Consider the following 104,821-nt stretch of genomic DNA (forward strand, 5'->3'; position numbering starts at 1 on the left):
GGATCCTGTACTTCCTCAGGGGTGAGTTTAAAAAACACTGAAGGTGCCCACTGCCCTAGGTACTTGCCCATGGTGTCCCACACACCCAGCCACTCACAGCTATCTGGCCCCGGGGCAGGTCTCTGCACGATGTTCTTAACTACTTGCTTAACCCTAAACAAGACCCAAAAACCATTCAGGAGGCCGAACAAAAGGAGAGTGCTGGCCTGAGCATCCCACGGGTACTTGAAATTCTCAAAAGCCGTTAGGACCAGTCTGAGGGAAAGAGGGGGGGGTGAAAGAGTGGGGGAAGGTATCCCCTTCGGTTTTCCCCACAGACTGGGTTTGATTATTCACAAATTCTAAGACATAGGACCCGAGGTACGGAAATGATCGCAGTGCCGCATGCAAATACAAGCCTAATTTCATACACAGTGATGCTATCATGTCATAAGTCAACATCGTACAGTACAGTAAAATCATAATCCTGATCCTTTTCCCCGCGATGATGAACAGCACCACAGGGAACAAGTACAGCAAGTACGGATTCAAAAACCACAGCCATCTGATGAAAGACAGAAACATTTTTACCAGTGACTATTTTAACACAGAAAAATGCGTATAACAAATTTAACAAAATCTAAGAAAGCTGTTTTAACACCTGCTGCTCAGCCCTGCCGTTATCCCTGCCCCACGCTTGGGCGCCAAATTAAATGTCTTGGTTTCGGCTGCCGCCGGCAACAAAAGCGCCACGCGGCCGCCCCTCCCCCCGCCGCAGTGCGGAGGAGAATGGAAAGAAAACAGGCACAAACTGGTGGGTCGGGATAAGGGCAGTTTAACAGAACAGCAAACAGAGGGAACAGGAACAACAACGATACAGATAAGGAGAAAACACAACAAAAACTGACCCGCTCTCTCGGACTGCACCGGCGCCGCACGCTCCCGAGCCGCGAGAGCATTCCGCCACCCCGCCACCCCCCACTGGAACCCAGCGTGACGTCACACGGTATGGAATACCGGGCTCTGTTTGGCCAGGTGGAGTCAGCCCCACCCCCCGGCTGTGCCCCTTCCTGGAGTCCGGTGAAAATTAACCCTGTCCTGGCCAAACCCAGGACAAGGATAAACCAAGAAATGGTGATTTATGTATCTAGCATCTAGCATTTTTTTCTGTAGCTCTCCTGAACACTGTATTTGCCTATGTGGGAAATGGTAGTAAAAGCAGATAATAATTTAAAAACAACTGAATAAAGCCATTCTACTTCACATCCTTCACTTTTTAGAAGATATTCTCATGTCACAGAACAGGCTGTTACTTTTTGTTTGTATTTGGTGTTAGAAGTCTTTCAAGATCATGTACGGAGCAATAATCTAAAATAAATTGATATACTCAGCAAGAGATTATAGAAAACAAAAATAGTGAAGAGGAAACATGGTGTAATACTAGTTATAAAAGAGCTAATAAGATTAGAGGGACAAAAAAAAAAATCAGTGTAACTAAAAGCTTATGTGAGATTTTGGGTCAGACTATACCTCTCCTTGAACTGCCTTTTCTCAACAGACCTGTGGCCCCACTATATAATGTGTGCTTAAGTCAACCAATCTCTGTAATTAGAGATGCTCTAGTCCACCCTGGCTCCCTATCCATGCTTGGCCTCTGTCCCTTAGCTCTGACCATAAGTCTTCACTCCACCATTCCTTGACAAACTGGATTAAATATGGAGCGTCTTAATGAACTACTGCATAAACACTAACATCACTTTTATTGTATAGCACACAAAAATATGTATTAAAATACCTCAACAACATTTACTTAAGTAGGAAACATCGTTAAATATTCCAGTACATGGAAAGCATTAAGAATTCCATGTAAGAAATCCCAAAAAATTGCACAGCAAAATTGCATACCCTCCTTTCTCCTCCTGTCCCCCAAAAATAGCAGCAAACGTCATAGTCAACGTTGCATGCACAATTCTACTTTTGAATTCTGAACCCTGATTCTTAAAGTCATGTTTAACTGCTATCTTGAGCTGGGTGTAGAGGACCCAAATTAAATATTATTAGTCTTGACTGCAGTCTTTCAATGTTTATCCCCACAGCAGCATGCCAGTTTGTAGCTGACCATCAGGGGATGAGGTAGGAAGCTGTTGAAACAGAAGCTGTTGTAAATCTTAGGTAGAGCGGCTCCTGCTGTTACTATTGTGATACAGCAAAATAAAGAAGTGACTGCAAGACAGACCAACAAAAGTCTGCAGAGAATACAGGTTAATAGTGCGCACATCACTTCTGTATTCATTGCTGCCTTAGTTAGATGTACCACTACAGGACACAAACAGAACTGCATTTTGGTACAGATATTTACAGATATTTAAAATCCCTTCAACTTTTGTCATCTGTGTGTACTCATGCCAAGTGCAAAGTTACTGATTTCTGTTCCTTTTCGGCCATGAGGTTGGCTTAGCAATACATGTCTGGAAAATGTAGTTTCAGTTTTCAACATATTGCTTATTGCTGTAGTAGCATTATTCCCTTCCCATGTTTTACATCATGAATTATGTCAGAATAATAATGAATGAAATCAAAACACACAATGACAGTGTTTACCTGATGTGAACATGCTCATGCGCTGAGAGTGAAATAGACTTGCTAAAATGCACATGCATAAAATCCTCATCATTTACATACATCATTTAGTATTCTTAAAAATATGTAGGTACTTATTATGAATGCAGTTCAGCACAAAATGAAACAATGTTGGACCTGCTAAAAGTGCAGTGTCCAACAAAAATTAGTTTTTACATGCTGTGGGAATACCTCTTGTATCATTATTCCAGCCTTAATTGATTTTTGCTACTTTGTCTTATCCTTTCTCATCAAGCTTTGCTTGCTGGTTTTCTCACAACTGCAACAGAACTTCACAATTTCCAGTTATCTGGAAGTTTCCTTCCTCTGTTTGTTCCACCTTCGACAACATGCTTAGCTGTGGTCCTTTTTCCTAAGCAATTTCGACTTAAAACCTTGCTATTTTCCTCTATTTCTTGCCTGGATAAAGTAAGTTTGTGAAACAAAATAATTTTAAACATATCACCTGTCAAGTTTCAGTCGTTGGTATGTAAACATGTATTTGTATTCTTAGGGTTGCTCAAATGAGTGGTAAATTTAGTCAGGTAGAACTGAGATCCTAGCACTTCCTAACAACCACAATTAGATTGATAAGAATTTGATGATCTTGCAGCAGACTGACGAAAACACTCATTTAAATTATAGTCTCATTGATTTTTGCTCCTTCACCCTATCAAAAGCCAAGCATGTAAATGGGGGAAGGAACTGATGTAACACAAACGATACAGAAACATCTTAAAATGGTATTCATCAGTACTTCAGTTAAATATCCCCCAAACAATCTTCTTATTCACAGCATTTTTGTTGTTAACATCTTTAATCATTTTGCAAATCCAGAACAGATTCCATGACATTTTGGCTTCCATGTGTTATTAAAAACAGCAACAAGGCAAAAAATATATTTGAGTAAGTATTATCATAAAATATTGATTTTAATTTAAACAGAAAAATAAGCAACCTGACTGGTAATCAAAACATTAAGACTAACAAAAACACTATAAACTTTATCTTATTCTATCCTGCAATTCTTCCAAATAATGTTTGTTTATAGCAATAAAAATAAGTATCACAATGTGCTAGATAAGAACCTTTTAGGTTGATTAGACAAACCCAGTGCTATTTTATCTTGAAAAAGCCATCAGACTTGCAAAGAAAATACTCATTAGTAATCTGAAAACCATGTTACGCTACACTTGCATTTAATAAGGTAACAATTTACATTTATGCAGTACCTTTTATCCCAAAGCAATTCACAATTTACAGCCAGAGATTATCACTTCATCTTCAGTGAAACTTGGCAACTGTGGAGTGTTGCTCTGAACTATAAAGCAAGAATTCTGGTAGGTACCAATAAATACAAGGTTTCAGTTGAGTAAGTATGACTCTCATATTTATGCCTCCAATTAAATCAAGCAAAAATGTTAAATCATTTTTCTGAAGTTGCATTGCCCTTTTTATCTAGCATCCACTTGCAAAATGAGAAACAGATTCTATAAAAAGCGGAAAAACATTTGCAACACCCCCTCACAGCTTATCTGAAACAAACACTTTTACCCTGCATCAACAAAGATGAAAAATTGCTCCTTTTAAAAAAAAAAAAATAACAAACACCAAAAACAAACCAAAACACTGAACACAAGAACTTACATGACTCAGTGTACTATGGTTTTAGAGTAAAAAAAATGTCTAACTTGCTATAAGGTTAAACACAAGCAGTTTTGGATTTCCAAGAAAATTTGGCATGAAGGTAACTATGACAGAAATTCATACTTTTCTTTGTGGAAAAACAAAATATGTGAATGAAATGAAGGACTGAAAATTTAGAACGCTGATAAAACCCAACATCTTCTTGCCCAATCAGCCTGAGGAACCACCTGGAATAAGACAGGCTGAAAAACAGAGCATGAGCTTAAAACTTCAAATAATATTGGATCTATTCCATCCTCAGCATGCAAGACAACGTCCTTCAGAGAAATAAATGTTCAATATCAGACTGTAACATCAGGACATAACCATGCCACCACACATTTAAGTTGCCTAATGCAACTCTATGTAAACTTTCATAACCGTTAAGATAAGCAGTTTTTAGAATTAGCAGTCTCCTTTGGAGACAAGAAGACTGCAGTAGGGAAAGAAGAGTTTACAAAAACCTATACAAAAAGTTCATTCCAATTCCAAGATCTGAATCTGATTCTTGACCCGGAGCCTACAGAGTGCTGTAATTCAGTTGACCTTCTACTAGAGAGGGAAAAAAAGGAAATCACTGCAACAAGAGGCAGATCTCCTAAGAACCTGTTGGCAACAGAACCAGACAGATCACCAATCTGATTGATTACATTTCATAGGATACATAAAAATCCTATGAGAATGGGCCATATTGTTGTTTTAATGTTATAAAATAATAGAAAGAATAAGTAAAGCACTACCTGATCATCTACTGTGAAAAGATTTGGAGAAATACTTAAAGCAGCAATGTGAATACCCTGTCACAATAAATCATACAGCATGCATTTCCGTATAAATCTCGGAGTGAATTTTTCATGCAGTCTGACAAGGCCATTTTGAATCGATCACTTCCAGCTCTTCTCAGACACTCATGCATAAACACTTGGTACAACAACATTAATGAGCAACGACATAAGGAATTCTGGTCTAACGAAACTGACTCCATCTGAACAGTTACATGCTTAAATCCTTAAACTCCTTCCCCCACTCCTTTGAGCAAATGAGGGGTTTTCTTCTTTAAAGGTGATAAAAAAAATTGATCATATAGTTGTCATTTAGTACATTTTTTTCAGCAAACCCTCTCAATAGAAGAGCAGCACAATAAGGAGAAGCACAATAAGAGAACAGTGGAGCCACGTTCCTCCCCACAGAATGCATCCATCTCCCCTGTCATTCCACATCAGGCTCATTATTCGCAAAGACTTTGGAATAACTGAAATCGGTGCAGAATTCTAGTAAATCAGCCTAGCCAGACAAATCTCTCATAGTTTTTCTTTGATTTTAGTTCCTTTCTGCAACTGTCAACTTTCTGATCCCAGACAATCTCTTCTAAAGAATCTGTATTCTATTGAGTGGATTCAGAATTTTTCAAAAAAGCAGAATTTTAAACCAAAAGATCTTAGTAATTTCTACATATTAGTAATGTAGTAGTAATTTCTAGGTAGTAGTTTCTAAGAGATTCATAGCCTGCAACAAGTCGTTAATATTTAGATATTGAAATAGTATTATTTTTATTACATATAATCAGCAATCTGAAGAGTCAAGCGACCCTACAGCACACTCTGTTTATGCTGCCCTCCTTCAAGCTTTCACTCAGAGAACAAAATTGTGGAGGATCTCACAGGAGCTACAGAAGTATGCTAGAAATTGTGTGTTCCCCATCCACACCACATCTTTGGTCATAGGTATCACTCCGAAGCTTCATGAGATAATGTGTACAACACAAGGAGATCAACTATCTGCCACGTGGCTTGTTATGGAAAAGTTAAAAATATTTCAGGTCTAATTTATGCAAAAACCTGTGGAGTGCTGAAGGTATTCCATGAAAACGTGATCCAGGATGTCATCACCCACATCAACAAGCATGATAAGCAGCAGATCAACCATCACTGATGTTGTCTGTCTTCCGAAGCACAGTACTCTCCATACAGATTTAGAGTAAGCCCCCCCTTAGAGCTCTTAGAGTCAACATGTGAAGTTCTCACTTCAACTATACATTCTGAGTTTATAGAGGAACATAAGAATACGATACACATAAATTCACCTAAACCAAGGTCCCAGTAGGTTAGTACCCACTCTGGGTACCGACACTACCCTGGTCACTTGTTCTTAAAATTAGCAAGTACCTGCTACCTCTTTCAGTACCTAGATTTGGTATAGTCATCAAGGAGAAGGCTAAATCACACCTTCAGTTTAATCTGAACAGCCCAGGCTTAAGTTGTTCTTAAATTTTATTTCATTTCTAGGCTGTTAGCTAAAAAGCTAAACTCAAGCCAAACACCAGTCAAAATGTCTTTATTTTTTCCTTCCTCAATCTGAAAATGAAACTTAACTGTTATTTTGATGTTTCTCTCAAAAATGAATAGAAACTTCCTCTTTTTTCCTTTGCTTTTTCTGTCCCCCTGAAAAGAAAATTCTGATTACCATTTCAGAATAGTAATTTGACTAAAACCGACATTCCTTAGCAGGCCCCACTTAGAATGGAAAATGTTTGCTTCTGCTAAAATTTGCAGAGCAGCATTATACTGATTCTTTTATCCTCACTTTTCTCCCTTGACATGAACACCAGCGCACACAGTATAAATTTTTGTCTCTGCGCACATTGCTTTGCAGACCATGTGGCATCCTGCTGAGCTCAAACATTTTGTACGGACCTAAAAGAAGTTTGAACTACAAGGCAATGGAAGGCTGGACCTTTCATGCTTCTTATTGCATGGAGAAAAATAAATGGGCCCCACCAACATGATCTTCCACACATTACCCTCCCTTTCAGAATTCACTGCACAAGTGTATGTGCCTTTCAGTAGCTGCACACAAACTCCGGTGGATCTTTGGCAGGTGTGCCCATTAACCCTGCTTTCTTGTCACAGCTTGTGCAGTTCAGGATATCTCCCAAAGCACTGCAATGCCACAGCTTCTCCCAAGCTTCTCAGTCGTGTATAGAATGCAAAGAGTTGAGGAGATGCTGCTGCATCTGTTGTGAATGTGAGGGATGCCAGACTCTAGCAGATGAAAACCAAAGCTCTTACTGAAGTCATACATGGAGGGGCTACAGATTGCATGTGGCCCTCTCCTTTTTTAAATTATAGGTTTTCCACTGATTCAGGATCTCTGAATCAACTAACATACCATTAATAGCTTGAATACGAACACCCTCAGTAAGAGCTGAGCTAAAACCAGAATTTATCCTACAAAATGTACTTGACTACCTGCTTGAAATTAAAGGTCTTTAAAAAGTAACTGTTCATGGTAATGTCTTTTACTGTGTTTAGTCAGATAATAAGCAAATAAAAATGGTCTGTTATGTACATTTCCTTCACTTGAATGTGACAGATTCATTTTCCCTTGCATATTACACCACCAAGTGGCCTGATGCTTTTATTTTTTTCTGTTCACTAGTTTTCTCTAGAGACACCACTACACAAAACAAAATAAAATTAAAAAGCTGAATTGCTACTTAAAATAAACAATTAACTGGAGCATAATCTGAGAGATTCAGCTAGACATTTGTATTAATCTTTCTCCTATTATAGCTTACAAGTGCAAATTTAATACAGGCGTGAACTCGCTTATCTTTTTCTCCTCTTACAGCAACTTAAAACTTATTAGGAAAATGTTCATCTCCACCTTTATTTGGGTGATACAGGTGTCTACTGGAGTAGTCTGATGCATCTGCTATGAACACAGGGATTTTCAGATACTTCATCAAATTTAAATTATGACATAAGTAACTAAAATATATACTACAGAAAAAAAATGGATTAGGACTTCCAAGTAAAGTCTGGCCAAGCAAGCAAATCAAGAAAATTCAGCACAGGCTTGTAATATCTTAATTGAGCAAGCAAAGCTTTCAGGTATTTGAACAAGCAGGACTACACACATGAGTAAGGGCAACAAGATCAGACTCAGAATCAATACTAAATATAATTTGGTTACATCTCAAAAAAATATTAGGTTGCACCCATCAGTTAAAACTAGAGCTCAAACTTTCCATCCTCATTTTCAACACCCAGTCTTACACTGCTATAAGATAGCATGGCTTTATCTGGAAATCTGCTCCATATTTAGACACCATTTAGCTCACCACTTAGACAATGATCAGCCAGAATTTTTATGTTAAAATAATATTCCTTAAGCTGTCTTACTGAGAGAATCTTAGTAGGAGTTAAATACTGCTCCAAGACTAAGGGACACACTTCTTGCAATATGATTATAGCAAATGCCAAGCAAAACTTTGGACTTTGTTGTTGCAAGCACTGTAGAAAGACAGTAGCCAGGTTGCATGCAGCAATCACATAGATTTGAGCTAGAGATGCACAGACATGGAGCTATTCCCCTGCTACGTGGCTACAAGCATATGGCAATCACAGAAGGAAACGTCTATTCCTGATTTGTTCCAGAAGTCCACTCAGTGATAGCTGCTGCCCTAAACAGCTTAGAGTTAGCTTGAAGTAGAGGAACATAACAATTAAGCAAAGTAAACAACACAATGGGATGCAGATTTCAACTACACCCACCCAGGTTTACAAGTGTGACTTGCATTCAGCTAGGACTAGCTAAATGGAAAGAAGAGGGAGAGGGAATGAAGATAAAAGAGTGAACAAGTCACCACAGAAGATGATACTCTGCACTGAAAAATGGCCTCTGACAGTGACATCTCTGCTGCAACTGCTAGGGCAGGCTTCAGTTCCTACTTGTTCGCTATTCAGGTTTCTCCCGTCTTTTGCTCCAAATCCTCCACTCGACTAGGGAGAGGCAGGGATGATGGACAAATCCCATTTGTCCATCCATCTCCACTCCTGATGAAAGCTATGTGGACCCAGCTGAATCCTGTTTAATTTTCCCAACCTGTGCAGCAATAGTAGCCAAGTAGTGAGGTCATAAACATTTAAATTTCATGCAATTTCATGCATGTCTAGCAAAAATTTTGCTATTTTAGTTCAGAGGTAGGCAACAAGGTATTTCTTCAGGTGCACAAAATCACTTCAAAAGAGAGTTATTAAAAGAGGTGATCACAGGATTTGGACAAGGTCACAAGAAAGATATTTACAAAACACAGACTCATACAAATACACACACACACACACACTCCCCCCTAACAGCATGATCAATATGACTGCTCTATGGACAATAAGGTAATCATCCATAATTACAACTGAATTACAATCTTACTATGAAGTTTATTACAGTCTTATGGATCTTGGGGCAGAAACAGTATTTACCTATTACAATGAGTAAATGAATAAGGTTTGCTTTTCTTAGACAAATTGCCATGCCTTGACCACTAAAAAATTACAGTGTGTTTTCAGATGGGACCTACCACTCCCACAATATGCAGCACTTCAGTGCTAAAGTAAAAAAGAGAAAACACATCACAATGATGAGATGGTCCATCCAAACTAAGAGAAAAACTTCCATCTGCCACACTAGATTTTGTCAGGCCAGATGCACGTAGAAAATGACGGTGTCCCTATAATACTCACAGAACCAAGAAAATAATCATATTGAAACTTTCAGCTAATGAATAACTGATTTAAATGTCATCTCTAAGCAAATGGAGGAAAAGAACGTTATCAGGAGTAGTCAACACGGATTCACCAAGGGGAAATCATGCCTGACCAATCTGATAGCCTTCCACGATGGCATGACTGGCTGGGTAGATGAGAGGAGAACAGTGGGTGTTGTCTACCTCAGCTTCAGCAAGGCTTTTGACACTGCCATAACATCCTCATAGGGAAGCTCAGGAAGTGTGGGCTAGGTGAGTAGACAGTGAGGTGGATCAAGAACTGGCTGAATGGCAGAGCTCAGAGGGTTGTGATCAGTGGCACAGAGTCTAGTGGAAGGCCTGGAGCTCGTGGTGTTCCCCAGGGTCAGTACTTGGCCCAGTCTTGTTCAACTTACTCATCAGTGACCTGGATGAAGGGACAGAGCGTGCCCTCAGCAAGTTTGCTGATGACACCAAACTGGGAGGAGTGGCTGATACACCAGCAGGCTGTGCTGCCATGCAGCGAGACCTGGACAGGCTGGAGAGTTGGGCAGAGAGGAACCTGGTGAAGTTCAACAAGGGCAAGTGCAGGGTCCTGCACCTGGGGTGGAATAACTCCATGCACCAGTGCAGGCTGGGGCTGACCTGCTGGAGAGCAGCTGTGCGGAGAGGGACCTGGGTGTGCTGGTGGATGACAGGTTGACCATGAGCCAGCAGTGTGCCCTGGCTGCCAGGAAGGCCAATGGTCTCCTGGGGTGCATTTAGAAGAGGGTGACTAGCAGGTTGAGGGAGGTTTTCCTCCCCCTCTACTCTGCCCCAGTGAGACTGTGTCTGGAGTACTGCGTCCAGTTCTGGGCTCCCCACTTCAAGAAAGACGAGGAACTACTGGAGAGAGTCCAACGGAGGGCTACAAGGATGATTAGGGGACTGGAGCATTTCTGCTACGAGGAAAGGCTGAGGGAGCTGGGCTTGTTTAGCCTGAAGAAGAGAAGGCTGAGCAGGGATCTTACAAGTATCTTCAGGGTGGGTGTCAGGAGGATGGGGCCAGACTCTTTTCAGTGGTGCTCAGCGACAGGACAAGGGGCAACGGGCACAAATTGAAGCATAGAATGTTCCAACTGAAAATGAGGAAGAACTTTGTTACTCCAAGGGTGACGGAGCCCTGGAACAGGCTGCCTAGAGGGGCTGTGGAGTCTCCTTCTCTGGAGATACTCAAAACCCACCTGGACGAGTCCTGTGCAGCCTGCTCTGGGTGACCCTGCTTTGGCAGGGGGGCTGGACTAGATGATCCCCAGATGTCCCTTCCAACCCCTATGATTCTGTGATTCTGTGACATTGATAATAATACCTGAATCAATAAAATATTGACTACATTCTTTACTTTAGCCGTACGTATTTGGATATTTTTAGAAAGGTGTGATAGTGTAAAATACTGTTTTTAAATACGTTTGTCACAAAAACTGTTTATCCCAATGTTTCTATGTGTCATAGACTACAAACCAAACCTGCTCACGACAAACACCCAATGCCTTCAGCATCCCAAGGTTCTATATGCTTGTACACTCATGGAAACCTTCCAAAGATCTCCGTGCACTTGCCTCCTCTGCTTTGCAGTGGTCTCTGCATCTTTCTGCTGTTACCAGAATCTACCTCTTCCTCCTGGATTACACTAGTGATTAAATCAACAGGATTTCACTAAGTTTTTAACCTCTCTGTTAACACATTAAATTATATTGGTTATGCTATATCCACACTATCAAAGACAAACCCACAAATGACTGTGCCTATTGCATCCTTCTTTGCTTGCCATTTTGGAAAAAAACTATGACCAATTTAAATAATTACATTATTTGATGTCTAGTTAAATTAATATACACTAATTTTACACTATTCATAGGTCTCAATCCAAGTTCTTTCAGAGATGGAAGAAGGTACATGTGAAAATACTAAGACATCTATTTTCAAACATTTTCTCCATTACTCTTAGTGACTAATAGTGATAGTAACACACATTATTGTCCCTCACTCTAAAATGCTAGATGCTATAGAAACTTGACACTGATTAAGATGAAGAACCTGATCCTCAGAAAATATACAGTGAACTGAAATTATTAATCCCGCAAATTCAATAAACAACAATGAGACCTTGCATTTCTAATACCAGTGATAAAACTCTTCATAGACTTACAAATGGCATTTTAGGAATGATGCCTAAACAGACTTTTTCTGAATAATATTACACATGGAAACAATATGACCCGAAGCAGGTTTTTACATGCTGACAGTTACTGCCAGCTCTTTGACTGCTTACGAAAAGTATTTCAAAGAGCATAGGTAAGAGCTTCCAAAGCAACTATTCAGAAGAAACTGTTGTCACAGAGGTTCTCATCCTAGCCCAGCTCTGTTTTTTTGTGTACATAAGCTGCAACAAATTTCCTTCTTGCTCTGGGATGCAATTCTGGAATCCATGCCAGTTGACATCTAAAATACCTGTTCACATTAGCAAAACACACACAAACTTTACACACTTCAACTTGCAGTCACAGTAAGCATTCTACCATTTTATTGCATTAGCAAAAATCATACAGCTTGTTACCAAGATCTTGGAGATCTTGTTACCAAGCTACACAAAGCTGTTTACCTTCCCAGGTGATAACACGGTATTTTGAGGTCTAAAATAATATTGTTTTTTTCTTTGTAATTACTAGAAGTTTCTCTATTTGCATTCCCTCAAGCAGAGAGTGTATTTTGCTCAAAAGGCAAATCATACAGGAAGGATAAATAAAAAGGAGGCAGAGATAACATTCCCTAACTTTTCCTCTGGTGCTCCAGGTAACAGCACAGCCAGGTGAGTATGAGGGAACACAGACTCCTTACTCAGGGAAGTGACCAGACCCAACAGCAATGCTCTTGAACATCACTGAGAAATGCAGCATGCTTTCTTTCCAAGCTTGCCCAAGCTGAACTGTGTTTTTAAAGGCTGCACGAGTGTTTTTGAGGGGAAAGAAATACTGATCTTTCAGTTGGAAAGGAGAGCTAAAGACAAGGATGGCAAAAATGATGCGTATTCTATGTATGTGTGCCCGCACTAACAGTTAAGGAAAAGTATCCTTCTCTGATCTAGAGGGTGTTGTTCAACGAGACACCTACAAAGGGCACCTCTCAATGTTGGCAATATCTCATATTACTTGTTTGTGTATCATTCTCTCAAATTTCGTTAAATTCAGGACATGATTAGTCAGGAAATTTCAGAATAACAATTGCACAAATGGTCTTGCCATGTAACACTTCCAAGAAAAAAACTTAGAACTGTCTGCCAGTCCTCTTGTGGGAATAGAGGATATAGCAACTTTTTTTTCATTCTATAAAACATGTCCTTTAAATATTTACTAGTCTTGTATTTTCTACATGTGGCCACATACCAAGCAAAAGCCCTCTACTTCTCACTGAAGTATACTTAAGAACATTCACTGCGTATGTAATAAGAGTATTAAAGGATCCAGATGTGAATTAGAAAAACAACTGTGTCTATTATAGCTGAATTTCAAACTACTGGAATAAGATCAAGCAGGAAAGTTGTGGTTTATTCCAGAGCACCACCCACACAATTTTCTGAGTAAGTTACCAAATGGCAGTAAATCTAACCAGTAAAATGCGAAACAAAGCCGTCACATCTGATTACATTCCCAGTGACTGAATGGACAATGGACTTCTCTAACTTCTCAAGCTTTCACAATAAACCTTGCGTAGATGTACAGCCACACATATCATAAATTTCTAATTAACAACTATTATTTTCTTTGGCTACAAAATATGATTCAACAAACTTAAGGAATATAAGATTATTGTGTGGGCATACAATGAAATCTCCTCTTTTGCAATAGACGCAGTTTGTTTTTGCACTCCAAACTTCACAGAAGTGAAATTTCAAGAGGCATTACAGAACAGGTATTACCAGAAAACAATACCTACAGAGTGTTGTTGAAACTGCAATGACTGCAGTTGAAGTGGTATCAACAAATACTCTATTAACTTTGAAAGACTATACAATCAGCGTTATGTTTAATTTTGAAAACCATTTGCCTGCTTTGGGAAGTACTGCCAGACAAGGCAAGTGTGTTAACTTCCACCATTTCTAGGAGGTCCTAATTTCTAAGTTATTTTTAACTTGTAATGGACCATACACACATAATTTCCTTAAATTTATAACCTGATTATAAAGGATTTGCTTTCAAGACTGGCAAGCAAGTTTAGGCACTCAGTCAGTAAGGCTGAGCCTGTCCCAGCCGGCGTGCGACAGGGACAACCACCACTTCTACCCCTTCATCAGCACAGACCTCAGCATACCCCTGCAAACCCTCTACCCTTCCTCACGCAGATACAGTCTCTGCTCTTCTCACAGATACAGACCTGGGCACAGGTTCTCAAGCCGTCAGGGCTAGCGGGCGGCTGCTGGTGGCCTTTGTCCTGGACTGAGGGTCTGCCGCAAGCTGGAACGCTAACTGGCATCCCCAACCGGGCAGCAGCGGCAAGGCCACAGCCCCCCACACCAGCGAGGGAGCGGGCAACCCTTGCAGGCCCCTTCGTGTCTAGCCAGCTGCAATGGAAACTGCACTTCAGGACAGCAGGCTTCCCCAGCGCCCCTTTTGCCAGTGTCACACTTGCCCCTGGCACTACAGCCATGGCAGGGGAGATTCTGCAGCACAGGCTAGTGTAAACGCAGAGGTATTTAGGCCGAATCCCGCCAAAGCCACTGAAACGCTGTGCCGGAGACCCAACGGTGACAGACGAGAGAGACACGGCTGCAGGCACAGCCCGCCTCAGGCAGGGAGCAAGGGGCATCTCCGCGGGAGCAGGAGGGCCTCGCTGCCGGCTGCGTGAGGGAGAGGGGCCGCGGCGGGCTGTGAGGGAAAGGGCGCACGGGTCTCTGAGGGGAGAGGGGCCGCGGCCGGCTGTGAGGGAGAGGGCGCGGGAGGCTGCGAGGGCTCTGGAGCGGCAGCGCTGCCCGAGGAACCGCGCCGGGCCGGCCAGCCAGCAGCTCCCCGCGGGCTGAAGAAGGCCAGGCGCGGCTGACCCGGCTACTCGTGACAGAGAACCGCCCAAAGTCCCCGCTCACCGGCGCTGGTACGCAGCAGCCCCGGCCAAGCCAACCGACTGCCGCCCGCCGCCTTCGCGCCTGCGCCGGCTGCAGCGCGACTCGCCGAACCTCCAGCCCGCCGGGGGGCGCTGCGCGGCCGCGCTCTCCTCTCTCCCTCGTTGGCGGGGCGGTCCGAGCGAGAACGGCGCGGCCTACCCGGTCGGGCCGCCATCGCCATGGGGAAGAAGCACAAGAAGCACAAGTCGGACAAGCACCCCTATGAGGGTGGGTCGGGGGGGGAGGGGGCCGCCCGGGGCGGGTTGGGAACTTTGGGGTGAAACGGGGTCGGGGAGAGTGGCCTTCGCGGCGCCGGTGAGGCCCGGGGCTGCGGAGGGCGTTGGGGCTCGGCCCAGCGGCTCTGCCGCCCTTTGGGGGAGCAGGGGGATCAGCTGCGGGGTCTGGGCTGGGCTGGCGACCGCCTGTGCGGATCCGCGAGGCAGCGGGGCGTGAGGGCGCGGTGCCTGGGCGCTCACCCGGCTTCTCTCCGTGCTGCTCCCAGAGTACGTGGAGAAGCCGCTGAAGCTGGTGCTGAAAGTTGGAGGGAGCGAAGTGGCCGAGCTGTCTACTGGAAATGCAGGGCTGGATTCGAGCCTCTACGATGACAAATCTGAACATGAAAAACACAAGGACAGAAAAAGGAAAAAGAGAAAGAAAGGAGAAAAACAAGTTCCCGGAGAAGAAAAGGAGAAAAGGAAGAGAAAAGTTAAGGTACATGTTGATGCTAGTGCATTCTAGCAAAAAAAAAAAAGCTTGACTTTACTCTAGTCTTCTCATCAAAGGGGGAGCAGGTATGACTGTAACTTGCATCCTGAAATTGGAATACATTCAAGAATACATAAAGCAATTAGTTTTGCCAATTCCTTTTCTCCAGGTACCTTTATTAGAAAATGAGTGAAGTCATCTGAAATTTCTTGTCTTTCAAAAAATATTTGCAAGTATAAGAGCACAGAAAATTAAAAAGGGAGGGGAGAATTCTGTGTCTAAATAAATCTATTTATATAAAACAGAATGAAGACTTTACAAGTTCTTAATTAAAAAGCACCAAAGTGTATTTCCCTCTTTGGGGTCTTAACATGATAAGTAATTGTAACACGTTTATTTGAACCACTATGGGTACCTCTATTTTTAAATTTCCTGACTATTTCTTAGTATTTTTTCTAAAATCTTCAAAAATCATCTTAGGGGCTTCACTGGAGACAATTCTCTATGCAGAGTCGTTCCTGTCATGCTATAAGTGGCTGTCTGTCGCATTTTTTAAAAAATTCTGTGATACATTGCATTGTATAGCTGGATTACTTTATTGTCCAGCAGATGGAGGCAGTACATAAATAATGCAAGGTTTTTGAAGACTTAAAAACTATTTTTTTTTTTTAAATATGTGAGGTTGTTTGAAAAATCAGAGACTTACGTACAGTAATAACACTGGTTTTGCAGGTTCTCTAAGCTTCTGAAATGATCTTTCTCCTTCTAGGAGGAGAAAAAGAGAAGAGATCGGGACCATGCAGACAGTGAGGGAGAACAGGAAATGAAATGTCAGACCCCCATCAGATTGGAATTGCCAACAGAGAAACCATTGATGAGTACTTTATCAAAACAGGAAGGTAGGGGGGGCGGAAGACATTTCTTTTGCTAATTGCAGTTTTGTTTAGTTGATTCAGATTTTATTGTTCTTTGTTTCTATAGCAAGACTTCTTTTGCCATCTGTGGTTTCCCTCATCTCATACAAGAACTTGAAATGATGTTACTGTATACTTCTTTTGTGGAATGGTACCTGATAGCTATGTCAGAGTGAGCAGAATGTTAGTAAGGCCAATGAGAAAAGTAGATCCCCTACGTATGTTGTGGGTTTTGCCACTGTATTCTTTCATTTTGTGATGAATTCTTAAGTTGCGTCAGTTTTATTTAGTTAATTCCTTATATCTTGGAAGTTTAGTACCTCTTGCAGTCAGTTCTGTCTCACACCTTTTCTCCCCTCGCTTTTTTGGTCTAGAGGTGGAGCAGACACCACTTCAGGAAGCCCTGAATCAACTCATGAGGCAGCTGCAGAGGTAAATGTCTGTGCTACAGGCTTTCAGAGCTATGAAATGAAAAGAACATACGTTAAGGGAAGAGGCATATAAAAAGCTGAACGGAAATATTATTGCTAAATACATTGCTAGCGGGACTATTTTAGGAATGTAAGTACTAGGTAAAGAATGGATTCTTACAACTTCTCCTCAATTTAGGCTTCTTGCAAATACCTCCAGTTTCAGTTAAAAGTACATTTTAAAAACTTTCAAAAATAGGACAGTTCTCCAATAAAGTGATGCTTTCTTTATAAGAACCCTTTTTTCAGAGAGGCACAAGAATTTCAATTTAACTTGCCAAACTTTTGGGTTCTCCCATTTTTAGCATTATTTACTATAAAAAGGAAGTACACACTTGAAACCTTAAACCATGTTCTCTTGCTGTCTCATTAACCAAAAGTCTTTTGATTAAAAAAATTGGATTTGCAGACTTTGCAATCTTTCAAGTGGTTTAAGATATTCTTTATTGACATTAAGAATTAAGAATATCTGGATGTCTTGTATGACGGTGATTAAAAGATTTTTACCTTTACCTGTCTGACCACATTAAAATTGAAACTTTGCAAGTTCTCTCTTAACCTTAAATGTTCAAGACCTTGGTCTCAGTTTCAAGCAACTACCCCCCAACTATCAGAAAGTGCGTGTCTTTGTTTTGGCTACCTCTCCATTCATACAGAAGGAGCAGCCACTTTCGGTCTCGGTTGGAAGCTGTTGTGCAGGTGTTCCACAGGTGTCGCAGAATATCTGCGCCGTATGCTTCTGCAGTCTGTATAGCAAAATACTTGTCACTGTTCTGTAGCAACCTGGAGTAGAAATCTGTGAGTAAGGCTCAGGAAAAAGGCCTGAAGCGCCAAGGGCCTCGGCAGTGTGTGTAGTATCAACAGGGGTTTAGGCAGCCAGTCTCACGCTACAGAGTTTAGTGAAAAGCAAAAAACCAAAAACCAGTGGTTCTGGAGGAGAGATTCTTGCACACCTTGTCAACTAGGCCTGCTCCTAAGGAGAAAATACCAACCAACTACTTTTGATTTTAATGCTATCAGAAGCACCCAGGAACATCAGTGTATGTCAGAGATCACTGAAAGTCTTAGGATATTTTAATGCAAAAAACTACTAACATTAAGCAACCTGAAAATTAATAATACACACATTCTATCACAGCTTTTAGCAACAGGCTTTCCTTTCTGTTAATTTCAGAGTAAGCGATGAATGACAAGTATACATTCTTACAACATTTGTTCCCTTTATTTTTCAATGACTTAATTATAGTACAAAACCACTTTTTGGAAAGCCAAAACCTAAAATAAGTGTGGGATTTTTTTTAATCTCGGGAACACAGGTAGTTATCAAAATGTAGAGCTAGCTTCTAACATACGTTTGTAGCACTTTTTTGGTATATGGAATTGTGGATGGGATCTTCTCAACCTTTGAAAGCGAAAGATTATGCTGACACAAGCCATTTCTAGCTTTATGGTTTTGATTCCTTTTCAACTTTGTCCTTCCTTTCTATTTAATTCCAAGCTCAATATGTTCTTTGTTATAAGTTGAAACATTAAAAACTCTTTTCATTTCTTACAGAAAGGATCCAAGTTCTTTCTTTTCATTTCCTGTGACTGACTTTATTGCCCCTGGCTATTCCATGATCATTAAAAACCCTATGGATTTTAGTACAATGAAAGAGAAGATCAAAAACAATGGCTACCAGTCCATAGAAGAATTAAAGGTAATTCCATGAATGTTATTTTGACTACAGAGATGTGTTATTGTTGCTCAGCTGACTTGAACTCTAGAAGATGCCAAAAGAACCAGTTCGTCTGCGTGAAGAAATGTTTCTTGTTGAATTTTTGTGAGCAAATAAGTTGTGGTCGTGAAAGAGAAAACACTTCTGGATTGTAAATACGCATCTGGAAAAGATTTGGATGGTTTCAGGTTTTATGCAGGATTAAATAGAACCTGTCATAGTGTGTCATTTTAGATCTTTACTTAAGAATGAAAATGTTAGCATTTCTGACTGCTCTTTTTTTGAATGTATTGCCTCTCAAAAAACAAGGAGTCTGGTGAATTTATTGTATTTGCCTGTTTGTTACTACTTCGTCATTTCCTCCTGTCCCCTCCATGCTAGCCAGGCTTATCTCGTCATGTAGATCCACAACCAGTGAAGGCAAGATGAGCTCCGTCCTGTTGGCAGCAACCACTTAACCCTGTGCTGTAGCATGTCCAGTGGATTGGAAGGCCTGTGTTGAAGGCCCCTAAAGCTTTTGAAAGGTGTGGGGAGTTGTTTTTTCTTCAGCAGAAATATTCTCTAGTTCTTTACTGGGCTAGATGAGGACCTGAGAATTGTGTAATTTGTGTGTGATTAGCAGCTGAACTTAGGCAGATGTTAGGTTTTGATTTAGTATTGTTTGTATTTTCTTGCACATTCTTCTTTAGAGCTCCAGAAAGTAAGATGAATATTCCCTGTTGTTGCAGCTGTTTCTGGTTAGTTCTTCATGTTAACTTTTCCTCTTTGGAAGCAGCTGAGCACGTGATAGAACGTACCTACCTGTAGAGGCTCTGCAATGAATATAGAAGTGAAGTTTCTAACGCAGTCATTCCAGAAACTTCAAACAAGCATACATTTCTTTTCAGTGTATCTGAAACTTTGGCATATTCCTTATAATGATTTAACTTTGAATTGCAGCTTTTCTGTTTCTAAAGTTAGCTTTCTTGTCTTTTTTACATTGCTTCAGTTTATTTTTCTCTTAATGACTGCTGATTGGTCAGGGAAGTGGGTAATTTTAGCTAAAAGGACTTCCATTAAAACTTTAAAAACTGCAAATAATACTGACCACTTAAGAATACTTTCAGGATGTTTATTGGGGTGCTAGTTTTGAGACTTGAATCTAATTTACATACTTATTTATGTTTAGATTTTTAAACAAACAGATTTCTTAAGTTGATTAATTAAAAATGTTCTTAGAAGTTCTTTTTCCCTAAAGCTCAAGACACTGCATTTTCAACAAAGATTTTAATACAGTGTACTATAAAATTTTAACTTTCATTCCAAAATTATTAATGTCTGTACAGGATAACTTCAAGCTGATGTGTACTAATGCAATGATTTACAACAAGCCCGACACCATTTACTACAAAGCTGCAAAAAAACTGCTTCACTCAGGGATGAAGATACTTAGCCAGGTAACAGAAAATACAAACCAAAATATGAAAATCATATGCCGCTTCCTTTTTGACCCCTCTTTCATTCCACTTTTCTTACAGGGATCTCATGAAAATTAATAAAAACTTGCTTAATGTCAAATGTTTGCATATTAGAATATAAATAGTATATTGTTTTAAGGGTCATGCTATAGTACTGCTACTAGTCAGTTATTGAAGAAATATTTGGATTTAATATTTTGTTTTCTAAACTGCCTTTATACTTGCTAGTATAAGAATGAAAGAACTGAAATAAAATAATTCTCTACGTGTACCTTAGGAAGATCATTGAAGTAGCAAGTAAAAGGATTCCGATATTTTTTAGGAAAGGATTCAGAGCCTTAAACAAAGTATAGAATTCATGGCTGACCTGCAGAAGACGAGGAAGCAGAAGGACAAGATGGAACTGCAGCAGACTGGGGAAGATGAAAATGGTCCTGGGAAAGACAAAGGAGAACCTGTGGATGGTGACACCAAAGCATCCAAAACACCTAGCAAAGACCACAAAAAGTGAAGTATTATCTCAGTAACAGTTACAGGATGCACCCTTTAAATGCTGCTGAAACAAGATGACTTTTAGGGACCAGTGGATGTGGGTTTCTCTCTTTCTGGTACTGCGTATACACTAAGACTTCTTCATGTCAAAGGAGCAACATTTATATAAAGCACCCTCATATACCAGAAATAAATAAGTTTAGAATCTTTTATGATATCATCATTTGTTTTATGTAGGTAACCCCGTACTGCTCATCAACTCCATTCCTTGGACTGTTTTCTGTTTTCCTGTCTGTTTCACAGAAGTAGTATTGTTTTGGAGAAAGCTTGCAAACATGACCTTTTAAAGTGTTGGTACAAATCACTGTATAGCCAATTTCAAGTACTTTATTTTTTTTTGTGTAGCACTTGTACTTGAAATGTGTAAATGCATAGCTACAGAACATGTACTTCCTGAAATACCTTTTAATATCTGGAAGTACCCCTTTCAGTGTTCTGAAATAGCAGTGACTTTGTTTTCACAGAGTTGAAAATACAGATACTGAAATTCAGGCTATCTAATATTTTACCAAAAATACCCTTGTTAGTTCTGTGGGATTGATAACGTAAAATCTAGCAACATCCTAAACTAAGACATCAGTACCGCTGAAGTATGCTAAACATAGAGACCTTTACAATTTCTAACATAAAAAGGCATTTGCTGGTACAAATCTTTGTCACGTATTTTTTTCCTAGCTATATTAAATACAGTGACTTTAAATGGCGGGGTTTTTTGTTAGTTGTTTTGTGTATTAAAACAGTTTGTAGGGTTGGCAAAACCAGTTTCTTCATGGTATCCTTTTGTGACATTTAGCCAATTGGTGTCTGTCAAATCTGTTAAAGCTAGTAACTAATTTGTGTGGGTTTTATTCACAGGAAGGACAAAGATCTACTTGAAGAGAAATTACGGAACAATAGCTTGGAGAGGGAACAAGAGCAGATTGATCGTATTGTGAGAGAATCTGGAGGAAAGTTAACAAGACGACTTGCAAACAGCCAGGTGAATCTTTGTGTATTTGGTAACTCCTTTCACTTTTTCATAAACCAGGCTTACTTGGCACCTTACGTCAGTTGAAAGTCAAGGTATGCTTTTACTACAGTTTACACCATTTTACACAACTGACCATCTGTGTAACATTGTAAGGGTAAAAAAAAAGGCGTATCAGTTGAATGACTGAATTCCATCAGCAGAGCAAGTTCAGCTTAATTTTTCAGACATTTTAGATAAAGTAGTAGAAAAGGGTGAATAGGAGCAATCTCAAGAAAATATCTCACATCTGACCTGCAGAAAACCCCGTAGTTCTGGAACAGCCACATATCTGATCAAAGGTTATTAATGTTACAGGAAAAGGAACCCAGTTTGGTAATGCGGGGCTCATTTAACTTTCTCCATGAATTACATGTTTTGTTTCTTAGCCGATGCAGAAACATTAATATTTATCATAATTTCTTAATTTCTTGTGCTTATACCAATAATGGAAGTTATCTAGTGAAAATAAAAAAGAGCAGCGCTCATTTCTGAGGCTGATCGTTCCAATTCCTGGAGATAGAACAGTTTCATTACATGTTTTTATTAGTTTAAGGACCATGAATTTCAACTCGTATGTAAATTAAAATAGTGTGATCTTATTTCAGTGTGAATTTGAAAGAAGAAAACCAGATGGTACAACGACTCTGGGCCTTCTTAATCCGGTTGACCTTACTGCAGGAGGTATGTTGGCACAGTTCGTGTAACAAACCACTTTCACCTACCTGGTTTGCTGCTTTTTTGCTGGGGCGGATCAGCAAATGCTGGCCGAGAACCTAATGCTTCTTTACAGTCTGGTAAAGGTCTGGATTTAAAAATCTGCAGCTGAGGGAGCATGGAGATGGGGGCCAGCTGTGCTGTTGTTTGGAGCAGCTGGAGGGAGCCCTCAGTGGCTGTTCCTTCTCCTTTTTTCATCAGTTGTTTGTGGGAGCTGCAAGAGAAAGCTTTTGCCAGTGGAGAGGAGACTGCCAGCCATATGCCTGGGCACGTTTAATTCCTGGACACCCTGAAGTCTGGTCCATGTACAGAGCGCAGTGTCTGCTGGCCCAAAAGGTCACTGATGTTCCCCAGTTGGCCACAGGGAGCTGTCTGGGTCCTACATCATTCTGGCCTGTCAGTGCCGTCCATGTAGTGCCGCTAGCTAGAAGGGTGCAGGTGCTTGACAGATTATCTAACTGCCAGCACATTACAGAGCTGAACTGACTGGGTCTAGAATGGACAGAAACCAAGCGGAAAACTTGGCTTCTGCCTTGCCCCGATTTGTGCAGTAGGAAATGTCAGTAAGAATAAATAATGTGGTCTTTCACGTTAAGAATCAGATCCTCTTTAACGATGCAGCCTCTGTTAGGGGAGGACAGGAAGGAGGAAGACTGATCGTGAAAACATTGAGGTTACATCTTCTGTACTTAACTGGTGTTACCACTTACTTGATCTGGGTTCATATTGAAGACTACAGACAGTCTTTAGTATGAAGCATTTGGAGAGGAAAACACACTTTGAAAGTTGTATCCTGTTTATTCTGAAGCTTCTGGCTAGGAGTATTAAATGAGTTTGGAAATCTTCCTATGTCGCTCAACTATGCCTTCATTGTTTCTGTATTTTGATATGTCCTGTTGTAGAACCAGGTTACTGCCCTGTAAAGCTGGGTATGACGGCAGGAAGACTTCAGTCGGGAGTTAATACATTACAAGGATTCAAGGAAGATAAAAGAAACAAGGTTACTCCAGGCAAGTGCTGAATTTAATTTTTTTTTTAGATATAAATACTCATCTGTATAGAAACAAAATATGTTGATCTCATTACTGGCACTCAAATATTTTGGAACTAATATTTTTTAGTGGTACGTGCAATAGTGTGCTTTACCTATCACAACTAAACAGCACATGACAAAATCTAGCTTAATTTACACATATAAAAGGGGAGGTGTATTTAGTAAAATGTTGATCTATATTGAGCAGAGGAGCTATACCAGATAGATGCTGCCTTTTGCTAGCTTTGAAAGGGCATAGTGGGGAGCCTGGGAGCCTGTTACCGGCACCAGACTGAATTTTCATTTTGTGTTAAGGCATAGAGTATTGTTAATAAAACATTTGTAAATTTAAAATGCAATTGATGCAGGTATTACTAAAAGATGTTACAGTGTGAACAGCTGGTATTCTGTGAAAGTTTGTCTTCACCATAAGAAATAATGTTCCTATAGTTTCTTTTTGGGGCTTGTTTTACAATCCGTTGCCACTTGTCTGTGATACACGCATGTCAGAGGTAGTAATTAGTAATGTTGTTATTCATTAGTGACATACTTGAATTATGGACCCTATAGTTCCTATGCCCCAACATATGACTCTACATTTGCCAACATAAGCAAAGAAGACTCTGATTTGATCTATTCAACGTATGGGGAGGACTCTAATCCAGGATCTTTCAGGTAACCAAACCCCTAGGCTGCGTGTTGCAGCTTTGGTGTGTAGCAGTTACGTGCCACTCTCTGCAGTATGGGCTATGTCTTTGCTGTTAAATGAGGTCACTACTGTCCTTCTAGCCTACTGGGTTTTGTTTGTTTTAAGAAACAAATACTTTAATGAGAGTATTTGCAAAGTAAAAATAGCCGAGATTGAAGGATTTTGATGCTACTGATACAGAGGCATGCACAGTCTAAAATTTAAGTATATTTATGAGTCACTCTGAAGGACTCATGTTCAAAGCCAGACAAATGTTGAGTGGTACAATTGTTTATACAAACTGGGTTTTTAACTTTCATGAACTTAATTGCTGCCTGGAGTGAGTGGTCAAATACTGACCGAACTATTATGGTCATAGTGGGAGAGCCGAGTCCGGAGATAGCGATTCACAATTTAAGAATTAAGTAGTGTGTGTATACTGCTTCATTTTCATATTATTTATGACAGTAATAATAATTAATTCTCATAGCTTTTATTATTCTGGTTATAAAAACTTCAGCTTTAAAGTCTTTTTGTTTTACAAGAATCTTAAAAATAGAATAGACAGTGGTACAGATTCATATGAAATGTGGGAATGCTGAAGTACAGTGCAAATGTTCAGTGCCTGCACACGTTTGCTTTCGGTTTGATGCAGCTGCCTGAGGCAGTATCCTTTTCCTAGTTTTTCAGTTTTGGTTAGGAATCCGAGTGGGTTCCTCAGCTACAAAAGGCACGGATAACTAAAGCAAGCCATTTAGAATAAATTCTGTGCTGCATTGCCTTTTCTGTGCTGTACATACAGGTTTGACTTTACGTAACTTCTTTTTTGCATTGAATGTTTGGTATGAAAGCAGCTACCTTAACTGTCTTTTGATCTTTCAGCATTCATGATTTTTTGATGAAATCACAAGATTATCCTTTCTTAATGGCTGATAGTTTGCTCGATGTTCTGACTAAAGGAGGACACTCTAGAGCTCTCAGAGAACTGGAAACGGTAAGAGTGGGTTTGTGAACTGTCTGGTCTCAGCACACAAGCTGTGAAGCTAGAGAGATGCTAAGCCTATTGATGACCTCCCTTTTAACTGGTAAAACTTGAAAATGAAGACTGATCTTCGTCTCCAGTGGATGGATTTTTCTGGAAAGCAATTATTCTGAGTTGTTAATTAGTGAAACATGAAAATTTAAAAAATATTGTAGATAGTCACACATTTTTTCTCTGTCTGCTCTCCCACTCCCATTAGCACTAGCTCCTGTTCCATTTAGTAAGAAAATATCAACAAGCAGTTGTTTGCAGATGAGGTGATCGTGGCTGGGTTTCCTTGTTTCCATGAACAGTTTATCGTGTTCCTAGCAGCCACCGTTTAGTTCAGAATTAGTGACTAGTTTTCCCCTTTACTTGGTGCAGTGCTTTTAAACTCAAGTATGTGCTATATAAAAATACTGAACAGCAGCTTTTCTTCAAATCCTCAGGAGATTTCAGTACTGGTTTATGCCAAACATAACTGGAATCTAAGGGACTGACTGACAGTCTGAACTTCATTGACAATCCGAGAATTAGTTGAGAATCTGCACAGGACAGTTCCTGTTACCTAAAAGTCTTGATTTGCGTTTCACAGCAGTGTAAACTACTGAAATAAGCAGATCGTAGCCTTCCACTAATGGGTCAGATATTAGCTGAATTAATACTAGAAATAGTTCACGGATCAAAGATCAAGCTTTAGCCCCTGTTCAGACCTTTGCTTAGCATTACCAGGTTAGCTTGTTTTTAGTACCCTGTAGTGCCACTGACTTACAGGGTTCAACCACTACTGCAGCAGGTATTAAGAAAAGTGCAGTTCTGTACAGACACAGAATACATTTCAGCCTCTGACAATGATCCTTCCTTTTCTTCTTGCCCTCCAGCAATTACCTCTGATGCGACGTCACTGGGGAAGAGCATGTGGACTTTGCATAGCACAATAAAATGTGTGCTGTAAAAATGTATTTTAGTAAACTTTGATATCTGAAAAAAGATAGCTAAAAATAGCTACTTTGTAACTTGGCTTACAGAGAAAGGTCATTATGACATTGGGTATTTACCTCACTTTAAAAATACTGCATTTTGTAAGGTTTTACTTTGAACTTAAAGAAAAGATTAATTTTAATGCTTTCTTTAAAAATCCTTTCTATTCAGCCATTGGAGGAAGCTGAAGGCCTGCATGAAAGAAGTGATGCAATGAAAGATGTAAAGGTAAATTTTTGCTATGTGAATTAACTACTTTCACCCCACAGTTATAAGTCAGCTGTAAGGCCTGTGCGGCTACCCTGAGACTTTGACAAGCTGTAAATACACACCGCGTGACTCGTGACAACGGCACACTGTGTTGTAGGCATTCGGAGAGTAAGAATCTGCAAAGTAAGCCTTAAACGAGTCTGTATGCCAAGAGAACTGCAAGCAAATGCTTATGTAAATTTTGTTTGTGATTGACCATGTGTTAGAGCTTCTGGTTGGCAGCTGTCGTTATTTTGTTCCTATCTGATTTGGTTTAACATGAGCTTGTAATGTAAGTGTAAAATACCACACGATACATAGCTGTCTCCGAGAAGTTTTCTGAAATACCTTGTGCCCCTGTCAGCACCCACCATCTCCAAAATCATTCCACCCAAGCTTTGTTCAATTAGAACAGCATAGCAGTGGTCCTGGGGAAAGGGCTGCTGTCCTGTAGCCTTCATCTGCAGCCGGTACCCAGGCTGGTTTTGAATTTTGGCCTCAGATCTTAGATAAACTCTGGTTTAGGTGAGCTCAAGGAATTTTTTTTTTTTTTTTTTTTTATTGGGATGCTGGTCTTAAGTTACTGCATCATTTGTGCATGGCCCCAGTGTTTTTGGCAGATGCCATTTTCTATATGAGTATGAAACAGAATAGTAAACTGAGTAACTATAGGACAATCAGAGTTTCACAGGGTCTTTTCAGGTTTCCTTCTCTATGTTCAATTATTTGTAGAGCAGACTAGTTTTAACTAACTTTGTGTTCTGATTTTCGCCAGACAATTTTGTTATTACGGGACTGATCTAAATATTATCTAAATTATTAGTTGCTGGTTTTTTTGGTTTTTTTTTTTAGATTATGGAAATTGATATTGCTGCCAGGTTGGACTCTGCAAATAACGACAGACTGACAGCACTAAAAGCTGTTAGGAACTTTGGCATGCCTATAGAGGAGTTTGAGTCTGAGGGTGAGTTTTCTTGGTACCTGCACTTCTGATACATCTGTAACTGTTTCAGTTTCTCAATCCCTTCACATAGTTAGCCTCGCCATATTTGTCATAACGTAAGTAAACATCCTCTCTTACTAGTTAAGACTTTCTTTGCTTTATTAAACAGAGGCTGAAATCTTCCAGAGGAAACTTGATGAAACAACAAAGCTGCTGAGAGAACTCCAGGATGCTCAAAATGAACGACTAAGTACAAAACCACCCCCTAATATGATTTGTCTTCTGGGGCCATCTTACAGAGAGATGCACTTGGGTAAATAAGCTTTTTCTGATCATTCTTGCAGAACTGATCAAGTCCCAACTTGTATCAACTCCAAGAGGACAAAGGTTTAACAGTCATAGCGCAGAATACATGCCCTGTCGGGCCTAGAAGATTGATTTAAGGTTTTTTGTATGTAAAGCTATATGAAAGTTTTGAACAGTAATTACATGTATTTCCTCTTTATTAATAAATTTCCCTAGAACTGAGTGGGAGCTTTCTCTGTGCCATGGGGCAGATGATTGCCAAACGCCTCTACCTCCATGATTTTTACAATGTCTTTGAACTGGGGTTGCCTAAGCGTTACCAAGCAAGGCTAGCTTTATTCCAGGTTTGATCTAGTTGTCACTCGATTTTACTACACCAGTTCAGACCAATCATTCATTCTTCAATTATCTGAGCAAAGCTTGTCTCACAGCTCAATTACACAGCCTGTGTTAACGGCAGCCAGGCAAGATAGGACAGCAGGCAGAGGGTGTCTGTTTTGCAAGTCAAACTAACTAGTGCAACGTCAGCTATAGCATGTGTGGTCTGAAATAACCGCCTTGCTGTGATAAGATTAATTCCCCATTATTGGAGAAATATTACCAAGTCAGCATTATACAAAGTCTAAACCAATTGAATACTACCTTTCCTAACAAGTTTAAGTACTTACAGCTGCCTTTGTGAGGGAAAACTACATGTGTAGTAACAAGAACAGTCTCTCGAGTTCATAATACAAAACTAAACGCTGGACACGACTAACGCAGCTGCTCTGTGGGTGCCACCAGCTCTTTAGTTAGTGCTACATTAGCTACGTTAGTGCGACCCAGGCGTCAGCAGCTTACTCCTTAACAGTCTGTGGTTCTTGATAGCAGCAGGCCTTGGTCAGCAGCCATTTCATCCCTCCTGTTCTTCTTAACCATCTCTTTTACAGTTCCCAGCAGGGCTTGTGTGATTGCACACCGTATAACAAAACTCTTCTATTGCAGAAACATTACTTAACGTAGTTCCATTTGTACTTCAATAATGAAACTGTTTACGGGGTGAAGGTCTCATTTCAGCAATTTGTGTTTCTTTTCTAGCGGAGAGAGTAACCAATAACCTGAAAGAACTTGCACAACAAGTGACTCCAGGTGATATTGTTAGTACGTACGGAATCCGGAAAGCAATGGGAATTTCAGTTCCTCTACCTGAGACAGAAGACAGCTGGGTAGATTTGACAGAGGGTGAGTATACAAAAATGTATTGCGGCATCTCTTCAACTGAAACAAAACCACATCTGCAAATCATTAGACTGGTTTGCGGTAGAACTTGCAGTAACTTAGTTCCAACTTTGAGTTCTTCTCCCCTTTTTAAAATTCTGTTTCTAATGGAAAGTTGCTGTGTTTGGTCTCAGTCCAAAATTAATTTTTTGGATGTATGGAACTTTGATTCAGCTACACAAAGTAGTTACTTTACCACTCATCTTACAGCATTGCCAAATTTTAAAGCTTGGCAGTCCATTCAAGTTTAGGTTTTCCATTTAGCATGAAGTTACAAGAGAAGCGTTACAAGGAGGCCATCACACTTTCTCCTTCTCCACGCTTTTGGCTGTGCGCTCCTTTTGCTTCATTTGGCCAGCTGTAGAGCTTTGGAAGGTGACAGCATCAGTTCAGCCCGGCTCATCCAGCCAAAAGCAGCTACTGGTTTTGCTGGATGAAGGCATCGGGTCAGTGGGGAAGTGCCAGAACCAGATCTCCCCCTTGTGGCACGTGAACGGTAAAAGCGTGCCCGGAGTTTGTGTTCGTCCCCAATTTTTAAGGCAGGTCAGAATTTCCTTTCAAGAAACGTTAATTCACACAACAAATCTACTCAATCTGTGGTTTATAAAAAATTTCTGTTAAGATGTTATTTAATGAAAAGAGCAGGATTAGTTCAGCAACTTACTTATCTTTTCAAGGAAACTGCTCAAGAAATCTCAATTTCAAAATTGCTGAGCAATTTCTTTTTCATAGCACTGTACAAGAGAGGCTATGTGACAGAACGAACTGACACAGGGTATTTTCTGGGACTGCTGCAGAGCACACAGCTAACTCAGGACTATCTGCACCAACAGCTTTAGGAGTACTCTATTGCATCTGCATTTCTGTCATTTAACAGTTCTGTACACTCATTGACCTGGTATCTGTTGTAAACTTTCAGACTTGCAAGAACCTAAAAAGACTGTCACCAGCCCTGAAAACGAGTGCAGTCCAGTCGCAGTCTGAAGCTTCGGCCCAGTTCACAGCTGTTTGTTTGATTCTGTTTAAGAACCAGATAAATGTCCTTCAGGTGCACTCACCGAGCATGTGTACAGTGTGTGATAAACTACTTTTGTTTATTAAATTTTGGAACTGATGACATTTGAAATTGAATGGTGTATTAGTGCATTTATGTAGCAGAAGTAACTCTAAATTATTATTTTTGCATTCCTCATTATTTTAAAGCTCCTCTGCAGCATTGAAGTTTTCCTAGATTGTTAAGTGTCTGGAAGACTCAAAGCGTAAGTGAAAATGTGCCTATGTATGGTGCAGGGACTCGACGAGAAGTTTCTAAAAGCAGTGTATAGACTCCATATCTGAATCTGGTTGGGGCAGAAATCATTAGAATCTGAACATGCCCGTTTCCCTTTTTAAAATGACTGTGCAACTCTTACGATCATGCAGAAGAGAAATAAACTTTTGAAATAAAACTGATGTAGGCTGATGAATTAACAAAAGATCAGCTTTGTGAGAATTTGAATGTGGCTGCATCTCCTCAGAGAAACGATGCCATCTGCTCCTAGTATTCTAAAACTTGAGGGCAAGCTTAGAAACATATCATGACAACAAGGCAAGACTAACAAACCCACTTGCTGCCAGGAAGTAAAAATATCACATTAGTGCGGTACTATCAACTCTGAGGACACTCACGTAGACAATTCTGCTTATTACTTGGGGGGTATTACCAAACACTAGCTGGATAACGACTCCAGGCTTGCTTACCAGAAAGGAGAGTATTTAGAGAACGCCTGGCATTTAAAGCCACTTCTCTGCTCAGCAAAACTGCAGACAAAGCAGACTGACAGTACAGCTTTGGGGCCCAGAGGAGAACCCGAGCGCCTCGGCAGTGTTCTTTGCGGAGCCAGGGACTCTCGTGCCAGTAGGCTTCTCCCTGCGCTCGCCCGTGACCTGCACACGATCACGCGGCGCAATATGGGGGTGCTACCGCAGGCATCCTTACCTCTTTTTAAACGCTGCTCCTTTGTACCCCACGGTACCAGCATAGCCTTGGACTCGAGCAGGACTGACGTGCAGTGTTTCAGCTCCATCCAATAGCAGTTGCTCCTGTGCACAGTGGTGTGGAAGTGAACTAAGAGGTAACTTAAAGGCAAAGCATAATTGTGAATTCCACCCTTGGACCCCCAGTCCTATGGCCAACATCATCCCTACACTCCCTTCCTTCCTACTCTCTAAAAACGGCTGCAGAAGTGTTTATTTGGGTGTTTTTAAACTTTCCCAAGTTTTACAATTAATTCCAAAAAGAGCTGCCAACCTGGGGTTTTCTCCAGTAGTTTCAGTTGTCCCAGAATAATTCTTAATAAAGTCGCCGCTAAAATTTTTTTCAGTTCTAGGTAATTGCAGCTGAAATATTACTCCAGGGAATGAATTTTTCCATTAATATTTAAGTCATTTTCATGCTACAGGAGAAACCAAGATGCACAGCAACCGTGCCAGCCAATTCATCACGGGCTCACTCTATAGCATCTCATTTCCCATCACTTACCTTTCATATAGTGCAGTAGAAGGCCACAGATGACAGAAAATGGAGCACTGAAATTACTCTTTAGCTGTTGAACGCAAGTATGTCACTCTATGTATTTTCCACTTACACATTTTTTTAAAAAAAATATAAATACTGAGTTTATGAGTAAAAACAATCTCATTAACTCTGTAGGGGTGTAAGAAATACTCTTCATGGGAATCTTCGTCAAAATAACTGCAAAACCAAACAAGTTTCAGGAAGTTTTTATTTAATGGTAAAAACAAAAGTTTATTCTTTAAAATAGATTGTTAAATTCAAGACATTACTAGCTCTTCAAATTAGATACAGTGCCATTTTTTCAGTTTAAAAAAACAGTAATGCTGTAAGGAACGTTATTTCTAACAAGGTTAGTTCTTCAATCTTAAATTTCACAGTTCGCTCTCAAAGGACTGCTTAAAACAATTATTTAAATGTAGTTGCTTCCTAACTTGAACTTTTTCTGTGGTTAAATATAGCTCTCATATACAATTCCAGTTCTGATGAAAAATTAGAAATTCATCCTCAGGTACAACCCCTTTTTCATTACACACAGTCTCTACTGTCTCCACACATGCCCTGCACAGTCCACTGACACTGAGTGAGCAGTGCAAGTGTGTAACGTCCTTTTAAAACTGCAACAAAACCCCACCTCTTCCAGTTGGAAAGCAACAGCTCTTTCTACCCCTTCTGTGAATGAGGTTAAGTTGAAGGTACACCCAAGCAAGTTACTGGCCTGACAGGCAATGTAATGTAAACAGCAGCATTTCAAAATGCTGTTAGAAACAGCAAATTTTCCTTCCTAGATAACTTACATCTACACTTGACTAGTTCTGCGCACAGCAACACTTCAGAGCCAGCTCTATCTACAGGCATCATGCACTTTTAAACATTCATGAGGCAAATAGTCGCTTTACCTAACACAGGACATCAAAGACTGCTGACAGGAGCCTTTGACACACGTGTGGTCCTTACAAAACAATAAATAAGTATCTCAAAACAAATGCTTGCTGAGCATCTGTTACTACAAATATACAAGCGTAGAAAAAACTGTTTGGAAGTTTATTCAACTACAACACTAACCTTACACTCACAAGACACCAAGTACGAAACTTCCTCCTTCAGCAGAGTCCATATATGAACCAGACAACCTCACACTAAGGTTTGCTACCATGCTCTTTTCTGTTGGAGACTTACTGCAAGCAGAGTTTTGACCTACCAAATTGACAAAGGCTATAAGCATAATTTTTAATCCACAGTTGGACAATATTTACATTTGTTCCTGTCTTGAAACATACTCACTTCATCTTCTAAAGAAATTACACAGTAATTAGAAAGCGGCAGTGATGAATAGGACTGCTTGTTAAACACTTTTCCAGTATGGTTTAGTACTAAACCCAGAAATATTAGTAAATGCTGCTTTGTTTGTAGAAGAGTAAGGCTTAACAAAACGGATGTTGCACTCATTAATCACTGTGCGGTTTAGTCATGCTACGTGTGGTATATCGGGGGAGGGTGAGTCCATCCTAGTTAATACATATAATTGGGCACAAGATGTTAGCCTTACAAAATACTATCAATCTCCATCAACAGAAAACAGATTAAGTAACTGCAGTAAGCAGAAAAATGCTAATTTAGAGATTAGCAAAAGCCATTAGTTTGTAAAGTTTTTAAGCTGTTAAACTAATTTACGACAAGGCAATTTCCACGATCTTCTCACTAATGCTCTACGTGTGCTTTTAGTGTTGAGGCTCTGCCGAAACATTTACATTATGAGTATGTTTTTCCATACATCCTTCAAATCCAATTTGTTTCACAAACTGCATTGCCTTTAAAAGGTATATAAACCAGCCAGGGGCTAGTCAGATTGAAGAAAGAACCCCAAACCCACCTCAGACGCAGTTCTGTTTATACAGCATCTGCTACTGCTTCTAATCCTATCTTACTAGTTCTGTTCTTCAGTTTCCAAACAACTCAAAACTGATTATCTTTTCTCCCATACATGCTCTCAAGAATGCAGTCAGCATGCAGAACACCGCCGGCTGTCAGCGATGCAAGCCGTTATCAGAGCCTGCCTAACCAAGCACGCAGGATAAACTGCAGGTGCTCAGTGCTCCTCACGACTGGGTACAGTTTTTGAATTGTAAAGACATTAATTTATGTGACTGTATAAAATGTGCATGCAGATACTAAATACAGAGGCACAGAAATACAAAGGAGAACGTGGAATACAATGTAAACACTGAACAGCTGTTGGTCATGACAACATTTGTGTAATACAAGGTACGACTATGGAGGAGGCGAAGATAATAAAAAAGTGATCCGATACGGTGCAACTATTTTTTTTCCAAAGGAGCTCAGCACAATTATCACATGATATATTTGATATATCTTTCCATTGCTCAGCGACCTTCTGCTGTGAAGTGTGTTCAGCATTAAAGGCAGGGTTGGCAGTGCCCAGAGTACCATTGCGCCCGTCTCTGTGACAAACGCAATACTGTTTGTAGGCAGGTCTGTGTCAAAGAGTGCAGCAGTGGAATGTCGAACGTGGTAACGACTTCTACAGTGCATCCACGCACGTTGTTGCTGGAGCTGTTAAGACTCCCACAGTGCAGGTAAGGAAAGGAACTAACTGAAAATGCTTCATGGCAATTCCAGGTAAATCCTCAAATTGTTTCAGGAAAAAGTAGTCTTTTCCAGACTGGTGGTTGCGTGTCTTCCAGGAACTTCTCAGAACTTCTCTCAAAAACAAAACCAAAAAATTTCTCTTATCTTGAGATGTAGAAGAAATAGGAATAGTATATATATGTTTTTAGAATAAAGTCCTTCACATAAGGAGGGAAATTCTAAGTCTTCACAGAAGGGAGGCAGTTCTAAGTCTATTTTGATTAACTTCATCATAGCCTCAGTTCAGTCCCATACCTTGGAATTTGGCAGTCTCGGTGCAAACAAAGTAAGTCCTCAGTTCTCCCTTGCCTTTAACGTTAATGAGTCCCCTACATTCACAGGAATATCCCAACTCCTGTAGTATTTTACTTGTTTCTTCTGTGACCTTTGTGTGAAAAGAATCAGAAAATCTTGTGAAATTCTTGTGATTACTCACATTAAAAAAAAAAAAAAGTCCATAACCAATTAGAAATAATTTGTTACACATCCCAAGGCTCATATGTTTACCTGGATTTTCCCGAGTTCCCCTGTACTCTCCATTCGGCTGGCAACATTAACAGTGTTGCCCCAGATATCATACTGAGGCTTCCGGGCACCAATCACTCCAGCAATCACAGGGCCATGATTTATCCCTGTAGAAACAAAAGCAATGTCAAAGCAGTAGAAAGTTACATGACACCGAGCTTCATTATTAGCCATAAGTCCTGAGCTACAGGGGAAAACAAACCAAAACAACAAACTTCACCCTGCAACACATTTCTAGCAATCGTTGTTACCACTGTTCTATAAATACAAGTACTGAGGCTGAGGAGATGTGAAGTGACTCATTCATTGTAAAATGGGAAGTCCGAGAAAGAGCTAGGGCAAAATTCATGCCAAAGCAAAATTCTTCCTTTTCTACTTTTAATATATATAAACATTTGTATAATGACAATACTGTCTTTAGTCAACAGTTAATAACAGGGGACTTCACTCTTCAACCGTACCTTTAATTTTCTCTAAACTCATCTAGCTGCAGTCTTCATATTGCTCCCTCCAGGGATTGGAAGAGCCCATCCATGAAGGAGCTTGGCGTATGTAAAAAGCTAGCCTAGACAGCGCTACCTTCAGCTAGTCAGCATTTTATAATAATCCAAATACTGTGTTCAGCGTTAAGAAGGCCTCCACAGCACTCAGCAATTTACCTAAGTCATGCTACCTCATCTTTAATTTTTACAGAGCTGCGGAGTTCACGTTCTTCACAAACTGAACTTACCAACACGTAAGCGGAAATTGTTAAAGGAATGTCGGTTGATGCCATCCAGTTTACTCATCAAGGCAATTCCATATTCCACCATAATCCCAATGTGAGCATGCTGTCTTTCCTTATCCTATGCAATTCATAACGCAAATACACGATCAAATTACAAGACAGAAGGTGGTGTCAGGCAACTATTCCAAACCAGTACTACTGGTGAATAAAGTATATATTTGTAAAGATGAAACTACTCATCCTTGTAACTGTGCAGAATTCCACAGTTCAACAAACATCCAAAATTTATTTTAACAATCACATTAAATCAAATTGGAATGGCCAGGAGGCAACAAGCATATGATTAAATTTTATAACGAATTTGTATCTGTGCTTTAGGATTCCAGATTTAATTCTACATTTTGTATCTATTACATACATGTATCCTAATGTCATACATGAACCTGCTACAGTAAAAGTGAGCCTGAGTACAGAAATTGGTTTTAATTATTCTGGGTGACAGTTTCAGATTCAGATCTAATGTGGCACTTGACGATTCTGGGTTTGTGCCAGTTCTCAGGTATCACAAAAAGCTTACTGTCCAGCTCTGAGACGGCCTTTTCTTTGGCAGCCATTCTTTGACTTCCCAGAGCTATTCTGTTATGCATCTAGAATTGTTAAACTACTGGAATCAAAGACTAAAGATGTAAAAAGTATGCTAGCGTCACAGACTTAATACGTACTTAAGAGAAAAAATGGAACTAGGAGATAAATAGTGAATTCGGCAGGAGACGATGCACTTTTATCATCTTTTGCCACATTTCAGAAAGTCAGTCTTGCTGATTTACTTTCTCTTTTATATCACATTACATTTTGTTACTCTGAAACGCACCTATGTACATGCAGAATACCGAAGGCAGATTTCCCAGACAGCGTACCTGGTTGTTCTCTTGGCCTGGTGTAACACTGAGACCGGCTGCTGCCATGTAAGTGCTTCCAATGGTTTTTATTTTTTCAACACCACTAAATTTAGGTTTTAACAAGAGCTGTGTGAAGGGAAGGAAAACAGAAGCTTGAGACTTTAATGCCATATTCCAGTGCAGGATTTAACCAGAAATCTTATACTGTCTACAGTAACCATTACACATCTCTAGGAATGCTATCAATCACATGAAGACTAGATAAGACCGTACTGAGGATTAGTCTCACAGTTTTGCTCTACCTGCTCACAGGAGAAATAAAAGCACTGAAGTACTGAAATAAAATCCTGAAATTCAGGACTTTCAAGCCATACTACTAACGCATTAGGTGATGTAACTGCAAAAACCCATGAGATGGGAATATCTTTGTCAAGATTGCAAGGCTGAAGTCAGAATATTAGTTCAGCACAACAGCCTTTTTTTCCCCCTCTAATGCTCACAGATCTAGTGAAACATTTTATTTTGCAGTAAATATATAATCCAGTCAATTTTTGCCAGAAGCTTAATTACCTCATCAAAATCAGCAATGATTTCATTTAACAGCCGCAAGCATTCCAGGCCTTCTTTATTGACATCACATTCTGTATAAAACACCTTAAAATCTGGTACCGATGCAAACATGACACAGACACAGTCGTAAGATTGGTGGTACCAGTCCTACAGGAAAACAACATAATCACACATTGTCAGCAGTCACCTTCCACCACAGGTACTCAAAACTATGATTATTGTTTGTAACCAGTAATCAAATTACAGTTCTCTTATGAAGTCAACTGCAGTACTTTACAGTGAGCATCTCTAATTTTATCAGAAACATAGACAACGTTGATTTGCCTAAGGAACAGCTGAGATATCTATGTATCTTACAGATTCTCATCTATTCTGGACAACGCCAGTCTTATGACACTTAGCATGGCTGTGAAATCAGCAATATTTATTCTGATGACATGCTGACAGAAGAAGATGGATGTCTTAAAAAAAATAAATCGGTATCAATGAACTTCTCACTGGGGTTGTTACCAAGGAGATACTATCTGGTCCTCAACCAACTTCTTTAAAAAGGTGGCCTGTCATCTCTGGTAAAATATGGTCTTTGGAAAGCAGTATATCCTGTTCAAATATTTGTCAAACTCAAACTGTGTCCTGAAGCTGAACTACCAATTCGGAAAACAGATTTCAGAGACTGACACTAGAAGTCTGCATTTTTTTGAGGCCATCTGGACAGCAGATTCTTGGGTTTACAAAGAACTTGGGATACAAACAAGAGGCAAAGAGTGCAGAACCTTACAGTCTTCTGTGTGCTTGTTAGCATGATGTTGTATGTCACAGAAGTCCAATTTCCTGTCCTTCACATCGTAGACATTAAACATACCTCATTCCGTTTTTCACCAATGAAATAGGCAGCAACGTGTGCTGGAAGTACATTTTCCAGCAAAAGCCTGTTAACATTCTCCATCGTTTCAAACTGTTCATGTTCTTTTTTAAACTTATTCTTCCACAGACAATCCAGTCGACAGTAATAGTCAATCTGCAAAGGAACCAAATATGGTAAATTAAATCCATATAGTATCTCGCTGAAAAATATTAGATGATTTATTCAAAAAGTGTAGTAGCGATGAAGTTTCTTCAAGGCCTTTTGAAAGGTGCTTTGAGAATGAAGGTAAGAAAAATATGAAGCAGTCAGTACGAATGAATGCCATTTGGGTGCCATCAGGTGTATTTACCAAGATAACATTTTAATAATATGATGATTATTTTTATCTTGAATTACTGCCTTTATTTATGATAAATATTGACATATAAATACAGATAGATCCAAACTGGAAGAATTTGAAAGGTCTGACTTCTGCAAACACTATTGAAAAACACGAAAACATTCCCACACTTTCACAGTAAAAATTTCCACATTATCTACAACTAAGTACAAGTACATTATCTACAACTAAGTACAAGAATATAAAAAAAAGATATAACATATACTAATTTAGGGCAGAAATTCAATGAACACTTTTGCATTTTATTTAAATCCACTTGCTGCAGGTGAAAGAACTAACCTATTGCTTTTTAAATACATACCTGTTTTGCAAGTAAAATTAGGGTTATGTAAAACAGAACCAGATATAAATTAGTCATTATCCTTGGCTCTTTGACGAAAAGCCTGAAAACAAGAAAGCAATACAAAGTTATCTATATCCTTTAAGAAAATCCACACGATTAAGGGGTAGAGAGGGAAGGGGAGGGGAAGAAGAGCACAGCAGAAGAGGGTGTCTTTGTTCAGACATGTACCACCAATGCCACTGTTCATTTGTGCCAGTGGCTGGCTGTTTATATGCCCTATCCTAATAACGAGAAAGGATTATGACTCAGTTCAGTAGATGAACTGCCTTTCACGTAATGACAAGATGGGTGCTGAAACCTTGCTAAGTTGCCATTGTAGGGAGATATTCAAGTAAATGTGGCTTTATCTAATGGAGCCGTCTTAATTTCCATAGCACTGAGCTGCAGCTTTCCTCCTCCCACTGCCCCACAAAAACACAGCCAAGAAAACCCTGAAGTAGGAAAAGAAACTTTCTTACTCGTGGAAGGAAAGATGCTAACAAATAAAAACCTGAATTGCTAAAACAAAGACAGCCATTAAATCACACCTGTATATAGTTCCATACAAATCTGAGACACCACTTGTATTTCGCAGTAAGATCAATCCGTCTTACCACATCTATTAATTTTCACAAATGCAAACTAAATTTTCATTATATGAATAGCCTGAGATTAAGAGGCTAGATTAAGAGCTCATTTAGGCTTCAAGATGTGCTGACAGCTCACAGTTAGCCTCTGCAAAATAAATTTATCCTAATTGTCAGCTACAAGACTATGTTGAGAATCTGAGAAACAGACTTACAAATGAACAGTAAAACCCTTCCACATGTGATTTCTCTTAAGTATTTTTATAGTTTCTTCAATTAGATCAGGTAAATTGCTGTTACTTTTCAAAACATGCAGATAGTGAGGTAACTAAATGAAGAGTTCACTATCCTAGTGACTTGCAAGGTCTCGCAAGCACAGCTTGAGCATCAGACTTTTAGCAAGGTTTTTCTTCATATTTTAACAGAAGATCAACCTTATTATGAGATTAATATTCTACCCTCTAGTCTTTAAGGTAAGCTAAGCTTCCAGGGATCTCAGAAGTTATATTACAGAATTTTTCAGAAAACACACTTTTGTTAAAAAAACAAACAAAAAGAAGTGATATGGTCTTATAAGATTTCCATGTCTTTAGCTTTACAGAAAGGTTTCTAATGTCTGACTTACTGGAATACTGAAATATCAAAATCATGTAAGTGTACAAAAATCTAACACCTCCTTTAATGAAACACTATTGTCAATTACAAGAAACTTTACACTCCACCTGGTACTGTTGCCATGGAAGCTCAAGTTCCTCTGCTGAAGGGTGTTAAAAATGATGAGGTAGACAGTCACAGCAATGGACAGGAGGAGAACTTTCAGTTCGAAGCTCATTTGAAGAAATACCGAGCAAGCGATGAACCCCAATATGCAGCAGTAAGCATAATACTATAAAAAAAGAATTTAAGGAGCATTATTTAGGCTATATGCCTAAGAGGCTTCCAAACCATAGCAAATGCTCTAAGTTCATGATGATTGTAATTTAAATAGAGGAAATTACAATCACTTGCTAAATTCACTTAAAGATATATTTTTAATTGCAGTAAAAGGCTGAACTTAATACTTTTTTAGTTTACTTTTTTAATTTCTTAGACAAACAAAAAGACTTAAACAAAAAACTTCACACCAACATAAGCAGTGTCAGATAAAAACTGAAGTGTGCTGAGAATTTATCTTGTGAAGTCTATTAATTTAAGCAATTATTTATTTAAAAGTTCAAGACTAACCTAAAGCAGGTTCATAGTGCAGTGAATATGTTATGAACCAGCAACCCCAGCATTCCGGTCCTATTTTTGACAGTGCTCCCCCTTTGTAACCTTAAGCTGTTACCACATTCCCCTCTCCCCTACCTGTAACGTGAAGACCGTGACCTGTTCTCCAACCTTACACACAGCTCCTCCATAGGACCTTTGATGCTAATAAGGATTATCCAGCTAGGGCCATTATCCAATGGAATTACTGAAAAATCTCCCAGAGGAATTGCAGTTCAGGCCTGGTGTCCAAGGTCAGCACGCAGCTGGGAGCATTAAAACTGTCAGGTGGTACAAAGTGTGTTGCGCAGACAGGATTGCTCCCTGCAGCCGTAGGCACAGGTATAGGATGCTGAGCTAGCGTACTTTATCTGCAGACAACTCCAAAATTATCTCAGCTTCTGCTCCTCAAGAGTTTATTTCTCAGTTTTTCACCCACAATAGCACAGACTTACCAGAGATGTGGGAGATACTTCGCTAAACACCTAACATTTCTGCTGAAGCAAATGAAACCAGAACAACTTATGGAGCAACTCAGGATCAGAGCCCATATAGTAATGCATTACACCAGCTCTGTCATCCTGAAGGCATTGAGTCTAACCTCCAAAAGGTAATGATCACCACAGTTACAACCCTAAAGCCAAATCTCTGAAAAAGAAACCACTACGTAAAGAACACTGACACAGGTCTGCTGGCCATTCAAGCCCTTTCACTCTATCAAGATACTTTACTGGGACACTTGCAAGTACTGCTCTCATCTCTCACATTCCAACATCATCATCATCATCCCGTTCTACTGCTTTTACCTCAAAGTATCAGATCCAGTTTAATGTCTGAAATTTCAAAAAATTGCAAAGCCATACTTTATTCAGCACAGCAATGGCAGCTGTGCATCTCGATTTCATGAAGAACTTTTCTGCTGTCAGACATCTAAAAAAAAGCTGTGTTTTATACAGCAACAGAACCTGCCACTTGTCCGTTATACAGACAATATTCAAAGATCTGTGTTTTCAAGTAACATGTATTCACTACTTACGGTTTCCTGAACGCAGGATTGAGTTGTGTTTCCAAAAGGCTGATTTACAACCATGCAAGAACAGAAAATTACCAGATAAGTACGATGTGCATTATATATGGGTAACTTATCATTTGTCATAAGGACTTGAACGAAAGGGTCCTCACACAATCTGCTGCACATTGTTCAAAAACATCTCCATCATCTAAAGGGGCAGCCAGGTGACAAAGGAGCATCCCAAACAATTGGATGATCTCAAAATGCTACTTTGGAATTAAAGAGATAAAAAAATTAAACCCTCAGAAATTATCCTTTTATGTCATTAGCAAGTGCTGAATCTATTCTTATAGAAATGCTAGAGAACACCTTTCAAAGGTGCTGAGTAACCAAAATAAGCCAAGACTTCAGCTTTATCCACGAGTACTCCAGACTTTTGAAAATCCCTAAAAAGATGCACAGTAAAGCCATTGCTAATGATAGAAAACATCCCTAGAACTGCCTTGTGGCAGGAGCAAATCTTTGTGTTCAATGATTTAAAAATTCTGTCTTTATAAAGAGATTAAAAGATACCAAAATGCTGCCATCCATTTATATCACACACATTCATCCAAGACCCATATCATTTCAATCTTAGAAATTAAGAGAGTACTCTACTCACATAGGTGGTAGCACACAGGTCATTTGATCCAGTAAAGTTTGCAGGTTTGTTCTTTTCAGTAGTCTGATTTATTAAAAAAAAACCAAAACAACAAAACACACCATAACCACCATATAAATTTGTTAGCAGACAGTCACTAATTTTAAGTTTTTTCTCCATATATTATACAATGAGACCTGATCTGGTTGCCCTTTCAGTGCTACTGCAATATGAATGCTGAAATATAATGACGCCCCTACACTTTTCTTAAATATACAGGAACACACAAGGTGCAAGAAGATTAAAACTGCCAAGGATTTACTTATTTTTTAATTTGGGGTAAAGTTTCACATTATGGCAATGCTAATGTAACAGCTAACTGGCACAAACACGTGGCTCTGTCTCACCCCCCAGTCTCACGGCTGCTGCTCCTGTTTTCTTTTAGACTGTCTCTGGTAGTGTTCACATGACACCAGTGTGAGTCAACTCAAGGACCTAAACCAGCAGAGAAACAAATCTACAAAAGAAAATTAAGCATTTTCTGCAGTATAGCTTTCAGAATAAACCCCCCACGGAATCAGAAGAATAGCAGACCGAGCACATGCGATCAGGACGTCACCTTTAGTAGCTAGCTATCAGATAGGTTTAACTATCAACATGATGTGTTACATAAAGCTTGTTTAAAAAAACCACAGCAGAGTGTTGTTGAGCATCAGGTTACTCCAAGGGGTTCATTTTTAAATGTATGTACCCCAGGTGCAATACAATACCCAAACTAAAGTTAAAAGACAGACGCCATTCACATCTTAGTCTAGCAGTAACTACCCGCAATGTCTTTGGTTTTAAAAGAGAGCCAAGCTATATTCTTCCCTCCCCCACCTGCATTATTACTAGCTAGTGCAAACAGCACAGTAAACTGCTTGAAACTTCTACACACTACAGCAAAACATTTAAACCCAGATTAAAAAAAAAGCAAGACCATCTTAGTGATGATGGTTACAATCAATACTAATTATAAATGCCATCCTGAAAGCAAGAAAAGATGGTGTAAACTAGAACTCCTGTCTATCACCTGTACTTTCAGCTCTACAAACTGGGAGTTTTTCCTTTTAGTGATTTTACATGACATTGTGCATTATCCTTGTGTAAATCAACTCACGTTGCCAATCAGACATTAGAAAGTAGCAAAAAGCATGGTACTTGATGAAAAGAATATAGAAGTTACTTAGACTGTGGATATTACAATAGGTTCACAGAATAAAGATAATGCGATTACTTACCAAATTAAAAATGGCTATAATCAGCAAGGCACTTATAATGATGGCTGCCAAAGGAAGCCTAAGTAAAGGCATTGTTTCCACCTTTTCAGAGATAGCACAAAGATGGCGAAGAAAAGGCCACTGTTCTGAGCAGCACTTCTGTAAGGAAAATTAGTTTTGTTTCAGGAACGTGGATAACACTGATACATGGGAAGAAATATTTCTAAATATAAAATACTTTTTCTCTGCAGGACAGTGTCAAGAGTCTTCATTGGAATCCCGATTCAGAACTCTGAACTCTGAATCATTCAGATTAAATGCCTTCCTACAACTGAAAACAGAGATAATGCTTCCTTATTTCAGAGACACTGAGTGCTAAAATTTTCTGAATTTCTGCTTTAAAAATACAAAATTATGATCTGACTGAAAATTCTAGAGAAATGTTATTAAAATATAGTAACAACCTATGTTGTATTCTTCAATTATAGAGCTATAATGTTATATTTGGAACTTCATTGCCAGATGACTAAATCGAAACCAATCACAGACAGTCCCCTTCCTTGCCATCCTTGTATCCTCCATTTGTTGCTGTAGAGAAAAATGTCTAGTAAAGCCTATAGCTTTAACAACTGCACATATTATTGAAGGATGCTATACCAAAACGCTCCCAGTGTAAAGCTCAAGTCTGATGCAATTGCAATCTTGAAATTTTCTTTTTCTTTTCACTATTGAAATTAACAGCTTAATTCATCAACCTCAAAGATAGACCAAGTTGCTGAATTACACGCATCCACTTTTGAAAACAGGAAGTTTTATTAAATAAACTTACCGTACATTTCTCAGCAAAGCACACAAACAAAATAAGTAGAATGATGCCTGCAACAATGCCAAAGGAAATTCCAAGTTTTGCATTTCTAAACAGAAGAGAAAGCATCAAACAAGTCACTGTTAAATGAAAAAAGAAATTGAAACCTCAATTCAGACTAACATTTGCTAACAGTGTTTCGCTAAACTTAAACAGAATTTTCCTTCTATTGGATGACCGTAACATTGCACAGGTTATTGTTGCTCTGTTGCACAAATACTACTTTAAGATATTCTACTTCTCACTGACAGCCTGAACCACTACCCCCTGCATAAACCACAGGGAAACTGCACTGCAACAGCCACGAAAAACAAACATGCCATAAACTTCAGAATTATCAAACATCTGCTTTCTCGGAGGTATGAGAAGAAGCTCAAAGTTCCCTCCTTGTATCTCTACAGAAAGATTACTGAGTACATTTTAACCAGCTAATCCCATTTTTCTATTGCCCAATGCGCCCAATTAGTCCTAAGAGGTATATGTTTCTTAAACGCAAACCCTCAGGAATTCCATGAGACTTAAAAAAGTTTCACGCACATGAGTTTCACTTTAGCTACTGGTTAATTTGAATTATAAATTATTAAAATACTGACACTTACTTTGGCATTATAAACATCTGTATCAGAAATATACAGAGGAACACAAAACTGGCACATGCGAAGTAACTCTTCAGTTTTAGAATAGGGATGGTGCGATACTGAAACACAGATTGTAACAAATCTTAAGGATCATTCCAGGGGGGTTAAAAATTCTATTACACTTTTGTAATAACACATATATGCAAATCTATACTGCACTCTTAAAAATATACATAGAACTAAAAGAGAACAGAAGAAAACCACCAAATAAAAATCACTTGAGTATCTGTCAAGAAAAACAGCCCAGTCCAAAGGACAATTTCAAACCTAGAGGGAAATCCACCATGAATGTAGATCAGCACTTCAGATGCATGCAGTCAAAATCCTTACAAGAAAAGGATATAGACAGAAGTAAACCTGAAGAGTATATATACACACGCACATCAGTAACTACATACAGCACACCACAGCACAGTAAATTAAAGAACAGTTCTTCAGACAGAAAAAGGACACTGTAACAAAGAAATAACAGTATTATAATTGCAATAAAATAACCACAGAAAGCAAAGTATTTTCATTATGGATGCAGAAATAACTTTTTTCTTTTTTTTTTTTTAAATGAGAGAAGTTCTTCATATAGTAAAGTTGCCAAACTCCTACTAACTCCCTTACAGCAAGAATTTAACCACAGATTAGAGACAATCGCCTTGAATCTACAGAATTAGTATGCTTCAAGGAAGAATGACCAACTCAATCAAATCATGAAATTTGCTTTCCATTAGTTACCAAAAACCTCTTTGGATGTGCAGTCACCTCCAGAATCTAGTTTCAGAATGAGAACAGTTTCAAATATATTATGCTGCTCTGAAGTGCAAATAAAAGACCAAAAAAGGATTATTTTGCTCTTACCAACCTCTTTTTCAAGACTGGGTTCTGCAAAAATCAATGAAAATCCACAGAAGTCATCCGATTTGCTACACCATGGACTGCATTCAGAGAGACACACATTACAAAATGTACACAACAGGCCAAGGAGAGTATGCAAAAGCACGGCTGTAGTTGCGACTCCACAGCGTACAGGGTGAGAGTGCCACTGTTTCACACACACTTGACAGTTCTGCAAGGCCATTATGTTTCATAGTGTATGAGCGGTTATGTCTTTATGTAGCCAATAGGCAGACCCAGAACGCACTCACAGACAGCAGCGTCTGCCAGTTACGTGCAAAATGTAATCCCAGACCTTCCCCCAGGTTTACAGATACCAAGAGATGGCTCACAGCCTCCTAAGCTTCCTAAACTTCTGCTCAATAATACCATTTATTTTCAGTGAACCAGACATTAAAGCAATTTTATTATTACCCCCCAAACTGTGTTTTGACTTTATACAAAAAGTTTTGTTCAGGACTGCACCCCATTTCCTTCTTATTTTAATAAACAGAACACAAACATTAACTTCCTATCCCATCCTACACTGCAGTTCGGCTCATTACTTTGGACAGTTGTAAGAAACAAAACAGTAATTTTGCTATTTCATAGTACTATACCACATTGAACAGCTAGACTAACCATTGGCTTCTTGCTGTAATAGTGCAGTAATACTCTCATTATATTCAAATTAAAACCCAAAAGCAACTCCAGTAAGTAAAAAAACAAATAAACAAAGACCAAAAAAAGGCACAACAAAAATCCTGGTAACTTTCCATCTTTGAGAAGCAAATTTTATATCTGGACGTAAAATTGAGAATGCAGATTCTTCTCGAAGAAAAGATGAAGAAAAAAATAAGATACTGCATACTTAGTTGAACTGAGGCCCTCAATGGTTGACATCATTTCATCATAAATATCTTCCTCTATCCTTCCCTTCTGCGATGAATTTCTGAGAACGAAATGAAGTCCATGTCACAAATGCTATTCAGAAACAATTAATGGCTAAAGAGTACCATACTTTCTCAGTACACAAGCGGGCCAAGCTACCATCAAAAAGTCAAATATGAATGCTCCATACTGATAAACATATACATCCATAAGCACTTTACTAAGCACTTCTCTCATTACTCAAATCATGCATTTTTCAAGACAATATTTTGATAAACTAAGAGAATGTTTCACAAGTGAAAATCATCTACTTTGTTAACTCAGTGGTACAGGTACCGTTGTAAGCATTTCTACATATAGTGCCAAATTTTTATTACACTACAATGGCACACATTATTACTACTAACCAAAGATGTATCTTGCAAAATATAATATATATTTACTTATATGTTACACTGTATTTATTTTGTACTATAATACTTACAAACAAATCTAGCATCTATGAGTAAGAGAACTGTAAGCTGAGGTAGCACAAGCGGTTACAATATATATAATATATGATGTGTTTTGGTTTGTTTTCCACTGCTCTTCCCTACTCCCTTCCATCCTGCTACAGCCCATAAAACAAAATGCAACCTGAATGACTGAGGGGCCAAGTAAGATGAAGGGGGGTGGAGAGGGAGAGCCCTTTAGGTCTGCTAACAGTAACGAATGTGAACTGAGAAGCCTTTTAAAGGCCAAAGATTTAGCTTAACCTCTCTAATGCAGGAATACCATACACACAGTGATTAATCAACCAGATGATCACATGCTTGCAGTGCACTGAACTGCAAGATGAGCACAGGATCACATATTTTAAAAAAAAGAAAGTACTTGACAAACCTATCGGAAGTTCTCTGGTGTCCAGTGGAACACAAAGGTATTTCCTAAATCAAATGAGGAATTAAAAATAAGTTACATACTCAGAAAATAGCAAACAACTACTGAAAGTAAGTTTCAGGAAGCTGCCAAAACCATGTTTATTCACAAAAAACAAAAAAAAAAAAAATCATTCTCAAACAGAAAAGTTTATCAAAATCAACCCTTTCCAGCAATGTTTTCTGCTTTAAAAAGTGAGCATTTTCTGACCAAAAAAAAATTCTTAGAAAGCAACTGAATGATCTTCCCTCTTATTTTTCTCCACACATGGAAATAACTAACATCAGCAGAGACAAGTAGACTGGAAACCACTTCCACAAACCTGAATGGATGGATACTTCATTTAACATTTACTATAGCTATCTGTTCACAGAGAGTAGTAACAGCCTCGCTGTGCCTCCAGGAGCACACCTAAAAGCATGCACATCTCCTCCTTTCAGCTTTCAGGAAGGGCAGAGTGAAGGAAAAAAGAATTTTCTTAAATTTTAAAATCTTAAAAATCTTAAGAATTCTTAATCTTAGAAGTTCTTCACTGATAAAACCTGTTGCAGGCGGAGCATGTGGAGGGACTGATTATTTTCCATACATTTAAGTAAATGTTCAGTGCATCTGGAGGCTGGGATAAATTGTCTTTTTTCCAAAACCACATGTAGCAAGCAGGACTCAAAGATGGAAATATGTCAGGGAAAATAAGATAGTTTCAAAATTTTACTTTTAAGGTTTACTATGAGTATAGCATACTAGAGATTGGCAGGCAGAGTTTGAATACCACGAAGTTCTGACAGAAATAGCTGTTGCCCAGATAGCTTCTTAGTTCTCTGTACACATTTAACACGAAGAGTAATAGCAGAAATTTGGCCACGAAAAACACGTCACATTTCAGGTTTCACACCATGGACACGAGTAGCAGTTTGTAATTGTAGGATGACAATCACTACTTCAAACCTCACCCTTCTTCGCCTTCCTTGTGAACTTGAAGAGTCACTGCTCACACTTTCTCTGTGGTTCAGGTGGGCAAAGGGCCTGGCTGCTCCCCAGGACTCTAAATAACGTGTCATCCGAACAGATGCTCGCATCTTCAGCCCATCATTAACTCTCGTTTTAGGGAGATGATTATTTGATATGGATTGTTTGGACTAACAGAAAAAACACACTGATTTAGAACACAGAAAGTGATACAAATTACAAAGAAATGAAGCTCTGTGTACTTGAGTAGTTTAGGACTATACAACCTAGCTATTTAGTAGGACTCTAAACACATCAGCAATGCGTCAGCCAACCTTGATTCCTTATCTCATTTAATTAATGTGAGCTAAAGCAAATCATAACATAATGAATTTGCTTCAGCTGCCTTTACAAGTTTTTGCTTGTAACACTGCAACATTTAAGCTTCCTATCTATATAAGCTGATGTGAGAGATCGCAGGATCTTACGAATAGATACAATTTCCCTGCAGTCAGCACAACAGCAGGGGAAAAAGATTCCCAGTTCCTGAGGAAGGGTGTATCAAAACAGTGGTTGGGAGTTAATCCCACAAATTACAGACTCAACATAAGATTATATCCCTATACCACAGGTGAAGAAGCATCAGGCAGTATACACAAGGTATACAGCAATACCCTTGTTGGTCTAAAAGGAAGCTACAATCACAGAATAACTCATACGTCAATGACTGGTTTTTCTCTAACTTTTCACAGGTATCTTCAAGTAAGCAGGGACCATTTTAATAGACTTAGATCCTAAGTTGTAGTGTTGAGTACATAAAACATGCAACAAAGATAAAATTGAGTTCTTGCTAATTGTCTCTATACTGCTCCTTCCTTGCAAAGATCTTGAAGGAAAGAAGTTTGTAATTTTCATTCTCAACTACTAGCCAATTCAAAATAGCAATACTCCAGGTGTTTGTAGTTAACAGGCTGTAAAGGGGTGACCAACAGCTGCTAACTTTACACCTTGAAAAGAAGGGGAATCTCACATCTGAGACTGTGAGGAAGATGATGTCAGAAGTTATTTTACAGGGAATATTTTATCTGAAAGTGGCCACACAATACAGGTATTCTTTCATTACTTCATCCCACCTTTTGACCTGGATTTGAGAGACACACTTCACACAAATACAGTCAAATACGTATTTTTATTCTGTGTGGACAATGTAAGAGGTTTCAGCATACCACTTACTACCTTCAAGCTAACAGTCATTTCATAAAACAGTAGGACATACTTTCAGATCTGAAGTCCCAAATCCAGGATACTCAGATGACTCATACCATGCTTTAATTCTGTTCCTGAATTAAAAAGGTGTATGCACCACAGACGCCTGTGTACTTTAAATGTATATGTGCATATATATATCTGAATAAATATACATATTTAAAAACATACACATACCCTTGGATCAACCACTAAGTAGGTTTTGATATTCATGGATTCAAGGTAAGGATCCCTCAGGTGTCCATTCCCTTCTTCTACTTCATAAGCTTTGCCTAGGTGATTTAATGTTGCTTCAGTGATGTGTACACGGCTGAGAAGGGGAGAAAGAACAAGAGACCCAAACACTTACAGAAAGGTCACATTAAAGCATTTCATTTACATTTCAATGGCCCCTGCTTTTCAGCTATCTTGTGCTTTGGCAGCCAACTGCAAAATCCTGCCAGCAGTTAAAACCATATTTGCAATCCTCTACTGCAGTTCTTCATTGCACATCTTGTAGCAAGTATGCTAAAAAACACTTCCCAAAATGAGATAGTATCAGTATAAAATTGAATTGAAATAAACAGAGACATATAAGAAAGAAGAAGAAATGTGATCAAAGGAGATCTGATGACTGACAAGACAGACTCAGAGGCAGGTTGTTTGAGATGGCAAGAGCTACAAGGAAAGCTCACAAACAAAACACAAGGACTGTCTCATGCTAGAAATGCATGAGGAGTGGAGGAGATGGTTACAAAGTCTGGAAAAAAAGCTAGAAAAGGGTTTTTGTCAATTAGGAGGAAAATTCTGAACGTCTGTCTTTTCTGACTGAAACAGAGGAGAGTATAACACAGCCACAACAGCAACACACTTCTCAGGGGAGCAGCTAGTATTTTCCTGTACGCATTGACACGTTCCCTTAAACATTCTTTAGTTCAGTATGCCGAATCACTTATTCCCATATAAATTACAAGTAATATCTTTCCATAGAATTTCTCAACAAGAGACTTCAGTGTGTTCATAAAATAGTATTTCTTTTCTTATCTTCTACTTGTTCATCTTCCCACAGCTTTTCCCACTTCTCTTTGGCGTGGAGGGGTTAAACACTGTGCTGTCGGTCCTACAATCCCTCCGGACAGAGCTGTGAATAGAACATTTCCAGAATGGAAGCTGACAGTGTGCAGCACTCCTGCCTGCCTAAAGAGAGCAAGGGGATCACTGTCCCATCTGCCTCTGCCTCCTTATGCTGCATGTAGGTTTGCCTCAAGATAATTTAGCCAAGACCTACAGACCACTGGCTGTGGCTTCCCACAAGGAAGAACAAAAATTTCCTCAATACTTTTGGAGCCAAAAGGTAAGAGTTTTCAAATACAGACGATGCATGTTTTTATTTGTTTACTGGTAATTGTCTCAAAAACCTGTATTATTATTTGTTACCTTGATTATGCAGTTTTGCAATCGAGGTGAACCTTCAAATCTGAAATTTCAAAGCTTGCTCTAAAGTATCATTTTCTCCCATAGAGGCTGAGTCATACTGGATGATGTCTGTATTAACAGCAGGTTTTCTGTGTTTTTTCACTTCTCTCAAAAGGCAGTACATTTGTTCACTATCAACCATTTTCCATTTTACCAATCTTCCTCTCCCCTCTTCCCCAAATCACACATGGCTGTCGTACATTTCAGATCTCACTGCAAATTTCTTTCCATTTAAGTTACTACGCCAATGATTTCTCAGCAGTTACTAATGCTTACTGGATTCCAGGATCAGCACATAACCAAAAGCTGCTACTGATAAAGCTGCCTCTCAAAGGCAAGCTGTAACATGCACTATTGCATTTACCATGCTAGTACAGAATACCAAACATACTGCACTCAATTTTCTATGCTAACAGGCCTGAGAATAACATATTCTAATATTTCAGGAATATACATTTTAGAGATAATTGGTCATAAATGCATTTTTAATTTTGGTTTCACGTTCATCCTTTCTCTCTCTTTACAAGTGTATTACATTGTTATGAATGCAAATAATTCTTAAAATCAGAAAGAAGATGAACAAGGACACTCTGTCAATGGAAATAAAATATTTATAAAGCCAGAAGTTTTCCTGCATCCTTTCAAAAGTGTTTACAATTCCTTCATTTACAGAAACCCAGAACATCCATACTTCCTATTTTAAATAAAAAACTCAAACTGCTTCCAATGACAAAACTTCTGCTGCCAAAGGAGCAGGGCTATTTAACATTGGAACGGGGAATCCCAGACACATAATTTTTCCAGAGAGCGGGAAACAACTAAAACATAACATTTGCATAACAAATAGAAACCCGTCCTCCTTGTAAGGCTCAGTCTTCCACAAATGGAAGGTTTCCTCTGGCTAGTTTTGAAACACGTGATGAGTACTGGACACATATAGATGTAGGAAGTATTACAGAATCACAGAATCACAGAATGGTACGGGTTGGAAGGGACCTCTGTGGGTCATCTAGTCCAATGTCTCAGAATCAGCAAGCCAACTTAAACCAGCTTTATGCTTTACAGATTATCAAACATAAGCACGAAGAACGTAATGGAATAAAAGTTTTCGAGATTAGGCAATAGTCCTAAATGTAACTAAGAAAAGCATGTTTTCGTGCCATATTCAGAGTCTTGTTGTTTGATTTATCAACAAAAGAAACTTTACAACTCTGAATTCTTGTTTAATCATGCTGTGTCAACACACTAAAACACTCAACTGTTAACCAAGCTCCAATTCCGTTTTCTTTCTGTTTCGGTCACCAGTGCAAGAAAGTAATTTGATATTTATATCCCCCTTAATTTTTAAGTTACAAGCATATACCTAAAAGCTGTCTGAGGCACAATAATAAGAAAGCCTATAATGTCACTGATTAGAATTACTTTCCAAATGAAACCAATACTTTAATGTTTAAGCATATACCCACATGAACACCATCCAATTAATAAGTACTAATTTGCACAGACTACCAAGAACCTACAAAATCATGGTCTCATTTGGGAATGAAAAAATGGAAACTCTTAATATGGTCCTTTTTTTGGCGCAAACTACAAAAAAAGTATACATTCCTGAATAAGAAAAATACAAATCGCTAGTGTTTTTTAAAGATATTTATATTTGTCCTTTTCAATAAGTGTCTTCAAAAAGGCAGCATGAACACCAACCTCAGACCCAATCCTCTGCTCTGCTGAGCAGCACATGGCAATTTACATTACTGGTTTGCTTCAGCTCCTCCACTCAGGACTACTCACTTTCCTTCCCATTCTGCCCATGACAAATGCTACGCAGAGAGAATATGCGACAACCAACAGCTCCAAACTCTCCTTGCTTGGATGCTCCTCATCAGGCTGCATTTTAATTTCCGAGTTGTGTTTTCATGGGAGGTGGTGGTGGTGAATGTAGAGTTAATACAAATCAAGTGGGACTGATCGATATATTAACAGAAACAGCAGGTAAATATGCAGCTTTGCCTTGTCAACATAAGGATATCTATTCTTTAGCTAAACTTACAAAAGTAGTATTATCTCTGTGCACAATACGAATAAACTAAGTCAACATAATGCACTGCTGAAGACGCACAAGTTTCTCCAGTGAAGGGAAGGTCAAGAAGCAGTCAGTTGCCTAAGAATAGAATTTTATAGTTAAGTGAAAAGAGAATCAGAAGATATTAACATTTTACAGCTCTGGTAAGTACACATTTGTCGTACTTCCATCATCCCAGTATGAGGATTTGTGTCACGGCACAGTTACAAATTCCAGACTCATAAACCAAGATTATTAAAACCACGATGACAGAGCGAATCAGCACCGACAGGGAAGGTCCTCACCCAGGTACGCCCGCGGACTCCATGCGGTTGGCTAAGGACACGTCGTGGGACCAGACGTCATACTGCCACTTCCGGAGGCCGATCACACCACACAGCACGTTCCCAGAATGAATACCAACCCTCATGTTGATGTCCACTCCCGTGGCTTCTCTCACCTGCCTATGGAGGGAGGAGGGTATTACACCGTAAGTTACACTTCTGATTTTTTTTTCTCCTCCCCCTGGAGATCCGTTCAGTCTCATTATACACAGTGCAAAGACAAGAGACAAACTTATGACCTAATGCATAACCATCCATCTACACCTAATAAATACACTTTGAATGCTGACAAGAAAACTAAGAATTACTTTCTTCAATATCTTTATAGCCTTGACACATTAAAAAGTCTTCTGTGCTATACTTACTTTATTGCTTCACACATGTCAAGTCCCATTTTAACACAGTTCCTGGCATGAACCGGTAAGGACACAGGTAGGCCTGAGACACAGTAGTAACAGTCTCCCAGGATTTTTATTCTCATGCATTCGTTCTCCTGTGAAATTACGGCAAACATATTTAACAGGAAAAAATGAACTGCCAGTAGGTTAATGACACGAAAACTAGGACTTGTCTATATCATTTTGAGAAAGACAGGCTTCATTCAATCCTTGTTGAAACAAGGCTTACTTTTCCCTTCCCACATCCAAATGCCTGGACGTTGCTCACTTGAGGGTAACAGAAATGGCCACTTCAAGCATTTCTGAAATAAAATCATCTTACTAGTTTCTGACTTTCTTCTTGGAAGTGTTTGCAGTTGAGAAACTATAAATAAAAATAAAACTGTCACAGAATTTACCATCTAAAAGATGAAAACTGCTTATCTATCTTTTAATCTTCGTCTTTATTAACACTTGTATTACAGGCAGTTTCTTCATCTTTTCCTCAATTTTGACATGGCAGCCTCATAAGTAACATTGTGCAGTGTCACAAAACCTGCACAGAATTTGGTGAGAAGTTAGGAATTAAGATGCCCAACCTGGCAGCTTTTCAGAAGCAAATTTTTTTTTGTTGTTTCAAATACAACTGAAGAGGAAGCCAGCATACACTACAGTTTGCTATTGCTAATAAAAAAACCCCACAATACTATCCGGCAGCAGAAAACTTTTTCCTAGCTGTGCAACAGACAATACTGCTGCCCACTAATGGCTGAGGAGAGAGGGAAGGGGAAGAGCAGAGAGCTCCTCATACTCTCTTTTGTTAAAATATTACTCAAGAATTTTAACTACAAAGGTTGCAAGCAAGCCAGGGCTAATTCTGCAAGGCAGTATAATGTTTGACTGATGAGTAGAGATGGCTTAATTTGGGCCAGCTGACACCTTGAGCTGCCCAGCTCTCCCTGCTCTGGGAACAGCCCAGCAATTCTTCAATCAACTCCTGAATACCCTAATTTACAACCAGCCCAAATCAGTGACAAGTTACCAAACTAAGATCTTCTCCCTCATCAATGAAAAACTTAAGAGAACATCCATCATTCTGCACAATCTTAAGCCATTTGAGCAGGTTCTGAGCATTGCAGCAAGCAACAAGCTTACAGGCCTGTGCTTCAGTTTCAGAGATCAACAGGGGAACCTGGCCCTAGATTAGAGCTGTTAAGACTTCAGTGTCCAGCTCAGTGTCCAGATTAGCCATCGACTTTTATTAGGTAAATTGGAGCCTACAACATTTTTACATGACGGAATAGATGACTGAGACTACTCGTTCGCAAAAATAGCACAAAAAAGCAGTAATCTCTTCTCACAGCCCAACCACAGAGTTGCAAAAGACCTTGACTCACTAAATCCAGACATATTTTAAACAGTTCAATTTGCAGACAGGAGTGAGAAATTAAAACATATCACTCAAAATATGGATTTTTTTCTATTTTTGTATCTGAGGAACAGTTGCAAAAAATAACCAAATATCTTTAACCTCAGCTTCTACTGTGGCATAAAAAGCTGTGGAAAATAAGGTGATGTGACTTATTCTGTATATTCTTAATAGCTGCTTCGCATCAATACAATACAGTTAGTATGACTCTCTTATTTTCCAGTACTTGAAGTTTTAAGAGCAACTGAATTCATATAAAGATTAGCAATGTCATTTAGTCAAAAAGGTTCCCTGGGATTTTAGCTAGGTTTTCATCAGTGATATATTTTAGAATTTATTCAATGACATTCACAAAAGTTTAATTAAAGCAGTTCCACTCCTCTGCTACATTAATAATTTTAGTTTCCCAGTTCCCCACTTTTTCTGAAGAATTTTTAGAATTTCACAAAAACAAGATTTTCCAAGTCTATTAATTTGCTAATTTGCATTCAGCATATCCAAATATACTCAATTCTGAAATCAAGTCAACATCTTTAAACCATGGGAATTTTTGATAGGTAGTCACTAGTCTTGACTTATGCTTTACCAATGCTGAATTCTAGAAACAGAATTTGGGTGAGTATTTGGGTTTTTTTGATGTCACATAGGATGCACACAAAATGCAGCATTTATTTTCCTAAAACCATATTTGCCTCGTAATATTAACAGAAAAAATCAATGGATATGACAGAACATATATCCAAGATTAGGGTCAGTTTTACAGTTAACAGAAATCATCACACAGAGTCAATCATGCAAACATGTACATGACACAGTCCCCGGAATCTGAGAGCTCAGAAACTCAGTTGGCGATTACAGCTGCAAAGAAATTAACCTCAAGCAGCACTTGGAAGTGGTAAGAACTACTGCCAGCCTGAAGGGTCTGTAGTGAGGGTATGTCTTAACAGGGACCATTTTGATCTGCTTCCCGTTCTTACACTTTTCTGTAAGTATTGATTACTAATTATTACTCCTGAGCTAAAGAGCTCCTTGAACTGATGCAATGTGACTGAATTTTTGAATTTAAATGTGTGCCTAAGAGTTCTCCATTTGTAGAGCCAACAAACAATTCTAACTGAACACAGCAAAGCTCCTCAATAGTGCTTGTATACAGTACCTCTTACAGCCCTATTACAATCATTTATTGCCATCAGACAATTCCCTGAAAAATACAGATAAACCTCCAGACTCAAGAACCGGAACTACAGCAACCACTTGCTAAATTTTCCTATTTTCGTTTTAAATTTTGATTTAATGTGATTTTGCTAGTTAGCTTTAAAGCCAAAGCAGTCTTCCCTTCCTGACTTCAGAAGCACTAACACCAACTGCCTTCTGTGCTGTGGAAAAGAATTCTTGTTTTTCCAATGGTGGCCTTTATCTCTGCTGCACAACAAACTGTAACACCTACCTTTGCAATCTGATCAAACTTTCCAAAAAGTTCATTCAGCATCACTACTAGTTCCTTAGGAGAGCAGTCACTTGCAAGGCGAGTAAATCCTACAATGTCTGCATAAAGAATACTAGACAAGAACAAAAGCAAAAAAAAACATCATTGAAATATGAAGATATGTCTATTCCACAGTCAGCTCAAATATTAAAATGCATTTAACAGAAAGCACCTCTCTCTTCGGAAAACAACTCCACAAAAAAGGGTTCAAGTATTGCAACTGATTTAGAAGACAGCACATCAGTTCAGGGCATGTTGTCTTGCCACAGCAGGAAAGCAGCTCACTTCAGCCTGAAAATCCACCTTCAAATTTTAGTTCCACTGGACCATATACACTGATAAGAATCAGCAGCTTATATCAATACAATTACTTCCAGAGTTTCCACTTACCTAACGTTTTGGTGCCTTTTTACATATAGACTATGGAAATTATTGTCATGCATTTGCCTGTTATCATTAGTTTCCTTTAGTCGCTCTATGATGGCTAGCTTCATCTCCATAGAGATATGAGCTGGCAGTATGGATAAAAGCAAATTTTCCTAAAAGGATAGGCAAAAAAATGAATGATGCAAAAATCTTAACACAGTAAATTTGAAACTGCAGGATTTTAGTGACGACAAGAAGGAATTTAAAAAATAATACACCAGTATTCAAATAGCTTCAGAGTAATGCATGTCAGATTTTCCAGAAGAGAGTCCTACATTTCTGTTCTCAAAGTTGCCAGTTTTACAGTTAAGTAAGGGTGTTGCATATTTTTTCTTTTGTTCCTTCTGACCTAGATGTGACATCCCTCTGTAACCATGAAACATACAAAACATCAGGATTCAGTACTACAATTTCTGGACAAATGAAAACTTATTTTTTCTACCAATCTCTGTGTTATGTTAGCACATCTGATAAAGCTTCTGGTAAAAGCTTACATTCTATAATGAACAATCTATGCAGTATTAAAAACCCTTGCGAATTCTCAAGTACTGGAAAAGTCGCAACAGACACACAAGTGTCGACAACATGCTGCTGTAGCTTAAATGAATGAGGAACTGATGCCACTGAAAGAAAGTCTTTTGAACTGACCGAGAACACAGACTCTTCAGAAAATCACTTGCATTGCTTGACTATTCAGTAAACTGTTTTACACTGGCTTTGACTTAAAAAACCGTTCGTCAGAGAAGACCCTGCTAAATTGCTCAGAAGAAGAGGAAGACAAAAAAAGAGTACTTTTAACCCAGGAAGGGCTCTACTGCCCCAGAGACAGAGTCAACACAGAAGAGGAAACGTTGTGTGGAGAAGCTAATTTCAGATGACATCGCCAGCAAGGTCAACACATTGTGTAACTGAGTAAAATGCTGTCCCTTTGGACCAAATCTTTGTCCCCATTTCCTGAACACCCGATGCAGCACTATACAGGGTGACTTCACCAGCGCCTGCCACCAAAAAGAAATGCCTTGGGATCACAGTGGGAAGAGCACATCCTTGAGCATCAAGTACTGGCCTACACTAGGTATAGACAGCAGTTTAGTTTGAGACTGCCCCCAGAAACAGAAACACCTCCTTCCCCTCCTCCAGCGTTTTAATACTAGGAGAGTCAACCCTGGGGAACAATTTAAACTGGCAGCAGAGCCCCAGTGAATGCAACAGGGCCATTTGAGGCTGACACACTACACAGCTTTCAAGAAAGTGGTGGTGAACCCTGAACTACATTTCTCACATCATTTTCATAAAGTGTGTGGAAAAAAGGAGACTCAAAATTGTGTGACAGACTACAACACAGATGAAAAGAAAGCTCTCCATGGACTTAAGCACATCTACACTTCAAACAAGCAACCATAAAAAAGAAAAAACCACCCATGCAAGTTACCGCATTGCCCAAAGAATAAGAGCACGCTGCCTGTGTAAACTGATTAGATGCTTCCCTGGGTGCTGCGTGGGGAAATTCTGCCAGGACTCTCATGCAGATTTGTCATCTTATCTCACAAGATTAGCATCAGAGGACAGACAGCACTAGCAGTGTGGCATTTTCTTCTTTTCAATTCGATCAAGTCAGTCACTTTTCAGACCCTTCATTTTATCTAATAACTGGTGGGCAGAGAACTTGGTACACATCAGTCTTCTAGAGCTGCTGTTCTTAACCCTACTAATACCAGGATAAAAGAGCAGAGGCACCCCAGTTTCAGCTTTGATACTTCTTTACAATCCTTCGTGAGTAAGAAATTCATGTTCCTTGCTTATTCTTTAAATACCACTGGAGTTAATGGACATAAACAATGTCATACTCGAATACTGTAATCTATTATATGATTTTTTCCTCCCTTAGGCTCCAATTTTCTCCTTCTAGCAAAAGAAAAATAGTTTGCGAGACAAGAAAATACAAGAACAAAAACTACTTTGGAATGTAAAAAATGTGACCAAGGGAAGCATGGAACTGTTGAAATTATCTTACAAATATTTTTAAGGGCTATAAGGGCACGCTCTTTTAATTCACCTTGGACCAGTCCCAGTAACATCTTATACTATGAAAAAAGTAACTAAAATAACTGTCAATTACATTCCTGTTACAAATACCACGATTCTCAGATAGACAAGCCACAGAGAACAGCTTCTTCCCTTTCACTTCCTTCTTTTGTTACAAATGGCACAGCTTATATTTTTGACACTAGATGGGTATCACAAAGATTGGACCAAGCCTTTCAACATGCATTAGTCACCCACCTTATAAAATTATACAGACTTTAGAAATGAAAACAAGCAATTCATAATATGAATTACTCACTTGCTGCCTCTTTTCAATCTTCAATTTCATTCGGACCTGAATGCACTTTAATGTGTATCTATACAAATCCCACGAAGCAACCTGCATTTGGCGTTTGTGAAATGCACCCATCAAGTTACCACAAAGAAAAATGACAGCGTTGGCAAGTAGCTGCACAAGAAGAAAAATATTTACCTACTGCGGAACAGTCATTGATACTTCACCAATGCACATACCAGTCCCATAAAAACAATCAATCCCAGGCCACGTTCCGTTTTTCTCTTTACCCTGTCACACACCATATCACAGTGTTTCAATTAGCCAGGATGCGCCTGGGAAATATAATCTAACTTTCACAGTCACAGGCATTCCTGTATGAACATACAAGAGTATAATGAAACAGAAAATTCTGCTATGTCATTTAACATTTACTTGCAGGCACCGGTCTTTGATTTTGGGAGAAACCAGTCTACAAACTCATGCATCAGCGTGCTGCATGAAGTCTGACACACAGCTGCACCAAAAGAGCTGGGTGCTCCTTTGAACACACCCTATTAATAAGTGTTGGGAACCCTGAAAGCACCCAGGCCCTGCTGACTCCCTAGGGCAGCAATGGCCCTTTTGATCCACCCTGTAGGCAGTGCCAGATGAAGTTAGATAGGACCCATCTGAAACAGCACAGATTGGGAAGAACGATTGTGACAATGTCTGTCACACTTCGAGTAACAGTCAAAAAAATAAAGTAATAATGCTGCTTCTTCCGCTTAGGTCAGAAAACCAAAATGCATTATAGATGAAAAGAACTGCACTTTCATTGATCCCAAGCTCCAAATCCATGAATTTGGTACATACATGTGGAAGATTGTTATCTAGACAGGATAGTTATGCCAATATCAAATAGTCATACAACTAGGATATTTAACTACTTAACCAAGTAGTATCTCCTTACCTGCAACAGAATGGATTCCTTATTTTCCTGAGAAGTCATGCTTACCACAATGCTTAGAACAATAATATGGGACAGAGCAGAAAGAACGCTAATTATGACAGCGCCTCTCATCCCAAAGGGTAGCATGGTATAAACTGTGAAGATTATGAATAGAAAGAACGGCACCTTTGAAAAGAAAGGGGGGGGAAGAATCACACATACATGTTATCAGGTACCTGCCAAAAATCACTACAGAACAAGACAGAAAGTAGCAGAATTCTTGCTCATTTTTAGGCTGAATAATTAAATATTGACATTTCAAATGCACAACATAAGGACAGTGGTAGTCCTAAAAGCTTTGGGGAAATTAGCAGCTATAGGTTCATAGATAAGACAATTTAACATGACATACCACCTTTAATTTTTTCAGTTGTCCTTGCCCATCATCCTTAATTTATCCATTACAGCTGAAGATGCACTTTGTACATCATGTGTCGGGAACAGTGTGTTGCAAGGATAGCAATATTGAATAGAATCAGATTTCTCACCTTCTCCAAGTTATTATTTTAATTTTAACATCACCTTACCACACATGTGTGTATAATTCATATTCGATAAAACCCAAAAATCCAACCAATACTTGCTGGTGCTGACACAAGAGAATAATCATTATTGCCACTAACTATATATTTAGCTGCACAGATTTTACAAAATGCACAATGGTCCACTAGACTGCTAGGGATCAGAAGGAAGGTCTATAAAACTTAAATCCATGTTTATAGATTTGTTACAGTGTTTAGCTCCTATACATGGAAACTAGCAACCCCGATCAGAGGAAAATATTGCAGTGATCCTGGCTCAGCTTCATCTCATCACTGCAACTCAACTCACACCATTCCAGACATAAGCTCCCTTCAAGAAAGTCTCAAGGCCCAGACTGCACTTAAACATTTTGCCAGAATATATAGCTTGGCTGGGACAACAACAAACAAACAAACAAGAAAGCAAATAAAAGTTTTCATTCAACAAAAGTAGTCTTTTCATGTTCCTCTCTACTATTTCAGCTGGGCTAAAAAAATCTTCTTCTGCTATACATAGAAGCCCTATCACACAACATTCTGAACGCTGTGTAATAGTTTTATAAGCATGGACAAGCAAAGGTCATACCTGCATTTAAATAGGAGGTTAATTAGTGATAAATTCGTAACTCGAGATAAATGTCTGAAATGAACCCATTCACTTCTACTTTCTAAGCTAGGCCCTCCTTACACTTTAGCCTATAAATCAACATTAATGAATTATTACCACATGACAACAACACAAGACATTGGCTTGCAGCACTGAAAGCAGCAAAACCAAATCTTGCTTCATTAGGTTTGTACTTCTAGTTAAAACCAGCAAATTTTGATTCTTCCTAAGGTAATAGCTTCTTCCTCAAGTTAAAAGATACTGAATAGCAACTGTGAATACACGGTGCTGGATCCAGGCCATAATACAAATCAGATTTTGGTTGCCTAACTGATAATTTGTGTCTGTCTTTATTTGAAATAAAGAAGGGAAGAGGAGGAGACAGTAAAACCAGAAAAAAGGTCATTTTTATTTCATTAAAAACTCTTCTGTTTGTATTATGAGAGCTTAGGAGGAGTTTCCTACAGATTATATTTTTGGCATCATGAAATCGCCCATCTTCTGATCAGAGACACTAAGCAATGAACTTCAGCCACACCCAGCTATGCCAGGATGTGTCATTAATTCTTATTGTTCACTTCACCTCTCCCACTGATTTGAAAACATACTCCTGGGGGCACACCCAGCTCAAGAGTCCTTTATTCATTTCTTGAACACCACTTTGACCCATATAAATTAACAAGGCAAGTATTATTAATGAAAAATTCTCTCAAAGATTATTTCATAGTAACTAAAATTTAGTAAAAATCTTACATAAAAATACAATGCAATTACAACTTCAAGAGGCAATTCCCGCATAGATTTATGCAGTTATCCAATTTTTCACAGCTGAACTATATTTTCACTATAATGAAGAACACAAACTAAAATTGATTACAATAAACCAATAAAACCTATTTAGGAAAGCGAACTTAAATCTCTAGAAAAAACTACTATGCAGTTATAACATTCAGAAAAAATAAAGCACACACATTCATATATACTACCAGTGCTATGTAAGTACCTGAATGAACAAGATATACATACCTGTTCCCACAGCTGATAATAATTTTCTTTTTCAAAAAGAGATACATATCCTACGATTAAGAAGCAAATCCAAATCGTAACTCCAAACAACGTTAGCCATCTCCGAAATAGGGATTCAATACATAAAAGTAAGTACATGACTGCAAATAGGACAAGAGCAGCACATACTGCAATAATGAAGGCAAGATGATCATGTGCTTCCTGCAAAAGCAAAACAAAGTGTTATATTTGGTCTATATGTCCCCCCTAGAAAAAATGGAAAACGCATCTATACTGTCCAGGAAACAGCTTAGATAGCTTTAAAATATGCTGAGTTCCTAAGCACTGTAGTTGTCACAGCATCAACTCCTTCTGATATTCACACTTGTAGAGATAATATAATAAATACGGTTACAGATACCCAGTCTACCCCAGTTCCACCATTATTATTTCCCAAATCAGTGGTTTGGGGTTTGTCTTTTAAGCTAAGTTCTAACTACACTATATTTTACAATGCAGATGTACCCAAATAAATGCATGTAAGGAGTTCAAGCTTTGCTAAAAAGGAGTGTAACCGCCCTTTTCCCAAGTTTTACAGGAGATAACTTGCAACATACAAATTGTGTTGCTACTTCTTTCCTTTCTTAAGCAATAAAAGCTAAAAGGGATACAAGCGCAATTGGTAAGATTATATTTGTTGCCAAACAGAGACTTAAAAGACACTTTATCATGAAGCACAGTATTTGGAAAGCAGTGTTAGAAAGGAAGGATTATAACAACTTCCTTATTAGTTTTTCACAACATTATCTTTAAACCAACTCCCCTTTTTACCAGCTGTCAACTGGGTTGGCTTGAGGAACACCTATTTTCTTTACAGAAAATTATATTACGCTACACAACAAAAAATCTTCGAGCTGCATCCTTCCTATGCCTATAGGAACCCCGCTCTTTGCTAATTAACTATTCATTCAACAGATCACTCGTTGTACTGGGAGATTCCTGTTGTGTTTTTATTACAAAAAAAACAAACACCGAATAGGAATGAATATCTACAAATCCTTAAAAAAAATACCACCTCAGGAATTCACAAGCAATGAATCACTATATTACTTTACATTTCTTAGATGACCAGAAAGAAAATATGAGAAATGCAGGACATTTTACCTTGCTTTCTTATTCCTTCCTTGGCGCTTTTGTTACATATTTACTATTGCAGCTACCATTTAGCACAGATTATGGTTTGTTCACAACATACAGGAAGGAAAGAACAAACCCGTATAGTAACTCTGAATGTGCCTGACAACAAGGTCTCTTCTCTTCCCTGTCCCTTCAAAAACATTCACAATATTACATACACAATTACTTCATTTCTTTCAACATTGCAACTTTGATACCACGTGGCTCAAAAAAATATTTAGCTACAAATGTTGTGTGTGCTGTTATACTGATTCCTCACCATCTTTGAAAACATCCAACACAAAGAAAAAAGTATACTCACATCATTGACAAAAAAGATTATAATTAGAGTAGTCCAGAAGACGATTGCAATGAAGAGCAGCAATAGCAGGAGTGGATGCTGCTGGCTCGTATAGCGGTACTTCTCATAGAGCGGGTCTGATATCCTGCAGTCGTCATTTTCGTTGAAGAAGTATTTACCTTTAGCTGGCATTTTCTCCCAGGTTGGCTGCTACTTCTCTCAGTTCCCAGCGCACACAATAAGACACAGCTGAAGCTACTGCTTCAAAGAGAAGTTTTGTCTCTTCACTGCTGCCTCTGTGATCTTTCGGCACACCAAGTAACCCACATTCTCCAATTTTACTTCTCATCAGCATTAACTTCAGATCTCCAATACAACCAAAAGCAAAAAAGTTAGCCTCCCCATCAGCTCTACGTATGAATCTCTAGATCAACTTGTGTCTGTGCAGATAGGAGTTTTTGGCGTGGGTTTTTTTTAATTACTATTTTGGAAGTCTCTAACTCCTTTCCATAAGCTTGAATCTCACTTCCTGGGATGAACTCTGCAGAGAGAGGGAGAGTTATTAAATAAATGTATTCAGTTAAGTGTACACAGTGTTCCCCAAGTGTGGGGGGGGACACACCAAAAAAAAACCCCGAGTACTTTCCTTAAACTTCCTATCTGCATGCTCCAACCAGCGAGCAGAAGCTCTTTCTTGCAGGCGGGGTGGAAGCCCAGCAGCCCCGTACATGTGCAACGCTGCCCAGCAGCCGCAGCGGCAGGGCTCAGGCAGTGCTCGCCAGCGGCTGCACTACGCACATCACTGCACCCATCTCTAGCAAACAAAACATTTTCATATGAAAAACCTAATAAATTTATTTTGTTTCCTTCTGAGCAAATGACATAGTTACCACGAGCATGTTGTGTAAATGAACACTAACAACTCTTTTGAAGTGATGTGCATGTCTGTGTGTATGTATACAACAGAAAATCTTTAATCACAATATGCATTGTTTGTATTCTTCTTCAAAACATGCATCTTAATTTTTAAGAAATGCCTTTTTTTATCCCTTTCACACTTTAATTAAAAGGCATAGAGAATGAGAAAATAATACAGCTGTCCAAGCCAAAATTCCTTAAACTTTTTTTTAAAGAAGCTACTTAACATCTAGTTCTATATATTTCATTCAACCCTAATTAACAGTGTTTCCAAGGCAATAGGTGTGTTCTGTTAACAATGAACATTAAGGAATTAACTGTATTGTTTATTACTAATGACCAATGTTTTTCAAATAGATTCATGAATATAGTTCACTCAATGCCAAGAGATGTAAAACAAAAAAAGCAGGGGGATGAGATGGAGGGAAGCATGAACAACAGGATTTCAGCAGAAGTCTTATTAAAACTTGGTAACAGGACAACAGCTTCTTTGCCACTTGACTGCTGTCACCATGGTGCCCAAGGCCATTGCTCTGGGGAGAAAGAACCCGCTAAAAGATTTGTAGAAAAGCCAAATCCTAGCCAGTTACTCTGGAATGGCAAAATGCTTAACCACACACGTGTTTAGACTGCATTTACACTGCAACTAGAAGCGGCATTAAGGAAAACGTTTCAGATGCCATACTGAATGATTTAGCCTATGTAAACAGAGCCAAACACTAGCATACTACCCTATCATTAATGACCAAGCAGGCATAAACAGATATACCAATACTGAGACTGGACCAAAAAAAAAAAACCACGAACTTTTGCAGCAAAATGAGTTAACTACAACTTCTTGCCCAGAGTATATTACAAACTTAGATTAATCACAAAAAAAAAGAAAGGAAGGAAAAGACAATATTGCATCACTTGTATTCAGTAACACCCAGAATAAACTCGTATACATATTAAAAACTGAAATCAAATGGAATACTTATTTCAATAGATTCTTCCCATGTATAGTCAACAGTACACCCAATATGTCAGCAGTACTGGTTATTACTGAGCTTTTCTTCATAATAAAAGGCCTCCCATTTTTCACCTGAGAAAATTCTTCTGGTACTCATACTATCTTCATGTGCATAATAATGTTCTTGCAAAGGTACGTGAATGCATCTCAGAAATCACTGATGCTTAAAGTAAAGGAGATGCCAAGAAGAAACTGAAACATTCAAATGGTGCCCTAATGCATTTTCCAAGTCATACACGCGACTGCAGAATTACTTCACATGAGTGTAGGCCAGTTTTTTCTGAAGAGGACACTATCAGAAGGTGTGCACCGGGGCAAGTATTTTAATCTGAATTTGTCTTTCAGTAACAAAGACAACTCGCAAGGTTACAACTGTGATGCACCAGAGAGGCAGACAATTCACTAAGCATGAAGAACTGCTTTACCATGAAGGTAGGGTTGCAGGAACGCGCTGCCTGATGTGATCCACTATGCATAAGAGACAACAGGCTTGCTGCCCCAGTTCCCTCTAAAAGTGTATTTCCAGAATAAAAGCAATAAAAAAGTACAAAATCCATTTTCTAAAAATAACTATTAACTGCTAAGCAGTAGTACATTCACAATTATAAGAGATAAGTAATCCTGTTTTGGGCTACTTCATATTAAAATCCAAGAAAAACTACTTCACAGCTTGCTTTCTGCAATTTATTCTTCTGACTATGTCAATGAAAAAACAATACCACAGACAATCTCTATTCTACAGAACTATACTGTGTGGCTGTGGTTCAGTTACCTAATGTTCAAAAGATGAAAAAGATGTCAAACGTCAGGTTGGAACTATCTCTGAGAATTATTTAAGAGTTTCATGGGACAAGTTGAAGAGACATGTCTCTTGAATGGTTTAATCCATTTTAATAAAAAAGAGATTGCTACCTTATCGATTTGTTTATGCCTCCGCTGATCTTCACAGATGTACATTACAAGTAATTATGAACGACCCTGAGGTCATAGCATTTTCTTCTCAAAACTCTATTAGGTAAAGAAATCCCCAAACAGTACTTTACTGGTTTACCAAGAATCTATAATGCACTGCATAAATGCTACTTTGAGATGAATAATTCAACTCCAAAGTAGTTTCAATTTGCATCCCATGTCCCTTTGCCATTACCACCCACCTTTTTAAAAAGCACCACAGATCAACTTGTGCTCCTTCAGTACAAGTTAAGTATTTTTTAAATTGCAAATTACTGGCAACACACAAAATAAGCTATTTGAGAGTCATGCAATTATGCATTAGTTGAATAAACACGTTTTTAAGACAAACAGAATTACCTGCCAATCACCATCTCACAATTAAGAACAGAAATATACACACACATATACACTAGTTTAGGAATTGTATTTCAGCTACAAAACCACTACAAAGACTACAAAACAGCTTTTTTTTTTTTTTTAACATTACTGGCATTACCTCTTTCCATTAACATACAAGACAACCTCTTGTTTAAGAAACTTTAGTAGACTTAGCTGAAAGTCACCACTTTTTGTGCCGTCCCCCCTTCTCTGAATTTTTTCCAGGAACCTTCTGAAAACGTAGAAGACAGACTTGAGAGAGAGAAAAAGATTCTGTCTCCCAGGTGGCATCGCACACTAGTAAAATCATCAATTTAACACACTCCTGTTTAAATATTTAAGGATCACATAAGCACTGCGCACCACAGCATCACTTTGGCTTTTTTTGTTCATTGTTTCTTGGAGATTTGGCATTCTGACACCACAAAAGAGGTGTAACCCTGAAACGGCAACAGGCCACAAAAACCAAACAGCGCTCCCAGAAGTGCCAGTGGCAAACACACCAAGCCAAATGGGGACTGGATCTGACTGCTGCCATAAACTGTGCAGCTCTGATCACCAGTTTATCGAGAAAAAGCCTCATTTCTTTAGAAGCCCTCACTGTGTTCTGAAGAATTAGAAAGGAGAAGGAACAATTTGTCAACCAGTATATATAAGAAACAACCCCAGCAGTATGGGTTGGAAACTGCACTGAGCACCTACACGAACGTCTATCAAACAAGCAAATACGATTTAGTCAGATCTGGGTGAGCTGCACAGCCATCTGCATGCCAATTAAGATGAAAAAACATTTGGTCAGATAAAGAAATTTGCCCATTGAATATGTAAGAACATTAGACATGTGATAGGCATAAAAAATTGGACAATAGGATTCCTTCCAGAACATGAATCAGAACAGCTACAGCCTTCCAAACCTTCTCTGTTTCAAGCCACTGGAAACAAGGCTGTGTTCAGATTGAGCAACTGAAACTTACCTAGATAAGAACTGGGCAAGACCTGGCACACACGCACAGCCTTCTTTCACTTGCCAGCAAAAAAGACAACATTTCTATCTTAACACAAATCTGGGTATTTCTGACATGCTTTCCTTCCCATAGATAGGAATTTTCAAGCATCGCTAAACTCTCCGGTCTCCTACTGACAAAGCCATAGGATTTTGTCACAAAAAATGTAAAAGCAAACATTTCATTAAGCTACTAGGCTTGGATTGAAGCTCTTTTGTTCCCCTGGGCTAGTTAAAACTGTCCACAGTGCTATGGGTCAATACACAACATTTTCCTAAGAACTGGCCTGGACTCAACAGCTGCAGAACAGACACAACCGTACCACAGAGCCTATAGAGGCCAAGTGTTTTAAAGAAAACTAACTGAAACATGTTATCACGGGCTACACTGACAAGTCATAGTATAGGTCAGACAAATCTCATTCTTTCACAGTTTGCTCAAAGTAAGTAGCTACAAAAAGCAAGTCTCTTCACAAGGAAAACTAATCTGGGAACATTCATCACACAGACCAACCCTTCACTGAGGCAAAGCAGAAATTCAGGGCAGACAAGGCAAATCAGCTGATGGGACGTGAACACAATTCCTTGTGCCTCCAAAATAGTGAGGACTTTCCTCAATTCCCGTCACCAGCCTTGTCATAAACAATATGCAATGTAACACTAGGTAACAGCCTTCCCCCCATGCATTTGCATTGTGGGCATATTTTCATAATATGGCTAGTTACTAAATAGAGCATTCTTCCTCCCATCTTCTTTTCTAAATAGTCTATCACTACTTCCAAGGTGCATAAGCACTGTATTTTCCTTTCTAATAGCCAACTGTCACCCATATAATTTTGTTAGCACCTCAAATTTCATTCCCTGGTCAGGTGACCATCTGTAAAATAATGTGAAAGTTTGCAGGATGGAAGTGGGTTTTGCCTCTCAGTGCCTCTACCTGCGCATACTCCAACCAGTATAGATGAAGCAAGCACTGAACAGCCAGGAAAAGTCAAGCTGATTTTTCTACCAACTTGAAATCGAATCACATCAAAATTCTTGCATTTCATAATCCCCTTGAAGCTTCTGGCAGCAAAGGCTTTATTTCTCTGAAACAATACTGCATGGGCAAATGCCATGAAGCTCCAGGCTTCTTATGATGCCTCTCAAAATATATTGAGATTAAAAGTTTGGCTTGAGTCTGTGTCCTGGTAATAACTAAAGGGTGTTGCCTCTGGGCCTCAGCTGTTTTGACCAGCAGTAGTTACTAATCACTATCCAGCAGCTCTTTGTTTCAGTTCCAGTGACTTTTCCTGCTCTCTGGACAGCTGCCTCGCCTCCAGAAAGTCCCTACTCCCCACTGTCTGCTTGGAGCCAAAGGTAGGAGCTGCTTTTCTAGGCACATCCATCCCAATTATCTCTTGGTAGCCCACTTTCCATCTAGAGCTCAAGCAAGTAGCAGAGGCCCATCAGTTTTCCCCCACAACATGCAGGTGCATTTGTGTCAGGCATGCTGCATTGGGCCCCCCTCCCCCCCACACTTTTTCTGTTTTTAAAGCACTGCAGGTCACATCAATCAGGCCAAGGGTGTTGATGCATGGGCCAACTTCAGCACCTTCCTCCCCAGCAACTGTCTGGAAGGAGCAATGCAAGGGCAGACAGAGGAGGGAGAAACAGTGGAACACTGAAGGCATGCAGAGCGCAGAGTGGAGCACCGCTCACCACAGTGACTTCTCTCTGGATCTGTGGCACAAAGAGCCTTCTCTCCCCTGGCAATGCAATGTGGAGCAACAGAAAGAATAACGTGCTACCTGATACAAAAATCAGACTCATAACAACAAAACAGTTCTTGCGACAGCCCTCCTTAACTCTCTGTGTTTGCAGCATGTGAACAGTTTTCAGGTGCTAGCTGGGTGGCAGGCTGGGGAGTGGATCTGGTAAACCTGCACCCTCCTGCCCACTCTCTCACTCACACAACAACATGTGCAGACGGGCAATGATCACGTCCTTCCTCCCCTCAGTTTTTCCATCTTTAACTACTACAGCACCAAAGACAGGGTACAGTTTTTATTTCCATTCCGTCTTCTGTTTCACACAAATGACAACAGTGTTTCTGAAATTACTTTAGTAATTTCCATGACAAGAATGATTGCTGACTGTAATTACCCATTAGCAGATATTAAAAGGGAATCAGGAACCTATAAACATCCAGCAGAATAATTGAAGGAGATTAGTAGATGAATTATGAATCTCAGGCAAAAATAATCTCCAGTCTAGTGGACTCCACAACTAATTCAGTCTAGGAAATGAATGTTAGCAATCCAAACGTACACCACAGGAAATACCATTCATGTTAAAGACAACAGTTCTTCCTTTTAGACTTTGCTTTCAAACACTAGCCTGAAGTCACCTTAGCTTTTTCTACTCCTACAAAAATATTAACAAGAGAACAGACACTTTTTTAATTATCTGTCTACTAGCAGTGGTATATATTACTTGCATAGGTAAGTTTCTTTACAAAGGTAAACTTTTTTATATATACTTTGAAGGTTTTCACGTGAAATTTCACCTTCCTTAGTTACAGTTAATTTCTGAAGAGCTACTTCCGCAACACAGAAAAATCTTACTTATATTTACCTTCTACTTCCTTACAAAAAGCGAGCATACCCACTTCAACACATCATGACTCAAAAAGATATTTACATTAAAAAGCCAAATCAATACAAAAAAAGTGGTCTGTCATTTGGGAAAATATCAAGAGGCAGAAGAAATCCCACCACGTGTCAGAACAATCAGGGTAAAATACGATGCTACGTTACCTAGACTGTGCCCTTAACCACTTAGAGCCACAGCAATGCTAGGGCTAAATGTACTACAAAGAAAGCGTTGAAATTGAACCTTTTTTATTCACATTCTTATTTCAGTAGATTGCTTCTTCTTGTGACATTTGTTCCACAATAGGCTTTAAAATAAGAGTAACAAGTTGTGTAATTTGAAAATGGTTTTTCAGTCGCAAGTAGAAATGGAAGATGTGAAATAACACAGGGTGTGGTTTCTCAAACACCTGAGCCCAACAGCCGGCTCAGGCCACCAAAAGGAGGAGGTCTCACCCGCTCAGACCCCTGTCCTGTGCCAGCTGCATGGCCCACCTGCCCGCCACCCAGCTCCTGCACCTGCTGGGCTCTCTTCAGAGCCTGTTCACCAAATACAACAACAGCAAGCTATTTTTGGCAGGTCACTTCTCTGTCGGGGTGGTGGAATGCTACAGCTAGCAGAGGTACAGATGAGCTCCGGAGCTGGCCCAGTGTTTGGAAAAGAAAGGCAAAGCAGAAGTAGGGAAGCAACCACAGCGGTGAGTCATTAAACTGACTCATCACTTCTCACGGGTCCACAGCCTAATAAAAAGAATACCAAGATATCACTTCTAGAGTTGGGGGGTTTGTGGGTCATTTTTAAATACCATTATTATTACAGATTGTGCTTTGAGGAAAGAGATTACAATCACAGAAAGAAATCTGTACACTACTGATCCAGGTAGGACAGAGAAATGGTGACAGAAGATGGCTCAGGAAACTGAAGATTTGTAATTTAAGACTTGCTCACAGGTTAAGTTAGTAAAAAAGAAAGAAGAATCCATATAATCAGATTGGTGCAACTGAATTACATGGGATGGTTTACTACTGTTATAAAGTAGCTTATTGTCCACACACATGATGCTTCAACCAACAAATCTATTAAGCCTTATAATTAACTGCTGGGTCTGGCTTGGCAGTGGAGGGGGTGGAAAAAGCAGTCCTTTTATAATACTAGATTTCATAAGCAGCCAACTTCAGGGTGTAAAAAGATATATCATATCAGAAAGGAATCAAGATGTGCTTTGCACCTTTCAAAGTCCAAGGTGCGTGATTGTTTCCTGATTCCCAGACTCCCTGGCACATCTTACAGACAGATTTTCTGACTTTAGCTAGTTTTAAATTGAACTTACCACTACAAAAGTCAATGTTGCACTTACACTACGTTCTCAGTGACCTATTTAAAATTCATATCTTTGAACACAGCAGTCTCAGAAGTCAGGATAGCTTTTCATTGTGTAATTTCAGTTTAATTATATCAAAAGCAGAATGCTTGTGCAGTTATTTATAGTAATAAAACTCCAACATTAAGCTGTGTAAACTGCAGGAAAAAAAACTTTGAAACACAGAATATTTAACTTGAACACTATGGGGAAAAACAGAGTTTTCAACTGACACAGGAATAGGGATGGAGAGTGTGTGTGTAAGCCTCAATAATTTCTACTAGAATATCCCCGATTTCTACAGAAATTGAAATCCCTGATATTTTCAGAAGGCTGTTTCTTTTAAGGAAAGAAATGTATTACAGTAGGTATTGAAATTAGCGAGAAGAAAAAAATTACTGCGAGAAAGATATGTTTAAATTGTCCAAAGGTTTTCTCAGACATTATTGTTTAGGATACAGAATTATAAGCACGTGGTAAACAGAAGCTTTCAGACTGACAAACTTCCTAAGCTCAATATAATTACTTAATTGCATCTAGAATGAAATATCTCTCATTTGTATAGCAATATTTTAAATATGCCTCAACATTTCTGTCTCATTAAAGCAATCAAGAAGCATGGATTGCTGATGTGACACAGCCAGAGTACAAGGGCATAACTTGACCCTTCTAACTATGGCTAGACTTGCCAACAGATGTTCAAAAAGAAATTAAAAAAAAAAATCAAAAACAACCCCATTGTGAACAGGCGTGTAATGGGCATCACACATTACTCTTACTTTTTCCCTGCCTCACTTACTTGTCTAGGGTGAGTGTTACAGTTCAACGTAGAAATGCATCTTTCCCACCTCTAGGGTAAATAGTGTATTTGCACAGAACAGTGCAATCATCATATGGCAAGGGATAAGGTCCACGCTTTTAAAGGTCCACATTTTTAAATTAAATTCTCCTTAGCAGATTTACCTGTTGGATTTGCTGATAATCAGTCCAGTTACCTAGTATTAGAATTAGTTAATACCAGAAACCTGAAATAATACGATAGTCACACCAAAACTTTATGATATGGCAAAAGTCACTTTTCTAAAAAGCTGTGCAGTTCCTGACTCAGGGTAACATGAAGTCCACAGAAGAACTTTGCAAAATAGTGAAGTATGCAGACACTAACCCAGTGAAGGTTATCGGTGATCAGTATCTAAGCAACCGCCAGGGCTGTGTGCAGCCATTGAGATAGTGCTTTTTACCTGGACTGTAACACTGAACTGGGCATAACAGATTATTCTGGAGTTTTATGGTCCTAAATCTTACTGAGACTACTGGTAAAACACACATGCTTGTTGTATGCTTACCATTACAGGCCACAGGATTCATCAGCAAAATTTGTATTTCTCCATTCCACTATGGTCTGTTCAATCATTTTGAAATTCCTGCAGCAGAGAGTGCAGCCCACTTAGGTATAATCCTTGACACTAAATCTTTTGATGTATCACACACACCAACCTGCAACAAGACAGGGAAACTTTACTCCAAGGACCACTGTAATCACTAACAATGCTTCTGTTTCTTCCTGTTACAGTTCAAGGAAGAATAAACTATTCATTCTCCATCTCCACGTATTATGAACCTTTTACCCAGACAATCAATAGAAGAAAAAATACTTAACTATACTGTGGCAAGCTGCAGCACAAACATAATTTGATTAAAATACTTAATGATAGATGGAAATGTCTGAGAAAAAGGCTGAAGACTGATGAGAGGTATTGTCTTTATGCTAACTGATCCCAATGCTTTTCAAGCAAGGCCTGTGTGACAGCAAAGGATACTCTGCTAAAAATAGGAGAAGAATGTTTTACTAACTTTTACAGCATTCTTAATAATGAAAGCTCGAAGTTTTTCAGTAAGTTTTATTACACACAAGATCATATGTCAGCAATTAAAAAAACCACCCCAAGAAGAAAAACTTGAATAAAACAATGTAGCCTTGCAGCTTTGAATAAAGGTTTATCTGTTGCTACTGTGGAAATGAAGAGATTTTGCCCACTAGGTTTGTTTGTCTCGGAGAATATCAAGGGCAGAAAAGCACATTCCTAGGATGTCATGAACAGAAAATTGCATCTCCAGGTAGGCAGATGATCAGAAGACATGGTCAGGTTATCATCCTTGAACTTAGCACATCAGCTCTCTGAATCCATACCATACATAACAGCTCTTGGCTTTTGTCTTTCTCTTTCTCTACTTTATTGTCTTCACGTGCATTATTATGGGAACAACAGTTTAGCTGTGACAAGATGCCAAAGAAATTCAATACCTCAGCAAAGTGCCAGGCATGGGTAGCAGGCATGGTTGCTCACTATTCATTGTTGAAATCCAGCACACACTCACCAATGACAGAAACCAAAAAGGGGAGCAAATGGTTACACAGCAGTGTTGAAAAATGACCCAGAGAAGAAGAGGTCCAGAGCAGGAAATTGCAATTAAGACGTCAGTGGGAAACCTGATACAAGTTAAATAGCTCTGCTGGGAAGGGAACACATCAACACCTAATTGGTTGTTCACCCCAAAGCTCTGTCACCAGAGAGGCACTTTGGAAACTGAAAGGCAAGTGAAATTGCCAAATAATCTGGCACAAAATCAGAGTGGATGCAAAGTATTTTATTGTAAAAAGAATTCAAATAAACCTATAGTAATTTTCTGTTAAATTTTTTCTCTGATATACAAACTACTTTAATCACCACTCAAAACAGGCACTCCATTCTGTCACAGTGGGTTAAATGCCCTGGGATACTTGTGATCAAATCCCACTACCCTGTGGCCAGGAGTTAGCTCCACCTAGCCAAGGCCAATGGACATCAGTATTTATAGAAGTTAGGTGGAAACTGGATTCGTAAGCAAAAGATCAAGATCCTGACAAAGCCTTCCGGCAGCCTTAGAGATAGATGAGAGAGAGGAAAAAAACAGTAAGACATCTTGCAAGAGTTCATCTGAAAAGACAGATATAAATATGCTGTGTCTTTGTGTGTTTAAGTGCAGAAGAAAAGACTGTTTAACCTCTGTTACATGTTCAGTATGGAATACCCAAATAAGATGTTTCTTTACTTTCACCTTATTATGTATCCAACACTAAGGATGAGTGCCTGGTAATCAGCAGAGAGACGCCTCATGTTCCTTCAAAATGGACCAGCACTGTCTGGAGAGCAACACTGGGCAGGAGTTTCACAGAATCACAGAATGGTAGGGGTTGGAAGGGACCTCTGTGGGTCACCTACAGCAGGCTGCACAGGACCTTGCCCAGGCGGGTCTTGAATATCTCCAGAGAAGGAGACTCCACAACCTCCCTGGGCAGCCTGTTCCAGTGCTCCATCACCCTCAGAGGGAAGAAGTTCTTCCTCATGTTCAGGCGGAACTTCCTCTGCTTCAGTTCGTGCCCATTGCCCCTTGTCCTGTCACTGGGCACCACTGAAAAGAGCTTGGCCCCATCCTCCTGACACCCACCCTTCAGATATTTGTAAGCATTTCTAAGGTCCCCTCGCAGCCTTCTCTTCTTCAGGCTGAACAAGCCCAGCTCCCTCAGCCTCTCCTCGTAGAAGAGATGCTCCAGTCCCCTCCTCATCCTCGTAGCCCTCCGCTGGACTCTCTCCAGTAGTTCCTGGAGTTTACTGGTACCCAGTTGGGAAAATGAGGACGATGCCCAAATAGTTGAAGCGTCCCAGACATTTCATAATGCCTTTCAGAAAAAATATACTATGACAGTTTTTAAAAATCATCCTAGAAACAACATTCTTCAGCAATTTTAGAAGAGGAGCTAAAGGACCTAGAATGATTGCTTTCAATGTTTATGAAAGGGGCTAATTGTAGTAATTTGAATGTGCAATGTACCTAGTTTGCTTTTAATTGAGGACTATGCCAAATTCACAGTTTCACTAACTTCTTAAAAATTATTAAAGATGTGTCTGAAAACACATTTTTTGCCAGAGCCCCTGATAAACAGTTCTATGCAAGATTCACTTTAGTTGCAGAGGGACCGAGCCGCTGCTCCCCAGAAGTCTTCTCAGGATCAGGTCCTGAGGACAATATACTTCCCATCATACACAGACATTATAAACAAGGAAAACGAGTGAGAGAAATACTTTACATCTAAATGTAAAGAGGAAGAGAAAAAGAAAAACCAAAAAAGAGATTGTATTTGTAACTGAAGCTCCTCAGAGGCACAGAGAACAGTCTGGTGATAAGCAGCAAGCTTCCGGAAGTAAAGCGATACGCAGACTAAGTACTTTGAGCCATTTTTTGATCTGTAAGACAGACAAACCTCTCTGCATTCAACACTAACCACAGGCGCCTATTTCCCTAGCAACAGTTTGCAGGCCATTTTCATTTTGACTGAAGGGCATTTAACCAGTTACATTATGAGCACTGCACCTTGCTGCTATAACAGCAGTTGCTTTTCACACCTACCAAATTGTTATTTGCACAGTATTGAGCTGGTGGATCAATGCTGCACCTGCAGCACAGGTCTGCCTTATCAAGTTTTTTTTAAAAAAGTACCTAAACTTCATTGCTCTAAAACTGTTAAAAGGTGGGGAAAAAAAACCCTACAGTATTTTATAAAGGTCTTCGTTTTGCTCCTTAGTAACATCTCTCTCTATCACTATTTTCAAGGTTTTTCCTTTGTTTTAGGTTTGGAGTATTAGAGCACAAAGAAGAGAAGGACATGACAACAGTTCTTTATTAATTTTAGGGAGACTTCATTAGCTTCAAGAAACAAATTTCACATAACAAACTCCATAACGGAAGGATGGATTATTTTTGTACTATGAAATCCCAGATTTACCATACTTCACGAAATGTAACACTTGTTTACAGCAAAGACTTCCAAAATTGTTTGATTCTTCCCAGTTTTATTCAAGACATCTGTTCACTGATCATTCACCAGCATAATAAACAAACTCTGGAAATCCACACGTGGTTATGAAATTATACAGAAGTTAACAAAACATCAGTTTTGTTTGACCCCCTTTTCAAAAACGCAGCCCCTTTCACTTCTTTCTTTTGATCCAGTTATGAGATAAAATTTCCATTCTGACCAGTAGCTTAATTTTTTAAACACCAGTAGAAATTATTAATCATAACAGCTTTGACTACTGTTTTCAAAAGTGTTCACACTATCCTTACTCAGACTTTCTGACTGGTTCAGTGGATACCTCCACAAACCTCTTTAAAGCAACAGTGCAGTGCACCAAGGGTTTCTGATTATCTACTTAGTTTAATTATTAACTTAAAAGTATAAAGATGCCACAAGCCTCAAGAGTTTACCCTGCTAGTAGACATAACAGCAACACCAATACTGCTGGAGCTCTAATTTGAATGCTTACCCTGAATATACACAATTGTAGAAATATCTTAATTCAGTTCAAATTGATCACATTTACACTGCGAAGTGAAATATTTTACAAGAAATCTCTTGCATAATTTTTGAATGACTTCACTGATAAATACCCTGAACTGAAATACTGACATTCATTCGAAGTCTTTCTAGGCAAAATATAGTGGCATCATGTGTACCTTGTAAAGGGTTAGAAGTATTTTATATCAAATCTGTAAAAATCATCTCATCACAATAATTTTAACTGAACAAAGGTATTTTAAAACATAAAACATAATTTGTATTATTAAAATACCATGCTATACTTCAACTATATCTTAACAGGCAGATCCTTTAGACACTGTTTTATAACACTGCTAAATTTATTTCCCCCTCAGCTACGTATGGTCCATATTTAAGGACTCTCAATATTTTTCAGAAATGTTTAAAACATATTTCACATTATCTTTCTTTTAAATAAACAGTCATTTATAAATCAAACTAAAACTATTACAAAGATGCTTCTTTCTACTTTACTGCCTGGCTAACACAGATCTTCTAAAGATCACTTCCATATTATTCTAAGTGATATTATAAGGAAATATAAATTGAACTGATGCTTAGCTTAAAGTTTACTTTATTCAGAAATGTCCAAGACAGTTTATTGTAGGAATAATATAAAAGCTCAGGAACAAAAAAGAAAGTTAGAACAAAGCAAACAATATTAGATAAAACTGCCACTACTCCCTCTCCCATATCACCTAAAAAACTACACTGAAAACCACAAGAACAGTTAAAAGTGTATAGATTTCTTCTATAAAAGGGATTTTAAAATTTCTAAACTACATCATGAAGTATCATGCTGACTGTACGTGTTACAACCCACTGAACAGCCTTCCCTTCTTCGTTTTACCTCTTGTTGCATTTGAACTTGGCTACCACTGTCTTATAAATTCACACGAAATTAGATCCTCCTCTGGATACACCTAGAAAACTGGATTTCTACACAAAGACTGGTTCTGCTCTCTTGGGAGTAATATTTTATTAAAGTAGGAACTACTTCCTGAATGTGGGAAGTTTGAAGCAAGAACACACACATGCAGAGCCAATCTTAAAACTACCACTGAGAAGGCCTCCAAGAGTTTCTGGTACAATCCTTCTTGCTCTGACATGTCTAAAGGTTACGTAGCACTTCTGGAGTGGCTTTCAGTTTCAGTAATCAAGGGTTTTCTACCTGGTACCAGAAGTTAATTATGAACTTCGGAAACAGTAGTTCATAGTCAAACTATTTCACATCTAAAATTGCATCTTCTTAAAATAACTAAATGAAACAACAGAAACATGATTACTACAAGGCTGTTGCAAAGAATACATGGTTTCTGCCCTTGCCGCTGCAGCTCTCCAGCTCCAGTGGAAGCTCTTTGGCAAAACTCAGTGTGGGTCTAGAAGCTCTCTTTCTCTCAGCACATGCATACCACCGTCTGGTTTACACATGTACCTTGACCCGGTTGGTTGTGACAGGGATTATTACCAAAACTAGCCCCAGTGAAAAGCACTACAGAGTTCAAATCCTATAGGATCAACCAAAGAAGTCAGAAAATCTTGCAAATTAATAACGCAACAGTGGACTTCAACTATTCACCTACAAGCAGATCAAATGGCATAATGAGATAAAAAATTAGAAGCGACAGAAATTACAATCTAGGAAGTAAACATTCAAAACCGAGAAAAAGCAATATCCTTTGATGAAAATGTAATTAAACTATACAATTAAATTCCGTAAAATCTCTGAGTTTACCTTTTAATGTTGGCGAAAGAAATAGTAAGTTTTTATGAACACTGTACACCAAAAAAATTCAAAATAATAACAGACTTAAGCCATAGCCCTAAGATCTGATCCGGTGGATCACTGCTGCACCTGCAGCATAGGTCTGCTTTATCATGGTTGGTTTTTTTTTTGGTGGGTTTTTTTTTAAAGTATATAAACTTTATTGAGCTAAAACTGTTAAAAGGTGGGGAAAAAAACCCTACAGCATTTAAAACAGGTCTTCCTTTTGCTCCTTAGTAGCACCTCTGTCTATTACTATTTTCAAGATTTTTCCTTGTAGTTTCCTGATAGTTTCCTAAAAGATAATTCATGATTCAAAGACTTTGCATTCTACATAGAAACAGAGCCAGCCATAGGGAAAGTGCTCAACAAAAACCCATGCTATGAAGAGCAGACGTGGGGAGAGAACTGAGGCTCAGTAGATCACTGGCTAAGCCTTATCTGGTAGATTAGGGAGCTCCTGTGGAAGCAAAAATCACTCCTTTAATTAGTGCCACAGCCACTTCCCCACTTTTCAAAATTCTGATTACATTGAGCTTTCACTGAAGTTGTTCAGCACAGCTGAGACCAGGCCTGAAATCCAAATATTGCCAAAACCCCAAGTATGTTATTTCAACAGCCACATCTTCCGGTTAAAGCATAATAAATTCCAGAGGTATTTTTCTCGCCTGTACTCCTGTCTTTCCATCCTGTACAAATTCTCAAAACCTTCTGACGCCCTCAGCCCCTGTATGAGAAGGATGATCACTGTGGTTAAATCAAAGAACTCAAAATGTATTTTCTAACTTCTGGCCCTCCCACAGATTTCCTGCTGGCTGGCTCCGAGTATGTGGTATCCCTTTTTCTCTCCCAAACGAACTGACCTAGTACCATCCTCCACCCACAAAAGGTGCCAGCAAAATAAATGCTCACAAGACATTTTAAGAATACAGTAGTCTCATGCGTATAAGACACAAGTAACTTTGGACTACAACTATGCATTACAGTAAACATCTTTGCTGGCACTTAAATATTTTGTTAGACTTTAATCTCGTACTTCCAGAAACTGATATAAACCCTGGAGGAAAATATCTATTCAGCTGTGGCAGGAAGCGCAATGTCAGGCTTTAAATATCACATAAAGTAATAGTTAAGTTATTGTGTAATACGATTACATTTTAAAAATAAATATATAATTAAATAAGAATGCATGATGTTAAGGATAGTAGAATGACAGTCCTGCAGCTCACACTGACAGACATGGCAGTTACAAAAACAGTGAATCAGTGCTGTAAATTCAGTTACAGAAGGGGGGAGAAATCTTTCATTTATGTTTTGTTCTGAGAAATAACGCCATCTTTTTCAGCAGCAAAAGAAATCAGTATCTCTGAGCAATGGCAATACAGAGCAGTGGATGAAATCATGAAGTTCCATTCATTCCTTTCACATGGGTGTAACACGACCACTACTTTTTTACATACAGTTCAAGCTGACACATGCAGCATTACCATCACTTCCTTATTTCTAAAGTACAACTCACTGCTCATGCACACAAACCCTAATATAACGGGGGAAGGGTCTAAGAGTGAAGGAAGAGGTATCACTACCAGGGATGTATTCAAATACAAACATCTACTAAAGCAAATGAATGTTTATTCATAAATCACCACCCTCCCTTCCCTACACACAGAGTTTAAATTAGTTCAATGAACAGAAGTCTCGAGAGGAAACTTTTGCTGCTCATTTTAAACACCGAAACCCATGGGTCTTGGATACAGCTTTGCAATAGGGGCTTCTCCAGTAATATTTGGTCAACGAGTTTCTCCTGCTCTTCCCCTGTCCCTCTCCATCACTTGCTCCCATCTTGTCATCACACCACACCATTCTTTCATTACCTACGTGTTGCTGTTTCTAAACCTACACGCAGTCAGATCGGCTCAAAAACAACCATTGGTGTCTCCGAGTTTTGTTTCTCCTTGCCTAAGAGGCAGACAGGGTCAGTGATTCAAGGTCAGGCTGGACAGGCTCTGAGCAACCTGATCTAGTTGAAGATGTCCCTGCTCACTGCAGGGGGGTTGGACTAGATGACCTTTAAAGGTCCCTTCCAACCCAAATGATTCTTTTCTATGTGATTGTGGGCAGCGCAGCTTCGTGGGCAGTGGAGACACCACAGCTGAGAGCCGCTGGCTGCGGAGCAGAGGCAGAATGTGCAGGTGAGTGCAGGAAGAGCTCCTTAACCTGAAAATGCTGCCGCTGCCATCGCAGGAAGGAACTGTGCTCCCACATGTGCCCCGAGATGAGGGCCAGCCCGGAGAGATGCTAGGCAAGAGTCAGCAACAGAAAAGATCAACTTCTTGGGGGAAAACAGACCTGGCAATGCCTTTGCTAAACAAGTAGTCAGGTTGGTCTGTAGTTCTCTATTTTAACACCTGACAAAAGCCATTAACAGTTTAGTCATACCCAGTCCATAACCTCCAGGAAATATTCAAGAATTTAAAGAACAGGGACTGATAAATATACGCAAGCAGGGAAGACTCACCCCAGTCAGACTGGCTCACTCCATCCCTGAAACCTGGAGCTGTGAATGAGGAGATCCAAGATGCTTTCCCAGACTTGGGAGGAGAGTCATAATTGCATCATTTTTCTAGATGAGCAGTGTCAACGATTCAGGCTCTGAGTCAGAACCAAGCCAGTCAATGCCCTGCAGTGGCCCCTGGGGCACTGTGCTATTAGAAGTGATGACTTTCACAACAGGCTGCCGAGCAGGATCCAAGCCGACTTACGCTTGTTGAAAAAAAAAGAAAACTGCTACTTTATTTTTCAGTAAGAGCAAGAACATATTGCCAGTACTTTGGGCAACTTCCAGCAGCCCAATTACTGTTAATGTCCAGAACGCTGTGTCTGGGGGCCTCCAAGATGAGTAAATAATACCTCATGTACTTTTATTTCTATCAAGATTTTGCAGAAAGAAAAAGCCAGAAAACAGTGTGACTGTGGGTGTGACAGGGTGCTAGAATCACCCTATGAACACTATTCACATCTTTTAACTGCCAGGTTTATGTTTCCACCACTAAACCACACTTCAAGTTTGCGGCCTAAAAAGCAGTAATTTTAGGGGGGGGGAGAGGGGAAGGCGGGGGAAGTGCTCTTTACTTCCAACTTCCAACTGTTGCACAGCAAGATGTACACCAAAAGTATCTGTATTCAAGCGCAGGAAAAGCAGGAGGATTACTCGTAGGAGGCTCAAGATAAAAAGAACTATTTAAAAGGCTTAGCTCACGCTTTTAGTCAAAAGGGAGTTAAGCACATAAACAGAAAAAATATCATTTTGTGACCATTTTGCAGTTCATCATACATATGTTACGTATCTTACACACCTTGCCTAGGCAAATCTCAAAACCAAGTATTTTTGCATTTGATTACCAGTCTAGAAAGACATAAGAGTTCCCAATGAGAAAGCAAAAAGCCACATTTATGTGTGTAGAATGTTTCTGAAGTAACACACTCCTCAAATATTTACAAATCCAGATCACAGAATCAGAATCACAGAATGTTCGGGGTTGGAAGGGACCTCTGTGGGTCATCTAGTCCAACCCCCCTGTCGAAGATCCCACTTTTACACTAACACTTCCCTCAGACATTTTTGCTGGTTTTAAATGAAGTATTTTAACTGACTTTCACAAAGTTTCATTATGAAATACCATGATGCCTGGAAATGAAATTATCTCAAAGGCAAAAATTTAACAAATGAAGCAGAAACCACTGAAATACAATATAATGCACAATATGACAAATCCTGTATTCATATCTATCACTGAGTCAGCCCACTTCATCCAGGAGCTAACAGCCAAATGTTTCAGGGTAAGGAAAAACATAAGCCATACACAACCCTTCAGTGACCTAAACCATGCATAAAACAGGCATATCTACATTTTTAGCTACTCTGAATATTACACACAGACATAAAAATGCTGTAACATTCATTTAAATCATAAAACACTGGCTTACACCTAGACTTTTACTACTTTATCATCATGTAACCATGCCTAGGCACACAGAAGCTACAACAAGTAAGAAATGAGGAAGGGAAAGCATAAAATGTAAGTGAAAATGTCTGGTATGTATTTTTGTGAAAAAAATCTAACCAACTCCTTAAAATGACTCTAAGTAGTTACTGTTTGATAATAAACGTATTCTGGCACATACATGTTGGACTCTACCAGAAATTTCATCGTCTCTTTGTTAAGTGTACATATAAGCCTATTCAAGCACAAAACGCAGATAAGACAATAACTTGAAATTAAATACAAGCAAACAGTCAAAACTTCTGTTTCAAAATGTTATAGCTGCTCCAGCGTATTTTTACAAAAAGACACAACTGCTTCAATATGCTCAGTGACAAGCACAGCAAAAACTGTCTTTCACACAAACTCTCAGCTTTAGACGGAGTTTAAAAAACAGGTGGGTGGGGGAGACATCGCAGATGTGCAAGAAAGGTACCAACAGGCCAAGTGATGCTCCAAAAAAATCAGTGGGGTAAAAGAAAAATGTGTCGCATTAGGAAACAAATTGTACACTGTCAGTAGCAGATACCAAGCACAAATTAAGAAAGCATTAAGAAAAGGTTTTTATATTTAGGCAATAGCTGGGGACAATGAACTCAGAAACCAATATTCACTGAACTCTCCACCCAAAACACTGATCTCTGAAATCCTGAATTCTTAGACAGGGCGATGCACAAAAGAAGTAAAGTCAAGCCAAATCAAAGCTGCAATTAAGCATCCCAAGTACAAGGAATATTTTACATATACTATGAATACTAGACCTCTGCTTTATCAGCATCATGGCTGAAAATAAATCTGTCCTGTGAACATAAAGCAAGGATTCAAGTCAACCACGATAAACAAATATTAAGACTTACAGAACATTACATTCTTGATAGCAAATATTATAATTAATATATCAATTCTTTTAAGCATTGTTTGATTATAAATTTCCCCTCAATTTCTCCCTTGGCTGAGATGAAGCCAGGAAGCTAGCACAAAAATGTGTTTAGAAACCTATCATTTAAACAAAAAGCAATACATAAAAGTCATAACCATGAGAAAAAAATGCTGAAGTAAGTACCGCTACATATGCGCGTAATCCTAATGCTTCTTCCTGCAGCTTATACTGGGCAGGCAGGTTGCAGCACGGGGGTGGAGCCCTCCCCACTCCCCAGGGACTCTGAGGACAGCCCTGCATGACCTCCCCAGAGCTGATACAGACCGGACCAGAGGTCTGACTCTCCCCCTCTCCAGACAGGGAGCAGCACCTGGCCTGATGACTGCTCCTCCTCCAAGCACCTGAGTGACTTTCCCAGCTTGCCCTTCGTTTATGACCCTACAGAAAAGATTAACAGGAGGTCAATCTGAGGAATAGGGATGATTCAGTGAATGACACATCAAGGAACTCAGACCGCATGGTAAATCCAGGTCAAAAAATTCCAAATAAGAAACAGTATATTCTCATTCTGGCAGAAGTCAAATGAAAGAAAAGCCAGGAAGTTCATCAATAAAAGCAGACATTTATATCAGTACTCCTACACTGAGAGGGCTGTGCCTCTAGTTCTTGTTCAAAAATTAGTTTCTTGCACAAACAAGCTATAGTAAAGTACAAAAGCAAGGTAGCTGCATCCATATAAAACTATATGGCGTATTCCAGAAGCATAGCATATAGTCTTAGCCATATATTCCTTCATTTATTGTGCTTGAAATCTAAAATTAATATTTCACTACAGGGAAATATATGTAAAAATGTAAGTCACAGGCCCAAGGAAAGTGCTTAAAAATTTGCTGACTTCTCTATTAAGACAGGAAGGAAGTTATAAGAATGATTTAGCCTGCTGGCTTACAAGATTCGTGCTTTATCAGAATATAAATGATAGCAGACATTTTTAGCAGACACTAAATCACAAACTTGAGTTTTAAACTAAGCTTTTAGCACCTGACCCCAGAAAAACTCAACTTAAGCCAAAAATAGATCAAAATTAATAAGACAAGTGAAAGATGAGCCTTACAGTTTTGAAATGCTTTTTTTTTTTTTTGAACGACTCATAACCAAAAGCAATGTTTGGCAATATTACAAGGAGGGTGCTCCCACCCAGGTTACTACCTTGTAAAAAAACCACTTTTTTTTAAACAGGTGGGCAAAAATCACTGTTGCCTACCTTTCCATCCTGTTAGCTACGTATCAACATAGAAAGGAATTAACAGTAATAGTTTATGGGAATGCACGCAAATATCCCAAGCAGCTTAGAACTACATAAAACTACATCTTGGGATCATTCTGACTCAGGTATCATTTCCAGTCAAAAGTCATACAACACAGTTTATGTCCTACAAATGGTCTGTCGAAATCATCAAACTATCCAGATTTAAAAAAAAAAATAAATTTAAAGGCTACCATGGTAAAGAAAATTACCTACCTAGTTATACAAATAAATTATTAGTAGATCGATTAAAACATGAGGATTAATTGCACGTAAAATCTCCCATAGTAAGTGCCAATGTAAAAACTTCTAGCCTCCTGTACAGGAAAGCAGAACAACCTGTCTCATATTTACCTTATTTAGGATAACATTATATACAGGTAATAAATAAGGCATTTTAGCTTTTTCCCTGGCAACATTTTGTGCAGTCATCCGCTTAGGTTAGAATGCAGACCTGTTACCTGTTCAATTATTGTCTAAAAACTAGCATGTCCGTAATTACTGAGTTGCTCCCCTGATGTAAGAATATATGCTTATGTTAGAAGACATACACACACCCTGACTGCATACGCTTCTGGAGTGGGTGAGGCAACAACACTATCATAAGCGGCTCTTCTCTGTAATCACAAATTCCTTACAACTATCACAGGAACCTACACACATTCTGAAGGTCAGCTGGACACTACTGAAGCTCTTGAAATGTAACTTTTTTTTTGTTCAAGAAGGGGAAAATAGTTAGGAAGGGCTAGTTGTATGGCATTGCAGAGAGGGAGGAGTGGCACTCAGCCTCTGCTGCTGAACAAGACATCATTAAAGACCATCCGCAATCACCTGGGCCGTTCCCTTATCGGAACAGGTGGTTTGTGCCTGCAAAAACCAGTTTTTCAGGTCTGAACTCATATTGTATGGTAATCACACAACAGACCACCCAAGGGTTTGCGACTGACCAGAGGGTCACAACAGCAAAGGGAACGGCAAGAGAATCAAAGTCTGCTTTGATGCTTCTCACGGAGCAAGGAAAGCCCGTACTGGGGGCATCACGTACAGGAATGGGGACATGGGAACACGGGGGAGCATTGACCAAATCCCAAAGAACACTCCAAAGAAGGGAGATTCAGGGAACAGCATGCAATATAATTTATTTCTCACCTATCAGTGATCTCCAGCATCACCGGGAAAACTGCTTTAAAAATTGCCCCCACAACTAGCTATGTGAGTCTTTGTGACTGTCAGCTGTTTTCTGCCTCCCAGTCAAGCACTCCTAGCAGATGGGGCTCCGGAGAAGTTTACTTTAAGAGATGCAGAGAGTCAGCACTGATTTTTAATGTCCAGGGCAGTTGTTCCCAAGGTCCAGGCTCAGTGAGCAAGCTCAGAGAGCCAGCATCCAGAACGCCAAGGTGCTTAAAGCAGTCATGTATGGGGTAGACACAAATACAGCCAGCTGGTGTCTTGCAGAGAAGGCATGAATCGTGGGGACACTAGCACGAGCACACAAGAGGAGAACATACTAAAATTCATCTATGACACTGAAAAAGAGGGATGGAGCTATTCCCCACTTGGAATGTACACGCTTCCCCTGCCCAGAGCTATGCCTCTGCTCAGCGGACTCAGGTCACAGCAACTCATAAAAATATTTCTGGACAATTTGATGTTCAACACCTTAGGTAGCTGCATGCAAAAGTGCTTTTAAAACACAGCAGGATTCCAGAAGACATACGCTGCCCTTCCCCTTCTCTGGGGACTTCTGAAGAGTCCCCACCTCACTGTTATCACTATCCTAGCCTGACTCTGGATCGGGACAAGTTTTTCCCAGATCCACTACAGTATTATTATACAATATAATTAGGTCTCCTCTGCCTGCAACCTACATTTATCCGATTTCTGTGAGTGCAGTGACACAGACAAAGAAATCCTTTCTCCTCCCCCCTAGCCGGGCCTTTTTCCCCTTGTGAAAGCCCCTCTTTTTCTAGTGAGAATGTTTTCATAGCATGTAAGAACTGCAACACACCACCCTCTTTCCAACTACTCCAGCTAAACACTATGTTATTCAGCATAGCTTTCAGCACATTGAATACGTTGTACTGGAGAAGTGCTGCCTCTCTCCTTGCCTTGGTTTAAATGAGAAAGCAAATTAACTGATTACTGATTCCCAGCTTTCCGATTCCCAGATTTCCTATACTTTCTACAGCCAACGCTCTTCAGACTTACCAGCAAGTAATAAGTTTTGTTGTTTGTTTGGGTTTTTTTTGGCAAGGGCTTCTTAAAACTTTGGTTATCCATTTGTAAATGCTCAAGCCCAAAGAATGATGCCTGGGATACTAATACACAGAACATGATGAGAAGCCATCCAGAAAGATACAAAGAAACAAGCACAAGTATCTTTTAGATTCTATAGCCTCCAGAAATTACACTTTAGTTGGTTTTATTTATACAAGTATATGTATCCTGATATATACATATACCTATTATTATTGGCAGCTCCAAGAAAAGCCTAACTATCACTGATTAAGGATCCATATTTAATTGCTGTCCAAATCAAGTGCAGCAGAATTCATTTCTAAATACAACAGCCTGAACAGATGCAGGACAAAAATTAATTCAACATGTAAACCAAGTGTCTAACGCTTCTCTGGTAAATCAGTTTAGCTACTACATCCAAATTCCTTGTACAAACATGCTTGATAAACAATTATGGAACACACAGCCAATATAAGAAAATAACAACTCTTAATTCTTGCCCAAATCTGCCCAGAATCTTGAAAAACAAAATTTCTCCCTTTATTATTCCAATATGTTATTCGTTAACTCCAATTTAATCTCCTTTATCTAGTAACGTTAATTTATTGGTCTGCACTTGACCAGAGCAATTAACACCCACACGCAGTTCTGCTCACACTGACAACCTGTGTCACTAAACCATGTTCTACAACTCTGCAAGTGAGCTCTGAACACGCAAGTAATCAACACAGCAGCTCACTGGGGAAAATAAAACTGCCTGTGTGGAATTTTGCCTACTGTGGGACTCTGAGAACCACATCAAATAATTTTTACAAAGTAACTATACTGTTTTTTTTCTATTTCTTTGAAGGCTAAAATACTGCTATCAAATTAAATTTTCACTTTCTCATAGCAACTCCTAGCTTTGATTACCTTCCAACAGCTACAAATTTTGTATTATTATGTTATGTGCAATAACACTGCACTTTCTTAAGCGAATCACAACATATTCCAACACAACTGTCACTATAGTGCTGCAATGTATCTTCTGTTTTATTTTAAAAGTCCAGCATCCTGAGGAAAGGGAGTGGGGGGCTTGTAACTGTTACTGTATTACAATTAGCAGACTAGAAATAAAAAGTAAAAACTACTAAATCCAAAACAAGATACTCCTCAGGAACTTGCAAAGAACTACAGGTGATTTTTAAAAAGTACTACAGTGAAAACTTTTCACATTAATTTCCTGCTGTACAAGTAAAGCAGAGGAGCAGGGCTTTCTTTAGAAGTACTGAAATTGGGTTAACAATTCAATTAGCAATACCTCAAATGCAAACTCAGTCCAGGTCACTTTTCCAGCACATCTGCAGAAGTATAACTTACTACTTGGATAATTAGGAACACAGTTTCACAGTACAGTCACTGTCAAAGGAGGGAACCGTCCCCGGCTGTTTCTCCAGCAGTTCGACAATATGTTCTTGCCACTTCCTCTAGCCTGGCTGTTCTGTTCCGGGGGGGGGGGGGGGAATATTTTTTTAAAAAATCAGACTTTAAAAAATGCTTTTCCTTTTAAAAAAACAGCTTTTTGCCAATTTAGTTCCATGAATCAGCTCACCAGAAGGTCAGATGAGCACCAGTGTGGATTTCAGGGAGGGGTGGGAGCACACGGGCAGGAAGCGAGCAGTGCTGCCCGCTTTTAGTGACAGCTTCTCCTCGAGCCTGTTTAGCCACACCATAAAAATCACACCCTTCATTGCGTTTACTATTGTGTTTATATTCAAAGTCATATAAGAATATCTATAGGAAAAATAATATTTGGCGTAGCCATCATTAGTCATTTTTACATAGCCAGTGAGCAGAAAGAAACTTAAAGTTCCCAGCACATTCCCAAACAAAGCTGTGCCCTCCTGTACATACACAAGCCCTTGCTGAAAACAGCCTGTTAAATTCATGAACTACACGGATACTCCACAATAGGGCAAAATTGGGCCTGAAAAACCTAAACATCAATCAGCTCACAAGACTGTGAAGTGACTGGCAGATTACGCCAATTCTAGAGAAAGAAAAAAGATTTGGGGGGTTACAAGTCCACTGCCGGAGGGTTTCCACCAGAAGAGAGATCTCCCAGGCCTCGTCCCGCCCACGCCGCCCCCACCAGCGCTCCAGCCACAGCACTGCCTGTTCAGGCACTCCACGGGGCACAGCTACCCCCAGCCGCCCTGTGCCCAGCGTGGGGACAGGGTGCACCTCAGCACCACAGCTTCAGCCTACGAGATGTGCCTGCCCGCTTGCCCCTTGCGAGCAGAAGCGCAAATGCTCCTCTCACCCAGCACAAGGGAAAAAGCTCACGCACCCCGCAACACCTACCCTGCCTTCTGATGGTGGACTGAAATCAAGCAGGCCAATATCCTACAAGTTACAAATCCACAGAATTTGCCTCTATTTTTGTCCTGTCTTCGAATAAACTGCACAGGGCCTACATACACTAGAATACTGCACATGGAATAAACAGGACTTTAAGAATTGGCACAATTAAAGTATCAGAACTGATTCATTCACGTGATCCATGACAAGGATTTTTAAAGCATTTTCACCTGAAAAACCCAGTCCCTGACTAAAATGTACTAGTAATAACTGCACACATTTCTCACGTCTTCTGTAATTTATTTTAGTTCATTCCAATAAATGTGTATCTCACAAATATATATATGTTTGTTGCCCTGGCACTGAAACGACAGCCTCCTTCATGGCAGGAGGCTGAAAGTGCCAGCAAAGAAGGAGCTGAAGATCAGGCAGAAAGCATCAGGAAGTGAGAAAGTTTTGATAGCTGTACCCCAGCTTCCTTTCAAATGAGGAAATTGAAACCAAAATTCTGTTTTGTACTAGAATTTATTTTTTTGATTTAGTCCCACGTAAGCTCAGTAGCGATAACAGAGAAAAAGACGTAGACGCACAGAAAAGCCCTAGTACAGAGTTCATCCTCTCTCGACACTATCAGATTTTTTTCCTCATAGCCTAAGTTTGAGCTTGTTTCAGCAAGGGGGCCCTGCCTGAAATATTGTAATAGATGGACTCAGGCTGACATGAGCCAGGGGCTAAGAATATCTGGCATTTAAATGATCAGTTTTACTGCCCATTTCCATTAACTTCAGCTGATTTTGAATAAACCTCAGTGAGCTGTCTGCTTGAATCCACCTTTGACAGCTCCTTCCCAGCTGCACTCATTACCCAGCCCTTCCATGTGCTTTGTCATTCTATTGGCACCCTTGTTTCCTCACCATTTTGGTTACTTGGATGGAAGACAGTATCTGAGTAAGAATTAGTCACTGCTAGGTGGTTTGATCATCAACTAGTCCTTTAAAAGAACCCCCTAGTATGAATGTATTACACTTTAATATAAATAAAGCAGAAAACTTAATGTTGCAGACTGGACATTAAGCAAATAATGACCCAAACCCAGGCTACACTGCAAATTAAGAGCATGCTACTGAAATATTTTATTCGACTCCTTGAAATGCTAACTCACCATTGTTAGCCATAACCTCACAGAGTGAAAACCAACAAATTAAAAACAAAGTTAAACAGTCACATGTAGACTATTTCTACATTCATCTACCTATAAAACACTTAACTATATTGCCTCCTTCCTTGAAATAAAGCATGCACTCTTAAGACCCTACAACTTAATCAAAGTCCTTCTAAAACATTTTCATATTGATTATATTACAAGCATACGCTTGCGGCTTTATAACCAGCCATTTACAAGGCAGCATTATAAAAAAAGAATTTGTTGCTATACTTGCGGAGCATCTCAGAAAAACACATTCCTTTTGTTGTGGGCTGAATGACAACTCACATGTCAAACAGCACTTGCTTCTGCATCACGCAGAACTGAAGATGATGCAAAGCCTGATCGCTGCTCTTACACAAACTGTGATGCAGGACACAGGAGAATGAGTCTGAAAATTATCTTGTTCAATTATCTTTACCAGAAGACCCTGCCAGCTACCTGCACAGAGCAAACGTATATATACACAGCGAACACAGACACACACATAGCGCTGGGGCACTTCAGGGAGAAGTTGCTAGAAACAGCCAGCCATATTCAGAGAAACTTGTCACCTTTCTCTGAGTTACGCCGTTAGTTACAGCCTCGGTAATCTTTGTTATTTCTGTTTCTAACTAGAATGCATTACTTATTCACCTAGTTTTATGCCCAGAAACAGAAGTTAAACACACCCTGTTTGTTCCTTCTCTCTAATTACAGCCCAGAAGTTACTTTTAATACTGAAATGAGGATTGCAGAACAGCTGTTAGAGAGGGGAACATTTTGGCCATTAGCTGTGAAGGAAGCTCTTAAAAAAAGTGGTACGTGCAGCCCTGCGTCACATGAGAGCCAGCTTTGACTTTGTTTCGTCTTTAAAGGATGAACTGTCCTGAAGCCTATGAACTTCAGGGCCAATGCTGTAAAAATCAAACTACCAGTCTGGTTGCCACGGAAAAGGTGCTTTATTTGATTTTTCTAAAAATGCTACTGAAAACAGGCTACACAAAACGAGTAAGTTTGAAGGACTTGTTTTGACACAAACTGATGTTGTAACTCCAAGCTACTGAGGTAAAGCAATGCTTCAACTAAAATGCTCCATGTCCTACTTAAATTCTGCCCTTTGAGTAACCTAGACAAAATTATTTCACCTTTTACATCTTAATTTTAATAACTCTGAACAGAGAACACTCCGCAGTAGCAACCTCCACATGATGTGCAAGGAAGTATTATTACAGCATATTTACACTATTTTATGTTATGCTTCTTAAGCAAAGAAAAACACCTCCGAAGGAAAGATCAAATATATCGCTTGCTCCTCCTGCCTGCATATATGGACTAGCCTGCTGCTTGGTGCCGCAAGACAGAGCCTGGATCCTACTCGAGATGACTCAGGAAGACAAGATGGTATAAGATGTAAAAGGCAAGCAACAGCAATAGCTATTTGAAGTGATTTGCAAGTCTCTGGAGATAATAATGATAATAATTTTTATTATGAGATAAAAGTGTTATAAAACTCCTATTTTTTTAAAGACAGCATTTTTTTCCAGGTGAAAATGTAGTGGGTTTTTAAATAAGGGTATGAGGAAATTCCACATCTGTGTGTCTACTGTTTTCAAAATGTAAAATATAAAATACGTTTTTCAGCAAACACAAGACATTGACTATTCATGAAGTATACCATAATGATCTAAGGAAGAAGTTGCACTTCCGCATTTTAATACAAGATGATCTAACTGCACAGTGGTTACAAACTATTTCACACTGTAACGTCCTGTCATCTTAGGAAATAATCACCTTGAAATTTTGCAGATGCTAGGTTAATAGATTATCTCCCTATTTATGCAGTGTTCCGTCTTTGAAAGAATCAGTTAGCTCCTCAAATGGCGCTTTACAGAGACTGCATTTAAGAATTTGAACACTGACTGCACTCTAATTAGTGGAAAAGAGCGATCTTTGGCACAGCCAGGTCCCAGTTTTCATCTGAAAACCCTTTTTGGTTTAAGTAAGGTCTGTAACTCCACTCTAACAGTATGCCTAAATCTTTGAAATTGCTTGTGAACACAGATGCTTCTCACAGCATCAAATCCAGCCCAAAAGAACAGCAGAAGCGAGTGAGTAGTGCAGGCAGCAGCCAACATGCCCTCACTGCTAGCAAATACAGATCCTCACACCTCGGCGGCGAGTCAAAGTGGCACTGAAGCAGACAACTCTGTAACCTAGAGGACAGCACCAATTCCATTGGCTAGCTGCTCTTACACACCTCAATTCCCAGGGCGACTTCTAATGATAACAACAGTATCTTTTTACACAAAAATTATTTCTATACAGAAAAAGTCCCAAATAACACTTTCAATACCAAAGCCCTGCAGATGCTCAGTGCAGTTTGACTACTACATTTTATTAATGCGAAACACCAAGCAAATCCAGGTAGACTGGATCTTTTTCCAAGAAAAATAAAATGTAGCTTCAACACAAACCATGAGACTGAGGAAGCAATTGCTGGGTGAAGTATTTCAGCCTATGTTTTACAGCCTTCAGAAATCAGAATAAGTCATTTTGATATATTCTGTAATGCTAAATCCAAATCAAAGATGTAACCCAAGAATAAAATTAAGAATTCAAATTAGAGATTTTTTTTGTAATTCCACAAGGGATATTATCTTTTTCTTTTTTCTTTTTAATCTAAGAGCAACTGGCAATCACACAAACACCCACATTAACAGAAGACAATGATCATCTGTCTCTAGGCTAACACCTAAACTAATTAGGTCTCAACCAGCACCTGCCCTTTCACTTAGCACAAACTATGAGAACATAAATATCCACATACACTGGGGAATGGAGTATCTTCCTTGTTTACTCTTAATGGTGTTGTCATTAGCTTCATTAAGGAAAAAATTAAGAAGTTTAATGGCTGCTTTACAAGAACCCCTAGTGACCCTAATTGCTGTTAGTAATGGCTTCTGGAAGCATAAATAACACACTATAACAGCCATTAGAAATCAGTATTGGCCCACTGTTTTCAGAGTGGTATTCCATATATTCTGCATTTTCCATTCTACATCTCTGCATAGGGGGAAACTGGCAATTTCTGGACTGGAGGAAACACGTTGGTGACTTTGGCAAATACTGGTTTTATTGTCAACCACTGCAATGAAGATTTTTTTCAAAAGTACTTAGTTCACTATACAAACATACCATGAGTACACTGTATCATGGGTCTTACCACAGACCTGCAACACATTCTTCTTCCGCCTACAAAGCATCATATAAAAGCTTCCACATCAGTTTCAACATTTGAAAGGTGAGGATACTTAAACAAACAAACAAACCTCTCCAACACACACATACAACCACGCTGTTTCTTTATTTATTTCTGACCTAGACACAATCTTAAACCCTCCTAGAAACTCTCTCCTCCTCTCCTGGAATCCTGCTTGCTTAGAAACAATATTTAAAAAATGACAACACCACATTATTCTTATTTATTCTCAAAATATATAATAGCTATAGAATTTCTTTGTGGTACTTTTCCTTTTTACACATAAAGTAAGCAAGGTCATATCTCCTTAAAAAAAAAAAAAAAAAAAAAAAAAAACAAGAAGAGCTCCTTTCAAAGATCCTAGCTCTTTTTTATTTTTTTTGACCCTGCATCATGAATCCTAGCACAAAGCAGTAAGGTCATTAATGGAGGTACAGTTACATCCAATTTCCGACTACGCAGAAATTTTCATTTTGCAGTGTACAGCACAGGACACTATTTCCTATAATAAATCACAACCACAACAGAATCAGAATTACAGGTTTCAGATGCATTTGCATGGATTTCCCCCACCTTGTATTTGCACAGCACTTAACACAGCACGGTCTTGGGCCGTGACCAAGTGTATCAGGCACACAGCTACACAAATAAAACGTAACATGTCTGACAGGAGAAATGCAGACTTCTACACTGAACCAATTTCAAACATTACACCGTGTGTTTACTTTACATGCCCGAAAATGCTTTCAAAGTGCTGTTGCCAGTCTTCAGCGCTTCTGCTGACCACATCCTTACTGGTCATAAAAGAAGTCTCAGGTTCAACCGACTTAATACTGTCCTGGGTCGTTGGTGATGATATGCCCCTGCTAAATGATATACTTTATCTGTCACCTGCAAACATAAGATCCTAGCAATAATGACCAAATGCTGTACCGCACACATGAAAGCATTTTAATACCTTCATTAACACAGAGCGCTTACTTCTTATAGAAATGCCTCAAAACGTCCTACCGAGATGAGCAGTGATTTACCTATTCAGCTGCAAAGACGACATGAGCCAACCATACCAAGTCTGCCCTGGGTAGTTAGGTACCTCTTTCAGCAATTTAAAGCCCTGTTATACTAAAGAAGTGTAAGTAAAAAAGGACCCAAAATACTTTGTAACATAAGAGCCAGCTTTTGGCTTTCGAGTGCATTACTACGCCAAAGACAAACCCAGCAAAGAACTTCTACATTCATCCAGGGGGCAGAAACAGGCGTAAATGATCAGGCCTCGCAGTTTGCCAAATCCGCCTTTTCTAAGCCAGATCAACTTGCAGCAAGGTTTGCGGCCCTGAAAACTTCTTCGCTGCTCCCAAGCGGTGTGATAAGGGGTAGTAAATAACCATTATCTAAGAAATTTACCAAGTCCTCGACGCTTTTAACACGCTTCGCGGAGTGGAGACGCGGGAGCCGGCCGTCGGCCCCACTCCGCTAGAGCGGGCTGCGACCCTCCCCGGGCCCTCACCGTCCCGGGGCACCTCCCCTCCCGTCGCGGTCTCTCACCTGCGGCCGGCGGAAGAGGAGCGGGCAGCGGCGCGGCGGCCGGTCAGGGCTGGGGCCGGCCGCTCCTCCTCCTCCTCCTCAGCCGCCCGAGGTGTCTCCGGGGCCCGCGGAGCCTCCCCGGCGCGGTGAGGGCGGGACGCGCGCGGCAGCGCCCCGCCTGCCCCCTGGCGGGTGGCGGGGCCGCCGCCGGCCCCTCAGAGGCGGGTGCGAGGGGCGCGCGACCCCGCCGCGCGCGTAACGGCCGCCGCTCCTCAGCGTCGCCTCAGCCGCCGGCCTCCACCACCCCAGCAGGAAGGGGAGCCCCTCAGCTATGGTCCTCCTCAGGGCTTCGGGGCTCTGGGCAGAGTCCGCAGCGCCCCGTCTCCTCACAGCTCATGAGGGCTTCGGGGCTGCCCGTGTGCCCCCAGCCGGTTCACGCTGGGAGAGTGCACAGCGGTCGGCATCTACGCCGCAGACGTAGGGAAACAAACTTCTGCACGGGACCCTAAAAAATACGAAGGTTTACGGCCAGCTTTTTAAAATCTGTTCGCTGTTGGGGTGCTTTTGACAAGACTCCAAACATACCGGCAGCCATGGTGCACCTGGGGAACGAGAGACCTGACCCTCACAGGCCATCACTGCGGCCACCCCACAGCACCAAGTTTCCCATTCCTCCCTTTGCTTCTCGCTTCAGTCCTCGGCGCGTTTCACCGGGCTGGCAATGGTTCCTCAGTGTATCAAGCCTTGAACGTCTGGCTGCTAATTCTGACCAAGCCTGGCTCTACTACGCTTAAGTCGGATACAAAGCTCATTGCAGGCAACAGAAAGCAATGCTGATTTCCATGGATTTTTGGATTATCTGGGGAGGTGTTAGTCAGAAGTGACCGCACGCAGCCCGTGGCAGGCAGGTGCCTGGCTACCTGCAGCTACAACCACACGTTAGTCATCTGCGGTCGTGCCATTGCTGTGATAATAATGTTAGTAAGTGAACAGAAGAATTTTTACTTGTGTACTGCTAGGCAGCTGGTATTTTCTGTACTCTGTAGGCCCAAGCTATGTGCTTGAACTGACCCTCTCTGAGGATGCTTTTGGGCTGCTAGGACTGGGAATCTTGGCAGGGAAGTTAAATCCAGCTGCAGCAATCTGGGACAAAAAACAGCTGGAGAAGAAGCGGTTATGTACCTGAGGCACAGGACTGGGCAGCGAGATGGACTCTGCTCCTCTGTTCCCTGCCCTGTGACACTTTTATGCAGAGTCTGGAGCAAGTTACTTAATCTTACCTAGGTCTTCGCGTTCCTGTTTTGGACATCATGTATCTGAAAAGCAGGAGAATATTTTTGGAGCATTCAGATGGAGGCAGTGCATAGGGTATTCATACCATTTCTTACAGGAGATGAGAAAAGGATCTTCCAGCAAAACAACAGTTAAAAAGAATTCCTCGTCTTCAGTGAAAGTTGGATTAGATAAAAAGATCTAAAAACTGCAGGAAATGGAAAATACATTGTTCTGCTGAGATCATAAATGGAGTCATTTCAGAACAGATGGACTCCATTTACCACTTCATCAAGATTTTGTGGACCTTCTGAGTACACAGATTGCTTAACATCATTTCTGTACACCCACAAATATTTGCTATCCCGGAGTAAGATCTAAAATTCCTGCATGATTCAGTGTGACCAACATTGTATGTTTGTTTAATGGCAGCAGTTCCAAAACACTCTAAGTGCTGTATGTACACTGTTGTGCAGATTACTCTTAAACTACTGGTGATTACTACAACACATTTCTAGCAAAATGAAAGGAAAAAAGCAAAATATGGAAATTAATGTCCCGTTAATTGGCTCATGCATATGCTACATATAGACTTCCGCTTTTCTTTTTCTGCTGCTGCCGTGCAGCTGAAGTACGGTCAGGGCAGGGTTGATTTTCACAACGCAGATGCTACCACCCCTTACTGGAGAGCACCGGACATTGCTGGGAGCCCTGCTCAATGCGACTACCCAAACGTAAAGTTCTGTCCCAGGTAAGAAAAAGTGATAGCGCCTAACCTGTCATTTTAATGGTTTATCTTTTTACACCTACAGATTGATTTAAAATAAATTTCCAATGTATATGTAGTAACTGCAAATGTTTGATAATGTGAAAATGTCACCCTTAAACGAAGGTCCATCTGAAATAATGTTATCCAAATCAGAACACAGCAATCCCTAGGGTTTTATTTGCTTCTGAGAAACTGTTCTTCATAGACAAGCAAGCATTATTATTTTCAAGCTCTTGCTTAGAAAAAAGTACAGCAGCTCTACAATGATAGGTACATATTGAATATAAAACCAGAGTATTAAACACACAAATCTAATCTTTCCAAAGATTGGATTGGATAACTCTATCATAAATAATGCTAGATTTTTAGTTAAAATGCAACGCAATAGGTGATAAAATCCAATATAATAAAATTCAAACTATTTTTCAATTTTGTGTTTAAATTATTTGTAGATAGGGTGTTTATACCAAATCTACTTGCAGTGTCATTTACACATAGAGTGACAGAGCATTACAGAACTGTGTTTTGTACAATTCAGATGTAGGCTTCAATCTAAACTGCCATAGTACCCAGTGCTGTTAATCATTATGAAAGAGGGAAATATCACTATTTTTAAAAGAAGCAGATACAGAAAAACATAGTAATCTTTAGGTATAATTTTCATATGGGGAGTTACATTTTCCTCATTGCGGTCACTGCGGGTTGAATCTGCTTTCAGTATATGCATGCTTGTACTATTCGCAGTAGTAAAGGGGATGACAGCATTCAGTCCCAGCAAGTTACTTCTAAATCCTTTTATCTGCAAAATATTTCAACATTCAGATTTTCAGTGGCTCCCATAAAAGAATCAGCTGGGACTCACAGGATGGTTGCTGATCAGATAAATATGTGACGAAAACAAATCAATAAAGTAGGTATAACCTCAGAAAACAGTCTTTTAAATCCTTAGGAATAATTTTTAAATTAATATACAGTAGACTAGTGGATTAGACATACTATAATCTTAAGTAGCACAATATGTTAAGTAGTACGTTTAGAATTATCAGGTAGACTTTTACATATATTCATTCCTTTTAAATATTTCTTTCGCACTCCACAATACGCCAGCAGATAGCATTTAGGAAAGCATGCTTTATCATGCTGCCTTTTTGCAGTTCCTCAAATATCCAGAAACAGTGACCAAGACAACCTTAACTTCTGCTTTTCTTCACTAGCTTCCCGATTCTGATTCAGAAAGCTGGGAGCGAAATGTCTTTAATGAACACCACAGTAGGAAGTATTTATTAGAACATTTTTGTTTGTTTGTTTTGGATGGGGTTTAGCATCTATTTACCAGTGTGCATACGCAAACACTACTGTCTTTGCCCCCTGATCAATTTCGAGAACAAGACAAATAACTTGAGTAAATTACTTGCTATTTCCTGTAAATTTATGAATTCAAAGACATCTAATAATAGAACAATCCCAAGGTGCTAGGCAGTACATGCTTAGGAGGGATGTAATGACAAATTATTTTGAGTCTCTACATTGCTATCACCCTCATTTATAGGACAATATTAGAATCCATTGCTGAAGACCATTAAGTTTATACTATTAAATGCAGAAGCATCTTACTGCGTCAGCCAGGCTGAAGAGAAGGTAGAGTTTCACTGCTGTTATGTAGTTTGCATTTCTAGGCCCCCAGATCAACTGAACAAACTTTTGGGAATCATTTGCTGCTTTTCTGTAAATGAAGCAATAAATGCCATACATGTTTCTTTAGGAAAACAAAAAGCTATTTGGGTCTCTTGTCATATTTGTTTTTTCTTTTAAAATTGTCCAAGAGTCTAACTGACTTGGAACAAAGATCATATTTTCTAGCATTCCAGATTTCGTGAAAGTCAGTGGGACTTAATTATACAACAGTAATTTCTTCAAAGAAAACTTCAAGCCCAGTGCAAACTCAAGCACTGTGAAAGGATAGAAGAAATTAGGAAAAGTACCAACAGTCCAGAAAAATATGTGACTGAGGACCTCATATTCTGTTTTCTAGAGGAACTGGAGGACTTCGGAATTCAAGTCTCACTGCCTGCAGCTCTGGAACCTGGGCTAGGAGGTTTTGTTTGACTTCTTTGATTAAGAATCAGAAAAATATGTCCATCTCCTCTCCTGTTCATGCTCCAAGTTCTGTCTCCAGAGTGAGAATGTGCACTGGGCCTTGAAACATCCGTGCCTGGCTAATTGCTTAAGGCTTTGACCTGTACTTGCGGGTGTGATTTGGACTGCACTACGGGCTATACATCAGACTCGTTTTAAAACTCTTTCTGTATACTCAAGTTGACCTGTATTAAAATGGAACATTTTCTTCCAGAAATTGAATTACTCTCAACAATGCTGAGTGACTGAAGATCTGGCTTGTGACCTCCTAGAAAACTGTTACGATGGTCTTACTGAAGGGTCTCTCTCTCTTTTCGTTAATTGGTAAATTACGCAAGGGAAGAAAATAAATTAAAGGACAGCCAGTTCTCTGTTAGATACCAAAACACTACAGGTGGCGTTTATAGCAAAAAGGAAGATGATGTTGATTTAAAGAATACAGAAAAGAACAGATCGTTTTATTTTCACAGCAAGTGATTAAACTGTTTAGCTAACTGTTTTCAATTTGCACTTCCAGTATCTTTGCATTAGTAGCCAGGAGGAAATATTGGAAAGGAAAGTAGAATACTTGGGAGAAATCAGTGAGGAACAAATGGACCATGTATATTATTAGGGAAAAAGGCTTTTATGTAAATTGGAATACAATTCTAGAACAGAGAGTTCCTAGCGGATTCACTAGGAAACATGGATTTACTTAAAAAAAAAAGTCTGTTACAAAGCAATTTTAAAAGCGTGTGGACAAACTTCATCTGGTTAAATCAACATAGCCCTATTATACTGAAGCCAGTGGAGTAAAAATTGTTTATATTACCTGAAGATCTAGCCTTTTATATTAACTTCTTGAGATTAAGGAAGTAGCTGACTTCTTGAAGATCAGTTTATTTAGATTGCAATGGTGATTTTAAAAGAGCCAATACAGACCAAGAACATAGGCCTCCCTTTATTTTCCTTTATGCTGAGACACGGACTGTGTTTTCCTCCACATAGCTGGTATTTTCAAACAAACAGATGTAATAACTATCCCAAAGCTGAGAGGGACTAAGATGGGAAATGCTTTAGTTTCTTACTGCCCTGAAATCACAGAGTTCTGCTGCAGCAGCGATGGATGGTGTTATTGCTCAGAAGACCAGTATCAAAACCATCCTGGTACCACCAGACATCACGATCCTATTAAATATGGAGCAAGGAGGTTTTGAGAGTCTGTCTCGCCTCAGTCCATCAGACAGTGGTTAATCTAGCTTGTGAAGGCAAGCGTGGTCTAAGCCCTGGGACGCCATCCCTGGTGGCATCTGTGGTCCTGGAAGGTTTTCCCCATTCACCAGGAGCTCTACTGATGTACGTTCATTTGCTTTTGGCTAAAAAAAGTTGAAAGTGGTTGAAGCTCTAAAATCAAGAGATTAAAAAATTCAGAGAAAAAACAGGGTAAATTTGATCTTGCAGAAATCATTACGAAAAATCCCCTTAAGTGCAACAGAACCAGGCTTTTAGTGGTAATTCTTAGAATAAGGCAAATGAGTAACCTCAAAGTTGTGACAGCAAAGGTTTCTCTCCTTTGCAATAAAATCTAAGAATTTCTATTGATATAGTAACATGAAAATTGTGTTCGTACTGCATCTTCACTATTCCAGTACAACACACTATTAACTGAAATCAGCTGGGAAGAGATTAATTTCAGGATAAGGATTCTCTAGTGCTTTATCATGTCCACATGATAGTGGTTTGTACTGGTATTTTTATGATAAAATTTTTCCATGTGGATAGACTATCAAACAGGGGAGAAACTTAGCTAGCTTCTCACACGATTGTATCAAAATTGGATGCTTGCTGTTCTTTAACAGTGGTCCATCCAGCTCATAAAATAAAGTCTTAACTGATGCCAGCAGCCAGCTGGGATACAAGACAGCTGTGATTTCCTATGCAGGCCAGATGAGGCACAAAAGTAAAAAAAGCATATAAAAATTGAGACACTGATGAGGACACAAAGCAAGAAATGAAAATAAATAACTTTCTAATAGTGACACCAGAAAAGTAAACACCAGTTCTAATTCATGTCCTTTTAATATTGCACCAGCTCATCACAATTGTTAATTGTGGTTTTCCCTTACTAAGCAGCACCAGAACATTCAGACTCTCCCACATGTCCAAATACAGCAATTCGACTTCACAGCTACCATTTTTCGTGGACACATTGTTATGTTTCAGAGCTGATAACCAGGAAAAAAGTACATAATAGAGAAACTATAGATGTAGCATTATATCATGATTTGTTGTTGTTTTCTAGTGCTTTTACTTAAAAAAATACTCCTCTAAAATCACCAATCTAAAATATTACTTTATTCAACAGAAATAAAGTGCAGCAATGCCATTTGAAGATTTAGGGCTTGTTTTGGTTAGTTTAGGTTTTTTAAGTCAGACTGTGCATGCATGGTAAAGTTACTAGACCAGTGCTCTCTGTCACTGTAAAAGGTGGATTTCCTTCCCTTTTATGTTAACGCTTCAGCTACCAGATTCCCAACTTCTGTATCTGCCTATACTCTCTGAGAAGGTTGTTCTGGTTTTGATCATCCATCATGTGACTTTGTTCTGAAGAATTCAGAAGTACTTAGTTGTTAAATGTGTTTATATAAAGCGCTTTGTGTAGGAAAGCAGGTCTGGGGTGGCGAGAGCTGGCCATGGTGGTCTCCAGCCCATTTTGCTGGAGGAGATGACAGCTGCCTGTCTGCACAGCCACAGGTGCCACGGCAAACTGCTGCACCAGGTCCTCTTTCTACTAGCAGGTACCACTCTTACCCCCTTGGCTTTTGACCCTACTAATATTGTTTAAAATTTTTTTTTTTAAGGCAACAAAAATCAGTTTTCTCAGCTATACCCTTAGAGTAGTGGGAATCTGTGGGATTTGGCATGCCTAACTGCAGGCAGTAGCTCAGCAATACCAGGTAAGTTACTACTATCTGAAGGTGCGAGCGTCTGCATACAAACAACATTCTAAAACACAAGCCTTCCAACTATGTTTCGTAGTTGGAGCACGTTGCTTAGGCACGGCACAGAAGTGGTTCGCTAGATGGCACACACTCCAGCTCAGAAATACTTGAATTTTCAGCAATTAAATTGCTTTGTTATGTTCTCTTGATAGACAAAAGTTGGTATCATAACATAGATTAAGACACACTTTGGGATGAATAAAAATCTTGTAGAAAATATTATTTTATAAATTATTCCTTTCTTGCACTGTCAAAAATTTTGAAAACAAAACCCAAACAAGCTAGCATTGAAGGAAGAAAATATGAAAGATTTCTACCTGCTGTTGGGTTAGCCATTGATTTTTCTGACTGAGAGTTGTCTTTTCATAGTTAGTGATTACCAGGCAACCACAAATGAGTTTGATTCAAGATCCACTATAGTGAACAGGCAAAAAAAAACAACCCAGCCTTAATCAGTCCCCTACTTACTGTGCAAATGAACAACAATCTTGTTTGGAAATAGGCCACAGAAGCAGGGAAATGCAAACAGCAATCCTTAGTGCTTATTTCACCTAAACCACATAATGTTATTCTTGTAAGAAGAATATTTCTTCATTCTCCTGGTGCAACAATCTGTTGTATACAGACCAGCAAGACAGATTTGGTTTTTTTTTTTTTTAACATGGGAGCTTTAAGTTCAGAAAATACATTGTTGTGTTACATTGCCAGGCAGCATAAACAAGCAATTTGAACCAGGTTTATTTTCAGATATCACTGTCACCAATCTGGTACAGTAAATGAACTTTAGACCTGGGAAAATGCAGCTGAGAGCACAGATTACTGTCTCATAGTTATTTAAAAGCATTTGGTTGGTTGCTTAATGATCTTTCAGCTCAAGAGTCAAACATTGCTTCATACATAAAGCAGTTTTACGTACCTGTACAAGAGCATTTTTTTAAACAAGCAAAACACCAAATCTGCACCCATGGTTCTTCAGACATCCTCCACCACCACACAATGCATTCTTTACAAGCCAGCTCTTGCATACGCCCAAGTGGTTTCTTCCTCCGGTGATCTGTAGTATGGGAAATTAGGACTTCATTATACAGAAGGATTTAAGAAAAGAAAAAAAAGATCAGCCTAGCATCCAAACATTAGATTGTTGAATGATTTGCACAGAAACTGGCTTCAAATATGGATGTATGAGGGTTAGGGGGACATCTTCCTACTTCAGCCTGCTCAATTAATGAGGATTGTGGGTTTTTTTTTCTTTAAAAAGCAGCCGTAGCAGCAGGACATACTCTTTGTAAAGCATTATCAGCCCCCATCCCCTTCCTACTTGACTATAGCCAGTTCAATAGG

General features: G+C 39.4%; 2 protein-coding genes across 4 annotated transcripts; one reads left to right on the forward strand and one right to left on the reverse strand.

Annotated features, from left to right (window-relative positions):
- Positions 1-15,069: 15,069 nt before the first annotated feature.
- BRD7 (bromodomain containing 7) lies at positions 15,070-33,591 on the forward strand. Of its 2 annotated transcripts, none has more exons than XM_075434185.1 (17): positions 15,070-15,170; positions 15,445-15,653; positions 16,417-16,546; positions 16,936-16,993; positions 18,587-18,731; positions 20,075-20,185; positions 20,529-20,713; positions 21,614-21,737; positions 22,373-22,448; positions 23,384-23,491; positions 24,057-24,189; positions 25,085-25,196; positions 26,376-26,432; positions 27,306-27,417; positions 27,566-27,709; positions 28,780-28,923; positions 33,509-33,591. In XM_075434185.1, exons 1-17 carry the CDS (start codon positions 15,122-15,124, stop codon positions 33,589-33,591), a joined length of 1,980 nt encoding a protein of 659 aa, XP_075290300.1. In that variant the 5' UTR covers positions 15,070-15,121. The 2 variants fall into 2 exon arrangements, with proteins under 2 accessions (XP_075290300.1, XP_075290301.1); XM_075434186.1 differs by lacking the exon at positions 33,509-33,591 and adding an exon at positions 29,879-30,090.
- Positions 33,592-33,804: 213 nt separating this feature from the next.
- ADCY7 (adenylate cyclase 7) lies at positions 33,805-96,461 on the reverse strand. 2 transcript variants are annotated; one of them, XM_075434184.1, is made up of 29 exons: positions 96,344-96,461; positions 73,709-73,859; positions 64,125-64,644; positions 62,648-62,848; positions 60,455-60,619; positions 59,527-59,676; positions 57,147-57,295; positions 56,718-56,829; positions 53,830-53,957; positions 53,426-53,584; positions 49,781-49,913; positions 48,343-48,528; positions 47,357-47,400; positions 46,455-46,535; positions 45,573-45,645; positions 44,681-44,778; positions 44,046-44,130; positions 43,238-43,375; positions 41,979-42,041; positions 41,342-41,380; positions 39,780-39,943; positions 38,450-38,531; positions 37,746-37,901; positions 36,884-37,030; positions 36,332-36,439; positions 35,418-35,532; positions 34,670-34,794; positions 34,418-34,547; positions 33,805-34,231 (listed from the first exon to the last, which is right to left on the reverse strand). In XM_075434184.1, exons 3-29 carry the CDS (start codon positions 64,293-64,295, stop codon positions 34,056-34,058), a joined length of 3,378 nt encoding a protein of 1,125 aa, XP_075290299.1. In that variant the 5' UTR covers positions 64,296-64,644; positions 73,709-73,859; positions 96,344-96,461; the 3' UTR covers positions 33,805-34,055. The 2 variants fall into 2 exon arrangements, with proteins under 2 accessions (XP_075290299.1, XP_075290297.1); XM_075434182.1 differs by lacking the exon at positions 73,709-73,859.
- Positions 96,462-104,821: the final 8,360 nt, after the last annotated feature.

The sequence above is a fragment of the Opisthocomus hoazin genome, chromosome 12, assembly GCF_030867145.1.
Source record: "Opisthocomus hoazin isolate bOpiHoa1 chromosome 12, bOpiHoa1.hap1, whole genome shotgun sequence".
NCBI classification, from domain to species: domain Eukaryota; kingdom Metazoa; phylum Chordata; class Aves; order Opisthocomiformes; family Opisthocomidae; genus Opisthocomus; species Opisthocomus hoazin.

Excerpts from the sequence above, each read along its gene's own strand:
- BRD7 (XM_075434185.1), top strand. The coding sequence starts at position 15,122 with ATGGGGAAGAAGCACAAGAAGCACAAGTCGGACAAGCACCCCTATGAG. Across the intron at positions 15,171-15,444 it reads GGACAAGCACCCCTATGAGG|AGTACGTGGAGAAGCCGCTG; the intron begins GTGGGTCGGGGG and ends TGCTGCTCCCAG. Across the intron at positions 27,710-28,779 it reads TTACAGAGAGATGCACTTGG|CGGAGAGAGTAACCAATAAC; the intron begins GTAAATAAGCTT and ends TTTCTTTTCTAG.
- ADCY7 (XM_075434182.1), bottom strand. The coding sequence starts at position 64,295 with ATGCCAGCTAAAGGTAAATACTTCTTCAACGAAAATGACGACTGCAGG. Across the intron at positions 53,585-53,829 it reads GACATGTGTGAAGCAATAAA|GCAGGTGAGAGAAGCCACGG; the intron begins GTAAGTATAGCA and ends CTCCCTCCATAG. Across the intron at positions 36,440-36,883 it reads TCATTGCTGATTTTGATGAG|CTCTTGTTAAAACCTAAATT; the intron begins GTAATTAAGCTT and ends CCCTTCACACAG.